The 127,880-nt window shown below is 41.3% G+C and overlaps 2 protein-coding genes across 6 annotated transcripts; one reads left to right on the top strand and one right to left on the bottom strand.

The window, feature by feature from the left end:
- Positions 1 to 32,389: 32,389 nt before the first annotated feature.
- mybpc2a (myosin binding protein Ca) lies at positions 32,390 to 110,211 on the bottom strand. Of its 4 annotated transcripts, none has more exons than XM_078161464.1 (29): positions 84,502 to 84,517; positions 80,167 to 80,187; positions 79,855 to 79,875; positions 75,424 to 75,507; positions 75,133 to 75,281; positions 73,651 to 73,768; positions 73,368 to 73,416; positions 68,709 to 68,765; positions 68,427 to 68,599; positions 68,023 to 68,155; positions 59,631 to 59,755; positions 54,950 to 55,055; positions 54,384 to 54,553; positions 52,267 to 52,432; positions 51,650 to 51,756; positions 51,529 to 51,558; positions 48,990 to 49,129; positions 48,565 to 48,724; positions 46,733 to 46,837; positions 46,373 to 46,561; positions 46,099 to 46,233; positions 43,467 to 43,634; positions 42,940 to 43,028; positions 41,156 to 41,351; positions 39,945 to 40,084; positions 37,092 to 37,251; positions 35,201 to 35,337; positions 33,103 to 33,289; positions 32,390 to 32,786 (listed from the first exon to the last, which is right to left on the bottom strand). In XM_078161464.1, exons 4-29 carry the CDS (start codon positions 75,479 to 75,481, stop codon positions 32,752 to 32,754), a joined length of 3,282 nt encoding a protein of 1,093 aa, XP_078017590.1. In that variant the 5' UTR covers positions 75,482 to 75,507; positions 79,855 to 79,875; positions 80,167 to 80,187; positions 84,502 to 84,517; the 3' UTR covers positions 32,390 to 32,751. The 4 variants fall into 4 exon arrangements, with proteins under 4 accessions (XP_078017590.1, XP_078017589.1, XP_078017587.1 ...); XM_078161463.1 differs by lacking the exon at positions 84,502 to 84,517 and adding an exon at positions 76,182 to 76,196 and having other exon boundaries at positions 80,167 to 80,182; XM_078161461.1 differs by lacking the exons at positions 79,855 to 79,875; positions 80,167 to 80,187; positions 84,502 to 84,517 and adding an exon at positions 110,175 to 110,211.
- A 9,769-nt stretch (positions 110,212 to 119,980) lies between these two features.
- Positions 119,981 to 127,329, top strand: emc10 (ER membrane protein complex subunit 10). Of its 2 annotated transcripts, XM_033643980.2 has the most exons (8): positions 119,981 to 120,124; positions 120,260 to 120,326; positions 120,668 to 120,780; positions 121,979 to 122,092; positions 123,837 to 124,021; positions 124,338 to 124,431; positions 126,389 to 126,486; positions 126,978 to 127,329. In XM_033643980.2, the coding sequence occupies exons 1-7, from the start codon at positions 120,032 to 120,034 to the stop codon at positions 126,473 to 126,475; spliced, it is 753 nt and encodes a 250-aa protein (XP_033499871.1). In that variant the 5' UTR covers positions 119,981 to 120,031; the 3' UTR covers positions 126,476 to 126,486; positions 126,978 to 127,329. The 2 variants fall into 2 exon arrangements, with proteins under 2 accessions (XP_033499871.1, XP_033499870.1); XM_033643979.2 differs by lacking the exon at positions 126,389 to 126,486.
- The last annotated feature ends 551 nt before the right edge of the window (positions 127,330 to 127,880 follow it).

Below are 127,880 nucleotides of genomic sequence, written 5' to 3'. Positions count from 1 at the left end.
GTTTTTTTGTTTTTTTCCAGAGCAGTTTCACTCTCACTATCTCACTTTTTTTTCCCTTTCACACCGTACTGGCTACTGTCTTCTTTGAAGGAGGAGAGAAACTGAGTGTGTTATCATGGGAAAAGGAAAAATCCTGTGGCATAAAGGACAATGAGAGATATAAAAAGGACCGAAAGTACGTATTATATATACCGTAAATATATTTTCATTCAAAGAAATAAATTATAAAGAATCTTTATCAAGCTTCTGACTGAAAACTACAACGTCTGAAGAATATATTAAAAAAAAAAAAAAAAAGAAGTACACACAGCTGTTGTAGTGGCCCTCCCTTACAACTTTTCCGAACTTGGAACAAGATGGCCGCTCCGACTGTGTTGCATAAGGACACGTGTAGGAGAGTGGCATCCGTTTAGAGGGAGCTAAAACAAAAACCTGGCAAAGTGTTTAAGTGAATTTATTTTGGTCTCGACTTTTTTGTAGCCACACAAAGTGTTTTCCCTCTCCTGTCGCATTCACATAAACAGGGTCATTGGAGACGGGAGATCTTTACGCTCTACTGCGAAAATATGAAATAAGACTACGGCTCTTCATCATTTGGTATACAGTGTAGCTATAGCATTAATAATAATGATCATAATGGTAATAATGATAACAAGCTTTAGCTTTATTTGTCATAGTGGTCATTTAATGATGAACACATTAAATGATCAACAATATGTTACAATATTTTATTGTAAAATGTTGCACATGCTAGTTTAGCATGCTCCCTAAAGACAAAATCTAGATTTGCTTAACATCTCAACAGTATTGTATAACAATGATGATATGACACATTATTGTTATTATGTTATCATTATTATCATTCATATGACTATTATTATTACTACTTGTGCCTAGCTGAGAAGTACTTCTTTTTTCATTTGTATATGACACTGAAGTTGTTTTGTGACTGATCCTGTTGGACTCCGGCTAATGAACGGCAGTGGGACGGACTCAGCGTGCCACTAAGTGAACTCCACATGCATCAGCAGGAAATAACCTGACCCTCAAAATGGCTTCCTCAGTCCAGCCCCTCACTGACTCGTCTGCTCTGATGTCTCAAGCAGTCAGGACCCCTCATGTTATCACGCATTAAAGACAGGACATGAACCTTTGATGAAGACTGCTCCTTTGCAGGGGATTATTTCACAGCTGTATCTCAGTGTTATCGTGTGTGAGTGGATTTCATGGCAGCAGGGAGCTAAATGGACGACAGGCATTGCCAAGCGTTTTTAAAGGTAAGCGAAGCTCGTTCAGTGAAGAAGGTGACATACAGACAGAGTATACAGTGGTGGGAGAATTTTTTTCTAAAGAAAAAGGACAATTAAATGAAAAAATATAGAACCTTATAGATCTCTTTTAAAAAAACAAAATTATTATGATAAGTGTTTTTCATTTTGGGTTTTTATCTAGTTTGATTATTTTCTGTTTTTTTAAATCAAGTGATATCTTTATTGTAATATTGTTATTGTTATTATAATTAGCTAATTACACTGGTTATAATTATGAGAGATGTTCTGTTAGCAGAGGTCACTTTGAAAATTAAAAAAACCTGGCACATAAAATGGCAGTTGAAGTCTGTGAAATTTGGTGGCTATTTTTTTTCCTCCTTTTTGTTCTAATCAACTTTAATTGTGGTATCACTGTTTGTATCCCTTTGGCTCTGCTTGAGATGAGACATAGCGAATGTGAAATGGTCAGCACTGGGTCCTTTTTTTTCTGCACAGGGGGACAGGAAAGGCCCTGCTCTGGTTTACAAGCTCACTCACACTCGCTCTGTGCTTTCCTGAATGTCATCGCCATCACAGTGCTCCGAGTGCGATTGCGCTATGTCAACACCTCGTTGCCATGACTACACACTCGGACAAATGCGCCAAACGGCGTCACCATCGGCCCCTCGTAAGGCACCCCGTTGCCCCTTGTCAGTCACGTTCCTTTTAGGTGCCATATCTTGACGAGCCGACCAGTGTTCCTTCAATGGTAGCAAATCAACCTGAGCATTGTACCCATGTCCTCACATAAAACGCCCCCTCCTCCTCCCCTCCAACCCCTCAGCATCCTGCCATCAGGTTTCCCTGGCAACTGTTGCTGCTGCGACAGCCCTTATCACAGTGTCTTGATTTTGGTTTCGAATGCTAAACAGACAGGAGCAGACGGTATAGAATTGCATCCATTTGTGCACGTGCAGCCATCTCAAAGATTTTTTTTCCTTGTTTCCCTGTTAATGTCTTTGATTTGTTTACACTGGCAACTATGTTTCTTACACCAATGACTTTCCGTCAGTGAATCATGCGATTTACATACAACTATCCCCTATGCATTTAATTTGCATAGGCCCCACACCATTGCTAAACGCATTTATGCACCCTACACTTGTGATTAACACTCAAACCCTGCATTAGTCATTAACATATTTCTTCCCCAGCACAAGGGATCCATATTCCCCTCACAAGTTATTTACATATTCATCTGCCTCTGTGTGTGCAAATAACGAAGAAATTATCATGTGGGCATGCTGGTGGGTATGAGTGCGGTGTGTGTGTGTGTGTGTGTGAGTTTTGTGTACATCAGTGGCTGAAAGCAAGGACTGTTACAAAAGCTATTTGCTCCTAATTCCTCAGATACTGTGTGCCCTGCTTATCGCCCGTAGTAGCTCATCACTTTGGAAAGCATTGTGTAGCCCCTATAGCTCCTGCGAAGTGGCACAAACCAGAGGCCATGTTATTGAGGCTCGGTGGTGGAGAGAGCAGCGGTTGAGCCGGAGACACACAGTCACACTGCTGCAGTGTCTGAGTCACAGAGCACTGAACACACTCCCAACACTCTAATGGAAATGCTGTGTTTACTGTGCAGGAAGGGACCCGCTCGTTCACCCATTCAGGGAATAGGTGAAAAACACCAGAATGTGTGTGTGTGTGTGTGTGTGTGTGTGTGTGTTTGCGTGTGCAGCTCTGGATTACGAAATGCCTGTTGTACTGTGTTGTGTAAGGCAAAGAAATCAGGACATTTGAAGCGTACGCTGTTTATGGCAAAAGATGTTACACCATTGTTGATGCAATGCTGCTCAGTGTGTGTGTGTGTGTGTGTGTGTGTGTGTGTGTGTGTGTGTGCACATGTGCGTGCATGTTCAGGTGGGCTTACACTAGCTAGGTTGTGTAAGGAGGGGAAGGTGGAGGAGGGGCGGTCAAACCTCCATTTTAAATCCCCAGTTTAAACCAGCTCTGTCTGTCTCCCTCTGCTTCAGGCTACTTTTATGATCCTCTCACTGACACTTAAAGTAAAAACAGGATTTTTTCTCCCTCACTTAAGCAGCTCCCCCCTCCTTTCTCTCTCTCTCTCTCCCTCTCTCTCTGCATACTGGGATAAACCCGACTGATGAAAGGTCTGTTCAACCTCTCCTTTCAAGAGAACATCCCCAGCCTCCTTTAACTCTTTGTCAATCTGCCACACTAAATTGAGGGTCAGGGGTCAAGTCTAGTGGCGGCTTCCGTTTACCGCACACCCTCAGCTGGCTAATCAAGGTTAGCGTTCCCATTCTGAATTGTGCCATTTGTTTTTTATTGTTTTGCCCTGGCTCAGCTCAATATGAGAATAACACCTGTTGGTGAAGCTTAAGTGATTTTTAATGTGCATTTTCAGTGGCTGTATTTATGGCTAATCGCCTTGACAGTGATGTGACTTTTAGTCATAATCATAACGATGCACATGAAATGATTTGCTGCTGCTCTCTTATGGTGCGTGAGGGTTTGTTTTAGCACATATGTGAGAGCAATACAGGCAGTGGCGCCTCCAAGGGGAGGCCATGGCCCTCCTTAATAAAAATGCTGACCACCCCACTTACCCCCCTAGCGAATATAATGTTTCGGACCTAATTGTATTGCGGAGTTTTGCACAGCGGCGACTGGATTTTTGCTCTCAAACCACAAAAAAATGTGATGGCACAACAGTCTCCTTCAGTACATTATTCTATGCTTTCTTTTGATTTTCACATTGGCTAGTCATCCTGATTAAATCGGAACAGTTGAAACAAGTTGTAGGAAGCCTCTGCAAATAATTGGTTGCTGGCAGACACTCTGTGCTGCAATAAAATGGTTAATCAGCACTGCCGTACACTTTAGATCCGATAAGCTGCTGGTTCTGCCGGCTTGAATAGAATATAATGTCTATAGCCTTACTGTTGTGTGTACAGCCTTTATAGACTGAGCTGAGTAGTGATGCGCGGGTCGACCCGTAACCCGCGGGACCCGCAAATGGACCTGCGAGTTGGGCAGCAGTGATCGTCTGTTAAATCGGTCTGTAAATGATATTTTGACATTATTGGCTATTACTGTCATGGCATCCGAAGGTACTGATGTGCTGAGCAGGTGACAGTCTGCGGTCGTTTTCAAAACACACTTGTGTCACGCACTCCAAAAGAAATTTGTTGAGACTTTAAACAATAATTTATTGTACAAAACGGGGGAAACAAACGTTGACAAAAACGGTCCCATAATTCATATTAAATTCAAAAGATAACAAAAAAACAGCTACAAGTTAGAGGGAATAGTGATAAATTGGTAAAACTTGGCATTGATCCACAGCCTCAGACGGATGCGCTCAAGCGTGCCGTGCGCACAAGCTCAGTTGGTAGGCGATAATATATTTTCACATTTTTAACAATGCAATTTAAATAATGAATACCTACCCATAGAAAGGAATATTCGAATATCCGAATATCTGGGTACAGCCCTACCACTGACATAGTGCCAGACTTCAATTGGTAGCTGCTGCGTCAACAACTGCGGCCGCCTGGTGCGCATTATATCACCGCGAAAGGTGCCTTTGTGTGTCAGTATAGAAAGCTCAGATCACTTACAAAGTGGTGGTATTTGATGAATTTGGGATGAGAATGGGGTGTACAGATACATAAAACATCAAATCAGGATTGTTGTGGAACTCAAAATGTTAGCGGTACTAATATTGACGTTGGTTTTTCACGAGCCTATATAGCCTACTTAAACAGCATTAATAAATTCCTGAAATGCAGTTGTAGGTGTTGGTTTTGGTGTGCCACCCCAACATTTTCAGTGGCCCCATGTGGCCACCTCTATGAAACATTCATGGTGGCACCACTGGATCCAGGTTTAGTCTGCTGCTCATTGTGACCACTCTTGCGCCGGTCCCTGAGGGCGGTGTCGCACACATGTTAACCTTAGCGCTACAAGCCCTGTGTGAGCTTCACACTGCTTAATTTCTTTTCTGTCACCCCCCCTTTTTAAAAATAGCAGTGAAGCGACAGCAGAGCTCAATGCATTATTGATACACATGGTGTCAATGATGCATGTGCTAAGGCACCAGTGCTAATTTTCTCCCCGTTGCAGAGGCCACGAGCATCAAACTGCTGTAATTTATATGCATCGTTATTGCTATTAGTTTTCACACGGCCATCAAGACGGCCTGTGAGAGCGGAGCCAAACGTTGCAGCCTGTCTCCTCACATGATGGCTGCTGTGATTCTGTTAAGTGCAGCAGTGTTTTGTGTGCCACTGTGTCACTGAGGCCCCCCCACCCCCCACCCAGCAGCAGCAGCCTTGTCTCACTGTTTGCTGTGCCTCTGCTGTGGGATGTTTGGCAGTCAGGGGCTGGTTTCATCACCATCACGCTGGTCTAAGGCCGATTTGATGGCACCAGTTTTTAGATGCCCTGGTTGCTCTGTTATGAGAATTTTTTGTCACTGCAATGTTGTTTCTGCTGGAGGATGAGATGAGACATTTTTTTCTGTGTCATCACTGTGAAAAACCCTGCCCTGTAGCCACTTATCAAACCTCACCACACACACAAGCACGCACAAGTGTAAGAACCACACACCCTCTGACACTGACTGACTGAGTGATTTATTGATTGAGGTGGGGCTTTCTTAAACAATTTGCAGCTGAGTGCAGTGGAGGTTAACACGAACCTCTCAACCACTGCCACTGTGCTTTAGTTTACACACGTGTGTGCTTTATATCCTGCAAAGGTGTCTTTTAATTTGAGCCGGGACATTAGCACATGGCTTATTTCCTTGTTGCCTTGGTAACCGTGTCGTTGGTCACAAGATGTCCGTTTTGGTCGTCTTGCAAGCTCTGAGCTATGTGGAGTCGGAGGGGGCCTGTCAGTGTGTGTGGGCTGTGACGTGAGAGTGATGAGTGGTGTCTCATCCCAGATGACTATCTCCTCTGTGTCACTTCAGCTGTGGGTCAGCGGGCCTGTGAGCCGCTGCTCTGAAGAAAACTGAGAAAAATCCACACAGTCATTGAAATAGTAAAATGGGACACGCTCACAGCCCATGTAATTGTAAAGTACCGATTAATGGGAATAGTAAAGCCGGAGCGCTGCTTAACACAGAGCTTCTCATGAATGCTTTATAAAGGAGGACATCAGTGTCGTCGTGTGAAAACCTTGTAACTCCAGTTTTGAACATCAGTGGAGTGATTACATTTTTATATTTGCGCTGTGAAAACTCCACAGCCCTCGGTGTTGGTGAAACCCTCTCAGAACTCTGTGGGGTAAAGTGAACAAAATGGCGCGGCAGCTTCAAAAGAGAAAGGTCCCCAAAAAGCTGGCATCTGGGGCGATGCAAGGTTTCCACCCGACAGCGACCATATTGCGCTTTCAAATACAGATTCGTGTTTTGAGAACAATCTGGGATGTTGCGGCTCGTGTTGGGATTTGGAAACATTCTTGTGGAGCAAGTCAATACCCTGAAGCGCTGTGGAAAACTCCCCTTCAGGTGTGTGATGTGTGCGGACTCGGGGACTTGTATTGGAATGTCCTGAACCATCCGTAACTATTAAAGGATGTGCTGACCCAGCAGCTGTGCTCCTCTCAGAGGACAAGCTCACAGTTAAGTTTCCAAACGCACATTCCCCCCTCTATCCACAGAAGCCCGGCTCCCAGATTTACTGTTTATGGGCACCTTGGCTCGGCATCATAATCGCACTCTGCTGTGTCTGATGTTTGTTTGAAGCTGGGCGGGGGCCATAGAGTACATTTCAGCGCTTTGAAGTGTAAATTCAGGTCTGGTTGGAGCACCGTATGGAGGGCAGCGAGGAGATAGCGACAGCCATATGGATATAAGCTGGTGGTTTGATAATAGAGCTGTCTAACCCTTATCTGTCTACTGAGGTGGCAGAGGCCCAGGAGGACGTGAGGTCAAACCCAGCCCGGACGTCAACAGCGAGGGTCAGAAGTTGTCCGGGCTCAGAGAGGTGAAGCCAGAGCAGAAATCAGCCCTGACCTAGATAAGCCTCCCCAGCTGTGCTTTGAATCAGACCTGCAGCATCCTCCCAGTGAAAGAACTTTTATTTTAAAAAAGCAGGAAACAGTTGTAAACAGTCATCAATATGAAATAAACTTTTACTGGAGATATTGATTTTCCTTTACCCTTTTTTGTCTCCACCCCCACATGTCAACCAGTGAGGCATGCTGCTTTTCTCATTGGTGCTGATTTATTTATCCGGTCTGGCCCTTAGTACCCTCATTTCATGTCTGCTCTCATTTCTGCTCCCGGTCTATGTGACACCAACCTCACAAGTTATATTTTTACCCCTGATGCTCATGAATGGCTACGAGCGACATTCAGCAGGCACGGAAAGCGGCCCTCCGTCGTGCTCGAGCTGCAGCGCGTCCCGTCATGGCCGAGCCACGTTTGCCAGGCTCAGCCGGCAGAAGTGCCCGCTTACCACGCAACAGCTTCAGTCGCCTCGGGCCTCCCCACCCTCTGAGCCCAAAGGAAATAGAGTGACAAGGGAGGACAGGGCAGACAGAAATAGAGAAAGAGGAGGGAGAGATGGATTGAAAAGAGGCGAGGATGACAGGATGAATGAAAGATGACACTGAGAGACATCCTGTCACTCCATATCTATGTAGGTTTCAGTCTACACATGTGTGTGCATGAATGTAATATGTCACACACACACAGAGGCCCCAGCTCTGTGCGCTCATTGTTTGTTTGTGTAATATCTGCATGAGTGGTGTAAGTATGCATATTTATGCATATGTCCGAGTGGGTTGCGTGCGCACTTGTGTGCACTCAAGTGCGCACCGTATCCATGTTTGTGTATCTGTGTGCGGCAGAGATAAAGACATGAAGGAGGAAGGGCCGCCGTGGTGCTTATATGTCACCCAGCGCTGGAGGGGGAATGACTCCTCTCTGTCCCCGACCCAGGGGAGGCAGAGGAGCACAGCTGACTTCTCCTGCTTCTCTGCCTTTTTCTCACCCTCTCCTTCAGAAATGTAGCTAAAGCCTCAGTAACGGCCTTTCCCTCTCTCTCCCTCTCTCTCTGACTCACACACACACACACACACACACACACTCGTATGCTCGCTCGCTCACGGGAGTACGTCTTGCATTATCCCCCTTTCTTCCTCTTGTGCTTCTCATCCCCTTAACCCTCCCGTTCCCCTCCTCCGCTCCTCTCTATCTACCTCATGCTTCCTGTTTCACCCCTCCCACCTTCTTCTTCTGCCAGTTTTCACCCCCTTACAGCTAGATGTCAACTTGTGATTCTGTGTTAACCCCTTGATCCACACAAACACGCACACACTCTCCCACACTCCGGTACAACCCCCCTGCACCACCCCAATCCCCTCTCAGGAAAATTGAAAAACAAACCCAACAACAAAACCAAGGCTTCCGATATTTCCTTCCCTCTGTTCAATTAAACATGGCCTCCATCTGCTTCTTTGTTTTGCCTCAGCTTTTCTTCTGCAATATTGACTATGGTTGTTCTTGTGATTGTTTCTTAAGACTGTGTTTTAACCTGTTATAACCACAGATGTACGTATTAACACTGGAGGAACATGTCACGGGGGTGTGTGTCTGTGTGTGTGTGTCTGTGTGTGTCAGAGAGAGAGTGTGTATGCGTGGAGGAGGGTGGATTTGTTCTGCGTCAAGGTTCTGTGCCAAATCTTTTTCAGAACATTCAATCTCTGTTCATGTGCCATACTGAGAAATTTATGAAATAAAAATAACATTTTTTCCACAAAATTCAAAGTGAGATTGGGGTGCTTATTTTTGACTGTAGGTCTATTAACTTAAACCCATGTGTGCCAAATCACTGGAGCACAACAGCAACAAACCTGCAGGTTATTTCGCCTGCCTGTGTGTGTGAATGAATTATGTGAATTCCTAATGTTCTTCCTACGTCCCTGTTCTTATCCCGGAGAGCCTCTTCTTCCTTCAGTCAGCATCAGTTCTGTTTTTTTTTTTTTTTTTCCCTCAGCGTGCCGCAGCAGTGTTGCAGAGTGTGTGTGAGTGTTTCGAAGGCATTGTGTCAGTGTGTTAAAGCTGATTTGACACTGAGGCTGTGGACCGGCTGGCTGCAGGGTGTGTATCGTGACCTGAGCGGCTGACCTACGCCTGCGCCCCACGTCTGCTTGTGTGCATGTGTGTGTCTTTGTGTTCATGTGGGTGCATGTCTGCGTGTGTGTGTGTGTGTGCGTGTTGTTCGTGGGATGTTGTTTAGCCTGCGGTGAACACTTAGCTCGTGCTGGCTGGGGGTTTGCCAAGAGGTCAGCTTCTGAATGCTACTGACTCAGGGTTACAATTATTGGCTTACCGTGTGTGTGTGTGTGTGTGTGTGTATGTGTGCATGTGTGTTAATATGTCTGTGGATGCAGGGATAGGGGTGCAGGTTGGGGTTATTGGGGTGGTTAACATTGATCCTCTCTTTCTTATCAGTGATTTTTCTGTTTTGTTTGAAGAATAAATTGTTTAATTAAACTATTTTAAAATCACAGCTGCTGCGATTAACTGCCTGTCGATCGACAACAAAGGCACTGAGCTCTGAAGGTGTTAGATGTTATTTCAGTGAAGTGCCTTTCCAAACCTATCACTAAACTTTGCTGCAAACCTGCTGACAGCTGAGCACAACTAATGATAGAAAGATATACTCTGTGTGTGTGTGTGTGTGTGTGTATGTGCCCTCAAAAGCAGAGCTCAGTGTTCTTATTTTCTGCTTGCACAGTGTGGTGTGACATATTCGTTTTACGTCTAACTATATTAGTAATGTTACCTTTGCTTCCAACCTTTGTGATCACAGAACTTTTTCATCCTTCTATTAATTTTAAGTTAGTGGTACATATTGTTAATAATATTGTTGTTTTGTATAAACTCCTTGTGATCATTTTGATAGTCACCTCAGTGTCTATAGTGACGTTAGCAAGTCAGCTAGCCTAGCTGGCTACTAAAATAAAGAAAAACATTGTCAAGTTTATGAGGAGGGGTGTCAGCTTTACGGAGCTTTACTGCTCACTTTCGCAAGACAGTGTACATCTGTCACATAAATTTATGGCAGCTCCTTCAAACACCAAGTGTACAAAAAGAGCCATAATGACCTAATGTCAGTTAAGCTAACGTTGGTGCTACACTGAGAGACTAACACTGCTAACCGTTATCTAAGAGACACAGGTGATTTTCAAAATGATCAAAAACCCTACATAGGCTACAAAACCAAACAGTAATAGGCTAATATGTACAAAATTGTGCAAAGTGAAGTAACTAACTCAAGGATAAAAAAGCATTGTAATTACTAAGGTTGGAGGCGAAGGTGACTGTAAAGTTGATAGGAAGTAAACAAGCGTGCAGTTCGTAAAATGGAGAAACGTCACACGACATTGTGCAAGTATTGGGACATGTAGCCTACAATAATTAAAATATTCAGGTTTAAAATGTTAAATAATGTAATCTGGAATGAAACATAACCAGTGTCTCTCAGCAAGAGCTGCAGACGTACTTGACTTGGCTTTGAATGCTGTGAGACTTGACTGAACTTGAAAGCAAAACATTCAAGTCCTGAATTAATGAATCATGTCTTGAATATTAAATTGCTAGATCCATGCAGTGAAAAAGGACTACGTTTCCTGTGTGTAAAAACCACGTTAAAGTTGTTACACACATCAATATGTGGCCTAAATTAAACATACAGTATGTAATTTTCTGCCGCTAGTCTAACAGAAGACGGAGCAATGCCGTCATTGCAGTTAGTTTCTCCCAGTTAGGATTCCCTCAGCGTTCATTGTTCAGGAGGTTCTTACCTGGAGCCCAATTATCCACAGAGGTCTCTTCCACTCCAAATGGAGTGGTTATTAAACCCAGTAACACTTAATAAAGCAGTTCCACATCAAAAATGACTGTTTTTCCCCACCCTGTTCGACACAGCAGGGGCTGGAGCTGAGTTGCTACGAACGTTTGCTCAGCTTGTTTCTCTGATAACTTAAGATCCAGACGTCAGATGTCTTAAAATCCTTCATCCGGTTAAAATATACAGTTAAAAATGTGGCTTAAAACTTGAATAAAAATCCATTTATGTCACCATCTTGCACAGAGGGGATATGACACCACTGACAGGCCATGGCGACCAAATGACATGGACTGTGTCAATTACCAATTTTTCTGGGTTTGAACATTGTTGGAAACATTTTAAATAACGTATGTACACAGCTCAACAAAATATATAATGCAGACGTAGTCATCTTTACTGTATGTTCAAACCAACAGTGACCAGAGCTTCCAAAACGGCGGAAGTCATTAATTTTCAATAGCCATGTTTCCATCAGCCTGTTTAGATGCGCATCTAGAAGTATCGCATCGGAAAATTATGATGGAAACGCCAAAATTTGAATGAAAATCCCCTGATTCGCACAAACTAAAATACGCTTGCCTTAGCCGGGTTTTGGTTGATTCGAAAAAATGTTGATTCGCAAAACGGGGGATGGAAACAGTTATGTTCGAATTAAGTCTGACGTAGCGCACCTCTCTCCATGGTGATATCCACACTCCGGATCGGGAAGGCGGTAATGCATTAACAAGCTGGTTGCCAACCGCCAGAAAACGTAGAAGAAGAAGAATGCAAGACTTTTGCGGAAAACTCGCGCGAGTTCGTAGTTTTCACCAAAGTCCGTACATTTAATGGAAACACACAGGATTCGTATTTCTTTAAATGCGCATTTCCCAATGATTCAAATCACTTTTGGATGGAAACATAGCTAATGAGAGCCCGGCGAATTTGGCAACTTGGTCGTCAGCTGCGTGTCTTGGGCAACCAAAGGGACTGGAGCTGGTCCAGAGGGGAGTTAAAACTTGTTTTAGTTTCTAGTAATGAGCTCTGACGCAGTTCGGCGACAACCAATCAGAATGCTGATGTGCTTCGATGAAGTGAGTCCCAGAGAACAAGCCATGTGACTTTGGTTCCCACAGCACACTTGTTCCAACAATGGATATTGAGAAGTTGATTACTTGTGTTCGCGCCCACTCAGTCCTTTATACTGTGTCGCTGTATGGTTACAGAGACCAAAATAAAAAGAATGAGGCTTGGGACCGCGTCGCTGAGGTAGTTGGTTGGTGTGGCGAGTTTTAAAGTGTTTAATGTTAGTAATAGAGGAGAGAACTGCAGGCTAATGTTGCGATGTAGCATGCAAGTCTTCCTTGCTTGGTTTGAATGGGATGACATACTGCTAAGCAAAGCATTTTATCAACACAGATTTCGCAAAATGACATTAAAGTACAGCAAACTATCCATCATAATTTCTTTATGTGTGCATTGTGCATACGATACTTTCAAGCCAGTAGTTCGCTTTGCGGCTCCTTTAAATCAACAAGCATGATCGAACGTCCAAATGATTCACATGATGAGCAACTAGAGTGTCCAAAGCTGCCACAAATATTTTTGACATTTGTGCTTCTTGGGCATCTGCGTTAGACTTTGCCTCTTTGGAAGCTTCTGGTTTGAACATACAGTTAGACATTTTATTGCGGAACAGATACATATATATTATATCTTTAAATGGCAATCAATCCAATTGCTGCTAAGACATGTCACTCAAAACCACAAATACTGTATGAACTTCATGGTAGCAGTAGAGGAAAGGTCAGAGGATCACCAAAGTCATTAGTACTCATTGGCCCCCCTAGAAAGTGCACTGGGCTAATTTCATAGTGGCCAAACAGAAGAATTAAAACATCCGAGTCCGTCATGTGATGCCATTGGGCCCGAAAAGCCTTTTCCCCTTAGATTTACATTGTGAAAAATATGTCTGTAAATCAATGGATATATGTTTTAGCTTCACACCCCCTGTGAAATGACTTGTTTCACTACTGGGTTTCGGTCAGTCCAGTCTGATAACATTTGGAAGGTCTAAAAGAGCTGCACAGTAAAATGATTTTAACCCCATCCAAGTTAGTGGAGCATTAAACCGGAAGTAGCTACTTGCTGGCTGGAGCCTATAGTGCGCTTGCTCTATGGGCCCAATGTGGAAACAGTGCCGATCATCCAGGAAATTGTATACGTGGCAATTTTTGGCTTCATGTGCCACTGTGCAACTTATAGGAATTAACGTGGTCCTGCTTCCAACACTGTGTCCAGTTCTCTTTATACATCCATGGTTCTCGCCCCCTGAGGACCATGAATGTTTTACCAAAATTGCATGGCAAACCATCAAATAGTTGTTGAGGTATTTTAGTGTGGTACAAAGTGTTGGACCAAGATTGCCATCCCTAGAGCCATGCTGCTAGCATCGCTGAAAAATCACAGTTAACACAGCTTTGAAAGGAAAATGTTCAAATGCAGCATCATTTTAATGGCTTGCATTCAGACCTGACAGACTTGTAAATGACTTGCAATGTAAACTTGGACTTCGCGCCAAAAGACTTGAAAACAGCTCTGCTCCTACACTAAATTTGGGTTACTTGCCTGTGTGAAGAATACCAACACTTTAAAACACGCCACAAAATGCATTTATTCCAAAATCCAAGGTATGATGTTTAATCCTTACTTAGATACTTTGCATTTATACAAGTTATCCTACTTTTATAAACTGTACAGCTGTACTACATACAACTATTTTAAATCATGCAAACAATTGTTTGCATCTACAGCACAAACTCTCCCGTTTCTCTTCTATCAGCTTTTACATGTAAACCAGGAAGCATATTCTTTTTTTTCCCCCGAGAGCTGGTAATCTAGCAATTTAGCTTTTCTTTTTTTTCTCTCCAAAAATTCAGTAAATTCTGTAATCAGATTATTGTAATCCAGTTACACATTATGTATTACTCCTCCAGCCTTTGTGTGGGTGTGTGCATGAGAAGCCGCAGCAAAAAAAATGAAAATGCAAACAAGCGCTGTCCTGGTTTGCATGATGTCTGCACACAATCCATGTTAAAGCATGCCGGTTTGAATTGCATTAGCATTGTGTCATTTGTATTACCATATATTTAAAAAAAGATGTGTGACATGTTCTCTGCATGGGTTGCATGCACTTCAGTGCATGGTGGAAGGTTGTCAGTGAGTGGGAAAATACAAGTGTTCTTTCTGCAGGAGTCATGTGTTGGAACTTCAAAATGCTGATGCGACACCACCTCCGTGCGCATACACGGCATGCAGGGTGCAGTTTACAGTCGCACTGAATAGATTATGCAAAACCACCTAACAATTCTCATTTTCACCTCACCGACACTAGTATCTACACGACTCAAGGGTAGAGCAGCAAATACGTACTTAAGATTGGAACAGACTGCATGAAATCCAGGGCAATTTCTATGTGACAAAACAGTGAGGCTAAAGCATGCAACTCAATCACAAGGCTCTATTTCTCTCTCAGCTCTAGTTAGGTTAAAATAGTTGTGATTGAAGGTAGAGGGGGGCTGTCAAAGAAAAAATAGAAGCTAGTAGAAGGACAGGAATAGGGATTTGAGGAGGAGAAAGAGGAGGAGGAGGAGGAGGAGGAGGGGGAGTCCTAATGATGAGCGGCAAACAAGTTTCCGTTTTCTGCCTCCCCTTCTCGTGAAAAGGCCAATTCTTTCAGTTGGCTGAAATCTAAGTGATTTCTCCCCCTGCTTCTCCCCTTCTGGGGCCTGTCGCATGTCACTCTCCTCCTCGCTGCCATTTGTCTCTGGTTTTCTGCTCTGGTGCTCATTCTGTGTTGGCGTCGTGGTTACTCTGGGAGGTGAGCATCGTCTGGAGGTCAAGGCTGGCATTAGTCCTGGATGTGAAGGTCAGAGCCTGAAAAAGAGGTGCCTCTGTCTTCTTTAATTCAGTCTCGCGTGATGAACGGTCCGTGTCACCCTTCCACAGCCCCCCCCCCCCCCCCCCACGGCTCCTCCTCTCACCACTCCCCCGTTCTGCGGTGATACAGTTGTAAAGTGTAACCTTGGAGACAGGGGCTAATCATCCATCCCATAGCTACCCTTTCAATCCTTCTCCCGCCACCTTGCCACCTCTCTGTCTCTTTACACCTCTCCTCCTCGCTCTCACCTCCCACCTCCTCTCCACCTTTCCCCTCCTCTTCGCCGCAACAGGCTATTTAGGTATTTCATTGGGTTTACAGTATTTTCTCAATTATCTGCCTACCTCTTTACCTCTTCCCCCTTCCTCCTCCCCCCTCATCCTCCCCTCTCTTTGTTTGTCCTGTGGAAGGACGTTTGTTTTCCTGTGGGGGTAGAGGGGAATCGACATCGAGAGATGAGTTATTGATTAGAAAGCAGGTTGCAGGGGAGAGGTAATGCGACTCAGAGAGAGAGAGAGTGAAGACAGGATGACACGTACAACCTATGACACATCCTGCATACTGTATCAAGGCAGCATACCCACGCATGCCGATGTAACATATGTGTAGTGTGGTGTGTACACGCTGTAACGTGCACACATGATTAAAGGTGACATAAATGGTCACTGTTGTGTGAAAATCTTTGCGATTCACTAATGTTTAACAGATTAAGGGACAAGTGGGTGACTGCGGGTGGAGAAATCAACATCCCAACAGGCTCTTAAAAAAATGCATTTTGCTTCACTTCTAATGATCACGAATCCTTAATTTCGATTAGCTTGTTTACGGAGAATCATCAGTGGGAGGAGGCCAGAATGACTTTGAAGGTGATTGGTCCACTCTTTAAGCAAACCAACATTCATTGAGACCTCAAAATTAACCCTTTTCAGATGATTGGCTCATCCTTAAGAGACAGTTCACCCCAAAATCAAAAATCCATATTTTTACTTTTACCTATAGTGCTATTTATTAGTCTAGATTGTTTTGATGTGAGTTGCCGAGTTTTGGCAGTATCAGCTGTAGAGATGTCTGCCTTCACTCCAATATAATGGAACTGGATGGTGCTCAAAGCACCAAAAAATACATTTGACAAACTCAACAGCAATGTCTCTTTCCAAAATCATGACCCAGTTACTCAAGATAATCCACATAGTTGTGAGCCGTTTCATGTAGTAACTATTTTCTTTTACCAAACTACACCCGCCAACCTTATCACCGCACAGAGGGAAGAGTGCATCTACTCATAGATGGAAGGCTCATGCTAATAACAGCATGTAATGCTAAGTCAATTCGGTAGAAAGAAAATAGGCCCAGTTTACACCTGCAGTAGTGTGATCTTCGTGCTGGGGACAGTTGGTAAGAGCCTGCCCGACCGCACATACACAGTGACAGGGCTAACTGTTAGCATCACATGGCATACATCACCTAATGGTTATTAATTGGTTTAACGACAGAGTCGAAATGTTTCATTATCAGTGAGAGCCTGTTGAGACCATTTGACAGCTGCTGCTGCATTAGCTCATGTTAACGAGGCAGACATTGAACCAACTGTTCACTGGGAGTGGAATGGCTCCAGAGATGGTCCTTTAGATGGGCAATTGGATCTCAAGACACACTGATGACGTACTGTCACAAGCACACGCCTCTCGTCCATGACTAGATGCACGCTTCTAAAAGAAGGAAGGTTCTGCATACTGGAAATAATGACAGCTATTCAGGAAATCTAAACTAATCCCCCAAATCATTTTCTGAATGGATTTTAGTTGACAAACAGGATGCATGATCGATCTGTCTAGATATGCATAGTTTAAGAAGCTTGTTCATGGACTCAGGAGTTTAGATACAGTGAGTTAGTGCTCAGTTTAAGCTCAAATTCCAGTGCTGCTGGTTGTTGTCATCATATAAACCACGTTCCATAATTTGCTGATTTGTCTTACTCTTAGCTGCCAGAAATCGATTCTCATTCTTTTTGCCGAACTAAAATGTCCGTGTGTAAAAAATGTGTTCACAAGATTCCGGGTAGCTCCGCAAGGCATTGCATGTTGGTCAAGCTCAGAACAAGACCCTTTATTTCAGTTCCTGAAAGGCAGCACACAGGGGATATCTTTTTCCACCTGACTGTGACACATTTTAACTGCACTGTTAAGCACACTATAGCATAATGAAAAACCTACACACTTTGGGCCACATGTGGCCCACATGCAAGGGCAGGTATGAGACCAGCAGTTTTGCAGTTAGACAGAGCAGAGAATATGTCATCCCAGGAGAAGGTCAAAAAAATCCAGCAAACAGCACAAGATGTAATTTATAACAAGGATTTACCCAGGGACACTATTTCATGCACAGCTATCCATGAAGAGATGTCTTTTTTTCCCTGAGAGCAAGCATATGTTCTGTCAGACACCGGTGGAGGCATCAACGTAACACCAGTCCACCAGCCAACGTGTGTGAGTGCGTGTGCGGTAAAAACAGCTCTTTAAGGAGGTGCCAGATCCTTCTCTGTGGTGCACAGCATTTGCAGTGTGTTGACTTGTGATATGACGCTATCACAGGCTCCAGTCTGGACCCGACGATGGGCTCACGTCCACGCATCCCTTTCCATAGAGCTCCTCAAATCCTGACATTCGACAGGACTCTGACAAAGGAGATGAGAGCGTTTGAGCCGGCCGGATTGCAGCCTGCTATTTCGGATAATTATCTCTGATATTCAGCATTCCAGACTAGAGCAGAACAACCAGGAGACAATCTGTACAAACAAACACGATGCGATTATGAATGCATTACCATCCAGCAGACAGGCAATCAACACGCAATGTCTTGTCGCGCAACCCTGCAGAATCCTGAGTCCTCTCCGGTTTCTAACACATCGGAGATGATTGACATGCAAACAGCAGCTGCTTGTATAGAATAGAGTCAGCTCGCCTCGCCCCTCCCACCCTCACCCCCAACTTGCTTTTACTCTTCACTCTGTGCCTCCTGCTAACATAAAGGTGCTGTGTATGTTTCCCCAAGGTGAATTGACTGGCTTGATGGTGCACGCCGAGATGTGATTGTGCACTTGTAGAACATCTTAAAATCCATGTACCGTGCGGCGTGCAACCTTCACTGTATGGTCACTGATGCCACCACTCCCTTCCATCCCTATGCTGCAGCGCTAAACGATTCAAGTAGTTGCGGTAATGACTTGAGGCAAGGAGGCATCGGTTGAGGTGAATCTCTCTCTCTCTTTCTCCCTCAGTCTCATCAGCGTCTTCAATCCATCGATTAGCTACAGAGTACTGACAGGCAGCAGCCACTGCGGTCCTGCAGGGTTGCCTGTGTGTGTGTGTGTGTGTGTGTGTGTGTGTGTGTGTGTGTGTGTGTGTGTGTGTGTGTCGACCCGCAAGTGTGAACAGATAGGGATACAGACAGCAGACACAGGCGAAGAGCCTGCAGTTGTGCACACCTATGTGAGGGAGTGCGAGAGCCTTATTTACTCTACTACCTGGTTTATTGAGTCAACCCCCTCAGTCAGGCTCTGATGCAGCCACCTGTCTGCCCCCTCGGCTTGGCTGCCTCTGCCACTGCTGCGTGCTAAGTCACCCGGCTTTAGCAGCGTTCGTGACCCCCCCTACAGGTGAGCGCAAAGCACTTTCTTGTGCGCATGCAAGCGTCGTTGACCACGTAAGGGCACGCCACCTCTGCACCCTGCACAGCTCACACTGGACCTGTTTACGCAGGGACCAGTGGCGGCAGCAGTGGTGCCTAATGAGATGACATTATTTATAGACCGGCGTGACAGCAGCGGCCTCACCATTAGACTGATAATGAGTCACTGGGATATTGATGGATGCTTGTCTATATTGGTATTCACCAAGGAACCGGTGCCACTTCTCCGGGTTGCCGTGGATACCAACGTTGCCTGCTAAATGACCCAATAATAATAATGATAACAATGACAGCGCTGTGTGGAGATTGAGTTTTAAAACCACAGGGAGAAGGACGCCGGCCGGAGCGTTGGAGTAATGAGGATGGAAAGAGAGTGATACAAATGAAAAGAGGGAAATAAATGTGTGAGGGAGGGAGGAGGGTGGTGGTGGTGGTGGTGGTGGTGGTGGTAAGGTGTTGTGTCAGGAGTTTGGGCTGGGTGGTGGGTGGGGGCAGAGAGAGGGGGAAAAACACACAATCGATGATCAGTGAAGTAGCATTAGCATTGTTCACACATCCCCAGCCTCACCCCCACCCCCAGCTCCCCACCACCCCCTTCCTCTTGCGGCCTCTCTTTCTTTCTTGCTGCAGCGTTGCCATGGTGACCGAGAAATGTGGGAATACCTCTGTCCTTCAGAGAGAGAGAGAGAGGGAAGGAGGAGATGGAATGAGACAAAGGGCACGAGGAAGGAAGGAAGGAAGGAAGGAAAGAAGGAAGAGTTGGGACAGAAGATGCAGGGGAGTTCGGGGTGTAGGGGAGCAGACATCACTCACCGGCTGAGCGCACATTAAAAGCCTTGTTTAGCCCTTGAAGGAGCAGCTAAAGTATGAAACATTGTGATCTTAAACACTCGTGTACACACATAAACAAATGTGCGTCAGAGTCGGCGCCCCGCTAATGCATTCAGCTCCCTTCACTGGCTCCGCTTCCATGAAAGAGAGTTAGTGGAAAGTGTTTTGGGTGAGTTTGTGTGCACAAACACTCACACACACACACACACACACACACACACACGTTCTCACACGCATGCTCTCTGACACACTCCTCTTTGCTCTCATTCTATCTAACACACACACAGACGTGATTGTGATCGCACACATGTTAATCAGCGGCCAGCCAGGCTCCCATGTATTTACCTGGGCTCTGTGTTGTGAAGCCACGGTTACTATGACAACCCATTTAGACTGAAATAGTCTCAGTGCCTTTTGCTTTCCATTGCGTGGCATGTTTCCCTCACCTTGTTTACCCTAAATTCTTCCCCTGACCCCTCCTCCCCGTCACACTGGTGCATTAGCAAAGCTACTGAGGTGTCCTCCCCTCTCACTCCCCTTAACTCCCCCTCAACTCTGTTGCCGCCTCTGTCGTCCCCCTTTTCCCGCATCGCTCTCACCTTCCTGCCAACCTGCTGCAAAGATCCTCCTCAAATTCATTTTATTGGCAGCTAGCATTTCCATGGAAACATCTCGAAACCATGGCAACTATTTGAACAGAGCCAAACGCTTTCAAAACTGCTGCACTCGTCCCCTTGCTCTACCTCTTTTCTCCCTCTCCCTCATGCTATCTTTACTCTCTCCTTTTTCTCCTCTTCAGTATGGACAATGTTGTTGTCGCAGTCAACCTGCACAAGTTTGTGTGTGTGATACAGTACATAGCCAACTCTTTATGCAACCCAGCATGCCATTACTGCATTCGAGTGCTTCATCATCCACATGCATGGGCTTTGATAGGTTTTGGTCGTATGGCTGTGTGAGCTGATTGTCTTGAACACACACATGTATGCATGTCCATGTTGCATCCTCTCCTTGTGCACTCTCTGCAGGAACCAAACGTGATTATGGCCGAGTGCCTAATGCCTAAGCCTCCTCTCCTCCTCCACTACTTACCTTGAGCTTGTCCTCTCGAGTGTTTCAGCAGCATGCCTGTCTGTCAAACTTCTGACTCCTCCCCCGGGATGCAGCCTGATGATGTGAACCGGAGTAAGACTGAACTGACTGGCTGCCTGGGAGTCAAGTCAAAGCAGCCCTCTCCTGACTAGGCCTGGCACCACTGCAGCTACTATGGTGGACTCCACAAACATCCACCCACATGCAGACCGCCACCAAAAATTACATTTTTGGTTTGATTTTAAAGCTGCAGTAGGTCAGGTTAGTGAGACACCATAGATGTGCCATATTTAAGTGCTGGGGGTTTTTTGTTTGTTTTTTAAAACTCTTTGTGAGACAACAAAAAAATATAAAATTATGATAACCAATAGACAGTTAGTTGCTAGGCTGATAGGTAGACCTAACTGATTCTGATTATAATGTCATACAGAGAGGTGTTTCTGTTATTTAGCCTACCCTCACTAATACAAATGAGGTGGACAAAATAATAGAAACACCTGTCAACACCTCTCTAAAACAGTTTCAACAGAAATGAACATATTAAAGGGACAGTTTACTACAAAATCAAAAATAGATAATTTTCCTCCTACCTGTAGTGCTTTTTATCAGTCTAAATTGTTTTGGTGTGAGTTGCTAAGTATTGGAGATATCGGCTGTTGAGATGTGTGTCTTCTCTTGAATACAATGAAACTAGATGGAACTCAGCTTGTGGTGCTCAAAGCACAGAAAAAATACATTTGAAAAACTCAACAGCAATGTCTCTTTCCAGAAATTCTCACCTGGTTATTCGAGATAATCCACAGACTTTGTTGTGAGCAGTTTCTTGTAGGAACTATCTTCTTTCTACCAAGCTACACCTGCCAACCAAATCACTGCGGAGAAGGAAGCATGCATCTCTTTATGGACAAGATGCTCATGCTTTGACAGTGCGAGATTTCAACATTAATGCCGTCCTCCTCGGCTAAACTGTAACATCTGCTAGCTCAGTGCTAGGTCAGCTAGCAGGAGATGCACGCTTCCTTCTGCGCAGTGATATGGTTGGTGCATGTGGTTCGATAGAAACAAAAAGTACCTACATGAAACTACTCACAACAGGATCTGTGAATTATCTTGAGTAATCAGGTCATGATTTACCTTTACACCTTTAATCTTCATAAAGGTAGGCTAGGTGTTTTTGCAGGGAAGTTGTATTACTGTAGATTGAATTAGTTTTAGCTAAGTGTGCCTAATAAACTGACAAATGAGCATACGTGATAACATTTAATTATACACAACACAAAAAAAGTTTAAACCTATATCAAAAAAAGACAAATGAAATACATAAATATGTGTATGTAATCAAGCAAATACCTTTAATCTAAAGAGAGAAGGCAAAAAAAAGACGTAAAATAAAAGGTTGGATGTCAGTGCCCCTGTTAATAAGCATGTTGGTCTGCATGTAGATGATCCCAGATGATGTTTTGATGCCAGGTATATTGCCCACAGAAGGTGGATTAATGAGGTAAACGTGGGTGCTATGTGTACTTATAGACATCATGCTGCATGATTTCTGCATACTTGAAACGGATCAAAACCTCCTGTTTCCATTTGAATCTGTGAGTATGGCGAGCTGCCAAACGCATCTTAAAAGCTAAAGGTACACTAATTAGTGTGAGAACCTGAATATGTTGTTCCAGTGAAAGGTGACAGCAGAGCACATAAAGCAGAGACATCTCAGTTGAAATGGCTTTCACCACCGACTGTCTAGTCAAACATATTTACTGCCTCATTTACCAACTGTGATGGATCCCTCCTCAGATGAGACGGGGACCTATAGGACGGCGTAAAGCTTTCTGTAGCTTGAGGTTTAGCGTGTGTGATAATGTGCTGGAGCTTTTCCAAAAGTAAAAGTTTAACCAAAAGAAGTCACAGCTTCACTGGACTCTGTGACTTCGGTAAGCTGGATCTGACTTATCATCTAAGAGCTATTAAAAGTTGTTTATTTTTATTTTTTGAGGTACATATCAGAGTAGCTTCTTTAACACAGGGAGCTTTGAATGTGACAGTGCTGACTGAGACAAGAGATGTGAGGAAAACATTTACACAGATATGCAACCAACAACACTTTGTGCGACTTCTCTTGTGTGCCAAAAAGGGAAGAGAGAGAAAAAAAGTGCCATAACTGTGAAATTTAATCTGTCCTATTTTAGATCCGTCTGTAATAATTGATATCTCACCACAGCTCTGATGCGACAGTAGGCTTTGATTTTATCTGAAAGATCTAATTGTAAGGCTGTGGTCATACAAGCACGGGGAAACTAATAACATCACTCTCAACACGAAACTGGGCAGATAAAATAATTTCCATCCTTAATGATAAAGGAGGGAGCGCAGACGTGTGGAGAGAAATCTTTGCATCACTTTAATGTTGCTGCTGTTATTGTCTTCATCAAAGAAAGCCATGAAACATACATAAAGCATTAAACATCATTCTGCTTGAATCATGACAATCTAAGAGTTGTGCTCAGTCTTCTTTCTCACCTCCCCTTTGAGTTTGTCGTGTACTTTTTTTCTCTGCTTGCAATTTTTCCAACCCTGGATTCCTTAAAATAAAGCATTTCCATTTTTTCTTTTGCAAGTAAAGTGAAATTAGCGTAATTGTTTTAATGAAAAGACCTCAAGGCATTTTTTTTCTCCACCCTGTGATAGCAGATGAGTCCCTCTCACCTAAAGTGCAAGGCTGTCCCCAAAATCAGAGAGGAAGCAGAAAACAAAAACCACGGTTACAGCAGAAAAATAGAACAAATAGTAAGAAAAAAAATTACCAAAAACAATACCCTAAAATAATAATACTATTACCAAACATAATGCAGATGAAAGCACAGCCATATACACAAGTCTATTCCCCAAAGACCTGCTCGGGATTTGCTCAGTGGGGGAAAAAAAAACAATTACAGTGGCATGAAATGAATAAAAGGTATATTCAGTTATCTGAGTCCTTTGAAGATGGGTGAGGACGAGTAAGCAAATCTAATTCAACAGCGAGGGTTTTCCGTTGCAGAGGAGCCCATGAAAAAAAAAAGAAAAACTCACAAAATGCAAAGATTAGTTGGTAGTACTGCCAGTTTCTTCTTCTCTGGGGAGTCACGTGTGTGTTTGTGTAGGGGGGTGGGATCGTAACATAGGCCGATCCGGTCTGTGACAGACTGAGGAGGCAAACTTCAACAGTTGCAGGATTCCAGGGAGTTAATGATCAGGAGCCAGCAGAGGTGAGGACATTATGATCAAACACATGCAGAGAGAACAAAATGAACACATTCGGGGGGTTGACAAAATAACAGAGGCACCCCAACAATATGTGAATATCAAGCAGCTAATAAGGAGGACGACCACCCTTTGCTGCCTTCGGAGCAGTTTCAGTACTCACTGTGAAGCTTTCATGCGGTGTCTTGGACTGCGTGTGGTCGGATCTTGGAACATCTTTCAAGAGGGAGAGTGAGCGACGAGGGAAAGCAAAATCTTGTGATAAAATTTCAATGATGTTTCTGGTTGAGACAATGCTGCTGCTCAAAACATGTTTCCCATAACAAAAAATGTCCAAGGATCTCTGAATCATTTATTTTTCGAGGGAAAGAACAGATTAAAATGTTTTACGAGTGTCCTGCAGTGTGTGCTGTCTGGCCTCCGACAGGGAATCAGGCCTTCTAAGTTTTAACATTGAGACAAAGTGCCGTGAACTATTTTTTGTCTTTTTCAGTGCAATCAGTCCACAGCAGTAGTCCCTAACCTTTTTGTCTGATGTACCCCCACATCCCAGTTAGATAACACCCCTCCACTGACGCCTCAAGTCATGCTCTAAATGTGTCAATGTGAATTGATTCTAAACTGGATGTTATTTAACACCATTCATTGTATTTTTTACAGGTTTTTTTTTTTTTTTTCATAGAATTAAACTGTCTGTCTGGTCAAGTTTGCAGTCATACTTCTGTACTTGGAGTTCCAAAAGCTTTATGTTTCATCCATTAAGCAACATTTTAGCTTGCAGCATATTTACAGTGTTCCCAGGGTCCTTTGTTCAATATTCTGTTTATACACATTAACCATCCTATTGCGTTTGGGTCAAATTTGACGCATTTCAAGATAAAATATTTCATGACTAACCTGAACCTAAACCTCTTTCCTCATCTTAACCTGTTTGGAAATGGCAATCGTCTACTACTTTATTACCTAACCCTTACATTTTTCTCCTTTTTTCATTTTTTGTTTTTCTCCCTCTTTTCTAATTGGTTAATTAATTAGTTGACTAATTCTTATTAGTGCTGAAATATGTGGGAGTTGTTCTTCATACGAAAAAAGTAACTATAGAGTGCTCCAGGGATGATGTTTTTTTGTAGGCCGACGTGGAAGTTAGTGATGCTCTGGTTCCCCTGTCAAAAAGCCTATGTGATTTTCCATTGGATTTTGGATTATTGCATAAAGTAAGCTCTGCGGCAACATGTTTTGTTCAGCAAGATATATCTTCACAAATTAGCACCACTTTTATGGCTTTTGAATTCTAAATGCAATTACCAGAAGTAAATACTGTTAGGCTATAATCAAACTGCACCACAGTTGCATGTCACCACCATGTTCGGCGTGATGACACTCTGTAGTCTCATTTAGCCACTTGATAGCAACCACCTTTGTTAAGACACATTAAAGCTTCAAAATTCACTAGTGGTGTATTTACTGAAGTGTTTTATGCCGTAGAGCAAAACATGAATGTCTCCTCAGCTTGTGTTAACTGAGTTTGAGACGAGAAAACTGAGGTTGCCAATATGTTAACTCATTTCCGGGTTTTAGGACTTATTCGTGGGGCACCCTATTAAGCTTCTTTTAACTAAATATTTGAACTATTTAGCATTTATATGTATCAGGCCTACTTTAAGCTGAACTATTTAAACTGTAAAGCCTTTACTTTCAGTTATAGCTATCTAGTCTATTTCAACCATTTAACGTTAAGCTAATGTTAACGTTAGCTTAAGTATTTTAACAGTTAGCCATTTCCAAAAGTGGGATTTTTCATTATACAACATGAACAACGCAGATGAATTATACTTCATGCACGGACCATTTCAATCAGCTATTCCATTCCTTAACTATCTATCCATCACTTTTAGCTAAACTGTTAATTCATACCTTTAACACCATTTCATTACGTTAGCTTACTAGTATTTTACAATCTCACAATATCAGTCATTTGTTCAAAATTACATTAAGCTAACTATTTCAACTCTTTAGCCATTGCTTTTAGAGAATAATTTCTGCTCACTTGCTAAGTAGTTTGCACACACTCTCAAAGACATCACTAGTCATGTGTTTAAATTAGTCGAGCTACTCCACAATCTCTCCATGTACCCCCTGACATCTGCAGTAGCACTCCGGTTGGGAATCAATGGTGTATAGCATCTGTCTTACACATCATCTGAGCCTGCTGACTGCAATCCAATCTGCACTGGAATGCAAACAACAAGGACTCTACCTCTGATGACTGAGTCACAGTAACTGACCCAGTATGTGATATCATGACAGGTGGGGCCACAGTATATTTACAGTCTCACCATGCATCGTGTAGAGTGTGTATGGATGCAGTGGTGTCTTGTGGAGTGTGGAGAAATTATGATGGAGCAGTGTTTGTACCCGAGGCTGCATCTGCCATTTGAAATGGCCTCATAGTCCTTGTCTGTTACATGACCATGCAGATCAATCATTACAGACAGAATGCCAGTGCATGACTGACCGTATTGCGGTTACAGATCCACTATCATGTCTTCACAGTTGACAACGGATACTGGGCTGAGGGCATTCTTTGGCTTGCTCAGATTTAAAGAGAAGGTAAAAGACCCCCAACCAAAATCTTGTCTTTAGATTTTGTTCATTTCATCATGTTAGCCATCTTTCTTTTCTATTCTGAAAATTTGTAAAACTTAGTGTACTCTTTCGCTGAGCTTTTGCAGGCATTGAGTTAAACATGTTGTCATTTTTAGGCTGTAGTTTTGTACTGTGTTGCAGCCATCCTTTAAAATGTCTGTCTTGACCACTCTTTGTCCTTATCAGCACAGTTTGTCAGTGTTCTGCATATGTTTTCATGATTTTCCAGACCGTTTCCTTTCACACTATGCAGATGGATTTACATACACAATATGTGGCTCATTTATGTGTGCCAACACATTAAACACCTACACACATATGCATGTGTGTGCACCCACACACGTTACTTATGAGAACCTTCTGTCAGCTATATTTATTCCCTAAACCCTTATTCTCACTGCTTCATCGCAAACCAAACCACAAAGGGTTAAACTTACTTTAATTCTTAAATCCAAGCCTAACTCTACCAGTCTTCTCCACCCTTTTCTGTTATATTAATCAATTCTGAACAAAATTTCTAATTCAGCAGACATGTTCATTACAGTGAGAGCAATCAATATACTGATAAGACATGGCTTTGAGAGCAGCCTGTTAAGTCTGGGGAGCTGTGAGTAATAAAGAGCTTTATCTCAAATCAAATGCTGAGGCTTTGGTAATAATAGTCAGACATCTTACCAGTAGGTGTTGTACTTTAACAAGGTTGTGACTTGTCACTAGTCTGTCTTATTTTTCAAGCAGCATCCAGTTTGGTGACCTCAGCATTGCACTTCTGCTTTTTGCTGATCATGCAGTTCTGTTTGCTTCATTGGATGATGACCTGCAACACGAGTCCTCTTTCTGAGCAAAAATGCCAGATCCCAACTTGAGATGACTAACTCAGACTGCTGCACAGTTTCTTTTGCTGAACTTTGGAGTTCATTTTTGTTTGGAAAGAGGACTGTAGACTTTGTTTCCCATTACTTACATTAGAATTGCTTTTGCTGGAATCTCTATGGCCAGTATGGATAGGAGGAATGATTACAGCACCAAGTAACCCTTTCATGTGAACATATGAGTGTTGTTTTAGGAGAGACTTAAAAAAACTGAAATGTCAAGCACTCTGCATCTCCAAGTCCAATGAATATGGTCTAAAGAATAATCTGTATCTGTCGAAAAACAATTAATTACTTCCTTGTGGTTGGGAGACTGAAGGAGTTTCTCAGGGTGTTGTTCATAAGTAAGGGAATGTAGGGATGGCATTGTACCGGACTGTTAAAATGACGAGGGAACTTATACGGAGAGCAAAGCTGTGGATTTACAACCCAAACTCTCACCTTTGGTCATGAGCTGAGTAGTGATCAAAACAAGAAGACTGTGGATTCAAGTGGCTCAAATGTGTTGCCTTCCTCGGGGGGTCTGTGCTCAGCCTTAGGGAACTCAGATTTCCTAAGGAAAAAACTTGAAGAACCTCTGCTCTTGATCTGGATGCTTCAATGTGGAGGATTTACTGGACATATCCAAATGAGTGGGGACTCCAGAGAATACCCAGGACACACTAAAGGGATTATGTGTCCCATCTGGCCTGAGAATGCCTTGGGATACACTGGAAACACCACAAGTTGGGAACGTGGCAGGGGAAAAGGACGTCAAGGCTAAATTGCTTAGCCTGCTTCCCTTGTGACCTGGACCATATTAAGTGGCGGGGAAATGGATGATATACTTTAAAAAAAATGGATATATTGTCCAAATTGAAAATGGCTGAAACTTAAGTTCTAATCTTATGTGAACTCTGCTTAAATTTACTGTACTTGATTTTCATTAAATTGCAAAACACTTCCTTTGTTTTTATTTTGAAAATGTTCACATCTTATTTCATGTTTAATTTAACTACAGCTTCTGTTTTCTGTTACACACCAAAGAGTCTATGTCAAGAGTACAGCAAACCAATCACCAGAATTGTACGTTGGCACTGTATGTTTCTGCAAAACATGAATACATACATTTTTGAATTATATTTAAAGTGGATATGTTGAGACTATACATTTGTGTATGTTTCAACAACACTAATGTTTAGTTATGTTAAGGCACAAAAAATACATGGTTATGTCAGGAGAAGATCATGTTGTTACTTAAAATGCTTGGCTTTAGTAACACAGTCACAGCTGGAAATGTTGCTGATGTCTCATTAAAATACACCCTGTTTGTTTGTTGGTCTCAAACAGTGGTCTACATCTTGGTAGTTGATCTCGCCTGGGTGTCACACCACCATCCCCTCCATCTCCCAATCAGAAAATAAGCTCACATACAGCCTGGTCTCATATGTGAAATGGACACAAACCCTTAACAACGTATTACATGGTGCAGGGCACGGGATGTCTGAAACAGACATGCTGACAATACAAAAAAAATACAAATGCAAAGTCAGTGAGGATCTTTCGTCATTGTGGGCACATAAATTAAGTGTAAAAAGTGAGAAATGCGCATTTGGTGTTGGAAGGGTCAAACAAATTTGGACTTTCAACCAGTAGACCTCTGTTCTTGTCCCTTGTGAAACCAAGTCATTGTCGTTATGTTACGTTACAGACTTTATATGACTATGCAAAGTATGTAAGTTTACGTCATGTGGGTCTCGTGCACAATTATTTTAACCAAAACCAAAAGTGCTTTTCTTTCCCTAAACCAAGTCAACTTACAAACCGTCACAACGTTAACTATAAAAACCACAATAACATGTTACAAACTGTGACGGTCCATAGTACACTCTCCACTGGCACTGTCTTCGTGTTGAGAGCACGTAGGCTTAATTTTAACCATTTTATGTATTTCTGTGAGACTGTGTTGTCATATACATGTAATCAGAACTACGTCACTTTGGAAATGTTGATATGGTACGTGTGAAGTGTACAAATGTAACGCATCCGTGGACTGCAGAAACGTCCAATGCCAATATTTACTAAATTAATGATTTATGACTATACTTAATTTGGAACTTGAGCTTTATAGCTGTTCCTCCTAACTCCACCTTAACTCCAGACCTCATGACTAACTAGCCCCATGTTAAAAAAAAGAAATAAAGAGAAAGCAAGAGAGAGACCCAGCCAAGCTGTTCCCACTTTGGAGATTTCTCCTTCATATAGACAGAAGCTCTACATCACAGAGTCGCCCTCAGTGTAGACAAAGCTGTCTGTTTTTGTCAGCCACATGCAGTCATGAAGTTGTCATCATTGTGAAATGTGAGGGCAGCGCTGTCCTTTAACGCCTCCACCCCCACACCCCCAGATACATTGTGCTCATTATATGGGTCGTGAGCTCAGGGAGGGTTCGGGCTCTTTAATCAATGAACACGATGACACAGGGTATAAGTCATACTGGTATTCAATAGAGCATACCATGGCAACCCAAAAAAAACCCCACAGAAAACAAAGCAACAGAAGATGAAGACAACGTGTGAATAAGCGTGGTGAAACGTACAGTGCGGCAGTTGGGTGTAGCTTAAAAGGGAGGTGGATGGACATTGTGTGTGGTGCAGAGAAAACAGGTGGATGGTCCTATATGATATGTGCGTGTTCTCCCTCAGTTTCATTTAGTCCTTATACTGTAATTACATGGATGAGACTCACTGCAAGGCTCTTTCCCTCCAGTGCTCTTCTCTCTCTCTTTCCCTCCATCTCTTCCTCCCTCACTCCAAGTCTGTGATTTCATGTATAATTACTTGCATAATTATAGTTCCCTCCATCCTACTGTTTCAGGAGGTCTGTTTCTGTCTCTCTGGTATCTCTTGTCTTTCCTTCTCTTGAACACACACGCACACGCAGACATAACAGTGCTTGCACCCCACCGACTGTGCCTCCCTCTCGCCTGGTGGTTAGACTCGTCTTGTCACTCTCTTTTGTCTCGTCTTCGTCTGAGGCAGGCCTGTTCTAATATTGGAAAGACAGCAGAGCAGATACAGTGTGCGCGAAGAAGCCAATGGTTTACTCCTGGGCTGCCATGCTTCCTCATTAATTATTCATTCAGATATCATAAACTTAAAGAGCCTTAAGGTGTGTCACAGGGAATGAGGGGAAAACAAAATGCTCTATTTTTTTTTTTTTTGTTTTTGGCTTACTACTTAAAGCTTTCTGTGTGAGACCGGGGGAGGCAGACACAAACACTGACAGTACCATTGTAAACCTGCGCCTTCACATGTTTTGAAAGTTTCATAAGGCTCGCGGATGATGCCAGTAGATACAATTAGTTTGATTGCTTAGCAACTGAACATCACTCTTGAGAGAGGGAACAGAGGGTAAAGCTCAGGTGGAGTATCGAGGTTACACGCTGCTTTTCTGAAGAATGTGTTTTTCCCAAAAACTTCCATGCAAAGTAGCATGCGGTGTATCTTCAGCGCCGCTTTCATGTGTCAATCAGCCGAGTAACACACCCCGCTGTGTCTCAGGTTAACTGACAATAAGATTATATCAACACCACACCTAATCCACACACACACACACACGCAGCCACACACACGCTTGCAGAGTCATTTACTGCTCGACAGGGTTCAAAATTTAAGCTTTGTGCTGCACTGCAGGTCTACTGTGCAACCAATCGTGGCCTACTTTCAGGTATCTGGAGGATTTTCCCTGCTTTATCTGGGCATTTATGCCCTCACCCTATTTCAATTCGTCTCTAACAACACGCTGCAATGTAAAGGAGGAAATTCGATCTATTGTACTCAGAAGTGCTGAATGTTTTAAAGTGAGTGCCAAGAGTCAGGATTAAGCTGGTGTGTTTTGGAAGCTGACAGTTTTGGAGCTTCAGTCAGAGATGCGCTGGTAATGTAATAGTTTCTTATAACCTGTCACTCACCATTACACCACAGACCCTAATGATGGTCAGTCATGGTCTTTGTCACTGTGCTCTTACCCCCTCTGCTGGAGAGACAGGAGACCAAGACCTGATGCAGTCAGTGGTGGGACAGGCCTGGAGAGTAAAGTACCTTCATGTCTCCAGAGGAGGGTGATGTATTTATTCTGCAGCAGGCAACTCTGCAAATAAACTATCTAATGTGTTCAATTTAAACTTCTGCTTTTTGTCTCCAAGTTTTTTTTCCAAGTCTCACTCTGTCAGATGGTTGAGTTGGGTGTGTATGTGTGTGTATAAGGGAGGGCGGGGTCACTTGGGACACCGGTCTGGTCTGTTGCAGCACATCGGTGAGGCTTTAATTTGGTGTGCGAGGCGAGCCGCGGTGGACTCTCCCAACAGAGACGGTGCTGTGTTTGTTTTGCGGGTGTGTAAATTAGCGGTAATTCGTTTGCTCAGTAATGACGTGGGAGAGCTAATTAGGGCAGTGTTGATGGGTGCATTAATTAGTCTCTAGTGTGTGATGCTAATGAGACCCTGATTCGGGGGTGTGTGTTTGTGTTTGCATGTGCATGAGTGTAAGCCATGTATCTGTGAAGGCCTATCACTATAGGTCATGCCATGAGGAATGGAATGTAGTATGTGAGTACGTGGGAATGGGTGAAGACGGGGAGAGTGTGTCTGGGAGTCGACATGAGTGCCCTCTGTGTGTGGGTGGTGTGTGTGTGTGTGGGCATGAAGGACGCAGCAGGTCAATATCTGTGTATAAGAACCCATTTAATCCTGGCGGCTCCATGATGCCTGGCTGAATAGCGATCCTTCCATTCAAGTGTCACAGGGCCAACGGGCCCCTGCTCACACAACACACACCCAGCACCACAGTGAGAAGGTGTGCAGCCGCTCGGTCACACTGCAGAGGTTTCAGAGCCACAGCTGCATCACAATCATAAATTCATCCCCAACCTATAAAAACGTCCTGCACACAAAACAGACAACACAGGGAGCCGTAATGGATGAAAGGCTGTTTTATAAGTGTGTTCAGTGACAGGTCCACTTCACAGATAAGAAGGATCCATCTGTGCGTGGTCACAGCGGGGCAGTGCTACTACGCTACTCGGTGGCTTCTCTCAGTCAGGATGTGAAAAGGTGGCAGCTTGCTGTTAGAATTTACGGCATATTACTGATGTGGCATTCGTCATAGCAGCGGTGAGAGGCAAGCGTATAGGAAGAGGAAGGAGGGGGGGAGCAGGGGGATTGGCTTTGGAGCCTCACCAGTGATCTATCCTAATCATATTTATTCATGACTATCCCGTTATACATAATCCATTACTATTCCTGTTCGACTGTATCCTCTGCTGTTTCGTGCCGTCGCTCATTTCTTCGCCTCCTGTCCTTTATCTTGTACAACTGGGGAGAAAAAGAGAAATTTAAATCAGCATGAGAGGCCAGTAGATCATCCCGTTTAAAGAAACTACAGCACTCAGAGTCATCTGTGGCTTTGAAACTACACTGACAAATACAATAAGGTGATTTATTTTTAGCGCGAGCGGCTAGGATTCCAACTGCAGTTTCACCAGAAGAGATCACTCAAAGGGTTGAGGAGATGGAGATTTGTCATGCTGAGCTTTATTGAAGACCGTCAGAGACAGACTTGCCCTGACCCAGGCTATACTCACTCACTACTTTGAAACTGTGGTATTATGGGAATTGAAGTTCAGCATACCTCGAACCTCCAGCTTGCACTCCACCTCGTCTTGCCCGAGATCATTGATGGCCCTGCAGGAGTATTTCCCCCCATCAAACATGCTCGGCTTGCGGATGTTCAGAGTCAACACGCCTTGGTTGTTCTGCATCAGAAACTTGGGGTCTTCACCGATAATCATATTGTTCTTCATCCAAACGATCTTTGGCTGAAGCACAATGTGTTGGAAGAGGAGGCACATTTGGCGGGATGGAGGAGAAGAGAGGAGAGGAGGAGGAGGAGGGAGTGTATGAACAGAGTGAGAGCAGAGGGAGGAGGGAAGAGAGGGAGAGGTGAAATTAGGTCAACATTTCGGCTTGACAAATCTTTGCCGATTCGGAGGGATAAAAAAAAAAAAAAAAAAAAAAAAAAAAAAAGGGAGTGTGTTCAAAGATCTTTCTGCTCCACCTCTTGTTCTAGCTTCAGACATAAAAATACACTCCTGCTGCAAAGGCATCAAAATCCTCTCTGACTGTTCTAAACTTGCTGTTTGACACTCAAAACCTGTACGCTCCCTCTGAAAATACAAAGCATGAAATCTGTAGCGTACCCTTACAGCAAAGCTATCAGGGGCCAAGGCAGGTAACGTGTATACTGGATGGGTGGCAATGCTACGCTGTAATGTATAGTTTGCTATTTGCCGGATACAGTAGGGACATTGCCTACAGTTTATTCCATGGGTTTATAATTTAAATGAACAAAACATGCCTATATTATTTAATCATTATTTTACTCTTATTTTACCCATTGCTTCCATTATAGTTACAAAAATACAGAAATGCTCCAGATTGATATTTTTTATTTTCCAGGTTGATGTTTTATGTATTTCTTTTTTCTGCATGGAAATCTGCATCAAAACTACACTTACTGATCAATAAATCTCAAGGCGTAACCAATGATTTACAAGCAAGGAGCACGCCATCTCCTGAGATGCGAACAAATTGTTTATTGAATATAAAACATGAGTAGTGACTGGTGGGTGGGAATGGCGGGGCAGGATGGGAAAGGCTACGGGAAGGATCTACCGCTGTCTCTGTGCTCTGCAGACCCCCAAAAGCCTTCTAGAGGATATAAAATAAGATAATTCTTTATTAGTCCCACAGTGGGGGAATTTGCAGTGTTACAGCAGCAAAGGGGATAATGCAAAAACAAAATGCATTGTACAAACAACAGGCAAGGTACAATAAATAAGCACACAGTAAAAAAGCAGAGTATGAGCAGAGAGACCGAATGGTTGAATTCACATTATTGCACATAGGAAATATTGATTTTGCATATATAGAGAGACAACTGACCATTACACAGGTCTTAAAAGCCAGAGCAAGCTTGGGATGTAGATGTAAACAGCAGAAGCATTGATTCCAAAAGCAGATGGGAAGGAGAGGAAGGTGTCTGGAGTATAGACTGTTCATGCAGCAGAAAAGGGGCTAGCTAGAGGTACGAGAGATGGGAGTCAGAAATTATGCTATAGAGGTTATGGTTAGGGTTAATGATGACAGAGGAGTAGGTTTTAACCATGGCTGAAGCATTTTCTGCCCTAGAAACCCTTAAAGCGGCTGTGTAGGCTGAAAACTGGCAGCACCCTCAGTAAGGATAGCAACCCAAAGTGGAGGGTTGGAGGATATTTGGGATTGCCTGAAAACCTGGCATCACTTTGCCAATAACAGAAACTGCAAATGGTTGGTTGGCGGAGTCAGTGGCCCGGGCCGGGTGATCTCGGTGTCGATTGCAAAGATTGTGGAAGATCAATGACGTGGATCTACTGAGTCGCACTGAAGAGATCCCTACTGAACTGAGCTTGGGATACCAGTTCCCTGACAGTCTGCTAAAGGAGGTAAGTTAAATCCTTGAAATATTTCAGTAGAAATTATTAGAGGTAGCTTGAGTTTGTTGCAGAAACACCAATGAGAGTGAACTGGACGTGAAGGGACGGGAAGAGGAGCGATAGAGATTTGGTTCTGCTGCTAAACTCAGCTAAGATAATCTTCAAGCTAATTAATAAATTAAATACACACACACACATATATATATATACATAGATTAACTGCTACACACTTGTTTACTGTAAAGCTGTAAATACCTTGGGGTTGCCACGGACTGCACAGCTGATGGCTGCGCTGTAACCTGCAATCACACTTCTGTCCACCAGGGGCGCTGTGAACTTGGGGGAATGGTTCACATCCTTCTCTCTGTAAGGTGGGGGTTTAAATGCCAAACCTGGACAGGGGAAGAGAGTCTAAATTTATTTCTTGCTTTGAAAATACACACAAAGCAAGGTGCAGTGTAAGTTTAGCTTCATTATAACTGAAACTCAACTTCAACATGCTACCGACATTTTCAGTTGCCTTCATTAAGATTGCATCATGGCTGTATCTGGTTTCCTTATATGAGGTATGTGAGGTTGGAGGAATACATCATTTGTTCCCTGGTACTAAAAATGAATATGCAGTTTTTTATGCATTTTTATATTTAAGGGTGGGGTTTGTGGAGTGACGGGTTGTCTGCAAGGTGTCACTGCAGTCTGTGAGTCAGATCCACCCCTTGCTCCTCTACAGCTCCACCCTCTCATCCAAATATGGTCACAGCTTGTTCCAAAAAACCAAGATGGCAACAGTCAAAATGCCAAAATTGAGGCTTCAAAACAGGATTTCACAAACCAATGGGTGATGTCACGATAGTGGCGTACATTATTTCATACAGTTTATAGTTTTAATGTATGCTCTACATAATAATGTGCTAATGTAACATATCTGTTGTTTGCATAAACATACAATGCTATCATTTTTTTCTGGCAGCTGAGGTGGTAATCTAATGTATCTATCTTCTGAAAACGATGGTAAATTGTCTTGATTAAGAAAACAATACTACTATTGTATCTTTGTTTACTTGCTATAATTGATAATTACCTGTCACATCACTGATTAATCGACAATACAGAATGACACTTAATATAGCCTCAGGCAGCACACAGACAAAGGCTAAATTGCTAAAAATGTTAACTGAATAAATCATGGTGCACTGGAGAAAAGATGTACAATGTGTTTTGATTATCTTGTCACAGTTTAACCCAAACCAAACACTTTGGCCAGTTCGTGTCACACTTTTAGAGCCAAATCTGTTGAAGGATTGTGTAAAACATTGACTGAAATGCTTTATTAGTGACCAACTGTTGTGTCTTTCAGCTGCTGTGGGATTGTTTTGCCTCTCATGTCCATACCACATGCTGTCACACTGGCAAATTGTTTCAATTTGCAGATTACCATTTGAATTATCGAGACAGGAAACTGACTTTTGTTTCATCATGATGTCAGGTGGCTACTATAATCAACTATCCTCACAATTTTATAGGCCAGACTAGTGTTTGGAACACAGACGAGATTGGCTGGTTGGCTGCCAAATGTTCTGGTAGAGTAAGCAAAGGCAACAACACAACAACAGTAGCAGCATTTGGCTGGTGGCAGGTGTTAATTTCCCAGCCTAGTTGCTTTCATAATCCACGGCCAGTATTCAAATGTTATTTAACACTCTGTCAAAGAATATTTCTGTTTAACATAATCAGTGTGAATTAATTTTCCTCTGAATTATGTTAACGTAATTAATCACAAGTAGTTCTAATGTTGTTACTGTGTTCTATAGCTGAAAATCATATTGCAGCTGGAATTTTAAGTAACATTTTCAAGTGTAATCCTAATGACAATACCTCCTGCTCTTCTGTATTGTGCCCAGTATATGCCATAATGCGCACTTTATAATTTAACTTGATACAGTAAAGCCTACAGCTCAGCATGCATTAGATGTTCTTTGGCATCAGTGCTGTCATGTTGCGATTTGATGTTATTGTCCTGTGTTGGATGCTGCTATCTGACCCAGTCTCTCACTTGTAAAAGAGGTTTTAAACTCAGTGTTGCTTCCTAGTTCAGTAAAGGTTATATCACGTTACGGAGTGTGGCGCTCTGCAGGGATTACATTACCGGTTTTGGTAATGATGGCGGTGTTCTTGCTGACGCCAGCCTCGTCGCTGAGGCCACAGATGTTTTCGCTGAACACTCTAAAGGAATACTCGTTCCCCATGACCAGGTCAGACACAGTGCAGCTGGGCCTGCGGTTGTGCTCATACACCGTGAACCATTCCTGATGTGAGAGAGACAGAGAGGGGAGAAGCAGAGGTTCAAAGAGGCTTATAGCCGAGGTAGAGATCTATATAAGCTGAAGAATCTCCTGGCGGCATCCATGTTCTTCTGTTCTGCCTTCCTGTCGATTCATACCACATAATGACCATGAGAGTCTACTGAGGCTTTACAGGTAGGTGACAAATCTCCTAGATGCCATGTCTTAGCCATCATGAAGTTCCACTGGACGCTTATACTGTAGGTAGCTGCTGTTAAAGGGATAATTCAGATTTTTTGAAGTGGGGTTCTATGGGTTCTTATCCATAGTCAGTGTATTACTCACAGGAGATGTCAGTTGGCATGCCTATAGCTTGGATAAGCAGGCTGGAGACCAACATGGGAGCTAAGCAATGTACGTTATGCTTAGCTTCCATGTCGTACTCCAGTCTGCTTCTCCAAACTGGGGGCATCCCGACTGACTACTGTATGTCATATACACTCTATAGATAGGTACCTCATACAACTGCACTTCAAAACATCTGAACTTTCCATTTAACAAGTCAGGTTTACACCAAACCAATCTGTGCAATGAAACACAAAAATATACACCTGTCAATCCTGTCTTTATTAGTGGTGGAGGTAAATTAAGTACTTATGTACAGTTTTAATGTACTTGTAATTTACTCGAGTATTTTCATTTTCTGCTACTTTAAACCTTCACTCCACTACATTATGGAGGGAAATATTGTATATTTTACTCCACTAAATTTATTTGGGGACATTAGTTACCTTGCAGATTCAAATGATTAATACAAAATATAATGAACACATATATTATGATGCAATAGGTACAGTATATAAAGTAATTTAACAATTTTGGGAAAGACCACTGCGCTCAAACCTCTGGGTGCGTTGTTCAAAAAGAGTCCTTAAATGAATCAATAAAATGGGGATCGCACACCTCCAGAATGCAGAAAAGTTAGTAATTTAAAAATGTTTCACCTTTATCACTATTAAAGTGAAGTACACATCAATACATCAATAATCGTTATCCAGTGATGTAATATAACATTATGAAATGGGCCATTCTACATGATTACTTTTAATGTTTGTACTTTAAGTATATTTTGGTGCTAATATTTCTGTATTTTTACCTAAAGGAAATGGCCACTTTAGAATGAAAATAGTCTTGCGCAGGGCAGGAGTGCTGTGTTTACATGGCAACACAGCACTCCTGCAGGGCAGGCTAACTGACCATGGTGAGAAATGGTGCTATAAAAGTGGAGTAAATTACGTCTTTTCAAGTCAATTTTGCATGCCGCGGCTTCAGGGCACTTGGATTACGATGGACGAGCTGTTCTGATGTTGTTGAAATGCATTAGCAGAGTGTTATTACATTTTAAAAATGTGGGTTCCATGCACTTCAAGTGTAGCTGTTATTCCGGCTAGTTGTATTCCCACGATACCCCTAACGAGTATTGTGGATTAAAAAACTACATTGGACTTCTTGTCGGCACAAGGGTCAGTAAGTACTGTCTGTATTTTCATTCTAAAGTGGCTATTTCCTTTAAGTAAGATTTTGATTGCAGGGTATTTTACACTGTGGTATTGGTACTTTAAGTTAAGTAAAATGTCTGAGGACTTCTTCCACCACTGGTCTTAACTCACTAGCAATCAGGTGAAAAACCAACACTAACCCAGAAATTGCTGCACATCTTTGCTATAGACTGAATCACAATGTTTGGTTACAGTAACTTCTGGGTCGAAAATCCCAGCATCATGTACACAAAATGGAACAGCACTGAGAAACTCAGCTGGTACGTTTTTAGCCACCTGGAAAAATAAATCAGTTTAAGTGTACTTTATAATATAGTCACCCCTTTACTTTGCTGACGAACTGCCCCCACTTTCTGTGGGGAACTGAAGCTAGTCTCAAAGCCACCAGACTCCATTGACAAAAACAGTAAATTTACTTCGCAGAACACGGGAGTTGCTGGCCTGCCGCTGTCTTGATTGGTTAGTGTGCAAGGTAAAGCAGTGAAAATATACTAATTACTAATAATACTAATTTTTTCAGTGGCTAAAATACATTTTGCTGTGGCCCCCATCCACAGCAATATGTTGCTGAGCTTCTGTGCGAGTATATTTGGTTTATCAAAGATGCTAACAAAATTTCATTTCATATTCATTTCATATCTCTGCAATACAAAATGATTTTCTACCTGGCAGTGACTGTTGCATCACAGTGATTTGCTCAATTACAGACTGCAGCTTTAACTTGATCAAACCCGTTGATATTGTTTGCATATAGCTTCATGCTAATTTAGGTAAGCAACAAAAAAAAAAGCAAAAACACTTGTACATATAACCTAGTGTACAATATAACCTTCCTGTTGGCCTATCAGTCACCTGGGCCATCGTTGTTCTCTTCTCTTCTCTTCTTACTAAAGCCAAAGGTGAAGCTGTTTGTTTGACTCACAGTAACGTTATCTTGTATATAACAATGTTAATTCTACAAAGAGTTAAGGATTAGGCTACATTGAACAACTTTGTAAATTGGTTAGTGTTAATCAAGCTAATCTAGACCTAAAATTAATTTCCTGACACAGTTACTGATACAGCCATTGATGCTTAAGAGTTCCAATATGTCTGCCAGTGAGTTACTGTATATCCCTCTGTGTAAACTCCTATACGCTTCTCTCCCACCATGCATACCTTAGTCTTCTTGTCAGCCTTCTGAATAGTGTAGCCGATAATCTCACAGTTGCCGTCGTCTTTGGGAGGCTTCCACTCGAGCGCAGCATTGAAACCCCAGACGTCTGTGACATGCACAGCAATAGGGGGACCAGGCTTTTCTGGTGGGTTTATGAGAGCAGACAGAGATAGAGTTGGAGAATTTTATTATATAGCTGGTTGAGATAACTAACTATCTTTCCTGCCTGAGTAGACGTGTAGGCAAGTGTTTAGAGGTAGCGAGAGCGGTAGATTGATAAACTGGAGCAGGAGAGTCCCACAGAGAGAAAGAAATCAACATTCGCAGCGGTGGAGATTTGGCAAAGACTGACAGATTAGCAGAGCAAAAGACAAAGGTTCAAGGAAAGGTGGTAATGCATACATTACTAGAAAAAACTGTGTTGGCATAGAAGTGACAAACTGAGAAATAGGATGCTTTGCCTGCCTGGATTACAGAGCAAAAGAATGCAGTGTGTTTATCATCGATCTTTCTGTGTGGCCCCGCACTATACACAGCGCAGTACAGAAATACTGTACAACATAGTAATGTATTTGCCATTAATCTTGCTCTGCGTGCTTTCCTCCGTGGAGTACAGTACAAATAGTGAGCAGCACTTCTGTTCCTGCCCGTTAATCCTTCCTGTACTGTCTCCTGCTGAAACAGAGCAGTGACAGATCAGCTGAGAGTGGGGTGCTGATCAGAGGAGCTGCAGCCACTCATTAGCTCAACCTTCTCAGCAGAGGAAGTGACAGAGTAGCCCTCAAAATCCAAACCTAATCCCGGTCTACACGCAAATAATCCCAGCGGAGCTCCACCAAATAATCCACCCGGTACCCTGACCCAGGGAGACGAGCCGTAATATGAGGAATGAGCTGGCGGCCACAGTGGCAGTGCAGGAGCCAGGATTATAGGAGAGAGAGGAATCAGCGCTTTGATGATTTGCTACTTTGAGTCACAGATCCCGAGGAGTATGAAATTAGGAATTATCATCAATTTTGAAAAAAAAAAAAAATCTCTTGACATGTCACAGATTTGGGCTCAAGCCGTCATCCCCTTCCAAACAGGTTATTAAGTGTGTACCTTGTGAAGTATGAACCGCGCACGGTGTTCTAATCTTAATGAGAGAACACGCAACAGGAGTCTGAGCTGTCTAGGTAAAGCTGAGAGGTGTTTGCGCCATGACGGGACTGACCTACAACCTGGATGTATATGTCAGCGCTGTCCGACATGTTCTCAATCTGAACAGACAGAGTGTACTTTCCAGAGTGGGTTCTCTCTGCCGAGCGGATGAAGAGGATGGTATCCACTTCGCTGGTGCGAGTTCCCACTGTTGTGTCCTCCAGGAGAGCGCCATCTTTGAACCAGTTCACCACAGGACGAGGCTTACCCTACAGTTAGAAAAGTGAATTAAAAAAAAAGGGCTGTAAGAAATATTTTGTGGAAAAAAGAGTCTGGGAAAAAGCAGAGGAACTTGGTGCAATAAATTTGTAACCGTCAGCTGGCTTGTGATTATCAAGGCAGCATGTGAGTCGATCTCAGAGAACACTTTTCAGAACACATGTCCCTTCTTAAGTCATTTCTTGCACGTTTTGGCCGTGAAATATTCCAGGGCATCCTATTCTAGGTAAACATGTCTCAGCTTTAGTTACACCACATATTTCTTTAGTGTGAAAACAGCCGTTGGAACAGACTCCGTCCGGCTCTTAGATAAGATGACAGAGCTGTGGGTGCTCTTTTCTCCCAGGAGAACATCATGTAGCCACGTCCTCTGTCTCAGAAGAGGCTTTTCATCTGCTCCTTCAAAGGCAAGCAAAGCCATGGCTCTCTTTTTCTTTTCTGTTTTTATTTATAACAATGGCTTCCCCTTTGCTACTTACGGTTAGCTTCGTTTTACCAGCGCTATCATTTGCAGGTTGCTGTCAAATGCTGTAATGCTCCCTGTGCCCTTTGAGCTCATGCTCTCTCTGTTACTGCAAAGTTTACACATCTGATTTGCTTTTCAGAAGGAAAAATGCCCCATCAGGTTGCAGCCACAGAGGAATCTTAGGCATTTATTGGGTTACTTTACCTACTTAAAACACACAGCAAAAAGTGCATTATATACATGTGGACATCCATGTATTAAAAAGGCTATCTGCTGTTTTAAACGTGATATCTCTTACATGTCTTTTAGGTTCAGTTGAGTTCTTACTTCAAATAAACCACTCCAGGGTTCACTCGAAACCCAGCTGCAATGACCCATTTTGAGTGGATCATGGAGTGGCTTTTTAGATTTCTGTCCAAACTCTACTGCCTTTCTCCCCACTCTTCAAATAAACTAAACTTAAGAGTTAGTTTTAAATGCTTGAGAGTCTGAAATCGCCATTTTGTGAAAGGTCAATGTGGAAGCAACTTAGTCTTTAAGCACCTCATATTGTTCACTCTTGGCAGAACTGGTTTAGTTCTGCTTTTGTAAATGTAGTATATACGGAGGCGGAGCAAGGGATGGTTTCTTGGGCTCAAGCCCTGAATGTTTTCTCAAAAGCTCCAAATGTTTTAGGTTTTTAAAATACCTTCAACTTCAGTCACTCAGCAAATATATGCCGATGATGTTTATCCTACTGCCTACCTGTTTTTAGGTGGCAGGATTAAAAATTACTCATCAACATTTGTTCTGTTGTGGCTTCTGAGTGATGACAACAGTTGGAGAACAATTAGATATAAAATAGGACGTAGGCTCTACAGAATGATTTTTCCTTGGCAATCATCATGTTTTTTTCTCAAATGATGAACAGATTTTTGGGCAGTCTATCATCTCAAGTGGCTTGAAAAAAAGTGCACATGGCTGCTGGAAATGGGGTAAAAATCTCCTCGGGGGAGCATGATCCCAGACCTCCCTGATTTGGACTGAACCCCAAATGTTTACAGCATTCGCCCCTGAGTGTTTATACTCCAAACTAAATTGAGAAAAGCCAGCTTGGCTGGATTTGGACTAACCTGGAAGGGGATGACCAAGTTCACCTTCTCGCCCACCATCTTGATGAGTTTGGTTCTCAGTTGGCGAGGCAGGCGGATCTTTGGATTCTCTGGATGGTCGACATATGAGATATGGAGAAGGAAAAGATAACTTGAGTGGGTGGTGTGGGGGACTGTTCATATGTAAAATGTACAGCATGTACAGCTTTTGTATGTGTATTATTGAGATATGAAAATACACGGTGGAATTATTCCCTCTTAGATGCGGTATGTGGTTAAGAAATAATCCATGTGGTTCACAGTAATATCATAACAGCTTAGACCCAATGGTAAGCTTGGTAATTAAATGCTGTTGTTTTTTTCCCCGCTAAGCAGTATTATTCTTGAACACTGGCTGAACACACAGCATGTAGGAACTGCGGGGTTTCTGTTAGTGCTTTAACAGAGGTGGAAATATTAGATATTTTACAATGTCTTCATACAAGAACTATTTTAAGACTTCTCATAAGAATTTCTGCAAAAACTGACATGTGACAAATTTCTCTGACCCATGATCTCTCTGATTGTGACGGCCTGGGCGAGAACGGCGGGAGGACTGCGGCCAGCAATGTTGACAGCCATCACTCTGAACAGCATCTTCTCCCCCACTGGGAGACCCTTCACCCTGTACTGGTTCTTTCCCACTAGTTCCTCATTAGCTTGCACCCACTGATCACCTGAGGAAGAAGAGAAGGAGTAATCAAGGAACAGATCGGAAATTAAAAACTATCCAAAGATTCAGGATAATGCTGAGAAACTAATTAGGAATCAGATGTGACTAAATAACAGTTTGCTAAGCCCCGCCCCTCTCAGTTATGTAGCTACACCTGATGAGCTTTTCATTCTTGCATAGCACATTATGCTGTTTACACTTCAAACAGTAGCAGATCTACCTCTCAAAATTCAAAGAATATTTTTAAATAGTGGGTCCTTGCTTTCAGATGGAAGTAGACAAAAGTAGACTTTTTCAGCTGTAGCTAGCCAGCTAATTCAGCTAATGTTAGCTAAACTGACTTGCATTTGCATAGCGCCTTCCTAGTCTTCCAAAGCGCTTTATATCAATCAATCAATCAATTTTATTTATAAAGCCCAATATCACAAATCACAATTTGCCTCACAGGGCTTTACAGCATACGACATCCCTCTGTCCTTATGACCCTCGCAGCGGATAAGGAAAAACTCCCCAAAAAAACCCTTTAACGGGGAAAAAAAACGGTAGAAACCTCAGGAAGAGCAACTGAGGAGGGATCCCTCTTCCAGGACGGACAGACGTGCAATAGATGTCGTACAGAACAGATCAGCATAATAAATTAACAGTAATCCGCATGACACAATGAGACAGAGAGAGAGAGAGAGAGAGAGACAGAGAGAGAGAGACAGAGAGAGAGAGACAGAGAGAGAGATGCAGGTAATAACAGTAGCTTACAACAACATTATTGAAAGTAATAATATTATAGTTATAGTTCTGGCTACTGTGGTACAATATGTTGAAAGTATGTATTAATATCTGGCAGCATACATGTGTGACAATAGTCATATGTGTATAATAACAGTAGAAGTATGACTAATGACTAATGATGGCAGCAGCAGCAGGAGGCATCTATACTACCATCCTGTAAAATAAAGACGCATCTCATAATTGGAAACTAAAAGACGTGTTCCATTTTGAACTGATACGGGATGCGCTTTGTTCAGAATTTTTGTGAATCACTTCAGTGCATATCTATGGAAAAGAAATTTTAGGGGTGAAACTATTAAGACAGGTTGATTTATATCAGATGAAAGGAAAACCTCCTCATCTGTCATCTCTTAGACTGTCATGTTATGTTACACTAAACAAACAGAGCGTTGCCACAATACACCTAATAGCAGTGCAAGATTTCAAAAATGGCAACCCATGGGTGTGGTTGCAAAAAAAGAGACGGGATTACAGAAATACAGAAGGAGAATGATTTCCAATAGCTGGGATCCACGAGTGAGAATGTGTACCAACTGAAGTGTCTGACACTGTGTTTTCTCTATTAACCATGGAAGAATTTATGACATAAAACAACATGCAGGAGATATATATAGTCATAGAGCCCCAACCGCCGTTCCTTGTTTCCATTTCAGGAGGTTGGCAAACCTAGCTCTATGAGTTGGTTCAAAATATTGTCAACGGCTGACTTTTTAAATCCAGCCTGCTTGTTTGAAAAAAGGAACAATGTAAAAGGGGTCTTAAATATGAATATGACGACTACATAGAAAGAAAAGCTCCAGATATGTAATCATGGATGGGGCTTTTTTAGCTTAACCTGTAGCCCCACAAACAAATGTAGTTAGTTAATGATATGAAAGCAATGGTTGGTTGTTTCTGTTCACTTTTGCTTTTAGTTTTTAGTTTTGGAAAGGCAATAAGGAGACACCACCCAGCAAATGTTTTAAACACACAGATCCTTGACAGACTGCGGTGCCAAGTTACAGTTTCTTAGCAGTCTTAGCAGGGGTTAGCAAATGTAAAAGTCATTTGTAAGAATTGACTTTGGGTTGCCAGGTTTTTATAACTTCTTTGGCTGGTGTATCCTCCTTTAGCATAACTGATTTTGTCTTGTTGGCTAGCTACTGTAAAAAGACAAAGTAAGCTATGTTGAGTGAGGATGAACAACAATAATTTTGCTTTTTCCGAACCTGGAAACCCAAAGGTTGTTGCTAATAATGCAGATCTATTAATGATCATTTTATTTTGAAGGTCTAGTGTATAGGATTTAGTGGCATCTAGTGGTGAGGTTGCAACATTGCGACTGACACTTTTCTTGTGTGCCAGGCATGTGGCTGACGCAAAAATGCAAATAGCCCTCTCTAGAGCCAGTGTTTGGTTTGTCCGTTCTGGGCTACTGTAGAAACATGGTGGACTCCATTAAAGAGGACCCACTCTGTATATAGATATAAACGGTTCATTCTAAAGGTAATGAAAATACAGAGATTTGTACTTACAGGTGATGATACACTAATGAAAACATAGTTAAGAATATTATATTCAATATCTGCCAATATATCCCCCTAAATCCCACACACCCGACCTTTAACTTTTACATTAGTTACAGCTTATAAACTCTCTCTAGTGCCTTAGTATAAAGTGCCAAACATTTTGCATGTATTTACTTCCTTCGATGCAGTACTCAATGATGTAGCCGTCGATGCCGCCTGCTCCGATCTTCTCTGGAGGACGCCACTTGAGTGCACAGGTAGTGTCTGTCACATCATCCACCAGGAGATGAGTGGGCTCACTGGTGGGGGCTGAGAGAGACAGGAGCTAATTAATACGTTAATACTCAGTGTAAATGGGATGGGAGGTAGGTTAAGCTGCCTCAAAATGAGCATTGTGTGAAAAGCCTCTGTTAATTAACCATTCTACTAATGATAAATGGCAACGCACCAATGGGCATGAAGGGCTTTGAGTTTGCACTGGGCTGAGAGATGCCGATGCCGTTGACAGAAAACACTCTCATCTCGTAAAGTACACCTTCAATCATCTTCTTAGCCTCATAAGTGGTGGACTCATAAACATCAAAGTTGAGCTTGGTCCATCTGGATGAGCCAACCTTCTTCCTCTCCATCAGGTACCCTGGAGGAGAAGATATCAACTTACTGTGAAGTCATTAAAAAGTCAGTGTTCCTTTAAAAAACAGTTCAAAAACATTGCAATGTGATAAACAGAGTGGATTCTAAACTGCTGTTTTCTCCGGGGAGGGAGACATCAGATGTGAACATTAGCTGCTGTGTGTTTCAGGGCTACCTTTAATGGGAACGCCGCCGTCAAATGAAGGAGGGTCCCATGTGATTGTGCCACAGTCCTCGCCAACTGATGTGCACTTGACATTCTCAGGAGGGTTGGGCACATCTGGAGAGACAGGTTACAGTTAGAAATGGAAAGAGGGGAAATATGAGACAAAGGGAGGAAGGAGAGGAGGCATGAGTGTGACAGAAGTGGGTTTATGAGGCAGGGAAGTACTGTATTCAGACATAATTCAAACCTTATATTTTTAGCTTTGCTTTGTTTTAGTTGTCTTTCATGTCACTGGTCATATCCACTTCCCTGCCATGTAATTCTAAGATATCACATAAGTAATTTTGCCGCAGCAGAGATTTAGCAAAGTACAACAAACCATGTGTACTTTAACACAACTGCAAACCTTACTGCACATAGGGTTTGACAGTATATCAGTATTATATCAATATTGTGATATGAGACGAGATTCTGTCTTAATTTTTGGATATCGTAATACCGTTGTTGTAATACAATTGTGGCGGCACAATGGTGCAGTGGTTAGCATTGTTGCCCCACAGCAAGAAGGTCCCTGGTTCGAATCTAGGGTGAGGGGTTTGAACCCTTCTAGCCCTTCTGTGCAGAGTTTGCAGCATGTTCTCCCCGTGTCAGCGTGGGTTTTCTCTGGATACTCCGGCTTCCTCCCACAGTCCAAAGACATGAAGGATAGGTTAATTGGTGACTCTGAACTGCCCATAGGTGTGAAGGTGTGCGTGAATGGTTGTCTGCGATAGTCTGGTGACCTGTCCAGGGTGTAACCCACCTTTCGCCCAATGTCAGCTGGGATAGGCTCCAGCCCCCCTGTGACCCCCACCAGGATGAGCAGTTATGGAAAATGAATGAATAATACTGTTGTCTTTTCCTGGTAAAGTGATGCAATTTTCTGAACTTACCAGACTGTTCTAGCTGTTCTATTATTTTCCTTTACCCACAATAGTCAACCCTACAATATTTGGTCAAAAATATTGTGAGATTTGATTTCTTTTCCATATCGCCAAGCCCACAGCAGAGTTTTTTCAAACATGCTGCATTGTTTTAGATATCTTAATATGTGTTCACAACATTCCAGCTATTGGTTCCTATCCATTTCATTATGGTCTTGGCTGGACTTGAATCCATCCGAGTGGATATCTTGTCTGCTTATACTGGTGCCAAAATGATGGTATAATGATTACATGGCAAGTCTTGCATACTTTTCGTTAATACTGCTGATTGCATTCTGAGGCATAGTTTTTCAAAGCATACTGTATTATTCTGAGTGAAACATGTTGTCTATTCATTTAGTTGTCTGAGAATCTAACTTGGAGTAGAGCCTTGAAACTTGCCTGAAAGCCTTCAAAGTTAACATCCTGTCTGCCTTTATTGGTATCAAACTTATGCTGATATGATTACACAGCATTCTCACTTTTAACTGCATTAATGAACCACGATAACCTAACTTTTACAAACTACAGAAGCAGATGGTGACAGATCATCTAGCTCAAGTTTGGAGGCTCTGGAAGTTTTTTTTAAATTTATTGAAATATAAATGAATTTTAAAAAAATGAATATTCAGTACATTTACAACATGTTTGGATACGCAAATACTAGTAAACTTGCTAAAAGATAAAAAGCATTGAGGAAGACGGACCTAGATTTCAGATGATATATGGTTTGAAGAGATGAAGCCAACAGTGACAATTAGCAGTTCAGTAGCAGGGCCTGATAGCCCTCACTCAGCCTGCCAGGGAAAATAGAATAAAAGCAACCATAAAAAGGTAAATGAGAGATGTAAAAGGCAAAAGTGAGAAAAAGCCACTGACCCACAATCTTGACAAAGAGTTCAGCCTTGTCCTCTCCAGCAGGGTTAGTCACGGTGATGGAGTAGCGGCCCTCATCCTCTCTCTCCGCCCCCTCAATTACAAAGCTGCTCAGGGTCTTCTTCATCTCCACGCGGACCCTTCCCTCGCCCTCAGTCACCTCCTACCACACAGGGCAGGACAGAGCAAGAGAGACGGACAGAACAAAAGGAGACTGTTGAAGAGAACGCTGTCGCATGACGACGGCACAGCTGCCACAGTGACAGGTGATTCAACCTTCCCACTCTAGTTCACGTTTCATTCTTCTTTTGTGCTGTTCAGTGACTAACGGCTGGATACTCTGATTGACGCACAAAGGTGGAGAGTATCTGACGTGTGTTTGAGTGTGTATGAGGTGAATGGTGAGAACCCTCTCTATTCTTCCTCACTTGGTCTCCTTTCATCCAGCACACAGTGGGGGCCGGCTCTCCTGTGATCTCAACATCAAGTCGGAGTTTGTTTCCTGCCACCACAGTGATGTAGTTCTTGTTGCCGCTGCTACTGGTGTCCAGGTGTATTTTGGGTGGGTCTTTCAGCATCGGAGGAGAAGACAGAAGAAAGAGGTCATTCAGGTGAGAAGCAAAATACATGAGGGAAGACACCAATATATTTCATTATATCAAAATAAAAGTCCTCTCAACGGTCATGTATTCATTGGCTGGGGACAAATGCACATGCTTTAAATATTAAGGGAGATGTGTCCCCTGTGTCTCCCCTGAAATCCATACCTATGAATCTATGCCTACACACCTATTAATGCAGTTACAGTATCGGTGCCTGGAGTGGCCAAAATAGACAACTAAAGACTAATTTTTCAGCAATTCCTTCTCATACTCTTATACCAAATAAAAACAAAACACTATATTTCACATCATATATTAAATAAGGTTTGCTTTATATGTATAAATAATATGATAAAAAACATTTTCATTTTTGGTTTGCTGAGAAGCACAATGGATTTCTTTTCACAATGTTCCTATGACTATATGAAGTACTTCACTCCACATCACTGTTACGGGAAAGTCAACTCAAATGGACAATTTCCTCATATTTGAACATTCATAAAAGCATTAAGACTGTACATATTTTCAGCAAATTAAAACAATGCCGGGTATCATATGCTAAATGTGCGGTCATGCCAGAGGCTTTGGAGCGATCTGTGGATCCAGAAGAGTGACGTTCTCTCCTTAGTATGCAGATTATATACAAACTAGTCCATACCCATTGAGTGCACAGTTGCCCACGTACAGTTTCACATGGTGTATGTTTGGGATACAGGTCACAGGAAATTGCAGATTAAATATCAAGTGAACCCATTAAGAAGAGCAATGTATTCAGACAGAGTTTTTGTGAATTTGATAGTTCAATTGCTTTATTTAAAGTACAGTAGTAACATTGCCAATAGTGGGATAGTTACTGGGCTAAAACTGTACATTAGTAGTTGAGGTAGCACATTGAAAGGCAGATAGTTAAAGTCATTGCCTTATAGAAGCTCAGTTTTAGTATGTTTTTAGTAGTTTTTCCTTAACTTTTGCCAAGAGGGAACTTTAGATATTGGTCCCTAGATTATGTTCACCGAGTTTCATGCAGATCGGTCAAACTTCCTAGGAAGAGATCGATTTTTTTCAAAAAATTCAAAATGCCGGAAAATCTATATAACCGGAAGTCATGGGTTCTTGAGGCAAATTTGTTCGTCATGGGGAGAGGCATCTCTGTGCAAAGTTTCATGTCTCTATGACATATGGGGCATGAGATATGCCCATTCAGAGTTTGCAATTTCAATCGGTTGCTATAGCGCCCCCCTTTGGCCAATTGATGTAATATTGCTTCATTCGCATCCTCCCGTTATATTAAGTTTCACATGGATTGACCAAGTCAGAGAGGAGAAACAGACACACACACACACACACACACACACACAGACAGAGTTTTCGGCATTGTATAGTAAGATTCCCCTCCTTCCCTCTGTCTTGCCTTCCCTAAAACTCCCCTCTACACTAAAATGCTGACAGAAATGTACTTTGAATGTAAAAACGTTAGAACTGGAGCTGAAAAAGGAGTGACATGAAGAAAGAAATCAGAAGACTGTCTTAAAAACCTACCCAAAATCCAAAAAAATTCAAAATAAAATATTTTTTAATGATGGTGTTTTATTTTTCAGTTTCTTTGGTGCAAATGTTTCCTTTTTCAATGCCAAACTCTATTTCCAGCGCTGAAACTGTTGCTGTTCTAGCTCCGTATGTTGTGACCTTCCAATTTTTCAATTTGATATTTTGTCTTTTTCTTTCAAAGAGGGGCATTTCATGATCAGAACACTCAAGTTTAAGAAGGAAAGAAGTTTAAAGCAACATGTAAGCAGCTGAAATTCTAGTGTTAAAATACTCTTTAAAACATATTAAAAAAGTCTGCAACTGAAACAAAACACTTGGCTTACCATACTGAAAAAATGAAGACTACCATATGGGAGCACATTGGTTGGATACTGAGATGTGTCAGCAAGATTTTGGTTTTCACACATTCAACAGGAAAGCTACTGTTTGTGTGAATACCACAGTGCCTATGAGCACCTGTGAGCATTTTCCTGCACCAGCACTTTACTTTTTTCAAAGTAACACTGCTTTACTTTTAATACTGCAACTTGTAATTCAAAACAATTTTTTAAACTATTCTCCCTGAGCCTAGTCAGCGGGGTTAAGCATTTTGCATGCAGGATTTGGAGTGTAAAAGTTCGGAGTAAAAAGAAAAGTAACCTCCATCATACCGGTACTAGTTGTCCTGCTTACTGTATATCCGACTTTAGACCAATAATGGATCTATACGTCAGCACCCTTACATAGCTCTAGCATACATACTGTCATGCAAGATGAGGAATACAAAAGGCGGCAAACAACAACAGCAGACATATTTTTTCCATAAAATGATACTTACCTTGTCTGGGAACATAGTCAATCTTGATTTCTAGAGGAGTAAAATAAATATGAATCAGTCTTATTCAAATATGATTAGCTCATCAAATGCTTGATATTTTATTTTTGCGTGCTGCTCTCACCCAAGAAGTTGAGTTTTGCAGAGAGAGAAAATGCGTAGCCATCAGGGACAAAGGAGTAATCTCCAGCGTCCGAAGGCTTCACGTCATCAATCGTCAGCTTGTGGGTCCTGGGGACATGTTACCAGATGTTACCAAGGAGACAACACTCGTTGTGACCCACAATTATGCACAAGACAGTTGCCCTAGCAACATACTCCATGAGGCAATATCGCAGAGTGAGAAACATACTAAATGGCTTTCACCTTGTGTGACCGCTGTTGCCTTGGCATATCTCCTGCCATAGGCGGCTCTGATGGAGGGATTACTGAGAGAAACCCCAGACCCTAGGGGTGTGTGTGTGATGTGTGCGAGTGTGTGTGTTTAGCGGTTAGAGCTTTACAGATTGCAGCCTATCCAAAAAATGGGTCAAATAAGTAAGAAAACCCTTTGGTAATAGTTTGCCAAGACATGTAGCAGACAGTGCTTATTGTGATAGCTGTATGATTTTGTGTGTGTGTGTGTGTGTGTGTGTGTGTGTGTGTGTGTGTAACTGCACATGACGGTTCAGACAGAAAGCTCCTAATAACTGCTTTTTTTTTGACATTCAGACGTAGATCCACAGCAGTCAGATATAATACCTTCCAATGTGCGTCATTTTGATGCGATCACTGGGCTGGACCTCCACGCCATCCTTGAACCATTTCCCTGTCACTTTTTCATCAGACACTTCACACTTGAACACAGCCTGTTCAGCAGCCTTCACTGTCAGGTCAGCTATGCTCTGCAGGACCTCCAGTTCTTTATCTGAAGCAAAGACAGCAACATAGATCAGTACAAATTGTAGTGTACAGATATACTGTATGTTAACACAGACACACCATCCTAGCCTGGCAATGTGTAACGATAGGTTAGAAATGCATTGCAGTCATGTTATTACATTACAAAACTCATAAAGCTAGAGGAACAGTATTGTACTTACACAGATGACATTTTGAGTATGACATTCAAGTCAAAGTTTTAAACAGTTATTTCCTCTTTTTGAACAAAAAGGAATACTTTTACATTTTCAGAAATTTTCTCTCTTTTTTCCACTGCAGCTCGACTCTAATCACCTCACTTTTGGTACCGGATGTTTTTCTCAATTCCATTTTCCACTGCAGATAGAACCCCATCAGTAGGTGCTTTTCCATCCACCTATTTATGTGCACATATTTAATATGCGCATAAAAAAACACAAGTGAAAAAAAACAAAAATTAAAAAGAAAAAAGTTGAAAAACCGTAGGAAAAAAAAAAAAAAGATTTTGGGCTGTTAGGAGCAGGCTGCCATTTTTAGTTGAGTTGATAAAAAAAAAATGCAGTTGTGATTGACGGTAGCTTGGCTATTTAAAAATGCATGTTTATGCCAGATGTCCTTTGTCGTGCTAGTGACAACTCTCTCTGACCAACTAGTGGTCGGCCATGTCTTACTCTAATTTCTAGTATCGGCTCAGCACCTCACACCAAAGAAAAGGTACCAGGCACTATCCACAACTTTTTTTCAGAAGAAAACCAAAAAAGAACAGTTCCAAGCAGGTCAAGTCAAGCTGTGCCAGTACCATACAGTGGAAATGAGGTTTTAGAAGAGATGATCGATACCACACTCACGTCTGTACAGTAAATATGTGGCTTAGTTTAGCTTAGCACAAAGAGTGGAAACGATGAAACAGCCAGGATCTGTTCCAAGGTAACAAAATCCTCCTAGCAGCATTTTTAAAGCTCACTAATTAACATGTTACATCTATTCCGTTTAATTAGTACAAAAACTGAAGTGAAACTCAACTCATGCTGGAATAATTTTTGGCCAGTAACTTTCTGGAGTTATCTAACTGTTCCCTCCTGCTTCCAGTCTTTGTGCTAAGCTAAGCTAAGCTAAGCTAACCTGCTCCTGGTTGTAGTTTAATATTTATTGAAACATGAAGGTGGTCTTCTCACTAAAATCTTGGCAAGAAACCAAATTAGCGTTTTACCCAAAATGTTGAAATATTCTTTTGAAATTACTTTTATATTATAGTTAATATAACAAATTGAAAAATGATAATTGTGTCTTAGCTACAGGTGGCTAGAGAAAGAAAAAAAAGGTTTGGTGATTCCACTTTTAATTATGTTTGTGTGACTCCTGTGGATGTCAGCTATAACATCACACACTCTGGCACACAACAATAATGAGGTGTTCCTGCATCATCTCAGGATGCACCCTAATTCAGGCAGTCTGTTAAGCAGTCTAGGTTGCATCACTGTTCATACTGATCACCTGGTGCACTTTCACTCTCACTGTCCACTGAGGAGGAAGGACACGCATTTTCTCACACTCTAATCAATTTTGGAGACCCGTCTGGCTTGCAAGTATGCAGCGACTGAGCCAGCCTGATGTCTGAGGGGTAAGACAGGACCCAACCATCAATTTTGGAGGTGTAAGAGAAAATTAGCATGACGAATAGTGTGATGAACTACTAATACAAGAGATTAATGAAGTAATATTAATTATGATATGAGTAATGGCTAATTTATTGCTTGCCATGCTTGTCAGGATGGAAAACATCAACATGTGCTGATGTGTAAATTTTCTTAAGTTTGTAATTGCACAGCCATGTCTGAAATACTTGTTAATAAACTTTATACACCAGCTGATCATGTTACTGCTCCTGCTGCTGGTAGACTGAACTGTAGATGTGTCAGAGCATTGTATTTAAATGACTTTATAAGAGAAAACGGTACCTTCAACCTCCAGCTCTGCCTTCGACTCTCCACCATTGGTGAATGCGTAATACGTCCCAATATCCTCCAGAGTAGCTTCATTTATGATCAAAATGTGCCTCTTCCCATCCTTTTTAAACCTGTACTTTGAACCTGCCGTGTCTCTGTTCAGCTCGACTCCATCTTTCATCCTGAGGAAACAAACACAAACACACATGCGTCAGTGACACTTTAACACACAGAAAAGGGAGGAAGAGCTGATTGACGTGTCTGCAATGTTCTATGTGGCTAGAGCCTTCAGGGATCACAAGGCTTTGACACATTTTTAAAATGGTGCAGACGGTTCATTTCCTCAGATATATTTTAGGATGTTAGGTGCTGCATTCACAGCAACTGCAGAATGAAAGAGTATTACAAGAAAAAGTTAAATGTCCATCAGTGGCAGAAGACTGTAACACTCCAACATCAGTATTTAAACTGACTGTGTTTCCGCCTTTATAAAGACATAGTTGTAATCTGGGTATTTATCTGACCCCACAGATTATTAAACGATAATGCATTTCCTATTAACTGATATACTGGCTCACCATTTGACGTTGGCTCCTTCCTCGGATACTTCCACCTCAAACTCCACCTTCTCGCCCACCACGGTGTGAACGTCATCCAGCAGCTTGGTGATGGTGATCGGAGGCTCTAAAGACAATCGTACAGCTTTGAGCAAAATGTTGAAAAAGCAGGGTGATGTTGAGTCATTAACGAACTGACTAAATCATCACAGTAATGCTGACCAGGAAGATGAGAGGAGGATAAAAGACGTGCGGTGGATGAACAGAGCTGGAAGGTATTAGGACTTGAGTAGAGTGAGCAAGTCTTTCTTTGAGAACAGGGCATGACTCAGCAACAAATATGATAACTAAATTCTGGCACATGCAAAGTCTTGATTTCTCACTAAAGTATATATATATGTGTATATATATACATATATACACAGTGTTTGTTTTACATGTGTGAGGAGTTTTGTCTGACAAAAATGGAACATGGAATTCACTGAACATCAACATCAATGAGAACATAAATGTGATTATTTTTATTACAACACTAGCTGTACTTCAGGTATTTTTGTTCTCCTCCCTCCTCTGGTAACGGCTGGTTGGTGGCATGTGTATTGGTGTTCTCATTAAGTAGAAAAGCCTAACACACAGAGCATATGCATGCTCTTTTTTAGCACAATACACTCCTGAAATCCTTCTCAGTGCCACCAACCACACCCGTCCTGTAGAGGTGGAAGGTACCTCAACTCTCCCGAGGTGGTGGGAGTCACATTGTGTAACCGCATGGTGTGATGCTTGATGCTCTGCTAGCCTCAGCTATTTGTCATCGTCAGCATCCAGTCCCCCTCCGGACGTCTCAATTCTCTTCAACCTCGGCCCGAGAGCCCAAAAACTCTCTGAACCACAGTCACAGCACCGCACAGACGTGTACAATGTGACTGCGGGCCTCGCAGAAGTTTGATGAAATGAGCTCCATATCTTCAGTGTGATTTGTGGTTGTTCCACCTAAAAACTTTTCTTCCAGGGATAAATAGAGGAGACATAACTAGAAAAAACTCCATCATAAAACAAATGATATAATTGTGCATACAGCCACCTCTCCGTTTTATTCATTTTATTTTTATTTCTGCAATTTATTCATTTATTTCTGACTATTTTTCATTGAGTCGTTTTTACTTCATTTCTGTTATCATGATCATCTCTCTGTGTCTCCACGTGTAGAGGTATTTACCCATGTATTTTCACTTTTCCAGCAATGTGCACTGAAACTTAGACACTGAACTACTGATTACTGTATGTCCTAAAAATGACTATCTTCATAACTACTTGAAATTGATGAAAAGTCAATCAAATTAATTATTTATAGTGACAAAAAATCAAGTAACTACAAGTGTACAAACCTCATTTTTACATTAATCTACATCTGGTTGCAACCAGAGCTTTGTGAGTGTCGAATTTGGTGCCATTCACTTTATACCACAACACAACAAAAGCAAAAGCTTTTGCTTACATACTTTATGTCATTTTTTAAGTGCTGTGCCTTCTAGTTTGACTAGTTGTCATCTGCTGAACTCGCCACTGTCTTCAACAATGTCAAGATGAATCAACAACAAAAGCCACTGATGCAGATGTTTGCAAACAGCAACGTGAATGATACTTTTATGGACACAAAGTGTTTGTGTCCATAAAACCCCCTGCACATTAACACAGATGCACACACTGTAGGTGGCATGGGAGCAGTGTCTGTGATGAAGAGCTTACCCTCTTGTATGGCCTCTGAAAATATAAAAGCAGTATGGGCAGCAGCGAGCACACAGAGTAAAGCATGGGATTAATATAGAAGCAGTAGACCCAATTACATCTATTAAAACCTCTCATGCTCACAAAAAGGACTCAGAAGAGACCATTAAGATATAAGCGCCAGAGTTAGACTGATAATATAATATTATATTATATAATTCTTGTCTTTTTAGATCCCAAAAACTCATAGTAGTACAGTGTTGTTTAAGTGGAAAAAATCACCATTTCAGAAAAATAAGTATTATATTATTGGATTATAATTATTGCATTAATATGTTCATCATTTAATGTTGCAGGTAAAGGTAGAGATAATTGTAATTACTTTAAATACTGCTGAGTAGCCTAATATATAGACCCTTTTACTGCTAGTAAACAGAATTACCTTTGTTGGTGGGCGGGGCTTAGCTGGAGGCAAAACAATTCTCCACAGACATTAGCTCTTGCTAGCTAGGGAGTTCTGTTGACTTGTTTTAGATAGTTGAGAAAGATAATGCAAGTGGCGCATTCAGAAATACTCATTCTGAGTGCCGGAGAGCAGCGTACAAACTGGACCATTTGTAAATTCGTAATGCTATCAGAAAATACTGGTTATCCAGAGTGCCGCACTCTGAGTGGCGGAGCATTCTCTCTGCACTTAGTCTGGGGAGACCGAGCAGCAGAGCGCCAAGCGGAGTGAATGTGAGATTAACTTAACAGTTTGTTAATTCATGAAGAAATATAACACTCCATTTCTTCGACCTACAGGGTTCTCATTTTTGTGTAGAGCATCAGACTGAATTTATGAACGCACCATGTCAGGTCCCTCACTCTCCGGGACCATGCGTGTTACTCAAAAAAGCAAACACTGACCAACAGGACCAGACTGTCCAACCCGTATGCCCTCACTCAGTAGATGGATGATTTGGCAGGATGAAGGTGGGATGGTCGGCTTTGTGGTTGATTACTATGGCAATCTAACAAAGGAGGATGACACTTGAACAGTTTCCTTCAGTTTGGTTTGCTATCGAACCCAACGTTAGCTAATGTGCTGAAAAGTTAGCATTACAGAGAAATCCAATATCACTCTAAATACCTCCCCAGTTTCTGATGAGGTGGACATGATAACCCTTAATACACACATAACATTATTCATCCCTACAACAGGAACTACCTTTTCCCTAACCTCATATGAAGTTTTGTTTTTGATGATCGCCTCCGTCCAGTCCTTTCATCTCACTGCAAATAACCATAGTTGTCTATGTTTTTGTTGATGGGCAGTGGCGGCTGGTATATGATAAAATTAAAGTTTTGAGCCATGACTCCTTCTATCCTGGCTCCCAATAACACAACAAGGCGACATTTTAAGACTCCAATGTAGCCTACATCCCTGGGTGGCAAGTCGTAACAGTCGTAACAGTCGTCATTATGACGTTGGCCCTAAAAGGGTCTATAAAAATAATGTAAATCTGCAATGTCATAAACACTTTAAAACAAATAACATGAAGTAAAAAGTCCAAAATCTAGTGGAGTAAAAGTACATGCACGTACTTAATTAAAGTACAACCACCTCAAACTTGTACTACAGTACTTAATGTAAATGCACTTAGATACATTCCATCACTGGATTCATGAAATACTCCATATTACCATTTTCAGCCAAATAAAACTCAACAATACGAAAAAATTAATCCTTTAGATTATCTGAATATTACCACTAAATAATTAATATGCCAGTTGAACAGCAACCAAAGCAGGGGTAAACGTAAAACATCCAGGGCTCAGCCCAAACCGAGAGTCTAGGGCATGCTCCCCACACCCCCAGAAATGCCAGTTAGCCTTATAGCCAACTTTCCCTAGTGGCCACTCACGATACTGCAGCAAAAAACTCTCCTGCAGCCCAAAAATTCCTGATGTCATCACAATGTAAAGTCTATGAGCTGAGTGGGAACTTGAGGGTGGGGCTAGCAGGAGAAACACTACTGCTCATATTCAGTGGGTGGCATACTGCTTGAGTAAACCCGGAAGCTAAAACCTTTTTTGGTGTATGTGCCAGGTGAGCAACTCCACTGGCATGAATAGGTACCATTTTGCCATCATTATCTAGTTGTTATTAAAATCTATGATGTACCCCCTGGAAGATTTTTTCCCCATTTATGGCAGTTATATGCACTATTTTTTAAGCCAGTCAGATAATAGAGTAGCTAAAAATCTGTATATCATTTGGAAAAACATGATAGTTGCCAAGGGAAGAAAACCTCCTGTAGCGCCAACAACCTATTTTGAATCTAACTGTTCTCCAACTGTCGTCATCACTCTGAAACCGCAGCACAACAAACATTGAGGATGACTAATTTTCATTGCTGCCACCTAAAATGAGGCAAAAATTGTCTGCTCTTACTATTTTAAAGTTACATAACACAGGTTGGGTAGGCATTTGGCATGAACATCGTTACTAACAGAAGAAGTAATAGAACTTTTGCAACATTGATTGCTGGTCCAGTCAGAGAGACTGAGGGGAAACGACAAGAAATTGAGGGTATTTTAAAAACCTAAAAGATTCAGGGCTCCATGAGAAGATGCTCCCCCTGCTCCGCCACTGAATCAAAGTGACCTTCAAATTCTCACATATCAGTCAAACTCTAACAAATATGACAGCACATTAATATGTACAGCACGACAACAGTGATACATGACAATAAACAAAACATGAGAATTTCACTCGACACGTACCCATTAAAAATGAGTGAGCCGACAACAGAGAGCCGCATGCTACTGTGAGGCATAAAAGCATTGAAATAAACAGAAGACAAACACAGACACAAGAAGGGAACAGAGCTGTCAAGCCTCTCAACGTTCAAATGACAGCATTTGCTAAACCGAGCAGAAAAAGCTCTCCCTGCTGAAAGAAGGATTCCTCCAAAGACAGTGACTCATATACCTTTGACAAAAACCTCCGTGAAGCACTTCTCCTCCCCGACCACGCACTCGTACGCTGCGTCATCAGACAGGTTGCACTTGTTGATAGTGAGTGTCCGCTTGTTGCCCACGCTCTCAAACACATACCTGGATGCACAGGGATGATGGGGGAAGATTATATGATGAGGACAGAGAACAAACGAGGGGAGAGAGACACAGACACAGAGGAACAGAGAGAGAGAATAATGAATACCTGCTTTGAGCAAATCTGGCCTCAGTCAAATGCAGAGGCCTGAAGACAACAGAGTGACATTCTTATACAGACCTTCAGCACAAGTATACACTCCCACACACACACACTCACTCTCTCTCACACACACACACACACACACGCACACACACACATTTGGGTTGCTGTACCAACATGGTGACAGACATCAAAGGACTACAGTAATGCCACCGACTCATCATCACACGCATGGAAGGCAGTGATGGGAAATATTCCCATGGTTACAAGTGTTCACATCATCAGACAACTCATGGTGGGGACTGCCATTCACAGTAAGTCTAATTTCAGCAGCAGCAGATGAGGCATGTGAGGCAGTAAAACATATCGAGTGTATGATATAAAATTGTACTAAAGGAATAGTTCCCTGAAAAACAAGCTCACCTCCCTTGGCTCTCTATGGTCCCAGAGATATCAAAGGTAGGGCCATAACGGTACATGTATTTGTGTTGAACCGTTCGGTACGCGACTTTCGGTTCGGCACGACCCTGTACCGAATTATTGGGCGCAGGATATTATTTTATTTTATTTTGTTTTATTTTAATTTCGTTTTGCGAGCTGAACCATTTAAAATATCTAGTTCCTAGACAGACATAATTGAGTGACGGACCGAGTCCGACCGTAAATCTACGCTTTCACTTTGTGCAGCGCATTCTCACATTTTGACAACATGGCAAGTGAGCCTGACGAACCTGAAGTCCTCCATTTGGGAACACTTTGGTTTCAGGGTAAAATACGAAGATGGAAATAAACAAGTGGACAAGACAAAAGCAGTGTGCCGATACTGCAGAACAGCGGTCGGGTATGTACTTGGAAACACGGCTAACATGCTAACGCATCTAAAGCAACACCACCCGAGTATGAACGTTAACCGGCACGACTAGAAAAAGCAATCTGGGGCAAACTACGATATCGTCGTCGTTTAAAAAGAAAGAGCGTTTCCCTGACCGTTGCGCTAAATAACCAACGCCATTGGAGTTGAGTAAAATTGTTTAAGCTGCACTTTAGATATAAGCATGTTTTGTTTACTGCACTTTAACAAAGTGGGAAAGCTAAGTAAGTTCCTAGTAAAACTGAATCTGAGCAGGCTTTAAAGCTGACCAGCTGCACTATACTTTTTATTTTAATTGAGTAAAACTGTTAAAGCAGAAATGTATATTTATATTTTTCATTCAAAAAATGTGTTAAAAAACAGCAGGATTTTATTTTTCACTTTTATATTTCTATTTTCATTCAAACAATGTAAAAAAGCAGGATTTTATATATATTTGTTTAATTCAAAAATTGTGTAAAAAGAGTAAACTGCTGTGGTGGTATGTTTTAATAAGGTTACCAATAAGTAAAAGATATTTAATAGTTGTCTATTTTTTTCATTACTGTACTGAAAAAAAACGAACCGTGACTTGTGTACCGAGGTCCGTACCGAACCGTGATTTTTGCGTACCGTTAAAAACCCCTAATCAAAGGGCAAATGCCCATTGTTCTGACAACCTGAAATTCCAGAGCCCTGTTAGTCCAAAGCATGTCCCATTGGATTGAAAGCCCAATTCTCTGACAGTCCATTGTCCCAAAACAAAACCATTTGCTTCCAAGTCCCATTTCTTTGAAAATACAAACTCCCTGAGATTTGACAACCTAATCGGCTGAAAAAATGTTTGCACTGAATGTTAATGTAAACCACATATATGTTAACATTTGTCACCAACACTGTGGTGAATGTGTAGTTAGGTTTAGACACAAAACCACATGGTTATTAGGGATGCACCGAAATGAGAATTTATGGCCGAAGCCGAAGCTGAATAATATTAAACGCTTGGCCGAATACCGAGTACCGAATACCAAATATCGTTGTTTAGTTTTTCATTAGTTTTTGCAGATGAACCCCCTCCAGATTAGTGTTGTCACGGTACCAAAATTGGATCCCACTGTACGATAGCAATGAAAATATCATGGTTCTGAGTAGTATCACGATACCACAGCGAAAATGACGCAGATGTGCCTTTTGTCATTTATAAAAAGATAAATCACTTTTCTATAATACATCAATGATATTTCAATGGAATAAATTACTTATTGACTTATTCATACTTCACAAACAGCATCAATCAGTGATTAACATAGGGGGATCAAAATAAAATAAATAAATAAAATAAGAATCAACCAGCCACCCTCCTCCCCTGACAAGTCCCTTCATAAGTAAAGAACAGTCCCTTAAGTGCGGTGAGGTTTGTGGGCCGTGAACGGCTCGTTTCTCCTCTGACAAGTCACATACCTGTGTTCGGCTGGCTCGGCTGTTCAGGTACTTTTGGGCAGTCATGACGCCAAGAAGAGGATATTATTGGAGCCGACTTCTCCTCGCCGGTAAGCCGATGGCCGCCGTATTTGACAGGAATAGCTACATTACTGTCTGTGTCTGTGACCCCCGTTCAACCCACAATCGGTGGAATTCGCCTTTCGTTTCTGCTGGTGGTTGAAATCTGTAGGCTGCTCGCACAGCGTGCTGAATGATTTAAGCCTATTTTGCTCGCTCCAAACTATTTTTAGTCGCAAATGCGAGTGCGGTTACGGACGGATCGCCACACTGCTGACATTTTACTCCGTCCGTCACAGCACGCTGTTTGATTGCGTTATCAAAACCGCGCTGCTATTATTCGGCCTTGCTTTTAACTTATTCCACCGAATACCGAAGGTGTGTTTTTTTGCAATATTCGGCCGAAAATATTCGGTTACCGAATATTCGGTGCATCCCTAATGGTTATGGTTAGGAGAAGATCATATTTTGGATTAAAACGCCTACATTTGGTAGCATAAAAGTCGCAGGACTGCGGAGCAATGGGCATTTGTTTTTGGGATAACAGGCTGTTTGAGAAAATAGCTTTCGGTCCACTGGGACATTTTTTAGACCGATGGGAATTCAAAATTTTGGGCCGCAGCATGGCACCAAGGAGAGCATTATCCAAGTGTTTTGTGACCATTTGTGGGCTCATGGAATTACGCTTGGGCGTGCATTTGCATGTGCACAACACAATCCTTCACAGGAGGATAGTCCACGTTCTTTGTTTAGCAAAAGTTTAGCAAAAATAGTCGTGCCTGCATTTCCTTGAGCTCACAAATGGATACAAGACACTTGGATTATCTGCACAGGAATTTTCAGGAAGTGTGTGCAATGTTTTACAACCTTTTTTGCTACTGTTTTTATTTTTTGGCAAATCTGCTCTCCTAAACCTTCAAGTTGGAGGCGAAGCTGAGGAGATATGGATAGTGAGCCCAACAATATTCACAACCTAAATTAAATTTATAAAAAACAAAAAAATATATTTTGATCAGTGGACTGGGACTGAATAATACAGCTGCTTGGTATGAAGTCACTACTATTTTAATCTCTTTTGTTCACTATGCTGGTATATGTCAATGAAATATACTTCGGTGCTCATGGTTTCTTAAAACTTAAATCTGTTCTTATCTTATTAAACAAATTATTGTAAGGTTCCTAGAAAAAAGGACAACAGAAAACAAAATTTAACACACTTTCTATTTCATTGAGATAGCACATTATACAAATCTGTTTTTCTCCTTTCAGACATATATTTAATTTTTTACCTTGAGTGGTAAAATACTACAGATAAACTGTGTACATTGCTTTTCAGATAAATTAGATACAACATAATTTTCCGTACCATATTCATAAGCAGTTTGGCTTTATATCTTTTTAAAAATGAAACAACGATGACCTGGATTGTATCAGGCTGCCTGTAAAACCCTAATCCCCATGGCTCCTACTCTGTAACCTAAAACATTTGATTCTCTTAGATCTCGATGGTCACGCAGCCTGGAAGAACCTCCTGGGAGGCTCCGCTCAGGGCAAAAAAAAAAAAAAAAAAAGTCACACAGTAACTGTCTTTATCAAAACAGGAAGAGGACTGCCTTATTTTCAATGAACAGCATTAGGCTCCTCAAAATGGCAGATGGTGGGGCCATTGAAAAAATACCACTTGCTGTAACAGCTGTAGCCTCTTCAATAAAACACCAAAAGAAGCCTTTGAAGGAGGAAGGGGAAAGAGCAAAGAGGAGAGCGAGAGACACTGAAGAGAGCTCAGCGGGCTAAAGAGGCTCAAAACTAACATTTTTATCTACTGATAGTCAGAGAGTCGGTGTTTGTTCCCAAAGATTTTTAAATTAAAACAATTGTTGTGACTCATCTCAGTGGGTCTCCAGTCCAGTGTTATGGTGTATTAAGTTTTCAGAGCAGCCACTAAGCTGCACAGTATATTCAAGTGTACTCATAAGCAGTGTTGGCTAAGGGTTACTTTAAAAGTAATCAAAGTACGTTACTGCGATACTTTTTTAAAAAAAGTAACCAGTTACTTTACTGCGTTACTCCCTGAGGTAAAGTAACTCAATTACTTTAAAAGTACTTCCAACGTTACTCCCTGAGAAAAGTAACTCAAGCACTTTTAAAGTACTTTTGAGTATTCTACATTTCCTATTGGGCAATGGACCACGGGGCGCTAAGCCTACATTTTTTGTCTCCAAAATTAAAGTTATGGACCACTTGCCCTTCACTGAGATCCAATTCTCCCATCACAGCCGTCACTTTGACCAGTAGAAACACACAACGATCTGCTGCTGTAGACAACTGTATGACAACAATACCCCAGCGTTTTTAATATTTCCTCTAGGGGTGTTACCACACAGAGTAAAAGGGGGAAATGATGGTGTGAAACAGCAGAGGCACTTTGTCAACCCGCTGAGTTAACGTTACTGTCATTAGCATCAAGCTAGCAAACAATGGTACATCCTCATGGTCGGACATAAAGTAATAACATTAACAAATAGCGGCGGAGCTTTTACTCACCACAACTGCAGAGGCTCCCAGCTTCATTTGAAACAAACTACATTATAGACGGTCTGTTATTTATTAATCCCTCTGTGTGTTTATATATTTACTTTTTATCCGCTCCGTTGTCTTTGTAAAGTTAACATATCGCACCGTCATTTCAAACTCAACACTTGTTTTAAATTAAAAGCCCCATATAACCTCGGCTGAGAGAATCCCTCCATTTTCTAAATAAGCTTTTATTCTGAAACATTTGTCAGAACTTCCTGTGGAAGATACAGTAGCTTGACAGTTTACATTTAGTGCTTAAAATGTAGCTCCTGCCATCTGCTGACGCTTTTAGGTGACTAAGTTACAACAACATGTCGGCTGGCACATGAATAGACACGGTGACTCAAATAATAGTGAAAGTGATAAAAAATAGGACAAGAATAACCCGATGACATCACACACGCCGTGAAAGACGACCGGGGATAATTGGTGAGTACCAGCGTGTAGCGTGTACCAGGCATAATGCCTGAGTCTGAAATGTGTCTGTCAGCGAGTCCTACTCCACCTATTAAACTCCACCGCAGACAACGGCAGCATTTCTCCGACCACGTAGCTAGCCACAAGCTCCGTGTCTTCTTTCAGACTGATAGGTTTAACGTTATCTCCGTTATTAGAACCAAACGACAGCCGTTGCTGTTTCGGAGCTGAAGGACCAGCGTTCTAAAAGTAACATAAGTAACTGATGTCTTGTTTGAAAATGTACTTAAGTATTTGATTACTCAAACAGCAAACTAACGCGTTAGGTTACTCGTTACTGCAAAAAGTAATCAAAGTACTCTACTCGTTACAAAGTAACGCGTTATACCCAACTCTGCTCATAAGCCACTTAATATGCCAGTTAGTCCAACTATTTACAAGTTGCTCTTAAAGGTACACAATGCATGAATTGTTGGCCACAGTTTCGCCAGCAAAGGTGAAAGCTTTGTGTTTTTCTACACTGTGTCCATAATTTTTGTAGCTTCCTCTTGCTCCTCTTGCATGCTGCGTATGGTCTTGTACCTGGTCGCTACCTTTTTATAGAGTCCCGACCTTACCTGCGTGCTTTGCTCAGGAACATCCTGAACATAGTAAACAAGAACAAAATAAGAAAATCCAAGCAGAGGGCAGAGTCTCTGCAGAGAAATACACCACCACACACTTGTAATGGGTCATAAGTAATGATAGAGAGGGATTACTTTTGTGTGAGTCTACACTTTGTTTTTTAGGGAAATCCTGTATAGTATACTTTTAATACTATTTGGATATTTCCTCTAAGGGTTGGTGGAAACCAAAAACAGATCTCAAAGGAGAGTTAATATTGGGCTTCACGTGGGCTATATAGAAAGGGATGTAGCCACCATAATGTCACCCATTGGTTTGTGGACTCCCATTTTGAATCCTCAAGCTTGGCATTTTGGACATGGCCATCTTGGATTTTTGGAGCTGGAAGTGATCATATTTGAACAAGAGGGTGGAGCTGTGGAGGAGCGAGGGATCTGACTTGGACCCTACAATACCAGAGTAGTGACACACATTGGCCAAGTGGAAAGTTGGTCACATGCCCTCTAGTGGCGGGATAGCGTGTTGCATATCCAACCAAGAACTGACTGAACTTCAGTATTTCTGCATTGCTGCCGACCAGGAATTCGTGTGCGTTTCCAAAGTCAAGCAAACCTAAAAGCATAATCTACCATAATCTACCGTAATATAATATATGTATATATATATATACATATATATATATAGCAGCGTAATATGACCCGTTTACAGGTAAAAAAAACAAACAAACAGTTGTCTACCATAATGTTACTCTCTAGATTTTGAAATAAACAAATTATAAGCATGACTTAATATGACCAAGACACCTAAAAGTAAAAACAAGGCAGTTTTCATCAACTTACAAGCAAGTCCGTGTCAGACATACTGTAAGTGAACGGGTTTTCTGGTCGGAAAGGTAATGCCCTCATGCCCCACTAGAGGGCGCGTGAGGCTTAACTTCAACATACCACAAGAGTCAGTGGAAGTGTCCTCACTCTGGTATTGTTGGGTCCTTGGTCTGACAGAGAAGCCAAGAACATTGTCTGCAAATAGGCTGTCACTTAAAGTGGCCCACCCTAAATTATGTGTATCTTTAACTATTAATAAAATGCAAACAGATGAGTTATATAAAAATTCCTACCCCGCACAGTTGTCATGAATGTTGAAATTAGCTATAGAGACCAAAACTTTTTTTTGTACCAGGCTGCAATCATGTTTATTTTTCCTGTAAAATTGGGCAATTTAACATTGGAGTCTATGGTGATTGACTGTTTTGAGTCAGCCTCAAGTGGCCATTTGAGGAACTGCAGTTTTTTTTTTCACACTTCTGCGTTGGCTTCTTTTTTTTCTGGAGGTTGCCGCTTGCCGTAAACATGACTCCTAATAACTGCTAATGTAGCTTCATGTCCAGATATGTATATTGGCAGCTGTTCGCTAACATGTTCACCATAACAACTTAAGGTTGCGTTGCCCCCAAGGTGACAAAACATCAGTTAACTTAAAAAAAAATAGTAAATCCCTGTGCACAGCGGCGCAGTGCTTCTTCTAGGTGCCAGCTGGTACAGGATAAATCACAGTCAAGAGTTCAAAACTTCCAGCGCACACTAGAATATCAGGATTGACACAAAGTTTATTCAAAAATGTTTAACAACAAAAGGAGCGCTCCTTTTGTTGTTAAACATTTTTGAATAAACTTTGTGTCAATCCTGATATTCTAGTGTGCGCTGGAAGTTTTTGATCTCTTATCAGTTAATTTAAGTTAGGGTTGACACTGAGGCTTACAGAGAGGTTAGTTTGAGAGCATGTTATTTGATTAATAGGACTCTCAGTGCATCGCCTTCAGTTATGGAGGTGTCTACCTGCTTAATATATCTCAGCTTCATCCAGTCTCCCTGCTCCGTGCCTATATTAGTTTTTTCTGGCTGCAGTAACGACCAAGGTGGCAGTGAGTGGTAAACCTATATCAATCATGAAAATGCACTTTTTGCATGGCTTCATTGAGCAGCTAGGACCTGCCAGGGCCCAATGGCTGTCAAGGTCATCAGATTTAGAATGGTGCAGTTTAACTGTTCACAACTTTTTACAACAACAGTCACTTTGTTTAAACTGCAGTAACATCCAACTGCAATGAGGCGTACATTACTATACTCCCTCAACATCACACTTACACCAACACATTTACTGCTCAGTGCACCACATAAGTGGTGGTGGTAAGTTGCTCACTTGGCTGATGGTTTGATTTCCTGTCCATTTTTGAGCCACTTGACTTGAGCGTCGGGGTCAGCCACCTCCACTGTGAGCTGGATCCTCTTGCCCTTGTCCACTGAGTAGGCTGAGTCAAGCTTCCTCAGGAAAGCTGAGTGGAAAGTATCCAGTTAGTATAGTTCAACCACTGCTTTAATAGCCAAATAATCCATAAGTGCCAACCAACAGCAAGCATATGCTAATACACGTTCCACCTGTTGTCCCTGCAATATAACTCCCCCCCTCCGAAGGCCTTTAAATGCTGCTGGTATTTACAGCCCACTGCATTAAAGAGCTCTGGTTTCCTGCCTGCCGCCTCACTCCTTGTGCACAGTCTTCTTTTGCCTCGTAACACCTCTCCTGTCTCTTTCCTCACTTCTCACCGTCACTCTTCTTGGGCTCCACCTTCTTCATCTTCTTCAACCTCTTCAGCATGCCCCTCAGGTCTGTGATGCCATACTCGAAGGCAATCTTCTCATAGTCACAGGGCTTGGCATTCTTTAAGATTTCCCATACATCCACTTCTTCTACCACAGTCTCCTTTTGTTTCCTCTCCCTTGACATGTGTGATTGAGATAAAACCAGAGAGACAACCAAATTTAAGAGATTCAAATTTAGGTTATTACTGTATCATGCATGTCTGTGGGTGACGTAGATGATCTTACCTTTTCTTGAGCAGGGCACTGAAGTCGAGATCACCAGCATCCTCATCTGCATCTCCACTGGAGTTAAAAGAAAAGAGGCTCAGGGGGAATAATGTTGTTATGTTTCTAAATCTGTGCAACACTGGTGAAAAAAACAGCATTAGAAAATGTAGCTTCATAATAAAACATCCCCTTTTATTCCACATTACACAGAGCTATAAATACAGGGCGAAATTACAAGACAATTATAAACCCAACAAAGACAACATGAGCGAATACAAAAGCACACGGCGGAGTTCTAATGAATTAGTGGCTGTAGTTAAAGCTTACCCTTTTTTTTCATCCTGTGTTCGATGCAAAAATAGGATGAGTGAGAACACAGAGTGGAGCGTTTGATGAGGACTACAAGCTACCATCATGCCCTAAATTCGAGTGACAGACAGAAATGACAACAGACAAGCACATGTAAGCAGCAGACGTGACAAAAATGAGCAAGAAGCAAAATACATACTTTTCAAACACAAATATTGTATACTGTAAATCAGAGGTGGGACCAAGTGAGTCTCAAGTCTTTACACTCAGGTTCCAAGTCAAGACTTACAAGTCCCAAGTCAAGTCCAAAGTTCTAAACCTGGAGTTTCTAGTCCTAAGCAAGTCATAATACACTCTTCACCAAAAGTAATGGCACTTTAATAACAGAGTAGTGAAAGTAAATGTACCAATATTTTTAAAACTTGTGTTTACTTGTTAAAACTAGTTTGCTAAAAGTAAATACTTAGCTGTAAAGCTAACATTAGTTGAGCCTTAACTTACCGCTCTTTGTGCACCTTCAAATGTCGAAGTCATTGCGTCTATGCCTGTAATTTTCAATCTGCATGTTTTTCATACAGCAACTTGTTTTTTGTTGGCCACCGCATAGTTTTTGTATGCTAACGAAATTGTCTTTAGTGTCATTTTTTTTCCAACTGGCACTCAGTAACAAGTTAGTTAGTTAACATTAGCTCTTCATGGTTCTTGCTGGTAATGAATAGAGTTAAGGTAATCTGATTCAGGAAATGAAGGGAAATTATTGATTTGTGACACTCTTTTTGAATAACAATCTTTGGGCTTGGGGGGAGGTATCAAGTATTTTTAAATCAAAAGGCTCAGGTACAAGTGAATTCATGAGTCACTAATGTTAAAGTCCAAGTCGTGTTTCAAGTCTTTTTTGATTTTGTCAAGTTGAGTCTAAAGTCTTAAAATTTGTAAATCAAAATTTGAGTCCAAGTCATGTGATTCGAGTCCACACCTCTGCTATATATCGCAGAAGTACAAGTGAATAATCTGATTGTGCAAGTTCCGGAGCATGGCTGAGGTGTTGTTAGCCCAGATGTGGCTAAAGGTGATCTTAGGTTGAAGTCTGAGATGAATTCATCAGGATACACTCAAGATTCAAATCAAAAAAGGCTATTTCATGCAGATTAATATGTTAAGGACTTCACAAGGGGGGAAAATATGGCCGTGTTTCACCACATAAACCCTTTATTACCCCTAACATGCACATTTCACAAGTGATGAGAAAAATTCACATGGTCTCGAGTCATCAGTCACCCTCTTGTGCTCAACAAGGTGACAAGTGTTGTGTGTGGCACACGCCAATAAATGTCTACAGGCTCGAGTGCTTGTTGTTTTCCACTGTGAACAGTTTTGGCAGCTCCTTTACAGCGTAGAGTGTGTTTCCCTGCCATTGTTGAGGCTCATTGAACCCCTTGGAGAGCAAGATAAATGCCAATAAATTCAAAGCCATTCCGAGTGATCATGTTCGTCCTATGGATGAACGGTTCATCCAAGGATAACATCCATCCATGTTGTCCTTGCCGTCCTGTAAGCAAGTCAATTCTCCCAGGGTGATAATGACCCCGTTCCCAGGGCACACGTGAACATCAAATGGTCGGGTGAGCATAAAAACGATGTTAGATGTGTTCCACGGCCAGATTTCAACCTACTTGAGCATTTTTGAGAGATCCCTGAGTACTCACCAGATGAAACTATCAGACACCAAATGATGGAAGGAGGGTGCTGCAGGATGTTTTTACACATGGTTTGTTTAAAGTCTTTTTTAGAATTTCATTGATGTAAAAAACAGATTTTCCAATGCTGTTAGTGGTATACGATATTGGACTAGAGTTCACATGAAAATGGGGACCAGGGGAATACTATAATGAGCTCTCTTACATGGTGCAAGCATGTGCATAGAGAGCAAAACATGAAATGCTCATCTCTCATATTAGTCTATGTTATTGTAGTGTGAAAAATTGAGCTTTTTCCAAGCTGCTGCAGCAGGAGCTTGACGCTCACACAGAAAACAAAAACTGAAATGAAAACCTTGTTTTTCTCAGAGTGTCAGTGACACAAACTCATACTGATGCACAATGATAGACAAACACGCCATGATTCAGAAGAATGTCCATGTGTGTTATATACAGTTTCGCTCATTAGCATGGAGCATTTGCAGCTATGATTTGCTCTGATAGTGTTAATTTTTCAGACAGTGTTGGTGAGTTTTATTTTCATTCTGTCGAGTTTAGATGAAGCATGTTTGACAATGATTAACAGGGCAATTAAGCAAACGTTAGTCTTAGTTTGGTGGAAGAGAGAAACTTGAATTCAGAAGATTGTATTTTTCTGTTTAATAATTAAAAAGGGGTGCAGGAATATTTCTGTTCAGCCTGCATACCCTCCGTCCAAAGCTGTGATCAACTTGTCTGATGACAGGACACTCCACTGCTCATTTAGTCATTATAGCAAAACCTCACCTAAGGGAGCTCCTGACTTAACGCAAGTTGGTTTGTTTATATGGAAATTAGCCCACTACAGCCAGGAAGTCCGCCAGGCTTTGAGGCCAATTTTGGGGGTGGCCAAACAGTGTCCAAATCTGACATGTGATGCCATTGGGCCCAAAAAGACTTTTTCCCAAAGACTCACATTGTAAAAGAGATGTGTGTAAGTTTTGTTAAGCATTACAGCTCCTGCAAAATGACTCATTTGACTATCAGAATTTGATCTATTCAGTACAATAACATTTGTACACATCATATTATCCTCATTTACGTCAGCAGAGCTTTAACCCAGAAGTAGCACAGAAGTCTCTACCGGTTGTAATGACAACGGTACACATAAAGAAAAGGCTGCTGCTCTTACTGCTGCTATGTTGATTTGAATAGGAATGCCTGTTCTATTCTTCATCTATTTCCATGATCATGATCATGGTGCACACTAAAACAAACTTACATGTAATTTAGTGACAAATGAATTTGATTGATTTGCAATTTGGGGTTGTTTTAGCTACATTTAGACCACCACATGATCACTACTGGATGTTTTCTTTACTTTGGAATTCATCTGTGTGTAGCATTGTCATGACATACAGTATAAATACTGTAAGTTTGCTGACATGCTTGTATGCCTCAAGAGTAAATATACTGTGGCATAATATGCAAGCAAGAAACACTGTTCCACACACACTGTAAGTGACTCTCACAGACTGCAGTGCAAGTGTACAGTGTGTATTCCACAGAATATTTTCCGTGTCCCTTTGAAGGCTTTTCAGCTGGCCATCCAGTCAGCAAAGTGACAACATGAAGAAGAGAAAATAGCCTGATATGCCCGGGGCATATGATGGGTAGCTTGGGCTATTTCAGACATGAAACGCACATTAAAAGATCCTCCAGAGACATGAGGGGTGAACAGGAGTGAATATCCAAAAGAGTCCAGTGGAGTCAGACCACATGTATTTGCTACTGTAATACATGTGAAGAGAAACACACAGATGAGTGTCCCATAGGAGACAGGATTCTCCATACTTACCTTTTGGAGGTTGAGCTGAATGACCTTGGCATAACAAGGTGTTTAACACACTCATCTATTATCTCTCCAGCAACATATTTGAGTTTTAACCAACTTTTCACTTTTCATTTATCACACCAACCTCCACCCTCGCCCTCTCCTCTCCTTTATATCAGCATTCTGCAAATAAGCACGCTGACATGCTGTCTAAACCACAATATGATGCTGCTTTTTCTCCCGTTGCGTCTCTCATCTTACCTGTGCCATTTTGCTCACGCTCTAACGTGAGGGAGGGAAATTATATTTTTAAACACAGGTTACAAATATGGGAACTCTGTGTCTGGAGTGGAGTCTGGAGGTGTCTGTCAAGGTGTCAAGTGATTCATGATCACACAGGATGCACACAGTATACAGGCTGAGAACAGCTGAAATTATAAAAACTCATTAAAAAGCTACACAGTCATGGGATACACACATAGATACACTCCACACAAGCAGCAGCAGAGACAAAAATAGACACTGAGGGGAAAACGATACATTTAAAAAAAGGAAAAGTCCCTTCAGACACTGTCACCTGAGACATGTGACGAAATACATAAGATGCTTAACCATAAGGGACTCCAGGTGAAGCAAAACACCAAGGCAGCAGACGTATTGAGATGTGACAGAAAGACAGAGAAAGCAGACAAACTGACTTGTACAAAGTCGGCTACAACTGAGGGATAGACAGACACACAGGCAGAGACGCTCGTTGAGACTGACAGATGCCCAGAGGCAGCGATCTACAGAGGAGCATATGGGAGACAGTGTGACGGGTGACATGTTGAGTAGACCCTCGCCGACACTGACACTCACGATCGCTTAAACGCCTCCAAGATGTTGTCCTGCTGCTCCTCTTGTACAGCTGAAAGCAGACAGAAGGAGAAAACTGGTGAGAGCCTGGCTAGGATAATTCATTACACAGCGGGCATGAGCAGCAAAGGAATAATGGACTGATGACCTCGCTAGGCCACTAAATGATAGGACCTAATGTGTATCGCACTCACTGAGTTATTGGCTGACAAAGCCAGTTACATAGTAATGGTGGACATGCTGAATGGAAGATGACAATAATGAGATTGTCTGTCTCCAGACCTACCCTGCACAGAGACATCGAATGTGCAGCTGTCGCACTTGTCTTTGGAGGTGACCTCGCAGCGGTAGCCACCTGCGTCTGCATCCACTACTTTGATGATGCTCATCTCGTAAGTGTAGATCTGACAGGGAGAGAGAGGGGGATGATGTGCTGGAGAACACATGCAATTAAATGAACACACACACACACACACACACACACACATATATGCACAGATATGCAGTGCGTGCTTAGAAACGTACTCAGAGTATACAGAGCACACAGTTTGACCGATATCCGTTTGCTGATAAAGCCATTGGGCAGATATCGCCTTTTATTAGTCGGCTGCTCAATGCAGCTTTTTAGATTACACACTCATCATTCCCTCCAGTTTGTAAAAGTTCTCTTTTGTAATTCAGCATTATTCAAATATTTACAGTTTATTTTGGCATTTTGTTGAATACTAGTTGCGCGTATATTTTGTGCATAACTTGCACAACAAGTGCATCTGTGTCCCAGAAGTGGAGAGAATCAACTGAATGAGGAAGTTGTGATGTAAAATATAATATAGTAATAGCATGCAAATACATTCCTGCAGTCCCAGAGATTCATTTAAAAAGTTAAAAGGAACTGTGAGACACGTACAAAGAATGGCTGGAAAGGATCTTCTTTTGGTGTAGTTTTAAGATTTCAATGTTGAAGCTGCAGCTATGACAAATAAAACATCTACTGGGAGATGGTAGAGCACTTACCTGATCATTCAGAAAATGCTTTTATAGTTGTATATATTTATATATAAGCAAATATAAAAATATACACATACTACTTTGTAAGACTGAGAGTTAATTGCCATACTTACCATAGGCTGTATATAATTACGGATGACGTGTCTCAACTTCCTCCCACTGTACAAAAATTAAGCCAATATATCCAAATACAGGCACTGCCATCTTGCATTGATGACGCTGTTTGGAGCCAGAGACTGCACAGTGGCAATCGGGGAGTGGAGCCACAGTATCAAGGTCCCTCCCATACGCCCACCAGACTCAAACACGAGTCAGTCACATAGCATTGAAAAGCTAATAATAAAAATAATACACTTCAGTGTGATAACAACTACATACTGTACAAATACAGAGACCATTTTGGGAAAAATGTATTTGACGAATACTTTGAGTTTTTAGTTTGACCCACAGACTATAGTATAGCATCTGCACTTAATCCCACTGTACAAAAATGAAGCCAAAATATGATTGCAGATGTCTGTCAAGTTAAACTTTTGATCAGATGACAGTGCTTGACAAAAAGTCACCAAAGCCAGTAGTCTTCAACCTCTGGGGACCATGAATATCTCTACAAAACTCTACAAAACTTTTTGAGATATTAGTCTGTACCAAAGAGGTTGACCAGTCAACAAATATATGGCCACCCTTTGAGCCATACTGTTAGCATGGCTAATAATTTCTTTAATAATCAGTGTACAGAGGTTACATGGTGCATACACACCTTGGTGTTCCTGTCATAGACCTCTTTGAACTGCAGGTGCTTCCCAGCCTTGCTGCCCAGGTCCAGCCACTTCCCCTTCAGCCATTTCATATTCGGCTTCCTCGTCAGGTTTGAGGAGTCAACTTTAGCCACAAACGTGATGTCCTTGCCTGCCAGGAGCAAGAATGAGACACAGTAATTAATTCAGATAGATTAGCTGTCTGTACTCCAACAAGAATTTGGCACTAAGTGGGCCACTCCTTTCATTCTGAATATAATTCATGATTTTTACGGCGGATCATCTTGCCAGACCTTTTGTTGCTGTGACACTCTCTGGCTTCTGCACGAAAATGCCGCTCAGCTCGGACATCTGAGGATCCTCCCCTGGTACATGCTCTGTGATGGGTGGTGAAAAGAAGAATCACAGAGGACAAATTAAAGTTGGAAATCACGATCTGGGCACCACTCAGATAAAGACACGACAAACAGATTGCAGACCACAACAGGAGACAAGTCGACCAAGCAAACCACCAAATCAGCAGTCTTCTTAATTGTGGTGCTTTTACAGTGGAACGCCTGTTTACTGATCATCTGGGAGAAATATAATTTGATGATAAGAAGTTTCAAACCACTAAATTCCACCCGCTGAGCACAGGGATCTATTCCTTTTGTACGGTTATTTAGCACTAAAACTGAGCAACAGTCTTTCCGTAAGGCAAAAACTGTTGAGCGAGAAATGCCTTTGCTGTTACACTGCATAAACCATTTGGGACCCTCTGATAAATGACAGGCGACCAAGGAGCCCCCTGGAACAGACTGGCCCCAGGGAATAGAGAAACTCCTCAGATCACCTCTGAAGAAACCACATTAGGGTTGACTCTCTGCAATCTTCTGCCACCCTGACAGAACATAAGCTGAGGCTGTACGCTCTTATCTTGGCGATAAAAAACGAGCTGCTCTTTTATCCATTCGCTTGTTTCTTTTGCAAGTAAATTGATGTAACCTCTGTAAGGTGTTTGCTTGTCAGTTGATACGCTTTACAGAGAGGCTAACGTATTAATTTCTCTTACCATCAGGAGGCAACTCTGCATCAGAGGGGGGGGGGGGAGAAGGAGAGAGCGGGGAACACGTCAGTTTGTACAGTATCTGTACTGTGCTGTTCAACACAAGCGTTAATTGGCCCAATGATAATCTTGACTTCAGGTGAGGAGCACTCACACACTAAATCGACGTGCTCTCACACTCCAAAAAACACATCTTTCCTTCCCTGACTCTAATTAACAAATCCTATTTTTCTTTTACAGAAAAACACACACCTATTTATGAGTTATGTCTTCAACAATGAAGTTGCAAAGTCGCTTTAATTGTGCTGAAGTCAGGAGGTTAACTGTAAATAATCTGCATAAACTCTGATTTCTCTCACTTTCTGAGTTAGACATAGTGTAAGTTACAGGAAAAGGTTTACGGACAAGCAGCAGGTGAAGATAACATCGGACCACCAATCAAGTAGAGTGAGTATTGTCCTGGGTGGACATCCATTGGACGAGAGCAGTCGCTGAGAGAATGGATCCAGGGTCACGTGTCAACTAAAGTCATGCGCCTCCATAAATTCAGAGAGCCACACCATCAGCACCTCTTCCTCTCTCTCTCTCTCTCTCTCTCTCTCTCTCTCTCTCTCTCTCTCTGCTTTTATGGGCTTGGTTAATTTGATCTTTTAATCAAAAGTGCCCCTGAGGACAGATCCAAGTTCAGATGTTCAGGATGATTTAAAAGGTTTCAGTTAGAATGCTAAGTGGGTGAAGCTGATCCTGGAATGGCACCCAGGGGACACATTTGAATGTTTACACTCATACACTGTTACATTGGACAGTTGCTGTGTTTTGGATGAGGGTTGCATAGTGAAATTAACTCCGGACACTGTCCTAGGGTTCTGGGAATGGACTTTGATTTTGGACAAAAGCCTGCAGGGACTTAGTGACTGAAAAACAAAAGCCGGCAGCTTCATAGTTTGGTAATGAAGACAGTTTGTAACAACCCACATGACAGTATTTAGTAACGCTACATTTTGTGGACACGAAATGTTCTCCTAACTAATTCCTAGAAACTTTCCTGGGAAGAACAATGTAATTTGGTACTAATTTTAGGGAAAATGGAGACAAAGTTTGGGGATTAGTATGAGTGTGTGACTGCCCTACAGTCTACATTAAGAGGAGGTTGGGGCGGATAGGGTCAACAAAATGGCTGACTTTAAAGGGATACTTCACCCACAAAATTATGAAAACTTATAAATTCATATATCAATTACTCACCCCGTGTGTAGAATTCGTGAAGAGACAAATTGGAGTTAAAGGGGTCTATGTTTAACAACAAGACAACAATAACAACTATAACAAAGCATCCATTTATAAACTTTTGCACAACTTATGCAGTATAATCCTGGATAGCCTCATTTATCCAGTCAGTACTTCCTAAACATGTGCATTTTTGATCAAACCTCACTTCAGTCAGGACCTGTTTAGTCAAAGAAAACTTTATTTCTATTTGCAGTATTGCATGGCTCTGTTCTGGGGCCTCTCTGCCTTTCCTAAGCCTATGCAGAAAGCCCTTCCATGCGCCCACATGGAAAGCCTAAGGTGAAGAGAGCACACCTCTCCACCCTTCTGTATGCCAATGTGGAAAGCCTTAAGGCGGAGAGAGCATACCTCTGCCCTTCCACACGCAAATGAGAAAAGCCTGATGCCAAGTGAGCATACTCTGCCCTTCCACGCGCAAACAAGGAAAGCCTGAGGCAGAGAGAGCAAACCTCCCTGCCCTTTCATGTGTCTAAATGTAAAGCCTAAGGCAGGGAGAGCAGCAGCAAAGACCCCCAGGAGCAGAACAGAGCAAGCATCAGTGACAAACAGAAATGACATTGATAAGTCAGACAGGACATAAAAGGAAGAGCTGTGGTGGAGGCAGGTTGCAAAGCTGATCCATCAGTTGATTGGGCTGTTTGAGACCAGCTGATGTAGCTGAGATGTGAACTGAGCTTGACATCATGTCCTGCCTGAACTACGGTAATGCTATGCTCAATTATCTAAAACGATTCTGCATGAACATTATCATGTATGGATGAGTAGCACGCCTGGAGAAGCACATGAGCAGAACTGTATTATTCCTATGCTTACGTGTTTCAAATATTGACATTTTAATGAAAATGCATACTGCTCATACAACTGGATAAATGAGACTTGAATTAAACTGCACAAGTTATGTAAGAGTTTCTAAATGCATGTTTTGATATAGTTTCACTGCTGTTAAACATGGTCCCCTTTTACTCAATTTCATCAAGAACTCTCTCTGTTTCTTCATTTACCGTGGAGGCATGCGAGGAAAAACGTTTTCTTCACAAATTCAGTGTAACATGGAGTGAATGATTGATACATAAATGGTTATTTTTTGGCTGGAGTATTCCTTTAACAAGGGAGACCACTGTTTCCTCTTTCCTACAGACAGTCAACATGTGTTTCTTTTAACCACGCCCAGGATCATCCCCTAATCTCGAGTGTTTATTGCTGTAACCATGACAATCCTTCATATATGTTGAACTGCATACTTGCCTGCTGAGAAATTGTAAATTGTTCAGCTTCACCTGCAGGAATTGATTCCTTAGCTGTTTACCAGTTAAAGACGGTCTGTATTTAACATATAATAAGCATCAAATTACATTGTTCTTTCTATGAACCTTCCCAGAGAATTATTAGGAAATGATTAGGAATTTATGGACCTGCAGAATAAGAGCTTATCAAATATTCTATCCCAGACTGGGTATTACTACTCTAAAATAGTAACATATCCATTCCATCCATAAATTACACTACTATACATAGAATGTATAGTAGTGTAATTTCATGGTTATTACTTATTCATTACATCATCAGAGCACCACCTCATAGAACACACAGTGTCTCAAACTTCAACCTCATGTTGTACATACAGCATAAAAAGAAATGAACAACTGTATAACCAGTGTGATTACCAGCAGTCTTACATTGCACTGTCATATCATTCAGTAGTAACATGTTGCAGGATATCCACATATCACACACAAACACACATGATATATGCCCAGCATAAGTACAGGCAGGATATATCACTGTTTATAAACCAGACCTCGTCAATTCATTTCACATTCAAACACTCTCAAATGTTCTCTCGGATGCTTTGGTGGAAGCAATCTGACCACTTTAATCACTTTGTTGTTATCTCTGTCATAGACTTCTCTGTTGTCTGTTATATTTGTATTTTATTTACTCATTTTACCATCATTTTGTTTTATCTGACAGTTTATCTGATGACTTGAGCTGCTTTTAACTTGTCTTTGCATTGTTTTCATCCTTCTCTTTCACTTCTCTTCATCTATTTGCTGTGATGCACTTTGTCACTTTTGTTGCCTAAATAAATATATTATCGTGATTTCTATTATACTCAATGTCCAGAAATCTTCAAGGCCATATCTCTACAAAAATACGATCATCTTTATAAGCAATAATGATTCCATCTGCTGAGTGACAACATTTGATGTTAAGCACCAATGATGGCCGTCACCAGAGCAGTCCCAGGTGACTGGGAGGAACATTTTCAGTCTGTCACAATCGCTAACAGATACCCATGTCCACTAAGACACACGGAGGTTGACACAAAACAAGCAGAGAAACAGAAAGCACAAGCAGGCTGGAAAATAGTGTGGTGCTTTTTCCTTACCATCCCTAGGCTCATTGTTCGCTGAGTGAAAAGAAACAGTTGGCACATGGAAATTAGTCGTGTGGACAATGAAGGGTTAAACTCCTCAGACTGCAGAGGTGTGCGTGTGCGTGTGTGTGTGTGTGTGTGTGTGTGTGTGTGTGTGTGTGTGTGTGATTACGAATGAAAAAGCATTTCATCAAAGATCAAATTAAAGACAATGTATAAGCATATTCACTGAGACAGCTGCAATATCTTCATACAGAAACTGAACACACACACTCACCCACTTACACGCACACAAACATACTAATGACAAAGCAGAGCGCTTACCTACAGCAGGCTGGACATCCGCTAATGAAGAATAAGCACAGGTTAAGCAGATGAACTGGTGAAATGAGTGCTAATGCAGATATAATGTACTGTGAGTATTTCATACTTATGCAGACTGAACATAAACACACACACACAGCTATGACAGAATAATGCTTAGCCGTGGCTCTGTGAGTTATTTTGGTCATTTTAGAGATAAATCGATGTGTTTAATTTAACAGATGAGTGAAGCCACAATGAGCACGCACACACACACACACACACACACACACACACACACTCACACACACACACACACAAAACTATTTAGCCAGGACAGTTCATACCCTCCACAACAGGCTGCATCTTTGCCACTGAACGTGACACAATAACGTAAAGGGGAACAGCAGCCATTTTAAACAATAATTTCCATTAAGTGGTTTTCTTGCTGCATGTATTCAAAATGTGATAAAGTATCTATATGAGTTTTTCCCTCTTTTTTTTTTTTTTTTCACTTTATTTTGTAATGCCATACAAAGTTACAGTTCTCTTGAGGGATGAGCAATGTATGATCCTTACCCTTGTTTATATTTTTGGAATTTTCTATATTTTGGATTTTGTGGATTCTGTTTACTGATATTTTTATACTTGCTACTTTATTGACATTCTGTATTTGCACTATTTAAATTTGCACTCTTTCCTTTTTTGCACAGTAACACCTGCACAACACTTATCCCCCGGGATAAAGACTTATCTTATCTTTAGACTGCTGCACTGACGGCAGTTGGTTCCTAGTATCTGATACTTGATCTGGGACCCCAAGATCCCCCAGATCCAGAGAAAAATGACTATTTGTATGTTTTTTCTGACAGCCAATCACTGCAAATGTTCTCCAGTTTAATGCAACATGTGATCTGACCACCACTGCAGCAGCTAGTACCCATACAGTCTGTGGTGTGGTAAAATAACAGCTATACTACATGTCTGTGATGTCGGATTAAAAATAAAAATGCATTAAACGTGGATCAAATAAAGTAGTCTATTGGTATCCGTATCACTTTATGAGTACTAGTATGTTTTATTTTTTTTCTAAATATAATCAGTCCTTAACACTATATTATAAAAATCTTTCCCTGGTGTATAAATTGTAAGTGGCTGCATTTATGTAGTGCTTTTATCCAAAGCACTTTACAAAATCACTCTCTTAAACCGGTGGCAGCAAGCCACCATGCAAGGTGCTAGCCTAACCATCAAGAGCAATTTGGGGTTTTGTGTCTTGCCTAAGGACACTTTAATATGTGGACAGGAGAAGCTGGGGATCGAACTGGCAACCCTGTGTGATAATCACAATGTCGCTGATCGATGTTAAGCTTCAAGGGCTAGATCAGAGGGAGATGGTGACAGCAGTTACTTGCAGCAGAGTGGATTCAACAGAATAAGGATTTGGGGTACAAATTAGCTCTGTGGCCATTTAGGCTTTGATTTTAATATGACATGAGCTGTGAATAAGTTAAAGCAGGTTAAACAAAAGGTCAGGGAGCTAGCAGACTATGTTCTTTCAGGTCACTTGTTATTTTAGCTTTTCAATGAACTTTGGTGATGATAAATTATTTTGGGATATTACTGTCAGCCAGTGTTCCCCCTTCAAAGACAGCGACTGAGCGAAAACGAGCAGCAGCATTAGTATAACTCACTGCTCTACCTCGTCATTGCACCTGCACAAACACACGCATTTAATCACTCTCAGCAAGCCACTTAAAGTTTATGCAATAATTCATCTCGAATGATAGCGGCTGCACGTACACACCGAAACACACACACAGAAACACATGTAGAACTCTCTTGCTTGTACTGTCTATTGCAGTTGCTCCATATAATGAATTGACATTTAATCCAACAAGGTGAACTGAAACTGTAAACATTCACAAAGAGACTCCACTCATAATATACAAAAAAGTATGTCTTACTCTCTCAGGGGACTCATTACTTTATTACTGAATGTGCACCACTGGCAGAGAAAATCTCCATAAACATACACATGTAGATGATTCTACCTGATCTATACACATACAGTACATACATCCCGCATATCATGTAGCCTCTCTGCTGTGAGCCGCTACACCCACACACAATTATTTCACACATTTAGCTGAATGCATTACCCTCAACTATGGATTGGACTTGAAAGGTCAGGATTTTCAGGCACACGGGGAAATGAAATGAGAGGAGCAATCTGCCATTCTGAATCTATCTCGGGCTTCTTTCTCACACATACAAAACAGGATCATCTTGCAATGCACAGCAGGTTGGGAAACACAGTGACACTTAACCGATCATGAAATGAGAAACACACAGCAAAAGTCCAGAGGACAACAAATCTCTGGCAAATACCACACAAAACTAGCTAGTATGTTCATGACAGTTTTACTGTATGTCAGGTATTATGTTGACTGTAAGATCACTGGAGCTGCTGTATGGTCCCACATACCAAAAAATGATCCATAATTGAAGAGGACCTATTTTGCTTCTCCTTATTTTGGAGATTATTTATATTTGGATTTTGGAACTTGTGGGCATTGAGTTTACAACATGGGAAGTCATGTACACAAGGTTGTGAACTTTGAGCTGTCATAAAATTTCCACTCATGAGGTTGTGAATACCACAGGAAGAAGGTGGCCACTCAAATGGATTCTTCTCGTGAATATGGTAAATACGACTCCCTTTGAACGCAGCAAATGTTACTGTGTCAGATGTTCTTATCAAACGTGGCCAAAGTTTCAAATAATGAGGTAAACATGTAAAATAATCCCTGTGAGCAAGAACCTCAGGCTTCAGACAGTTCTGACTGATCTGTTTCCAACAGTTTTTGAGACAAGCTGACACCTGCTCATGACAGATTTCCTTATATGCTCATGCTACAGTAAATGTTTATATTATGTAGCCTACACTGCTACATATAGCTACATGCTAACGTCAGGAAAACATTTAACTTGGTTTTCATAGTTAAATTCTCCCTGACATCAGGTCATGTTCCTGCCAGAAAATGAACATGATTTTGGTTTAGAAGCTTTTACTGGTGATTTTTCGAGGTAGAGAATAATGCCATACCCCGTTATAGTCATTCCTGGCTGAAAGTACACTGCTACATGTAGCTACATGCTAACATCACATAAACTAGGAGAGCTTTGTTTCATTTCCCTGTAATTAGTACCAAATTACAAGGTTCTTTTTTAGGAAATTCCCTGGTAAAATTATCGTTTAAAGAAATTCCAGATTGCTGCTGGAACATGTCCAATTGTGATGACTTTGGGGTAGAGGCTTTTATTGGTGATTTTTGACATTTAAAGTGGCACTATACTCCATTACAGTCAAGCCCCAGCTGCAATGATGTTGCAGAGACACCGAGATACAGAAAACCTGGAAATGCTGACCAATCAGGGCAGACTGGGCTTTTTTTGGGAGGGAGCCTTAAAGAAACAGGTACTAAAACCGAGTGTCTAAGACAAAAGGTTAATACAGGTGCTCCAACACAGACAATATGAGGACAACAAAAGAGTTTCTTAATGCCATAATTTACCTGGGAATTTCTTGAAAAGAACTATGTATGTTGGTACTAATTACAGAGAAATGAGATGAGTCAACGCTCATTTAATTATGTTGAGTTTGGTGAATTTCAGTGAAATGTCATTATAACTGATGTTGCAGATAAAATTTCAAGTTTTCCACTCTTAACTCTTGAGCTTTGGTTTTTATCATAAACGTTTTATAGCAAACTGAGCTTTTTTCCCTCCAGCACCTAAAATATTGTCTCAGTGTGATGGGCAACCTTTTTTTACCAGCACTTTGTAGTCAGCACCCATAAGGTTTAAATGAGGAATGCTAACACTGCTAACGAGACACTTTTACAATGATAGCTGAAGGACAAATATGAAAGATTAATTTGCATGTACGGTATGTATGTGCAGATTTAAGTATACCTAAGCTAAAATAGGAAAGTCAAATACACACACACACACACACACACACACACACACACACACACACACTAATACATTACAAACATGTATGCATACATAAATTAAACACCTTATATTTTGCTCCTAACACCAAATTTAATTAGCATCTCTGGCGCTCAAAATAAAGTCAACATGTCCTCAGTGCTAACAAAAGAATATGAGAGAAACACTGAGCAGTAAGTACTATAGTGTGTGTGCGGCAGTGCGTGTGCATGTGCATGTGCGTGTGTGTGTGTGTGTGTGTGTGTGTGTGTGTGTAGCATCATGCATATCCCCACACTCAGTCCCATTACCACAGAAGTTCACTGCTTCTGTGTTTATTTCATCTACACATCTTACCCTCCTCCTCTGCTTGCTCCTCTGAATGAGGGGAAACACACATGTTATTTTGATCATGGGGATGATGATGACAGTGATGACGATAATGATGAGGATGATGATGTATAGACAGTTACGTCTATGAGACACACACAGACAAACTAACACTGAACGCAGAGTGTTTTTCTTACCCTTCGTGTCTGAAAAAGAGAGAAAGAAGAACAATTTATTATAAAATTAAACAATCTTTACAAGACGCTTTTATTAGAATATTAGTTTTCCACTGGTTATTGTAGTTTAACTGTATAATAGCTAATTACTCAATGAGTAACTCTGAAATAAATTGGATTTCTGTGGGCCCAGATTAGATGTCATGAAGGCACTTACCAGCAGGGGCTGCTGCAGCCTTATCGCCCTCGGCTGCTGCAATTAAACAACAATTATGTAAAATAATTTGTACATCCTCATTATTTCATATCATACAACACCAGCAGCACAGTGTTTGGATAGTCACGGCATCCAGAGCTGAGACTTGGTAAACTGTTTAAAGAGCTGCATCTTGTGATCTGAATCCTCAGGAGACAATAACTAATAATAATTACTATGCATAACTGAGGGCACTTGTTCAGCCCTATATCTGCAATACTATGCGTTATGTTTTATCATACATATACAGTCGGTAAAGTATATATGGTATATGTATATACTATACAAGTAAAGTATATGTACATATATATAGTGTGTGCAGACACACTTTCAGTTAATCTAAGGACACAGACTGCAGATAAACACTCTGCATTTCTACAAATAGAAATCAGACACCTTTCTAAATGTACAAAACTGCACAAAATATCCACGTTTAAATAAACAGGTTCATTTCAATAACATAAACACACATCCACAAGTACCCGCACAGGGAAACTACATTCAGACAGCCTTGCTTTATGCACCTCTTCTTGATTTCTGTAGGGTTTGCCTCGGGCAAAAGAGAGAATATTGGATTTCAGCAGGGGAATAGTGCATGATTCAAATGAGGCATGGTTTACAGAAACAGTGAGGCTGAGATAAATATAAGTACGTTTTTCAGAGATCATGAGGAATAATTGGGCTTAAAAAATTCTGAAAGGGGCGGCCTCAAGACAAAAATGCTTTTCATAGGATAAGTACATCAAAGTTGCAGGATCGCAGATCTGGGTTACTTTAGAAGCTCAAGGGTGTCTAATGAGATGGCAGATTAGGCATGAGTTTCTGTCTGCCAGACAAACTAAAGCACACAGCTGCACAGTAATAATTCAACTTTGGCAGCATTCACATCGTAACCATCTATTTCAATAATTTCACAGGTCTGTGCCCTCATTAGGGACACTGTTTAAATGTTTAAAAAAAGGTTTCAGTGCTTCACTTTGCCGGGGACGTTCTGTCAGAGGCAGCAAAGCGTATATAAGAAGGGGCCAAGCCACAGAAATTAGTGAGGACATCATCTTTTTAGATATTATCTCTCCAAAGCGCCAACAACAAGCCACAACTGCAGAGCTAGTGTCCCGTGAGCCTACTTAACAGTGGGTCTAAGATATCAAGGCCCGGCCTTGGCACCCTGCTTGTGTTCCAGGCTGGCACACTATGTCTGGTACACTGGTAGGGGGGGGCAACACTTCTATTTTGGAAAGGGTTTGTTTTTCAGGCAGCAATCTGTTAATGCCTCTCTCAGCACTTCAAACCAAGAGGGGATCCGTGACGCACCAGGCAGTAAAAACTTTCTTTAGGTTCCTGCTGAAGCATCCTACCCCTCTACTGTAAGTCAGACAGGCACTGAATTTAAGATTTTTCGATCATGGCTGTTTTACCTTGATGTCACAGTAGCAGGATTTGATCTCTGACTCGTCATGACTCAACAGAAGTCATGACCATGTGTTTTAGAAACCACCCTGAGAGACAACTGGGGAGTTAAAGGGACACTTTGCTGATTTTCAACCAACTTTGTATCATAACAGTGTGAGCAGTCAATGGACTGTGATAAACTTATGTCCATCTTACCAGTGCTCAGAGCTCCCTGATCACCTCATGCTCTAGGGCTGTTTCTCAGACTACAGATTATACTTTTGCATTTCTGTATGGCTGCCAACACAGATACAATGAGTACAGAAACGGATCAAGAGAGAGACCCGCCCCTCCATCTCTCTCATACCCTGACCAAACTGTAAAACAAGGCAGGGCTGATCAAAAATAAACCAAGATTATGTCTTTGCATTGCCTTTTTCTCACCTTAAACTACTTCAGAGGCATATTTTAGCATGCTGACTGGCTTTAATAAGAGAGTTTGTGAATAGGAAGTGGGCACCATGCTGTTTCCTATTTTGTGAAAACAGGCAAAAAAAAAAGAACAAACAGTAAAATTAGACTGCGCGATTATATGACAGTGTTGCCAAAGCTTACCATTTAACTGTAATTCGAAATAGTTTGTCACCAGTCAGCTGCCATATTGTTTCCTGTGTCAAAACAAGAAAACTATAAAAGAAGGACAGGTCATGATGCCAATGACAGCGTTCAAATTTTGCATTTAAACCAGTTTGGTTCCACTTCTACTGAGGTTAATGGGACAGGCACGGCAAATCGCATCATAACCCATCATATCTTTGTTGAAAAACCTTTGACTGAAAAATCCTTCCACCAAAATTAAAAACACAAATTACGTTATGTTGACTGACATTTTTTATTTAAAAGCGTGTCTGTTTTCTTTGTTATTGGTCTCACAATCATCAGTAATTTGTTACACTGTTAACTAGCTAACGTTTGATATATTGGTTGATATATATCTCCTAAGATAGCATTTATACTTTGAGTTCATTATCCCCACTGAAGTCGAGGGACGGACACCAGGTAGCTTAACTTTTCAGACAAAATAAAGCCATAAAGTTATAGTTTGGCAATTCTGAAGTAAACAAATTACAATTAATAACTCCTCAGGACCTTAACCACTGTGTTGTCACAAGCTTTATTGTCAAAATGAGAAAAATAAAAGCTTAAATCTCTGGCAAGCTACATCAGCATATGGTCTAAGTTAGAGTAGCACCATCATTTACTCAGGCAACCTAACAAAGCACAATAATTTGAAAACAAAAATACAGTCAACTACACTAGGTCTACTAATAACAGATAAGTGTGCTTATGGCATCATTTACAAACCTGAAAGAATAAATAAAAAGTGACCATTGAGTTGGCTGCAGTGGCTTAACTTTTAACATTACATACACGTATTTGATTCTAAATAACTAACCAACAGTTAATTGATATATTTTCCATAATGTTGTCAGGACGAGGCACTAATTGCCAAAATGTATGTATTCATAAATCTGGACCTTTATCACTTAAGTGACTGGTGAGCTGCTGTTAGCCTATTAGTTACTTTCTGATCTGCTTGTAGTTTTGTCAGTGATAACAGGATGGACCTGCTCCATTGGTCGTGTATCATGATATATCTATCTTGGAACAAACAGGGGTTTTAGTTGAGTTATATGCAGCTGCTGGACAGAGCCAGAGACCAATAACAAGAAAAACAAACATGTACATTTAAATAAAAAATCTAAGTCAATAGCACGTAATGTGAGTTTTTTTAATTCTGTAGAAGGATTTTTCAGTCGAAGTTGAAAAAACAAAGATACGACTATAACTTCAATAGAAGTGGCACCAAACTCCGGCTCAAATGTAAAGTTCAAATGCTGCCACTGACGTCATGACCTTTCTTTCTTTTACAGTTTCAAAACAGCCAAACACATATAATTATACCAGCTGGTGCATTTATTGGTCCAGTGTGACACAGTGCATTCTGATAGTTGTGGGTTTCTTTACCTCTTGAGCAAAAGTAAATGCTACAGCCATTATATGTTTGTGGCCACAGTCCTTTCCTCTGTTTTCTCCGGTCATGTAGCACCAATTTCAAAAGCATTTGTGTATTTCTACAGCATAGACAGCCGAGTTTTATGAAAAGACCATCCCTCCAGCAGGGAAAGACTTTGGATAAATGTCATAAACTGGTTTTATAAAGCTTGTTTAGATGTAAAGGTCCCAGTTGTCATGGTATGAATACCCAGTCAGAGCCTCATTTATTGTCAGTGGAGCTGCTGCACATCAGTATAAGATCTCAAATGAGAGTTTTGGTTCACCTGCGTGTAGATTTGAGAGAAAGTTACTGACACTCAGAAACTCTCATTTGACTGTCTTCAGCCTTTGTAATGGTATATGTGGTGTGACATTTTAAATAGTTTTATTTTAAAGCTGTCACTGCGGCTGGAATTCTGCAGTCTCAAAAATTAGTGCAAGCTCTCCTGCACAAAGCATGAATAAAACAAATGTTTTGGTCAAACGATAAACTAGAAAAACACCTTGAAGAGCCAGAGGAGATTAGACTTGCTAATTTCTGAGAAATGGTTAAAAAGAAATAGCCTAATTCATATTCCACCGACAACCCTTTTTCTTTACATCATAACCTAAAAAAATATGATGACAAAACAAGCTATAACAAACAGAAGATATAGGATCTTTCTACCCTGCGGCAGGTCACTGTCTCACTGCAAAGAGGCGAAGATGGTGAGATTCTCAGCAGTCACTGTGCATTCTCCTCCATTACTTCCAGCAATATTCTGTGTGCAGTAAATCGAGTTTCCAAAAAATAATTTTTAGAATGTCAATGTCACTGCTACCTCCTCTGCGGATGATTACACAGGGATTTTATAGATGTTATCAGGATCATCCTTTCATATCTAATTTACAAGCTTCTCACTGCTTAGTTTTGCCCCCTTTTTCCTCCCTGAAATAGTTGAAATAGTTTACAGTGTGAGGTTTCTTTATGTCCCAGGTGAAAGATTTTATGCAGATGACCAGAGAAATAAATGCAAATTATTATGCAACATCAAAAATATCACAAAGAGAGGTGGGTGTTTGAAAAAAAATTTGAATATCCAGAAATAACAAGGATGGGATGTGATGTAAAATATAAACTGCACACACTAAAGGATGGTAGTGAGATTAAAGAGGTAAAGAGTCAAATAATGGTGAGTCCATCCTTCTCTGAGCACTCATTCTCTGCTGTGTATAAGAGAAAGTTTGTATTTGTGCTCATTGGTTAATATGTTGAAAATAATGTGCTTTTGGTGTTTGATCTTTGGATGGTCTGTTTGAACAGAGCTGTGCACCAACAAACAAACACATAACCCAGCTGGCCACCAACACTGTTTTAGATTGTGACATCTGGTGACTGAAATTCAATGTCAGGACGTCTAATTCCTATGTCTATTTGATGTAGAATACTGAAGTCAGATGACGTTGATGCTTTGTCTTTTTAAATACTTCTTATGCCAATGTCACCTTTAGAAAAATAGAATTACGACATTTAGTTGTAACATATGGAAAATAAAACCCAGTGTGTCATAATGGTAATGTCTACAAAACGTGAAATTCTAATGTTGTTATACATTTAAAATATCGTCAATTCAGTTTTCATTTAAACCAAATTTAACGTCTGTCCAACGTAAGGGGGTGATCACACAGAAATGAGACGCTAGAGACGCGGATGCTTCAAAGACGCTTGAAACGCTGGAAGCGCTTATTCAATGCGCGCTAGCTACTGGCGTCTGACGCTCATAAAGTTGAAAATATTTTCACTATTCAGCATCTACACACGTCTAAAAAGAAGCGAATACAAAAACACCCGTCTAAAAAGACGCTTGAATGCTGGTCAGACACGCCGTATCATAGGAAAACAATGGTTTTACTGGCGTTGCGTTTCTAGCAGGGCTGTTTCAAGACACTCTGGGGGCCTCAGGCAAGAGGCACCTTGGAGCACCTCGTTTCTCCTCTGATATATCACATACCTGTGTGCCGCCACGGCTCAGCTGTTCAGGTATTTCTGGGCAGTCATGAAATCAACAAAGAGGAAATTATTGGACCTGGAGCCGGACTTCCTTGTCGCCGGTAAGCCCTTATCTTGCACCTTATTTGACAGGAATACAGCGTCTGTGACCCCCGTTAAACCCACAACTGGCAGATTTCGTTTCTGCTGCTGGTTGAAATCTGTACTGGCACAGCGTGCTGAATGATTTGTTTTGCTTGCGCAAAACTATTTTTAGTCGCAAATGCGTGACGCGTGAAAAGAGACAGAAATGCTGTGTAGTCCTGCACAATGCGGGACGTCTGGTCACCCTACTTAGCCACTCGCAAGCAGCAGCTAGTAGGGGGCCCCATTAGGGGCGATTCCAACTTGTTGTCGTTGTTGTGTCTATAGGGGTTCCATCTTATTGTCATTGATATGGACCAATGTCAGCCGTCTCTGGGGGTCCCCTTCCAGCTCGGGGCCCTAGGCAATTGCTTAGTTTGCCTGTCTGGTTGCGACGGCCCTGGTTTTTAGCATTTCATCTCAGTGTGATCGCTCCCTAAAAGTCCAATATCTTTCAAACGTCCAACCAACCTAGCAGCTCTGTGATGTTATAGCTACTTCTACTTGTGCTTAATGCTAATGTGAGTACACTAACACGCTAAGACAATGCTAAGATGGTGAAGTTAATGTAATATTTATGATGTTCAATATCTTAGTTCAACATATTAGCAGGCTAACATTTCCCAATCAGCCTTGAATATTAAAGCTGGAGTGCGTAACTTTTGTCTCCCCCTCTGGCATTGAAAGTAATTACGTAAACTTCTTCTTCTTTTGGCTTTTAGAGGCTGATGGATCCAAAATGTTGCATTACCACCTTCTACTGGATTGAAAATTAGACTCAATCTAATCTACTTTTTTAAAAAGTTGTTCACCACCCCCCCATCCCATTCTCTAATAAAGCTAGCTTAATATTTAGGCTACATCTACACTGTGTACACGTGCTTATAAGATATGGCTGCAGGTGAGCTCGTTACATCTTCCCCATCTTTTTTTTTTTTTTTTTTTAAACTTTAAAGCCTCTACAAGGAACTTTCATTTTGAGTTGATATTGGCGACCCTGTGGACAAAAGCGGTAGTGTTTTGCCGGAATGAAGTCTATATTTCCCATGAGCTCTAGCGCATATTGTCGTAAAGACACTTACCTGGCTCGCGCGTGTGTTTGTTTTGGGGATGAATGAAACAACAAGACGGGAAAACTTTGCCCCTGCTCCTAATCGGGGATCCCAGCTTACCTCTGCCACGCCCCAGCTCCACCTCTCCAGCGTAAGCGCCACCGCTGCCGGGGTACACGCAGTGGTCGGCTGGTAAGGCTGAAGGCCTGTTTGGCGAGCACTTCCACGGCTTCTTGGACTGAGTATGGAGCGGTGCTTTGCCTCTTTATTGCTCGGCACTCGCTGGACCCTGTCGACGCCTGGCTGGTACCTGTCATCGGCCCGGATGAGGTGTTCCAGCCCCGCGGCCCCTGCTTTCCTCATCCCCACTGGCGCGGGGTGAATCTGCGCAACCTGCGGGCTCTGTGTGTGGCTCCCCGGACAGCTAACGCCATGGACCCGCCGGCTTCTGCCAGGATTGGGCTGGTAAATGCTAGATCGCTAGCGAACAAAACATTTATCCTGAAGGATTTCCTGACTTCCTGAGGATTGGATTTTCTCTGTGTGACTGAGACGTGGCTGACTGTTGGTGAGTCCAGTGCTTTCACAGAACTTTTACCTGAAGATTGCTGCTATTTTAACTCCCTGCGGACGTCGGGTTGAGGAGGAGGAATAGCGACTATATATAAGAGTCACTATGAATGTAAGCAGCTAGGTAAGATGACGTGTGCTGTCTGAGTGCCGTAAATCGTTTCATCCTGGAAGCGACCTGGGGCAGACCCAGATACAGTTTCCTAAAGGTATGGATATACACTATATAGAAATAGCTTATCTTCACACTGATGGTCTCATTTGCTGTTGTAGGTCACGCACAGACATCAGCAGAAATGAGAGACTTTTGCATATCCAGTTAAAAGTTCCTTGTAGCGGCTTTAATCCTTGAATAGTGAGTTTATGTTCTTATCTGGAGCATCCACTTTGAATTTTTTTAAGTTTATTTTTATTTTTTTATGCTGCTTCGTCACTATGTATGGTAGCATAGTGCTGCCACACCAGGAAGAAAAATAATAGATCAGTATTACGTTTATAACATGAAAAGTTTATTGTTCTAACAAGAAGTTTTCACATTATAGCAATATAGTTTCACGTTAAAATGTGATAACTTATATTGTTAGGACATTAAAAGTTCAATATTATAATGCAGTATGTGGTCTCGGGAGGAGGTGCACCCATATAGTCCAGTTGTGATTGGACACTTGGCTATTTGCGATGAACAGGTGTGGTATATTAGATCAAGCACTCAGTGCTTGACTATGTTGGACTGTCAATGTCAACACTGAGGTGTGTGATTGATTATTTAGGCCTGTTGTATGTTGTTGAGAAGAGTGCCAGTAAAGATTACTCTTGCACCGCAGCCTCGCATCTGTGTATGATAGAATATATCATACATATCATTATCACGTTAAAACGTCAAAATATATTGTTATAACGTGAAAAACTTCTTTTTAGAACAATAAACTTTTCACGTTATAATGTAATAGCCTACTGATCCATTTTTTTTCCCTAATAAAATAATCAATTAATCCCTCGCCCCTTTCTCAATCACTTCCATCCCATGGCTGTACAGACGCCTGACAACGAAACGCAAAGGCGAGGGCTTATTAAATATAACAGATATTAATTTAAATATAAAAATCCTGCACTATAGTTTTAAGGACAGCTAAGTCTGATGGGAATGTTATTAGTTCTGCACAACTTTGACCATGGTTTTGACCTGATGATAGCGCCAGCTGAAAAGTCAGGGGATCACCAGTTTCACTTGGATTGATCCTGGGGAGACAATGAATGTTTGTACAAAATGTCAGAAAACCATTCAATAGCTGTCAGGATATTAAAGTCTGGAACTATGTGACTGACGACCGACTGACAGACTGACAGTCTGACAGACTGACTGACTGACGGGTGACAGACACACTGCATGTGTGTTGGGACATGATGGGATAGTTCTTCTAAAGCCCAGTCCCATACCCGACACTTACATTTAATTTGGGCAGATAGGGCAAATCTACAGCATCTCAATTAGTGAAGGTGTGATGCTGTTCTCTGCTGCAGCTCCACTTAGTGATTTGGACTGATAAGATGGGTGTAATTAAAAAAAAAAGTGTTTTTTTTTTCCCTGTAATTATGCATAAGTGACCTGTTTCTCCTTCAGCCCACTTTATTAGGTCCCTCTCAGTATCACAGGCCCGCCTATCTGTCCTGCTGCGTGGGAAAAGCTTTGAGCAAACCGCTAAGTCACAGCCAGGACAACTGTGCCCCTTTAACCCTCGGCGCTAATGCTGAAGGTAATGCACAGCTGATGAACACGCTGTCTGTGCGGATCCGTCTCTGTTCTCATTACCTTCCACGCTTCATCGACGGTCCTCCCTGGCCTAGATAATTTCACTCTACAGCCGTCTGTTTCCCTGTCTTCCAGGTATCTGTTAAATGGATAATGTCTCTTGCGGTCTCCATTCCTTCTTCCTTTTCACTTAATGCAAATCCCTACTCTCAGCACTTTTTCGTTCCACCGTTTCTTTGTCCTACTTTAATCTGATTCCACTTTCTTCTGAAGAGAAAAAAAAAAGAGTTAAGCAAGAAGGTGAGCCAAGAGGTGGAAACTAAAACGGGGAAAGAGAAGAAGAATGAGCCAGGCCAACAGGGGTCAAGGATGGCGTGAAGCTTCACGTTAAGAGCCTGAGGATTGGGTTCTTAAGTGGGGGAGATGAGAACGTTTATATTTAACAAATATCATATGAGATGCTTGAAAGATGTTTTTATTTACTCAGTTTTCGCTGACCCTGCCTCTGATAATACTGCCTTTAAATACACACATTACTTGATGCTCTCTGCATCGTAATTATAGACCGTTTTTATTTCCATAAGCTTATCATGAATATCATTTTAAACTTGAGGGCTTTAATGTTCTACAATATGACTCCGGCCATAAACTGATCAAGATTAAGTAATAACTCTACAGCTGAGACGTATGGGGGGGTTTTTTGTGTGTGAAATAAGTACGTGTTGGTTTTCAAAGAGCAGAGATCCAACACTGCCGGGATTTGTTTCTGACCACGGATACTAAAAGATGTATGCATTCTTGAATCTTCAATGTAAGTATCTTCTAAATGGGATGTTCTATATTTATATTGCACTGGATTACAGGGTTATACATGTTTTATTCACAAGTTTGTACTTTAAAACACTGTGTTCCAGTCTGATAATGACCCAATCATAAAGAAATAACTTAATTTAATTTAACCTACAATAACTGACCTCTTGAACACAACACTAATATTTTATTATCCTTTAAGCTGATATGGTAAACTTGTCTTTTAGCTTTGTTTTTGGTCTCCTCCAACTCTAGAGGGAAATTTCTGGCTTTTTAGCTGCCAAATTCTCCACTATGTTCAACAGCTAGTCTCTAACTGTGTCTGTTTGATGTTCGGCCTGCTGTGGCTTAAAGCATAGCCTTATTAACGCATAACATAGAGTTATTCTTTGGTAGAAATGCAGTGGCAGGGCGCCAGGGAGTGTTTCATCCAAGCACTTGATTTAAAAACAAAAAGCACTTCCAGCGTTTTTTTAATGGTGTGTGACACGTGGGTTTTGTTTCTATGACAACAATATCTTGACATTAACGTTAGCTAGGTGGCTAAGATATCACTATGTTAACAGAAGGTTGACTACACAGTTAACAACAAGCTTACAATGAGTTCAATGATAAACACTCCGGGGAACATTCAGTGTCCGGCTGATCTGCTCCCAAAAATGGGCTTTTCTGTTGTGTTCTTTATCATCTATGTCATTTCTGACACATACAGTAGCCAAAGGAGCGGTAGTGACTACACAAGTATCTTTCTGAAAAGTAATTTTTTTGTTTTTTACTAGAGGCACTCAGAGCAGCCACACAAAAAAGCCGAAGCACTTTAAAAAATAGATGCAGGGCGCAAAGCTCTTTCTCTAGGCGGCCACATGCAGTCGCATATGCTCTCTCCTAATTGGGAAGAATTTTATAAAGATGCTGGCCTTTAAAGACAAAAAGTACGACTGTTATATGACCTTATATGACCATGAGTTGAAAGACCCCACAAAACTGCATGGATTTAAGGGAAACTACGCAGTCCCGATTCTCTTTCGTTGATCACCTTGAGTGACCCCTTTCACATACAAGTGTGATTCATAAAAATATTGATTATAGCTGCTTTAATTATTCTTGACATTCCCCAAGCTGTTGTTACAGTTAGTGCATTTGTAAAACAACACAACCTCCATTATTCATGACATTTTGCTAATGTTTTTTGACAGGAAGTGATTTTCATGAAAAGTGCATGAATCAAAAATTTCTGCTAATCAGATTTTTAAAATCATTTCAAATTGTAGTTTGTTTGTTTTTTTAAATAAATTGAAGTAAGTTCCAGCTATGCTATACCACAGTAAAAATCCCAACACCCCAAAACTAACAAATTTGATCATCTATCATGTCATAATCATACAATGTTATATGAATTAATTGACATGACAGATTATTACAGTGATAACCAACAACCTGTATGATGTCGTTTATGAACTATTTCATCACACACTGAAAAACAAACATCAGAAACACTTTAAAGGCAAAGAGTAGATGTGCATTTCTATGCTCATCTTCTACCCAGTCTCTCTCTCTCTCTCTTTCTCTCCCCCTGTTTTGCTTTTGAAGGGTAACCTCTGTGGAATGTGCTTCGTTAATCTCTCTTGACATTTCCCTGTCTTCCTTTGCTGCGTACGTCTCCTGCTTGTTCAGTCAGTTAAGCCAAAGGAGTCAGGCCAAGCCAAACATTTGAATCTTGAAATCTTTCTCTCTCATCACTGAACGAAGCCAAAAAGGGCACACATACCACATATATGCATTTGTCTGAATGTGTGTTTTGATGCAATACTGCTGTATTACAGCTGTGTCTTTAAGGGATGTCTAATGTTGCTGCTGCTGAGGAATGCACCACTTAAGTGGTTTTGTTTCTACTGGAGCTTGATGTTGGAGGACTGCTGAATACATTAAGTCACTTAAGCGTGTCTACAACCGTAAGCTATGGCAGCAGCAGACGTGTTAACTAGAGAGTGGGGCCGGCAAGGCCTCCTCTCAGGCTCAGCACAACGCCAATTGGTGGTAAGATATTCCCGCGGCTCATACTTTGTTAATGCAGTAGCCTGGTGCCCTTTTACACACAGCACCCCAGTTGCACCTCTCGACACTGGACAAGTGTGCAAGTCGCAGGTGAAACTATACGCTCGTGTTACTATGTGTGGGAGTGAAGCTGTATATATGCAGATCCAACAAGTAGCAGGTTGCAGTTTTAAGTTACTTCTGGGAGTCAGATCTGCTCTGGAGGAGCCAAAGAACCACAGGATAATTCTCATAATACACCCCTATCACTTGTGTCTAATATTTTCTTACTGCTGAAAGTTTATTTGTCAGCAGATGGCCAATGAAAAAAAGCAGAGCGAAGAGAAGCCCTGAGGTACATCGCAAAAGAAAAACTGTCCGTTGCAACCACACAAGAGAATAACATCTTAACTGATCACATTAAAGCTAAAACTATCTCACATACACATGTAGGTCTGTGTTTACTTTATATTCTATAAAAGTCTGCCTCTCCACGATCGTTTCCACAAAGACACATCTAGCCGCTCTTTTTCATTTTCTCGTTAAAGTAAACTGAAGCCCAATGAAAAACATATGGAGGCCCTCTGGGGTCACATGATAGAAAGAATACCTGATGTGTAAATCTACGTGAGCAGATATAGAATCCTTGCCCTCAAATTCACAATCCATGTGCAAGATTTTGTAACCTGGTTTTATATAAAAATGATTTATATTATATTAAGTTAAGCCTATAGACAACATCATATTTCATTACACGATGTGAATGGTGTTGCTATTGTTGCCAGGGAGATAGCATTAAATCCACAGCGACTCAGACCTGCTTTCAGCGTCTCTGTCCACAGAGACAGCCGACTGCCAGCAGCAGTTTCTGCACTGAGAGGACAGAGGCCGACCAAACTGTCTTCACCAGGACGACTGACAGCAGACACTTACTGAACGAGATCATGCCAGCACCATGGGAGGAAATCAACAGTGTTCATATTTATTAATTCATTGATGTTACATCTCAGCCTTCTGTTACAAGTGAGGGGGAACTGTTGCTCACAGACAGCTCTGGGAACTGATCAATTCAATCAATTTCAATTTTATTTATAAAGCCCAATATCACAAATCACAATTTGCCTCACAGGGCTTTACAGCATACGACATCCCTCTGTCCTTAAGACCCTCACAGCGGATAAGGAAAAACTCCCCAAATCAGTCAATGAATATGTGGTCAGTAAGGTAAAAACATATATACAGCAGGTATTTCTGTGATTTTAAATAGCAGCCTGTGCAGATACTCTTTACTAAATGCAACAGAAATAGACTCGGATTGTAAAAAAATGCAGGGGGTATTTGGTTACCATGGAGATTACTGAAACCTTTCACCGTAGCATGAATTGAAAATGTTGCATGACTGTGTCATTTCTTTCGAGCGACACTCTTCAAAAGTGTGAAGTGCCTAACCATAAATCAGCCTTTAGCATTGTTTGTTGTTCTGTTGTGCAGCTGTTATCACAGAAAAAAGATTCAAAAGAAAATTATGTAAAATCATATTAGAACATTTTAAGCCTCTAAAACACCTTCCTAAGATCAGTAACTCCACCAATGAGGTAATGTTTTCACCCTTGTAATAACATGGGCAGCCTAACCTAGCCCTTAAACCTAACCCAGTTATGAGGGCCGGCTCCAATGCTGAGGGAACATGAGGCAAGCTGTTCTCATGCACTGTTCATATATTTTACTATGAAAATAAATGCATCTTAATCCGCACATATCCTGTGGAATATGCACAGTAAGTCGGAAAACTATGATCATGTGACTAAAGTGCTGAAGAAAGTAAAGAAGGAAGTGGTCACAAGCGGTCCCTGTAAGGGGGGCAGGTTAGGGTAGCTGATCAGTCACTAAAAACAGGTCATGTAAGCTATGTCCTCACCTCACAGTGTTTTTCTGAAACCTAACCTAAATAACTTTACGAAACCAAACCTCCATAACTTAATGTTAACTGAGTCATTTTACTTTAAGTATGTAACGTAATTCATGGAGCACGAATTCACAGGATATCATACAAACAGCTGAGGGAACATAGGGCTGACCCCAAAGTATCACAGTTGGAATCTGTTCTATTCAGAAGCTGATAGTAAACACGGAAATCAAAGTTAAGGTGCAGGAATGGGAAAGGTTCCACATCAAGAGTTCCAGTGACACCTGTGTTTCTCTAATAGAACGGGTTCAAATTCTAGTTTCCCGGCAAGGCGCAGGGTGGCGCAGGGTGGCACAGGGTGGCGAACCCCGTGCAGAGCTAGTTTCGAGCAGCACAACCCAAGACGTGCTCAGTTTGGTAGTTTGGCAGACTGAGGTGCGCTGAGATGGGTGTGGCGGCGCAGCAGGGGGAGGTGTCGACAGATCCAGCTTGGTGCAGTGACAGTTTCGTGCCAAAAGGCTTCGCCGAAGGTGCGCTAAAAGCTCGCCAGCTGAAACCAGGTCTACTGTCAGCGCAGGGGGAGCTCAGCCGGTATAGTTGAAGTTTGGCTGACCGGCAGACAGTGCACACACGTCACCAAAACCTCACAGGCAGGTTTCCAGAATGTCAGGCACATTAACGATGCAATAAATAGCCACAAAACCACTATTCAATGCAACTATCTGCAATCAGCATATAAATGTATCTCTATATCGACTGTCCTGTCACATCTGATGTCAGATCAAAGGGAATTGGTACCATTTAGCACGTTTGGCACACGTAATGGAAACCCGTGGAGGTCTGCTCGCAGTTCCGTATATTCGGACACTGCGAGAGGTCCATGTCATTGGTCCGACATCCCATTAGTCCGACTGTCCGCGGTGCTGAACAGCTCCCAGCGGGCATATTTCTACCTTGATGGTGCACCGCGACCGGCTCTGGGTCAGCTGGGAAAGGCTTGAGGCGGAGCAGGCTCACAGCTTATGTGTTTGTCACTTTCTTTTTCATTTTAACCCACACCATGATCTTTTCCTGACCCTAACCAAGTGGTTTTTGTGCCTAAACCTAACCAGACCTTAACCACAGGGCATCTTGATGATTTTGGAACGGACTTCGGAACAATGGGTTTAATATGGTCGGAACAATGGGATGTCGAACCAATGGGCTGTTGGACCAATGGGCAGTTTCCCACTGCGAGCTTGGACCTCCCAGAACAAAACATCAGTTTCCTCCTGGGAGAAGTTTGGCTGTCTGACGCTGCTGCTCTCTTCTGCCATGGCAAACTGAGTAAACTCTCATTACGCCTTCGCGCGGCACATTTAAGGGCAAGGAGAGGGGCTCATCTGATTGGTGTGATGTGAATTGGCTGTGTAGCCTAAAACCCACTCCACGTCTTCTCTCCTCCCTTTCCGACTTGTGCAGGTAGGAGGGCTGGAGGTGGGAAAGAGGAGTAGCTGCGCCAGCGCACACGGTGTGCCAAACTTGCAAAATCCGCCTGGTCACACCCAGTTGGCGCAGCGCACCTGCGTCTGTGAAACTAGAGGCCAAAAAGTTTGTCTTTCCAACAATACCAAAACATGTGCATTTGACTTTTAAAGAGATCCCAAAGTCACTGGATAAAATTAGTTTAGATGTTGTTAAACAGAAATTATTGCATTGTTTTTTATGCAGTCAAAAGGGTACCAGCATGCACAAATTGCAAAAGGGCTCAGTTTCCAAATCAGATTTACACATCAACTTTTTTTACTACCATGTGACCCTAGATGGGCTCTGTAAAAAGAAAAGGTGTAACAGGAGTATTATTTTTAGGGGGGCACTACTACTCAACCCGTAAAAACGGTCATAAAATATCTTCGATTTCTCTACAGCAAGCTTTAAAAAGTTTGTAAAAATAGCCCCAGTGGTGTCCTCAGGGTTATCTTAGCGTGGGCTTAGAGACAGAATATTTTTAACAGGAAGCCTGCTATCAAGTTGCATTATAGGAAGTGAAGAATCCAGCATTATTGGAGCTTAATTAGGGACTGCACTGCTGTTAATATTTCTATCTTTAACATCTCTTACAAGTCCCTAAATGTTATGCAAGTGCAATACTAAATTGCTGTAATGCCCCTTTAAGCCTGGTCATCTTGGTACAGTCACAAGCTGGCTAGATTTGCTGATTTTAATTATGAAATTTAATTTAAAATTTAATCATGAACTTCAGAGCTAAAAACTTTCCCTCCACCTACTTAGACTGAACTCAACCAATCAGATTGCTCCTACTTTAAGAGCAGCTCTGCTTCTGAGGGATGATTTTAGTAACTAAAACTCCAATCCGCTCCAATTTATACGCATATTTACCAGCGCTATTCAACAGGGAATCCCTCTACGCCCTAAAAGCACCTTAATCCCACTTTAAAAGCAACTCATTTTATTATTATGCCCGATGATCACACGCGGCCAAGCTGCTGCCACTGTACTTAAACCACATGATGGTGTGACAGAGATGTGTTTTTGTATTTGCATAATATTCAAATATACATCAAAATGGGGAATATTGGCAGCAGAGCATAACGAGAAGATTAATATTCAATCTATTTATAAGCCCAAGTGTGTGGATGAGTATCAATGGTATTATTGGCACTTGGCTGGCATCCATGGTGGGGGCAGAGCGTGACTGATGAAGTTTCACCATTTTATGATGAGGATGGAGAGAGGTGCTGTCGGCAGAATCGGGGTACACTTAAGCCTCTGCCCTCTCTATCACTCAATCATTTGCAAAGTTAATTTGACAGTCTTGATGATCTGACTCATATCATGTACCGAATAGAGTGTCACCCCTGTGTAGGACGAGGAGGCAAGGGGATAAATTCAGAGTAACGATTAAATAGTAGCTTGACATGCAGATTAGTAATGGTTGTTGTAAAACCAGCATCAGATGACAGATATTCCAGTGATCCCAGTGACTGTCAAGTTGGAAATGGGGCATCATATCACAAATAATAACCACACTAGTGTTGTTTGATTATTTTACTAATACACAATTAAAAATTAAGATTCAGTTAGGAGCATTTCACTGATTAGTTTACACTTTTCTAGGTTAACAGACAGGGTAAGACAACATGCCTCCCAAAGAAAAATACCAGAGGATTCAACGCTTTTCTCAGAAACCATACTGCTACTGAATTTTATTCTACTCTGTTTTACACACTGTACATTTTAGACAGAGGCAGCTGCTGATTTTGATTGACCAAATGTCAGTTTTCATCTCGGCTGTGGTCTCTCACCTGCGAGTGAAAGTGTCAGGGAGCTGCTTATTCTGCGCAGTGTGCACTGTAAGAGCTCCCAGTTTTAAACACACTGACCAGGAATGGAACAGGAGACGTGTTTGCATATTTGGCTGACCTACTTTTTGTTTTTGTCTGCTGCGCTTCGACGAGTAAAGTGGGAGGAAAAAAACTGAATATTTTTAATATTTTAAATATTTTAAAGGATTTCTTTTTTAACAAATCTCCACCAGAACCTGTTAATGTTCAGCTTTCACCCAGCTTGTCTGTTCTATCCTGTGTGGATTAAACTGTTTTTACTGATAATAGATCTTCACACAAATATCATTTGTTTTCAGTCATTAATTATAAGCTCTTTCCAAAAAAGGCAGAGTAAAATGTAGGTTAATTACAGATGACAATTGAGGCAGTGATTTGTCAAATTTGTCATCCTTTTTTTAAAGGATTTATTGAGTTGGGGTGATTAAATGCGAGAAACAAGCTTGTATCATAATTGCTACTTATTAAAATACTTTGAATCTCATCAGTCTGCTTCAGGCCTTTCCAGTGACTATTTCTGATATTGTTTTATAGCCATCTATGATAGTGAAGTGAGAAAGTGAGTATCTGTGGACTTTAGACTGATGGTTGGACAAAGCAAACATTTTGGAGACCTAACCTTTGGCTGAGGGACATTGGGAAACTGCGATGGAATTTGTAGCAATTTTCTGATGTTTTATAGATCAAACAATGCACCAATTCATCCAGAAAATAATTAGCAGAATGATCAATAACGGAAAATTAGTTAGTTACTATTAGTTAGTTGCAGGGTGGCACGGTGGACAAGTGGTAGGCACCTCTTTTCTCCAGGCTTCCTCCCACAGTCCAAAAACATGCAGGTTAATTGGTGACTCTGCCCTGTGATAGTTTGGTGACCTGTCCAGGGTGAACCCTGCCTCTCACCCAGTGTCAACTGGGATAGGCTCCAGTGCCCCCGCGACCCTCAAGAGGATAAACGGTTACGAAAATGGATGGATGGATGTTAGTTGCAGCCCTGCACTGAAGGACTGTCTAACTCAGAGCTACTCCACTCACTTCGTCCGGGTGCCATGTTTGCAAAAAGACAAGATGGCAGGGGCCAGTAAATAAACAAACATTAATCATTTTTATCAGAAAAAAATGAATAAATGAGGCAAATAGCAGCAGCTCTACACAGGTCCGGTGTACACAGGGACGTTTCTAGAATTTGAGGAGATTCAGGGCTTAGCTCAGAAGTCTGTTGGGGGGTCCGGGATATTCTCCACTGGCACTTTTTAAATTATATACAACAAGCTCTATTTTGATTCTTTTTTATGAACTCTAGACCCTTATTAGCCTACATTCGGTACAACAAAAAATTCCCAGAGTGATTCAATGTATAGACTGCATCCCTACAATGTTTGGTTTACAACAACAATCAACTCCACAACTGGCAATTTTTTCTGTTGTCATTCTCAGCCATCACTGTAAAGATTAAAGATTCATAGTTGAACATGGGGGTCTGACCAATGTGACGCTTTAGTTGTAGTTTTTTTTTATGTACTGTGTTGCTTTGCTAGCATCTTTGATAAGCCAATTCTACCGGCATGGAAACTAAACAATGTACTGCTGTGGCCACAGTAAAACGTATTTTAGCTAAATTTAAGTGTACGCTATATTTGGAATATTTTCACCACTTTACCTTACACACTAACCGATGGAGGGAGCAGCAGACCTACAAAATAAAATGATTGATTTTGTCAGTGGAGTCTGGTGGCTTTGAGATAAAGGCTTCTGTCAGGAAAAGCTGTCTGATGGCAAGGTAAAGTGATGAACGTACACTAAAACTGATATTAATGTTTTGGGTGGAACTTTTTACGTGGCTGAAACAAACGTTGGCAGCGTTTGCTTGGCATTATTTCATTTTATGTAGCCCACAAGACATAAGGGTTTTCTACCTGCAAGTTACTGTAAACAAACATTGCGATTCGCTCTATTTCTGTTGTGAATCAGAAAATGGTCAGCAGCCACCCGGTACCTCTCTGGCCTGCGGGCTGTAAGTTGAGTATCTCTGGTCTAATTGTTTAAGCTCTGTTGTTGTCACTTTGATTGGAGGCTGTTCTTTTGTCTTTTTATAAACTGATATATTAGGTGGCAACTGTGTGTCTACTTTATTGTCGCAGGAAGCCATCCAAAATGTATTCTGTTTCATGTTGATCTCAGGAGCAAGCACAGAGCTCTGCAGAGACCTCTGCACAAAGAAAAAGGTCACTAATGATGTTTGTCCCACTGAGACAAGTTGATAAGGCTTTAAAGGTGTTGACATTCCTGTGTTGTTTCGTCTATGCATGCTGTAACGGTCATGCATTAAGCCTGTTGTGGCTGAGGACTGAGGGATTAGACACGCAAGCCCGTGGAGGGATGTGAGGGATGGGACCGCTGTATATAACACTGGTTATAGTGATGATGATAAGAATTATGGCTTGTTTGGATTCCACCGGCGATGTCTCTCTCCCCTCCTCTGCTCTCTCTGCCACACGTGAGGGGGAAGATTTATGGATGAACAACGGAGGAGAAAGGAAAGGATTTGGTAATAGGGTTGGAAGAGGAATAAAAGGGATGCGAAACTGGAGATTAGATTTTATGGCACTGCTGTAAACTTTCCTGACGATTTGAATGAATTGTTATTATGTGAATAAAGCAGTCTCAACATGAGAAAACAATTGCTAAATGCAACTCTAATTTAGGGATGAGGAATCTGTGGTGTTCGGTAAACAAAGGCGGCTTTAAATACCGTATTAAGCTGTCAACCACTTCGGCTTTCCATTCATTTCCTTTTGTCTTCCAGCTTGCCTGCGCTCCAAATAGGCCAAGGCCTCTCTCAAATCACAGAGGAAGCTTTCAGAATAAGGAGAACATTCTGGGTGTGTATTCACAGCACAGCACACCACTTGGGCTTTGTTTGGAGAGACTTTGTTAATGATATATCAGTTAACTTTTCACACTCGCTTTGTAGGACCTCATAGCGCAGTCGTTTTGCTCTGCATCTGTCTGTAATCCATCAAGCAGAGGGCGCATACCTGTGGGAACCTGATGATAGCCGTGGTATGAGGTAATGCTACACTGGACCAGTTGTACGACGTGCAGTTTGGGGGGTTGAAGGGGTGATAGGATGTTAGACTCTTGCTAGCCTGCAGCCAATAAGGTGACAGACGGTTTAACCTTCCACTGAACAACTGCTACTCTCCAAAAACAAGACGATGTCCAGCTGGGGCGGTTTCAGAAACATATTTTTAAAGGGGTTCATCTGTCGCTCAAAGCTGTCTGCTTCTTTACTACCTTCCATGAGACTAATTTGCCATACATTCTATATAATTTGGTCGTTTTTCAAACTAAAAAACATGGGTGAACAAGGAACGTTGTCAGACCACTCAGCTTTATTCACTCCAGCAGAAAATATTGGTCTTCTGGAAGAATTCAAGAGTTTACAAGGGCATCATGCTGGGAAAATTGAGAGATTGATTGTGCCAATACAAAAAACTTTTACTAACATAAAATCCCAGCACAGTGCAGACATGTTGCAGAGCTGGGATGCTGTTGCTTCTTAAAGATACAATATGTAGGCTAATTCGGGAGAAAGATAAGGCTTTATCGAACCAAACCGCTCTGGGGGCGCCCTGAGAAGAACTATCCACTAAGGAGCTTCCTTAAGAACTATACCTTCAAGGGCTTTTTTTTTCCTGTTTGCAATCACACCGCCAATATGAATGCTGAAGTGACATAGTGTAAGCTGGCCAGCAGCAGGGATAGCGGCGTCACTTTTGCCTTGACGAGTCAAAATCATGTTGTATTTCCACCTGTGCTTATATACTCAGTAAAGCCTGGACTTCACTCACAGTGAATTCATCCTGTTTTTAATCCCCACTTTTTTTTACCTTACAAGATGTTGTTTGTATTTTGTGCTATATGTTGTTTACACAGCTAACAGTTTTTTTTGAGACAACTACATAATATCAGTATATATTACAATATAGAACTAACTATAGAGGCAAACACACACACATGTGAATGATATTTTCATTATCAATGCTAGATTTTTTCTTTAAGATAAATATAAATAAATAATAAGACAAAGAGACTGTCCCATTACTCACACATAACAGAGGAAAGGACACAAGCTTTACAAACTCTGCAAAGACAGTATACGTTCCTCTATGGGAGAACTATTGAACAGGCATTTTTCAGCATTTGGGGGTGTTTTTATGTTTTTTGAAAGATTTTTTTTTTTGGGCTTTTGCCTTTATTCAACAGGACAGATTCTTGAGCAAGAAAGGTGATTGTATGCAAGCAAGGGCCACAGGCAGGAACTGAACCTGCACCTGCTGCAGCGAGGACATTGTCTTTGTACATGGGACTCCTGCTCTGCCCACTGAGCTACTGGGTGCCCCAGTTGTGGGTGGTTTGACAGGGGGACAAACATCTGCATTACCTGGCTGCATAGTCATGCCCATAGCTGCAGCGCTGAATCAACATACACGCATGCCTGGACCAATCACCATACACTTATGTCACTCATTATTCTTCCTATGCTGGGAAAGTATCACTTTTTAAATATAAGTCAAAGTCCCTCAAATTGGCATTCTAAGGGGAGGAGGGGGTCTAGAAAGCCCATAGTTGATTGTTGAGTCTCATTCCCACGTTGACAATTTGGGTTGGTGGTTTGGTCTGACGACTGGCCCAAGATCATATTTGACGACCCTGGAAAAAGACTCGCAAATCATCTATCTTTCTGCAGAATTGCATAATAAATCTTTAATATGGCAGGACTCAGTGCTTCTGCCAACTTCTCAGTCAGACTCAGGACAGTTTGAAAAATGACTGACGATGTCTTCACTGTTGTATATTTCCAACAGGTTACTGCGTCTCTTCCAAAATGTAGTTAGAAATCTCAAAATGATGTGCCAAGTTGATTTTTGGTTGTTGTTATTTGCTGTCTGAGTTAGCCAGGGACTAGGACGGTTTACTTTCTAGGCCTGAAACCTAATCTAATCTAATTAAGACTGGCCTAACACTGCAGACCAGTCTAAAATATCTTTGTGAAATCAGCCCCAGTCTTAAATTTGCCCTTAATGTCCTTAGATTACTCTGATGCAAATAAGACAAGACTGACCTAAGCCTAAAATAACTACCCACCCTTTTCTGGAGCTAACTCAGAACTAAGAGCCATGATCAGTGAGATCAGACACCTGTTGACCAGTGTTCCCATGGTAACAATCAATGACACCAACATTGTTGTGGAGCAAGTAACGACAAGGGGAAGCATTTTTTAAGAGTGCAGTAACCTGTTGGAGACATACAGCAGTGAGGAGAACAATCATTTCCTTTTGTCCAAAGAAACGTTCAACTGAAGTCCGACTGTTTGATCAAAGCCATAGCAAAAGTCTGTCTCTGTGAAACTGGCAGCTGCTGTGCTGCGTCCTGAGAGGGGAGGGAGGGGGTGTGTGTTTGGGTAGAGATGCTGGCCTCTGGCATTATTACTGGTAATTAAAAAATTGGGTTGTTATTTCTGCACACACTCAGCAATGGAGCAGCGCCAGAGAACCACCACCCTGGCACCCTGCAACTATCAGCATCAACACTGGTGCACAAGGTCTAATTATTGTGTAACTGGCTCGTCCCAAAGAGCCCACTGGTTCATCACACAAAACAAGTCAATAATCCATAGCTGCTGTGAGGAAACAATGATCCTGCTGGGCTGCTTTTTCTTTTTAATGGGTCAACTAGGGGCTTACCAAGTGGACACACACCTCCAATTCCCAGAGGCGTCTACAAGGCTCCTACATTTGGGAGCTATTCTTGTGGCTGTTTATTGGGATGTGTGCTTCTTCCTGATCCCTGCGCCTTCTTCAGTCCTTAACCATGGAGAGCAAGTCACCCAAAGGGGGGAGTCACATGAGCTGTAACCAGCTGATCGACAGGGGCAGAGGGGCTCCAAAGTACGATGAAGTTCAAAAGAGGGGCAGCGATTTGGGATGGGTGGAATCAGAGGAACAAGAGGAGCCTGAGAGAAGGTACTAATGTGGTGTCGGGAATATGATATATGTGATGTGACGACACTGGATTGGTGTCACATTGGTAAGATATAATGAAATGTAGGGATGGAATTACTGTGTGATGGAGAATAAAAAGGGAAAGTGCTCCGCGCTCTCTTTCATCACGTCAGCGCTGACATGTGTCTCCACCGTGAACTTTTAAGGAACTGAGAAAGATACCTTTTGTTTGTTGCAAATAGGAGTTTGAAATAGCCCTATAAGCAAAAGAGATCACCGAATTTCTATCAGCCTATGACGGAGAATTTGACACCTCGACTGAAATCCACAAGAAAAAAAAGGGGGGAGTTTTTCCACACAATAACAGCGATATGGTGAACTTCGTGCAGATTGGCGAGGGGAGATGGATGCCAGCAGGGGAGACAGCGTAACAGAATGAGGGAGGCAATCAGGGTCAGATAGATTAGGTGTCTGAGGTGCCGAGATACGATGCAAGGTAGTTACACCTGACTTGGCAGAGGTCCCTCCAACAAATCATCCCGCTCATCTCTCTCGCTTTTATCCGTTTCCTCCTCCTTCTCCTCCTGCCTTCATTCCCTCCTCTCCTCATGCATGCGCTCGTTTCTCAGGTTTCAAGTGAACAGCTGATTTACGACGCTTTGAGGTCACAGTTGACAAAGGTGGCGGAGCATATTTCAGACTGACACAAACATTACCGCACGCACTGCAGCCTGTACAGTTTAATGTCACATATTACAGTGTGGTATCAAAGGCACATCACATGTAGGCTATATCGTTACGCTATGCTGCTGGAATCTCACACGTGTCGTTTATGGTGCAATGACAAGGCTTGTCAGTGATGAAACAAGGCGTTTACTTTCTTTTGAACACCTGCTTTTGATTTTATGAAATTTTAGAACTCCAATTTCATTCATTTGAACTCTTTTATCAATTACAGTCGACAAAAAATGAAAAACTAAATGTAAAAATCAGCAAAAAGGGTTTCCAGCAAAACTCTAGCAACAGTTGGGTTCATTGGGTTCGTTTCACAGCATTGGGTTTATACTTTCTTAGAATAATGAGAACTACTGTTTTGTCTATTATATTCTATTATATTGTAGGACAAAAAACAGTAGTACCATGTGCCCTAAGTATAACAAGTAGAACAAAGAATATATAAATGCAGTATAATGAAAAAATGGCTACATCTCAGAAACTACAAGGTGCACAATCAAGTATTTGGTATCTATGAACTCATTAAAAGCTGAATATCAAACATATGTTAGCATTTTTTCTTAGTGTTCAAAAATCCGGACTTAAACTATTGATAAAAGTGTGACTTTTTAAAGAAATTCAAAGTTGTACTGTTAGATAATTGCCCAAAGTATGTCCATACTACCAGATTTAAGACTTTAGACCAATTAGAACAAATGTTGCAGCATATTTCCTCATTATACTAAATATAATCTTTGGCCACAAAACCTCAAGGACCTGAGGTTTCCGCTCACACAACACATTCGTCCCTATGAGAGTCATTATTGTTACCATTAGTGGCTCCTTTTCCATTGTTGTTTTTTCTTTGAATTACTTTTTGATGACCAACATTTAATCAAATAAAACAAAAAATACTAAGCTAAAACCAAACATTATAAATATTTGATACTGAAACATTGAAGTCAAGTAAGTCATGCTGGTGTCCCTTTCATCCTTTGCACTTTTGTCCATACTTGTTAAAACACAGCTTTGGAGACAGACATACAGTCCAACTGTAGTTTAGAAACACAGTCAGTGAAAGAGAAAGCAACATGAAAACTTAATGAAGACATGAGCTTGTCACCAACTAATGAAAGCTAAGACTCATACCACAGTTTACAGAGTACTGCTCATGTTTAACAGGGCTGATTTACGTGCAAACTAATAAATTCCATAATGAGAGATATCTGAAAAAGTTTCCCTGTGGCATCTTGGCATTATGTCAGTGTTGCTTCATCACCAGTGGACTATAAATAAAAGAAATACTAATGATCTTATAAAAACCTAAATTTGTTTAATGGTCTTGTTTCAGTCTCATTTGTCTAAAATTCAGTCATTTTATCAAGAATGGCTCAGAATTTCTTTGTTATTTTCTTTTTTACTTATCTGAACATTTCACAGCATCGTCAGCTCCCACTTTTTTTTTGTTTTTGCTCAGTGAGTTTTCTGTGATAATCCTACAGGTTGGACCAGCTTACCTGGCTTCTGGGGCTCAGGCATGTCTCTGTCTGTTTATAGTGATTCCTCAGAAAGCGTCTTTCTCCCTCCTTGTCTGTGGATCTGCCTGCATTTCCTCCTTCATCCCTTTTTATCACCTCAGCACCCCCCCCTCCAACACACTGTCACACACACACACACACACACACACACACACACACACACACACACACTCAGCACCACTGTCGGTGACTTCATCCTCCCTCCCCAACAAGTGGAACAAGGAAGGAAGAGAGTGACAGAATGGCTGTCACTTGAAACCTTGGCAGGAGCTGCAGAGCTTTGAGGAGCTGAAGGAAGACACCATGAGGGGTAAAAGCGGTTCGGAGCCATAAAGAAAAGTCCAGCCCTCGAGGAAACCTGCCAGCTGATTAACTCGTTAGGCCCTGGAGCCAGAACATTAACAAACTGACTGATGCTAATCAGCTCTGACTGACAATGTGATGGAGTGTTGCGGCAGCGGTGAGAACTGCTCTGATATGTTTCATGTTTAACTCAGGCAGAAAAAACTGACACGTTAAATGGATTGCATGAAAATAATTAGGGGGAAGGCGGGGTCAGAGTTTGGTGTTTATTCTGTTTTTTTTGGAGAGCAAGAGATTTGTCCTTTTCTTGCTTGACTGAAAGATTGAAAAGATGCATCCAAATAAATTTGTACATCATGTACCATGTCTCTGTATCGGAGCTTTATTTCCTGGCTGGTTGTATGTAGCAACTGTAGATGTGGATCTTAGTAGAGACTGAACATCTCTAAAGGGCGTGCCATTTTTCATGAGCCAACAGTTGCCACCTTGATCCTGCATTGCAAGTGACCTTAAATTAAATGTATCATATGGAGTTAACCTATAAAATCCTTTAACACAAGTTCAGCACAGCCTAGTCTGAACAGGATGTAGCCTGTACATATAAGCCTGCCTTTGGCTGCCTATTTCAGACAGACTTCTCCTCCCCTTCCACTATGTGCATGTTACCGATTTCAAAATCCCTGTTGCCACGTGAAACTAATCTGCCAGACCTCTCTCCACAACACGTTTTCACTCCCAACTCTTCAAATATTGATGCTTCGTTATGCAGCTTGGTTACCCCTCTTGGGTGAGTTTTGGATGCTCAGGGATGGTGTGTCACTTTACGCTCGTTGCATGCATTCTGTCTTTTCAAAATAAATTCAGAACACAGGTATAAAGCTTAGTTTGTCAGTTTACCTCTACAGGTTAAGGCAACAAAAGTACGTGATGAGGTTCAGAATAAAACATCAAGGTTTGGCGTTAAAAAAGGACGCTAAATGTCATGTGACATATGTTAGTAGCGTGGTATGTTACACATACTAGCACAATTATTATCATTATTATTATCATAAAAACTGGGCGGCATGGTGGTGTGGTGGTCAGCGCTGTCGCCTCACAGCAAGAGGGTTCCTGGTTCGATCCCAGGAGGGAGCCCTTCTGTGCGGCGTTTGCATGTTCTCCCCAAGTCAGCGTGGGTTTTCTCTGGGTATTCCGGCTTCCTCCCACAGTCCAAAGACATGCAGGTTGGGGATAGGTTAATTGGTGACTCTAAATTGTCCGTAGGTGTGAATGTGAGTGCGAATGGTTATCTGTCTCTATGTGTCAGCCCCGTGACCTGTCCAGGGTGTACCCTGCCTCTCGCCCAATGTCAGCAGGGATAGGTTCCAGCCTCCCTGCGCCCTCAAGAGGATAAGCAGTTACGAAAATGGATGGATGGATTAAAAAAACTCAACGTGCCATCCTACCTGCTCTAAGCAGACTTTCTTACTCTTTTATAATACAGCAGTTGCTTAAAGTGTCAAAAAATGTTGACGCTTGGTGCGTCTCTTACCACAACTAAAGCTTGCCTCGATGCGTCTGTATCTGACACCAATGGCTACGGACCAAGTGCTGGTATTTGACAAGTTGGGATTCATACCGATTGAACTTGACACTTTGTTTTAGTGCTGTGCATGAAACAACGACCTCTGAGCTTGCAACCCACACAATAAAACTTCTTTTAATGCTATATGTGGTGTTTTCTTTTGCAGGGATTTAACAATTTTAATGTCAAGGCTCACCTCCCCACTTGCAAATGTTCCATTAAAACAAGATCCCTCCTGACATTATTTTACAAGAGCACAGTCGCTGCATTCTGGGCTTGGCCCCACCCCAGACGACTGTGATTGGTTTTAAAGAAATACAGACAATCCAGAGCATTTTATCCCGTTAATGCAAAATTATGATGGTTTCAGCCAGACCTTTCCCCAGAGCGAGATAGGTCTGGCTATGCAAGACTAAGCACAACCCAACCTGTTGCACTAATGAATGCAGAGAAAACATCACAGTGACAGTGGTAATATCTTTTCATTTAGTAGCTCTCTGTACAAAAGTACCTTATATTCATTTTGGACTAAAACTATGATTCCATTACCATATAAAGCATGAAATCTAGGTTGAGTAAAGAAATTAGGGTGTTGCAACTTTTTCTATGCCCAAAACAATTATCATTAATCCTGAGGAGGGTCTTGTTTTTCAAGAAGTAAAATAAGGTCCCAACCCCAATAACTTTTGTGCATTCCCTATCTGAGGAAGATGAGACGGGTAACAAAACTCTGAAATGAAAATGAGAACAAAGCAGCAGCAGCAGCCTTGCGTTCTTATAGGCTCTGACAATCCCATTTGTTCTCCAGTAGCTGTAGCTGTCAACAGGGTGTATTTTATGGGACCGAAAGCCCTCTGTGGGGATGTGAAGAACAAGGTCAAAGAGAGTAGAAGGAGGTCACTGACCTTGTGAATTCCTGGAGAGGTATAAACTTCCCAACCTCACAGATATGACAACAGATACACGCATGCATAGAATTTGCCACATACTTCATATATTGTGGAATAAACAAACAGTTTATTTAATATTGTACACATATGAGTGATAGAGGCATGACTGTGGCTTTTATCTGATTTCCTTTGATTCCAAAGGGCAATGCAGACCAAATTGAGCATTATAAACATCAGCGTTAAATTGTGCATTTGAGCTGTTTTTACTTCCCATTCATTCACAGCCATGCCTTTTTTGAATTCTGCGTTGGTTTTCCTGCTGCCCAGAATCGCCCAGGCTGCCATAACCTTGGCTATAACAATAAACATTCTCTGAGATTCTTTAATTTAGGAGAGAGAAGTCAGAAAGAGAGGCAGAGATTGAAGAACGGCTATTTAAGGCAAGTGCAACTTGAGATTCAGATGTTCAAGGAGAACAAAATACCCTCGAGGAAGATTATGGAGGGCTGTTTGAATAGGACATAAAAGGTCCTTGAGTCTGTTAGACCTACTGTATATTCCAGCTTAATATTACATTACTTTAAAGCTGATTCATCTTAAAGAAGTCTTTCCGATGCATTGGCAGCTCATCTGTGGTGATGTATTCTGTAAATAAACTCTGAATATAGGCTGAAATCGTTCATATATGGTGGATTTAAAGTGGATATAGGAGACTAACTATAGGTGTCCTACATGATCCAGTGATCCGTTGTACAGGATGACACCACAGTTATTTAACGCTTGCATTAGTTAAGCCTCACTGAAGTACACGTTAAGCCAACTGATGCAGGTCCTTTCCACCTTCACAGCAGCTTTTCCCATGACTGACATACACCACATCTAGAGATGAAAACAGTCAGCAGGCAGGATTCTGTGTCAAAATTCAATATTTTAGGATATTATATTTAGACTACACTAAATACAGCATTTTAACATTTTTATAGCATTATGTTTGTTAAAGGTCCAATGTGTAGAATTTAGAGGGATATATTGGCGTAAATGGAATATCTATATATCTATCTTTTCATTAGTTTGTAATCACCTGAAACTAAGAATTGTGTTTTTATCACCTTAGAATGAGTTGTTTATATCTACATACTGAGAGGGTCCTCTTCTACTGAGTCCACCATGTTGTTTCTACAGTAGCCCAGAATGGACAACTCAAACACTGGCTCTAGATAGGACCATTCAGTTTTTTGCATCAGACACAGTAGTTCCTGCACGCTTGGCACACAGGAGAAGTTTCATTTGATTGCAGTTTGCAATCTCACCACTAGATGCCACTAAATCCTACACACTAGACCTTTAAAAGAAAGAACAAATTCTAAATGGTGCACCAATTTTGCACAAAACCAAAGGCAAGTTTTTTCAATATTTAGTCAAGAGCAGGCCTGACTTGGGCCTCCGTGCAAGTAAAGAAATATTTCTCAGCTGGAAAAAAACAGGAAGACATGAAACACTTTACATGCTCATCAAGAGACAGTGTTTGATCAGTGGTGACACTTAAATTTCTGAGATTGTTTTAACAGATGAATCAAAGGACCAAGACTTTCCAGCACCTTAGGGACATCTGTTTTATCCACATTAAGCTGTAGAGAATGTTCAACCTGACAGTTTTTATCATTTAGTATTTAGGCAGCCATGTAAAATGTCAATTTTACTATATTTTGAGGGTTAAAAGAGATGTATAATTCAATATCATCTGCATAGCATTGATAAGATATACTGTTAAAACTCCTTATCTGTATTAACGTATTTTTGCTATACCCTTACCTCATGAAATTATGTTTTATTTAAGGTTAACATGAAGACAACCCAATCCCCAGAAAAAGATTTTTTAACATTTAACGTTTCTGTAAACCACAGATACATTTGTAAACTATTTTGTTGCAGATACACTGAAACTTTGCATTTCTCAACAATGCCGTGCAGAAGGTGTGGTTAGGTTTGGGCACAAAAACTACTTTGTTATGGTTAGGAAAAGATTATGCTTTGGCTTTAAAAACACCAAACTTTTGAAAAGCACGGATTGGTCAGTAAAATGCACCCAGGTTCAGTGACTCAAACGCTGCTAGGAAACACTGCAATGCATCGCTTAAAATCACCAAGTTTCGAAGCACAAACTCTCATGGAGACCAAAAGACACCCAGTGTTGTTGTTTGTTGGTTCCAAGCAGTAGTCTGCAGCTTGGCAGGTGTCTCACCCAGGTGGCATGCCATCCTCCATCCCATCCGCCTCCTGATGACAAAGCCAGCTCATATATGATGTCACTTTAGGAATGTCGATATGATACGTATGAAACTTAATGTAATATATTTGTGGTTTGCAGGATCATACAATGCCAACATTTTCTTCTGACGAGTGGGCTGATGAAAATGTGATTTATACTGAACCATCGACTACAACCTCATTACTGTAGGTGCTTAAAAGTGTTAAAGTAAAAAAGTCTGTAAGTGTTATATAGGACCTAATATGGTGTGTCACATCCCTAAGTGTGTTATCTTTGTCCCTCATATTGTAATTGGGGTTATTATGGTAAATAAAATGTGATATATAAGACAGAGCTGGCTCTGTTGTAATAAAACTTGGAGGGATGAGCCATTTTAAGACTGTCGTAAAACATTTTCCTATTCCAGTAATTAGTTGATTCGTCTGATCAGTTGTGGACACTACAGCGTGTAAAATTTATTAACATAAAGACCTCCGTCTATACATGCCGAGGACAAAAGGATTTTTCAGTGATTAACTATGGCAGCATCATGTGCCTTCTTCTTCTTCAAACTTCAGGACGTGTTTCAAAACATTTTGTTGACTTTCTTTCTCATTTTTCATGATGCTCCATTTTTAACAGCACACGGGCAGACGGGACATGACAGCGTCTTCCTTCAAAGTGGAAGTCCTGTTGCCGTTTCATAAAAATATACATGCTTTCATATTTGACTAAGAATAGTAAGGTGACACCGTTGTTTAGGGCAGCGACAGAGAGTAATGGGCTGTCCCAGTAAGGGGGGAATAGATACTGTATAGGCCTGCATAGTTTCAAAGGCAGTGCCCGGGGGAATCACATGCCTCAGTCACCATATGCTCCATGCAGAGCAGCCCCACCTTCAAACTGAACAGGAGCCCAGAGAGAGGCAGACTAGTTCCAGAGACAGACAGTAATGATAACAATGCTGCACATCAAAACCCACCAGATTAACAAAAGATATCCATCCAACTGTAATTAAATGTGTACAGTCAGAGAAATCCTGCTGCTTTTGGTTGCAATCATCAGCTGCTGTCTTCTTTCATTGTTTATTATTGTTGACAGAGTCTCACGAGAACAAGAAAACAAATATATTTGTTGTGTAAGCCAAATCCATTATTAGTAGCGCCAAGACCTTTGGGTGATGTGGGAATTTTTGTGCCCATGTTTTTGACCTCATCGAGGACATTCCTGTCACTGTCAAATATATTTGATGTTTTCTGTCAGTGAGCTTCTAATGTCTAAGTTGTCATTAAATGTCGCGACAGAAGTTACAGTCAAAAAGGTGCGATGCCCTCTAACAAAGTGATTTTGCACATCAAGTTTTGACTTCTTGATACTCTAAACTTTAAAAGGATTAAAACTGGATTCAAAACTTCTTTTCAGCACTCTGATGCATAAACGTCGAAGTTTAAAATGATGGATGCCTTTCACTTGTATCCACAGAGGTTTTCTTGCATGTCAGCAGAACTCCTCAGCCAGGAATAAGCATTGAGAAATAAATCACATCAATCACATTTGGCAGAAACCTGCCGCTGCTTCTCTTTTCTCTCTGGTTTGATTCGTTTCAGTTTCAGGGCTCTTCTGGCCACAACCCCAGATAAGTGGAGTCACAGACACTCTGCCCCTTAGTTGACTCTTGGACTGTTAAACAGGGCTTTGGCAACTGCAAACTTTGTTGAATTAGTAACTGGAGCCAGAATCCATTGCTTGCGGGCCAAGAGAAGTAGAACAACGATCCGTAAATTCTGGTCTGGAGGTGCCACACATTGCAACCCATGTTAAGTGAACCTCTAGAGCTCAAAGAACGCTGCAAACAACGCAAGCCTTGAATTGCTGCCGTGTAACAAGGAGAAAACTTGCTTGTACAACCCAGAGCTGTGCACGTTATATACCATTTCAGCATGGGCAGACTATGATACAATGGGCCCCTGGGCACAGACATGTAAAAGGCCCCACCATCTCTCCTACATAGGACTGGAAGTACACTTAGACTTTGTGGTGATTTTGTTTCTTCTTTTTTGTTGTAGTCATTTTGTGTCTGTTCAAGTCATTTTGTGTCTCCTTTTGGTTGTTTTGTCCCTTCTCTTTGTGTGTTCTTGTTTTTTAGGTTATCTGGGGGGTTTTATGGTAATTTTGCTTCTCTTAGTTATCTTGTGTCTCTTTTTGTTTTTTGTGCCTTTTTTGGTTGTATTTTGTCTCTTTGTAAACTCAAACTCAAATTTATTTATATAGCACATTTAAAAACAACCCCAGTTGACCAAAGTGCTGAACAGGCTATGCAATATAAATATAATCAGTAATTAATAAAAAAAAAAAACATATGCCTATTAAAATAAACAATACAACATCATACAGTAAACAATAAAAAGATCATAAGAACAAGATGTCATGTTTAACGAGTGCCAAAGGCCAGAGAGAAGAAATGTGTTCTCAAAAGGGATTTAAAATGCTCCAGAGTTTGGGCAGCTCTTATATGTAAAGGTAGGCTGTTCCACAGGTTAGGACCTGCCACTGCCACTGCTGACTGTTTGTTAAATGATAGGTAGATCTGTAGATCATCCACAAAACAATGAAAGGAGATGTTGTAATTTTTAAAAATGGACCCCAAGGGGATTATATACAATGAGAATAAAATAAGGCCCAAGATGGAGCCTTGCGGTACCCCACAACTAAGTATGGACGCAGCTGAAGAATACTGACCGAGATGGACAGAGAAACTTTAGCTATTCGATTTGTTGTCATTCTATGTCTCTTTGTGTTTGTTTTGCCGCTTTGTGGTTATTTTGTGTCTTTTTCCAGTTCCTTTGCATCTCTTTGTTGTCTTTTTGTGTCTCTTCCAGTACATGTTCATTTTAGTGATATTTTCCAGTTGAAGGCGACATCACATGTAGACAGCTCTAAATACAGGTGTGATTAAACCCAAAAACCACACATTAATGCTTTATTTAGAGATGCCAGAGAAGCCCCATGAAGTCAGTGTGCATTCAAATGCATGCCCCACCAATGACAAAACAGCAAATCAATCACTTTATTATTTTATGTATTTTTTCCTTTTCTATCATTTTGGCCTTTATTCAACTGGGACAGCAGAGAAATGACAGGAAACGAGGGGAGCCCTGGCTGGATTCAAACCGGGGACATTGCAATTTCATGATCAGCATCTTAAACCCTTAGGCCACCAAGAGGTCCCTGCCTACATTGCAAGCTTTCCAGACACACTTGGGTAGGGGAGATGGGCCTGTGTTAAACAACTCAGACAAGATTTTGGCGTCAGAGGCAAGAGATCAAACAGCCACTGCAATCCTACACTCCAGTTTTACAGCCATTACTAACAAAGTACTTTCTCTGCTCAGCAGTGGTCACAGTTTCTCACAGATAACAAAATATGAGCAGGAATCTGATCATAACAGATCATTCATGTAGTGGCAGTCCATCCCAGCTGGATGAGCACACAATAAGACACTGATTTTGGTCTTGAGATAAGTGCAACTGCAGTTTTCTACTTTGTGTGACTCAGTACAGATTTACTTAAAAGGACATTCAGGTAAATAAAACTCAGGCTGAGGCAGAACATAGAATGCTGACTAAAGAATTTAAAAAACACGAACAACCCTCTTCATCACAGGACATAAATATTTATTATTCAGCTGATAAAATGGCACTTTTAAAAGCCTTTGGAGAGGGGTGGGGGTGAGAAGAAGGTTGAGGGTGTTTTCTGATGTGCTAGCAGCCTCTGCTGGCCCTGTACATGTCAGTGCAATCACAATCAAAGTGATGGATATTCACAACAGGTCTACATTTATTCAGTTCACCTTTTTGTAATGCCAAGAAGAGTGAAATGGTGTTTTAGATGTATTGTGTATGGCCTGACAGATATTAAACCAGTATTGTTCTAAATATAAAGGGATAGCTGTCCAAAAACAAAGTGATCATATCAGACCAAGATTAGAACAAATTAGCTGGCTGAGCACTCAACATCCCAGTTTGTCTTTTAGATAAATTATCCATGATACAACATCCTTTGCTACAGCCAAAATATAGGGCAACACTAAGATGAAATTTAGAATGCCCCAAATAGAAACCAGAACCTCTTTAATTCGACAAGAAGAAGAAATTGCACAAGAAATTGCTGCTGACATGTTACAAAATAGCAGCACACATACAGACCTGGATCATTAGTTGCATTCTGTCAACAGACAAGGAAACTACAGTAGATACCAAACTGCTAAAAATACTAATTCAAAGACTTAACACTGTTCCTGTGCAGCAGCACTGGCAATAGCAGATGACAACGCTGACATGTTCAGTTCAGAAACTGACAGAAGTGAAAAGCAAAGTTTGTATGTGTTGAGAGGTATGCACAAACAGCATGCACACAAGTAGGTCAGCACATACCTTAAATAGCTCAGGGTGCACAAATTAACTGTGTATGCAAGAGTTGGGTTGGAGTGGTGAAGCCAACTTTTGATTTGAAAAAAAAATGTTTTTTGAAACTCAAAAAGATGATTATGCAGATCTTAAGACTTCAGGTAAAATTTTAAAGGAAGTTAAGAAACTGTAATGGTTTGATAAATGAGCTTGACTGGGCTAACAAAAATTCCAAACTTAGCTTTTTTAACTTTTCTGACAAAGAAAAAAAGAAAAGAAAAGAACAGACAAAGGCACAGAAAAGATAAAAGAAAAACGATTTACGTCATGTATTTCAGAGATTTTTGTTTTGAAAAACACTCCGGAAGTGCCGATGTTATTGTGACATCCTTGACACTGTCTTCCGGTGCCCATTCCTGTCAAAATGGCTCGTCCACTACCATTTAAAATAGCAGTCGTTGCCACTGTTTTGTTTGTCGTATGCACCAATTTTGTATTTTGTAATAACGGCAGAAGGGTAAGCGTGAAACTGTATTAATTTAACCCAAGTATGTTGCTGTGTGTAAGCGGAAGCTGCACCTGTTAGCTAAGCTATTAGCATTAGCTCTGACCCGGTGAATGCTAACGGTATATTTTCTATTTTTGTTATCAGGTTGGCGACGTCATGGACACTGAATTCGGTGGATTCTCCGTACCTCTTGAACACTCATTTGAAGTTGGTAAGAAAGTGATATTATGTTTTACCAGACGGTAATGCTAAGATGGTAAGCCTAGCTAACGAAGCAACCTTGTGCTGCCAGCGATAACGCCATATCCGAATGGAGAAACATGCTCACCAAACTTCATTCAAAAATCTGCCAGTTTAATATTTTTAGGTGTATCGATAAGTTCATTCTATGTATGTGTATCGATAAGATCTATACAGAATTATCAACGTATTCTATGAAACTCGGCCTAAAGAATAAACCGTACCAACATTGTATTTACATTTTATATACCCTCAGTCATTCAGTCGTGTTGTCTGCTTTGTTCTTACTGTCTGTCCTCCGTCTTGTTTCAGATGATGTAGCAAAGTTTCGAGTGCGTGGAGCACTGATGTTGAAAGCTGGACGGGAGCCCAGCGTCTCACTAAGTCAGAACCAGCTATCAGAGGAGGACAGAACCAAACTTAAGGTGAGATGTGGCACCTTTAAAGGATGTGGAAGTACAAGTACTGCAGTTGTGTCCAAAATGGAGATTGACAAATTCACACACTGATACTCATAATTACTTGATTTATATAGCACCTTTCAAAATAGTTACTAAGTGCTTTGCAATAAAAGCAATAACAAATCTGAGCGGAGTTTGCATGTTCTCCCTGAGTCAGCGTGGGTTTTCTCTGGGTCCTCCCAACATTAGGTTAATTGGTGACTAGATGAGTGTGAATAATTGTCTGTCTCCATGTGTCAGCCCTGCGATAGTCTGGCGACCTGTCCAGGGTGTACCCTGCCTCTCGCCCAATGTCAGCTGGGATGGGCTCCAGCTCCTCAAGAGGATAAGCAGTTATGGGAAATTAATGAATGAAATTCAAAAAAACATGTAAGAGACAGAAAACAGTTCAAAATATTATAAAAATGTACAATATAAAACATAATTTAAGATAAGGTCAAAAGAAGTGAGTTTTTGAGGGGACACTTAAAAGAGGTCACTGAGTTTGTCTGCCTGAGGTCTTCAAGCAGGGTGTTCCACAGCTGAGGGGCTCAGACAGCAAAAGCTTGGTCACCTTTAGTGACAAGTCAAGATTTTTGGACCATTAGTAGAGTCTTGTGGGATAATCTCAGGTTTGCAAACAGGCTCATAGGGAATTAACAGATCACCAATACAGGCAGGAGTCTGATCACTCAAGCCTTTAAAAACAAGCAGCAAATCTTATAACCAATTCTAAAAGGTAACCAGTGAAGGCCAGCAAGGACTGGTGTGATGTTGTCGCCTCTCTCAGTGTGAGTTAAAAACCCGGCAGCAGCATTTTGTATGAGTTGGAGTCTTTGGATGTTTCGCCTGCTGATGCCAGATTAAAGTGCACCATAATAATCAAGTCAGGAGGGGATAAAAGTATGAATCATCTTTTCTTTCTGCAGAGGAAAGAAATGACCTGATTTTTGTTAAATGTAATGCCATGATTCCTCCTTTCTCAACAACTATATAAGCTCCTTTTCAGTTTTATTCATGGACAACCACAGAGCAAAAGGCTGTGATAAAAAGTTTATTACAAAAATGTAATGGGCATTGATAAGCAAATTAAAGTAATAGACATAAAATCCTCGGTCAGTGTGACCAACATGGTGTGATATGAACCTGCATCTCTAACGTCTACGTTTGTTTTGAACATCAGGAAGTGGCAGCAGTGGACGGTCTATACAGAATCAGGGTGCCCCGTGTTTTCCTGCAGGCAGACAGACAGACAGAGCGACAGATGGAGGGTTACCTCACAGCATTTGTCAGAGCGGTATGTATTTCACTTCATCTTCAGCAGGAAATCATCTTTACAACAAGACCAAAGTAATATTGGTCATTAAGACTGTATCAGAGAAGTAAGATAATTACTATAGAAAGAGTTAAGTGAGTGTTTGTGAAGTCTATCTGCCCTGTGTATGATATGTTCCATTCATGGGACTAATTAAACAGTTTAATTCAGACTGATGGAGGGTCCTGGGCTGCCTTGGCCTGTTAAATCAAGAAAAAGAAAGTTCAGCCTGTAAACATGCAGGCTGGTTTAACAGTTGTTTCTCATCTTTGTGGGTATGTTTTGATTTCATTTGTAGTTTCCTGAATGTTGTATATTTGTATTTTGACTTGAAAATATTGTTTGATTAATATTGAATCAGCTGTGTTTGCGTGATAGTATTGTTTGTTATTTTTAAATTTCTCATTGCCTTGATTTAAAATTGCATTCAATCAGGAGTGCCATTATAAGTTACTTGTTTGTAAAGATCAATGTATTTTAGCTGACTGGATCTGCTACATTTTTCACATACGAAAGAGGTATTTTAGGTCAACCTTTTGCCTCTAGATATACACCAATCTGCCACAACATTAATACCAATGACATGTCTTGTGTCCTGGCATTCATGTGAATGCCATGTGACACGCATTACCCACCCAAACACCATTGCAGACCAAGTACACCCCCTTGTGGCAACAGCACTCCCTGAAGGCATTGACCCCCCCAGCAGACCCCCACATGTGCCATGCCATAGAACAACTGTTCAGGAATGGCAAAAAGCTTGAGGCATCGACCTGGCCTCCAAATTTCAGATTTCAATCTGATGAAGCATCTGTGGGACGTGCCAGAACTCAAAACGTCCAGTGGTCCTGCCCCGACAGGTCAAAGCCAAGTCTAATCAACTGTGGGGCCTCTGACTTGTCGAGGCATGGACACAGGACTTCTCAGGGTTTCCTGTGGTGTCTGGCATCTAGGCATTGGCAGCAAATCCTTTGAGTCCTATGGATTGTGAGGTGAGGTACTGTCACGTCCCATTGATGCTCATTTAAATTGGGTTTTGAGAAATATGGAGGCCAGTTTGACACCTTGAACTTTTTATCAAGATAGTCAGGCCATTTCTGAGCAGTTTCTGAGGTGTGGCATGGCGCGCTGTCCTGCTGGAGGCCAGCTGTCATGGGTGGGTGATGCACATCGAGTGGTATCCACATAAATGCCAGGACCCAAGGTTTCCCAGCATAACGTAACTGTAATGAGATGATCAATGTTATTCGCTTCATCTGTCGGTGGTTTTAATGTCGTGGTTGACTGGTGGACACGGGTCATAGCAGGGACATGGTATGGTTGATGTGAAAGCCTCTGACGAATAGTTTTTGACTGAACCGACAGCTTTATGGTTTGGTGAGATTATGTTCCTCTGTAATCTACAGCCAGCCTGTTTTTTTTGTTGATGTTTTTTTTTTGTATGTTTGTATCTTTGTTTTTGTCGCCTTTTCTCATTTTCTTAGCATTTTGATTAGAATTTATATCAGGCATGTGTAGCTAGAAAACTAGATCCTTTCAGAGTTGTGTAAAATCTAAAATATCTAACCAGTTAGTTCAGATTAAAGGCTCTCCAAAATTATAATAAGTATTCATATAACAGATTAAACAGCATCATATCCATCATGTTACGTAAATGTGGGGTGATACTAACCAGCTAATATTGGTGTAACTCTGACATGAACATTTATTCTGCTTTGATCCTCAGTGTGCCATGGTTGAGTCCCATCTCAGCGACGTCATCTCCCTCCACACTGACGTCTCTGGGTACCTCATCGGTGTCTCCATAGTGACAATACCTGGAGCCTGCAGGGGCACAGAGGTAGAGGATGAAGTTGATCTCGAGGTTTTCAACACCACACTCAGCATCATGGCTCCTGTCAATGCACCAGGGTCAGTCCTAAAATATTCATTTTTCCTGCTGCTTTTCAGTCTTTCATTTAGGTCTTTCTCTTTCCGATCTCTTGATAGAGCTTGACTGCTTATGGTATCAGATTGCTAGCATCCATATCTGTAGCTGTCTGTACATTAGTGAAATCCTCTTGGGTAGCTTTTTCAGATCCCTTTGATTCAGTTCTATTTGCCTTGGCATAGCAGCTTTACATCTTTTCCCCATAGGTAGAACAAGTCTCTTTGCACTCTTCTGTCTTTCAGATAACACTTTCTGTTTTGGGGTTTGTTTGAATACTAATTGTCAACTTTCTTCCAGACCTGAGACAGCTCTGTTCCTCGAACGAATGGAACAGGAATCTGAGAAGAAAGGGAAGAATCCACAAGAGCAGAAATCTTTCTTTGCTAAATATGTAAGTATTCATACTGAAAACTGCTGATAAGGCCAGCAGGCTGTGCCTAAAGATATATTCTCTGCCTCCAGTAATTGGGCTCTGATGGCTGTAATGGCCCATTTAGTTAATGGATACATGAAAATGCTTATTAAGCTCATCATTTATTTTGCCCCATCAGACCCACCTTAACTTTTTTCTAAGCATGCAGCATGTGTTAAAATCAGTGACTATATATAAAGATGGATGACACGTCTCCACTTCCTCACACTGTACAAAAAATGAAGCCAAACTATCTGCTGCCATCTTGGAGCCAGAGTTTGCCCAGTTCCCGTCTCTGCGGTATCAACTTCTCGCCATCCAACCAGTCATGAGCAGAGCCACTGATCATGAGCACACCAATTGGTACACACAGCTGTCAATCAGGACGTCAAACTCTGTTTTATATTAACAAATATCTAATTAAAAGCAAATTTATCAGGAAAATTAACATATGAACATAAAGCAACGTGATAAGAAGAAACTTTATCCGACATGTACTTAAATATTTTAGTTTGGATCATGTCCCATCTGCTATGGTGTAGGGGGCAGGGCTTATGACTTTCAGTGCAGCCAGCCACCAGGGGGCGATTGAGATTTTTTGGCTTCATTTTGCGGAGCTGTTGTTGTTGTCCATTATTATTATACAGTCTATGGTTAAACAATACTATACAGGGTGCATCAGTACTACACTGCAAGAGATCTTGTTTCTTCTATTTCATCTGTGGCTGTAAAGTGAGAATGTCTCCTAAAAAGTCAAAATGGCTTCATGTGTTTGGTTTGTTCTCCCCTTTGCTACTTCCTGGTGCATCAGGGGAAAATCGCTGCACTTATGTGTATATTAGGCTTGTAACTATCCATAAAATTCATGGTTAAGTTCAATAAGACACTGTGGTGTCATGGTTCGGTACGTTTTCGATTGCCAAAGAAATTTACTTGATTTTTAACATTTCTGATAAATTAAAAGCAATCTGGGAATGACCACATTGTAACGAGCTAGTTTAGCGTAGCATTCCTCCCAGGTGTCTCACTGGAGTAATGTTTTGGTTTAGGGGTGGGAGGGGCAGACGGCACGTTTCCTGTTCTGTCATATGAGCTGCCTTTTTGAGTGCAGTGGCACTGAGAACGTTATATTTAATACAATTTAAACTGTATATTTTATTTTCCAAATGTAATAAGATAGTCCAACGTATCATTTGGTTTGTTATGTGTACCAAATGGAGAGCCTCGTAGCAAACAGTTCAATACAAATGCGTATATTGTTACACCCCTTGTGCATATGTGTTAACATAGTTACAAAATGATCTTGCAGGAACAATGCTAAATGTTACTAATACAGATCAGAAAATTAAATCCACTTTATGTAAAATGGTCTATCTATTCTCACACAGTCCTGTGATTGAACTGTTTTTTGCCTTAACACCATAAATGAACCACACCAGAGTCAATTTGGAAATGACCCAGCTTTATAGGTGGTCCTCCTGGGCCCTAAAAAGTGGGGTCGGCACCAGAGTTTGTTTGACAGCTTCCACACCATCTCGAGCCCAGAGTTTGTTTTGACTGAACCAGACAGATAGTGTGAAAGCACCCCATGTCATAGTCTGACACCCACTTCTGAACTGCCATGTCGTTACTGTCATCCAACATTAATGTGCCCACAAAGTTCAACTGTTAATGTTTGTGACATGAAAATATGTCCTCTTCTAAAAGCAGCAGAGGGATTTTGTTTGTCTTCTGACATTTTGAGCTGTCAGTCGGAGTAAGCTCCATGTTTTGAAACATCCCCACAGAGAGCCTCGGCTTGTTGTCCTGTCGCTTGGCTCTTTATGATCTCTGTGCTGTGTATATATCTTGCTGTGTTCAGTGACCTGTGTTGACTCTGTGCTGTGCTGTATCCAGTGACAGTGGTGTGTTGACTTGGTGCTGTGCTGTGTTGCAGTGGTATTTGATTCTTGGAGGTGCAATCTTCCTCATGGTCACCAATTCAGCACAGCCCCCAGCAGGGGGCGGCAGAGAGCAGAGCTGATTCCCGCTGAAGTACTGTTCTCTTAATTGTGGCTTGTTCTGTCCTCCTTCCTCTTCTGTCAACTTTAACTTTAACCTATAAGCAACATGACTAACTGAAATCCACCTCCTTTTTCCAACTTATTCTCCCTTTTTTTCTCTTTGATGTTTTTTCCAGGTTCAATGCCAAACACATTTAAGACTGGTCAATGCAAAGCTCCAATTTTCATAACTCAAAGTACTTTGTATGAGGAGGCCTCGATGCAAAACCATGAAGAAATCCTAAATCTTAATTGTCAGTGTGAATATGTTGAGGATGTGTTTGGTGTTGACCCTGAGATTCCTTCACTATTCTTCACCCTCTCACCCAGTTTTAACTTTTCTTCTCCTCTGTTCAGAAAATAAATAGAACCTAATCTGGGATGACCAATCTGGGACTGTTGATAAGATCTCTGTGATCACAGTTTAAATTTGTCGTCTTTAAAACGAATACTGTATTTACTTCTATTTCTTGTCGTCTCCAGTGGATGTACATCGTGCCTCTCGTCCTCTTCCTGATGATGTCTGGTGCTCAGGACCAATCAGGTGGGGGAGCCGGGGGCGGAGCAGCCAATGGAGGTGGCCGATGATCAACACGCAACAGCTTCTCCTTTTTCCTTTGGTTGTTATTTTGGGGGGGGGGGGGGGGGGGGGGTGAACATTTTCTGATTCTCTTGAACAGTTTTTAATTGCTGTACATAATGCTATTTAAATGGGATAAATGTTCGTCACACACACACACACACAACTTGTACTTGTACAGCATAGAGGAGATATTGTGCCCTGCAGATGACTGCATTTTTATTACTAATGTGAAAATAAAGTATTATTACTTGACCTGCCTTTTTTGTGTCATTCAGACTGAAGAGGTTCAGACTCATAGTTCTCAGATACAGGTCCTGTTTTACTGAAAGGCTCAGATTTAGTTGTAACACCAGTACAGTAATATAAAACTCTAAACCCAATATACATACAGTAGACAGTAGATCTGTATATAGATACATTTATTGCACAAGGTTTAAAATCTACATGACAGGCTGATCATAATGACAAGAGTCTATAAAAGACAATTCAAATGCACTAAAAGGCCTTAGAGCTTATTTCTATTGTGGTCCTCTATGATAGTCAAAAAGATCCGATAAGAGAAAATATTTGTGCGATTCCTACAAATTGTAAAATAGTGATTAATCATGGTATTACAAAACAACAATAGAAGATTGTAGTGTTACATAGGATACAGCATTTTCTGTCTTAATACCCATGATTTTTCAATGAATCTGGCTAAGACATGACTCCCCTCCTTGAGGAATCAACTCAACGTATCACACTCAGACATCCAAAATAAGTTGGGGTTCTTCACTTGACCTTTTTCAAACAAATGCTTTCTC

The sequence above is a fragment of the Epinephelus lanceolatus genome, chromosome 18, assembly GCF_041903045.1.
Source record: "Epinephelus lanceolatus isolate andai-2023 chromosome 18, ASM4190304v1, whole genome shotgun sequence".
In the NCBI taxonomy this organism is placed as follows: Eukaryota; Metazoa; Chordata; class Actinopteri; order Perciformes; family Serranidae; genus Epinephelus; species Epinephelus lanceolatus.
Note: the sequence above shows the minus strand (reverse complement) of the source record. Positions and strands in the feature narration are given on the sequence as shown.

What these genes read in the sequence shown, in the direction of transcription:
- mybpc2a (XM_078161461.1), bottom strand. Translation starts at nt 110,196, where the DNA reads ATGCCTGAGCCCCAGAAGCCAG. An exon ending in ACTCTTTGTCAAGATTGTGG is followed by an intron (nt 46,838 to 48,564) that starts GTCAGTGGCTTT and finishes CTGTCTCTCCAG; the next exon opens with ATGTGCCCAACCCTCCTGAG. An exon ending in CACAATCAGAGAGATCATGG is followed by an intron (nt 43,029 to 43,466) that starts GTCAGAGAAATT and finishes TCGACCATCCAG; the next exon opens with AGAATCCAAAGATCCGCCTG.
- emc10 (XM_033643979.2), top strand. Translation starts at nt 120,032, where the DNA reads ATGGCTCGTCCACTACCATTTAAAATAGCAGTCGTTGCCACTGTTTTG. An exon ending in AGGACAGAACCAAACTTAAG is followed by an intron (nt 120,781 to 121,978) that starts GTGAGATGTGGC and finishes TTTGAACATCAG; the next exon opens with GAAGTGGCAGCAGTGGACGG. An exon ending in TCACAGCATTTGTCAGAGCG is followed by an intron (nt 122,093 to 123,836) that starts GTATGTATTTCA and finishes TTTGATCCTCAG; the next exon opens with TGTGCCATGGTTGAGTCCCA.